The sequence below is a fragment of the Elgaria multicarinata genome, chromosome 23, assembly GCF_023053635.1.
Source record: "Elgaria multicarinata webbii isolate HBS135686 ecotype San Diego chromosome 23, rElgMul1.1.pri, whole genome shotgun sequence".
NCBI lineage: Eukaryota > Metazoa > Chordata > Lepidosauria > Squamata > Anguidae > Elgaria > Elgaria multicarinata.
Window position 1 is genome coordinate 10,193,951 of NC_086193.1, and position 143,489 is coordinate 10,337,439.

The 143,489-nt window shown below is 48.9% G+C and overlaps 2 protein-coding genes across 2 annotated transcripts in view; one reads left to right on the top strand and one right to left on the bottom strand.

Moving 5' to 3' along the window:
- Positions 1–19,470, top strand: part of HAPLN4 (hyaluronan and proteoglycan link protein 4) — a 20,482-nt gene extending 1,012 nt beyond the window's left edge. Inside the window, exons 2-4 of the mRNA XM_063147133.1 lie at positions 1,618–1,980; positions 6,844–7,146; positions 18,366–19,470. Coding sequence (XP_063003203.1) covers positions 1,618–1,980; positions 6,844–7,146; positions 18,366–18,715 — 1,016 coding nt within the window. The 3' untranslated portion in view covers positions 18,716–19,470. The remainder of the gene's footprint in view (positions 1–1,617; positions 1,981–6,843; positions 7,147–18,365) is intronic.
- Positions 19,471–29,445: 9,975 nt separating this feature from the next.
- Positions 29,446–87,367, bottom strand: NCAN (neurocan). Its single transcript, XM_063147340.1, has 16 exons — positions 87,297–87,367; positions 74,803–75,204; positions 72,694–72,868; positions 66,164–66,291; positions 61,258–61,551; positions 58,273–59,280; positions 54,801–54,834; positions 54,565–54,683; positions 52,110–53,405; positions 47,536–47,652; positions 44,126–44,239; positions 39,599–39,757; positions 36,852–36,934; positions 35,686–35,830; positions 31,506–31,688; positions 29,446–29,673 (listed from the first exon to the last, which is right to left on the bottom strand). Exons 1-16 carry the CDS (start codon positions 87,355–87,357, stop codon positions 29,525–29,527), a joined length of 4,467 nt encoding a protein of 1,488 aa, XP_063003410.1. The 5' UTR covers positions 87,358–87,367; the 3' UTR covers positions 29,446–29,524.
- Positions 87,368–143,489: the final 56,122 nt, after the last annotated feature.

The window sequence follows — 143,489 nt, forward strand, 5'->3', positions numbered from 1 at the left end:
CTGCAGCTTTAACTTCCAAAGAAAGTGAGGCTACCAGGAGCAGGGCCTTCTCTGCTGTGGCACCCCGGCTGTGGAACGAGCTCCCTAAGGAGGTTCGCTTGGCACTATATTCTTTCAGATGCCAGGTGAAGACCTTTTTATTCTCCCAGCATTTTAACAGTCTATAAATTTAATTTTAACTTGGCTGTTTTAAATTTGTATTTTAAAGTTGTATTTCTGCACTGCTGCTGATTTTATCCTCGTTGTGTTTTTAGATTGTATTTTATATCACGTTTTTATACTGTTTTGTTTTATGTTTTGGATGGTTTTTAATTTGTGTGAACCGCCCAGAGAGCTTCGGCTATTGGGCGGTATAGAAATGCAATAAATACATAAGTTTTACGTGGCACTTTTCAACTTTTAAAAGCCTCGTATTTTTCCGTGTTGGATTTTATGGTTTTAATTGTGAGCTGAGAGCCTGTCGCGTTTCTCTGAAAACTCCTGCTTTCGATGGGAGGCAAATGACGAGGCCTGCTAGGTAATCCACAAAGCTTTTATTAAGCAACAAACGTCTCTTCTACCTGAAGAGAGTCTAACCTCTTGGAAACTTCCCCCTAGGCAAAACTATGCAAACTAAGCGAGACAAATTGTCCGACCAAGGAGAACAGGAAGCCCCTTCCCAAACACTCGCAACTTCAGAGAGCCTGGTGCGGAGGCAGGTTCTGGCGCAATCCTAGTCGGAATGACTTTCTCACACCTTCCTTCCACTCTGTGCATTTTAGCTTTCAGCGGACCCTAGCATCAGCTAGCTTGTCGGGTGCTCTCCTCCGGAAGAAGGCTCACTTCCCACTGAGTGTGTAGGATTTGGCCTTGAGGAGATCAGCTCTGGAGAGGGCTGACTCCCAGCTGGGGAATCAACCATGAGAGCTTCCTCCCCAACTGGTCCAGGCTGGCTGCTATCTGGTGCTGAATCTTCTAGTTCTGCATCTGATTCTGATTGATGACCTGAAACACCTTCTCCCAAAACAGAGGCAGTAGGATTAGCCATGACATAGCCTCGGCTATAGGGCAGTATAAAAATATAACAAATAGACTTTTTAAATAAATAAAATTTAAAAAGAGAGGGATATAAATGCAACAAATAAATAATAAATGGAAAAAATTGGTGGGGGATCGAATCTATAGCCTCCTGCCTTCAAAGCAGCTGTTCTTTGATAACATTGACTGAAAAAAAGATGCAGGTCTGGGTTTCCTTCTAACTGCAGAGGAAGTTGGCAGCAGTCTTAAATAAAAAGCAGAGGGAAATTTGGTAGGGGCATTCTTTGTTCAGCCTTAGCATCCTGCTAGAAAATCCTTGTATTTAGAATCATAGAACAGTAGAGTTGGAAGGTGCCTAAAAGGCCATCAAGTCCAACCCCCTGCTCAATGCAGGAATCCACCCTACAGCATACTTGACATACTTTACACACCTATCGACGGGCTTCACCAGGGCTGATGTTGTCCACCGCTGTTCCCTTTGCTTCCTGGAGGGGGCGCCAGTTTCGGAGGGCACACAGCTCCCACGCCCCCAACGTCTGATCCCCACATGTTCCAGATTAGAATCCTGGCCTCACTAACATCTCCCTCCCGATTCTGCAGAGGACGACAGCGGTGCTGTCGTGGTCCAGACCGCACCAGGGAAGGTGGTCACCCACCGGGGCGGCACCATCATCCTGCCGTGCCGCTTCCACTACGACGCGTCGGCCCACGACCCTGACGAGATCCGCTTGAAGTGGACGAAGATGGCGGAGCCCCTGGCGTTCGAGGACGTCTTCGTGGCCATGGGTACGGAGCGCAGGGCGTTCGGGAGCTACCGGGGCCGGACAGCACTGCAGGAGGATGGCGCTGGGGATGCTTCGCTCGTCATCCGCAATGTCACCCTGCAGGACTACGGGCGGTACGAGTGCGAGGTGACCAACGAACTGGAGGATGATGCTGGAATGGTGAAGCTGGACTTGGAAGGTCAGTGGAGATACTTTATTTTTATTTATTTATTTATTTATTTATTACATTTATATCCCTCCCTATAGCCAAAACTCTCTGAGCGGTTTACAAAAGTTAAAAACAGTAAACATTAAAAGTATACAAAATTTAAAACCATCAAAAACATAAAAACAACAGTATAAAAACAACAGTATCCATTTTAAAACAATAGTTCTGGGGTCTGTTAAAAACAAACAAACTTAGTGTTGCTCAATGCCTGGGAGAAGGAAAAAGTCTTGACCTGGCACCGAAAAGATAACAGTGTTGGTGCCAGGCGGACCTCATCAGGGAGATCATTCCAGAATTTGGGGGCCAACACCGAGAAGGCCCTCTCCCTTCTTGCCACTCTCCAAGCTTCCCTCGGAGTAGGCACTCGGAGGAGGACCTTAGATGTTGAGCGCAGTGTACGGGTAGGTTCATGTCGGGAGAGGCGTTCCATCAGGTATTGTGGTCCCAAGCCACAAGCCACTTTAGGAGGGTGTCTGTGGACATCAGGAAAAACTTCCTGACTGTTAGAGCAGTACGACAATGGAACCAGTTACTGAGGGAGGTTGTGGGCTCTCCCACACTGGAGGCCTTCAAGAGGCAGCTGGACAGCCATCTGTCAGGGATGCTTTAAGGTGGATTCCTTCATTGAGCAGGGGGCTGGACTTGATGGCCTTAGAGGCCCCTTCCATCTCTACTATTCTATGATTCTATGATTGTGGACAAAGTTCTCAGAGGGCACATTCCAGTGGTGGGCAGTGCTGAAATCCAAGGGGGCGAGGCCAGGATACAGCAGGTACCAGCATATTTTAGCTTTAGAGCGAGGCGTTTCAATCTCTTAGAATGGAAAGAAATGTGCGCAAAAGCTGGGACACCATTCGAGTAGAAGATCTCACACTGTGGTATAAGAGAATGTAAAGGAGTGTGAGATTAGGGCTGTTCTCCCGTTAAAGAAATCGGTTAATTGAAGGAGGTTTAGGCTGCAATCCTATGCACGTTTAGGCAGAGAGAAAAAGTCCCACAATGCCTAGCTTTCTCCATCACACCAGTGCCGGGAATTAAGCCTCGGAGCCACTCGGTAACCAGGGCAGCTCCTCCAAAATCGGAGCGACGCGCTTTCAGAACACTTGACGTGGAATCCCTCTGGCCCATTTTTAGCACGATGAGTTGAAGGTGCTTCCTGTCTCGTTTCGTTTTGGTGGGGAGGCCTTTGTTTATTTATTTATTTATTTATTTATTTAAAACATTTGCATCCTGCCCTATGTCACTAGGATCTCAGGGAGGCGTACAGATAAAACAACATCAAACAATACATAGGCGCAGCTAAAAAAACAAAATTAAACCATTGATCAAGTTAAATTTAAGAGCAGTACAAACAATTAAAAGTTTAAACAATGTGCAAGCCAGGTGAATTTAACCATTAAAGGCTTTGTTAAATAGCCATGTTTTTACTTGGTGCCGGAATGGAGTCAGCGTTGGTGCCAGTCGGGCCTCCAAGGGGAGGGCATTCCACAGTCGGGGGGCCACCACAGAGAAAACCCTGTCCCGTGTCCCACCATAGTGAATGTGTTGCGCTGGTGGGATGTGGAGAAGGGCTCCTCCAACGGATCTCAAGTCTCGGGCAGGCATATCTAAGGAGAGGCGCTCCCTCAAGTATCGAGGTCCCAAGCTGTTTAGGGCTTTCAACATCATTACCAACACCTTGAATTCCGACCGGAAGCGTATAGGCAGCCAGTGCGGTTCCTTTAAGACTGGAGTTATGTGGTCTCTGTAGGATGTACCAGTCAGCAGTCTAGCTGCTGCCTTTTGCACCAGCTGCAACTTCCGCGTCGTCTTCAAGGGCAGCCCCACGTAGAGTGCATTGCAGTAGTCTAAGCGGGAAGTTACCAGTGCGTGCACCACTGTGGCTAGGTTGTCCCTGTCAAGGAAAGGCCGCAGCTGGTGGATCAGCCAAAGCTGACCCCAAGTACTCTAGGCCACGGAGTCCACCTGGGCCTCCGGTGATGGATCTAGGAGTACTCCCAAGCTACGCACCTGCTCCTTCAGAAGAAGCACAACCCCACCCAGAACAGGCATAAGAGGGGTTAAAAAACACCTGGTGAGAATATAATGCACCCCACTCCACAGCACTGTTAAAAACAAGCCAGACATTCCCCCCCGCAAACCCGGTGAATCACCCTCCCTCCATCCTGCTTCCTCTTGTTGGGATGTTTTACGAATCCGCATGCCGCTATTTGTCTTCCCGGTTTTATTAGCTCCTGACACCGAAACCTGCAGCAACAATAAAAGTTAATAAAAGCGACGATAAAGCACCCCAGACACACTAAAGCGTGTGAGGAGAGGGAGCGGGGAGGGAGGGAGAGGAATTGAAAATAAGTGCGACGGGTTCTCAACAAAGGTATGAGCTGCAGCTGCGTTGGGGTGAAGGGTGAGGAAGAGTTCCCCAGGTGCCGTGCAAAGTGAAATCGTATGTAGAGTCGGTTCCCGACCGTCTGTCACACTCGAAGGTGACTGAAGAGCAAGACGGGAACGGGGTGGGTGGGCGGGGTGTGGGAAAGGTGCCATTGAAGGAATTCATTAGTTCAGTTCAGACGACACGTTAGTCAACACAGTGGGAAAACCCCACTCAACGGTTGAGTTTCTTTTGGGGGGGTACCCCACCCCACCCGTTCAAACTACACCGTTGCATGACTGTGGGCTACCGTGGAGTTGAGACAAATCCATCGTGATGTTTGATTGACAGTTCCTCCTCCTGATGGTATCCCATCAGTCACAGAATCATAGAATAGCAGAATTGGAAGGGGCCTACAAGGCCATCAAGTCCAACCCCCTGCTCAATGCAGGAAAAAAATGTGTGTGTGGGGAATTGATCCCGTGAGCCTCTGCCAAAGGACGTGAGGCAGGTGGCTACCAGGAGCAGGGCCTTCTCTGCTGTGGCACCCCGGCTGTGGAACGAGCTCCCTAAGGAGGTTCGCTTGGCACCTACACTATATTCTTTCAGACGCCAGCTGAAGACCTTTTTATTCTCTCAGCATTTTAACAGTCTATAAATTTAATTTGAACTTGGCTGTTTTAAATTTGTATTTTAAAGTTGTATTTCTGCACTGCTGCTGGTTTTATTTGGGTTGTTTGTGCTTTTAGATTGTATTTTATATGAAGTTTTTATACTGTTTTTTTTTATACGTGGAATGGTTTTAATTTTTGTGAACCGCCCGGGGAGCTTCAGCTATTGGGCTGTATAGAAATGCAATAAATAAATCCCGGTGGCTCTCCTAGAGCGACACTCGCTCCTTTCGCCACTCTTGCCAGAGAACTCTGTAGCCAGGGAGAAAAGTCCACTCGATGCAACCGGAAACTCCACAGTGCCCTCCACACCACACACCACACAACGGTTGTGCAGGAACTCTCCTCTGCACAGTGTGGCTATGCTGCATGGAGTGTTTCCCAAAAAACCTCTACTGTTACATGGAGTTTTCCTGCCAGACGACGCGTTTCTCAATGGTGCGTGAAAACTCCACCTTGGAGTTCTAAAACCACCATTGAAAACATGTCTGAACTGAGCCGTTGTGCATCCATGCTGATAAATTCTCAGGGTTCCAGCACAGAGTTGGAAAAGTGCAGAACTTGGTATACCTGGAGCTGTGGCAAAAACGTTGACGTGCGGCAACTTAAATTAGCGAAAGGCAGCATTCAGACGATATGCTAAGCCATGGTTAGGCTGCTAACCTCTTTGCAGCAAATGGTGGATTCCTGCATTGAGCAGGGGGTTGGACTTGATGGCCTTATAGGACCCTTCCAACTCTACCGTTTTCTATGATTCTATGAAGGGGTTTAAACCATGGTTATGAAGCCACCATGGTTAGGAATGGTTCACACAGCACACTAAGTCATGGTTCACACGCCGGGCTAAGTCATAATGTTTTGCTCAAAGTGTTTAACCACCATGGTTTAGCGTGTCATCTGAACAGGATCTGTATCTGATTTTTAAATTCAGCCCTCAGAGGAGAAAAAATTTCCATCCCTGTGTCAAAAGTAATCAATAGGGCGACACTTTTCTCCCTCTCTCGAAGTGCTAGAACCCAAAGGGGTCGTCCCATGAAGCTGGTGGGTGGGAGATTCAGGACAGATCAAAAGAAGGACTTTGTCACACAGTTAAACTACGGAACTCACTACCACAAGATGTAGTGATGGCCACCAATTTGGATGGCTTTCAAAGGGGTTGGATCAATTCCTGGAGGAGAAGGCTATTGATGGCTACTAGCACTGATGGCTAGGTGCTACCTCCAGTATCCGAGTCTGTGTGCACCAGTTGCTGGGGAACATGGGTAGGAGGGTGCTGTTGCACCATGTCCTGCTTTGTTGGTCCCAGGTCACCAGCTGGTTGGCCACTGTGTGAACAGAGTGCTGGACTAGGTGGACCCTTGGTCTGATCCAGCAGGGCTCTCCTGATGTTCTTATAAGAAGACCTTGTTCCACAATGAAAGACCAATGAACCCAGCAATGTGCTCTGATCTGGGTTGTCAAAGTCAACAGTGCACATGACTCTTTTAAAGAAAAATAACGGACTTGATAAAACCTTGGAGGAGGGGCGGTGCGTGGACCATTCTTGGCCACAATAGCTAACCAGGACCTCTGTGTCCCCCAGCCTTCTAACTCTGAATATCAGCTTGTGGCTTTCCCAGGGGACGTCTGGCTGGCCTTTCCCAAATGTGGGTCCCCAGATCTAGTTGGACTACAACTCTTATCTCTCCCCAATGGCATGGACCAAGGATGAGAGTCGTAGTCCTCCTGTCCCGAGAGTTCGGAGAGGTCCGATGATCGCGACTGACCTGGCAGCTCTCCTCTCCATCTCGTTAGGAGTCATCTTTCCTTACCACCCCCGCCTGGGGCGTTACACCCTGAATTTCCACGAGGCGCAGAAGGCGTGCCTGGAACAGGACGGAATCCTGGCTTCCTACGACCAGCTGCACGAGGCCTGGCTGGAAGGGATGGATTGGTGCAACGCTGGTTGGCTGGAGGATGGCTCCGTGCAGTACCCCATCTCGAAGCCCCGGGACGAGTGCGGCCGGAAAGATAACCCCGTTGGGGTTCGGAACTATGGGTACCGGCACAAAAATGATGAGCACTACGACGCCTTCTGCTTCACCTCAAACCTGAATGGTAAGGGCTGCTCGTGTGTGTGTGTGTGTGTGTGTGTGTGTGTGTGTGTGTAGGGATCCTGGGTGTACTCGTTTATTATTAACAAATGGACCTGTCTTTGCACGGGCTGGAATCCCCCTTTGTTTGATGCAGCGAAAACCTCAAGCAAACTTCTGCAGCTGAGTGAGTTGGACGACTTGTGCCTGCCTCATCGCAGTGCCCACTGCCCTGCCTAGGCCCTGCCATGGTGCACCCTATAGCCCCCTGGGGAAGGGGTCTGTCCACTCCATTCCCCTGAAGAGGGCTGCCCCACAGCAGCAGGGAGGGAGAAACACATTGTCGTGTCTCCAAGCTCTCCCGCTGCCATGCGAGACAATCAAAGAGGTCTTCCAAGTAATCCACAAAGCTTTATTCAGCCAATAAACATCTCCTCACAGCTGAAGAGAGCTGAAACACTAAGAACGGTCCTCCAGGCTAAAACTTGGCTAACTGTGTGCGACAATTGTCCTTTCAACAAAAGGGAAGGTCTTTTCCCTGAGTCCCTTTCATTTCAGGGAGGATTCCTCTGAAGATTGCTTTGGCGAGAAGCGAGCTGAGCTGATCGCTTCTCACCTTCTTTTAGCTCTGCCTGTTTGAACCTGCAGCAGATTCTGGGATTGTCCAAATCTGAAGTCCCATCTCCCTCTGAGGATTGCTGAGTTCCCACTGAGTCTGAGTTGTTAGCCTTTTCCCTGATAAGGTCCGGTGAAGATTCATCCCTGGCTCGTGAAGAGCCTGGGAGAATCACCTCCCCTGCTTCCTGTGTAGGCTGGTACGTTTCTAGTCCTTTTCCTTCAGCTTCAGAATCTGATTCTGATTGATAGCCTGAAACTCCTTCCCCCACACTAAGGGGAAGAGGCCTGATTGTGACACACGTAACACTGACCCCCGGCCTAGGGAATCTGCTACCTGCTGGCTGAAGATGTTACTACATGTCATGATTCCAAGTCCTCCCACCAAGGTGTGAGACAATACAGAGGTCTGCTATGCAATCCACAAAAGCTTTATTCAGTAAATAGACACCTCTTCACACCTGAAGGGAGTGTGAATGCTAGGAGCTATCCTCTAAGCTGAATTAGTCTAACAAAGCAAGGCAGTTTCCTATCAACTCCATGGACAGTTTCCCACTGGGTCTGACAGGACTCCTCCTTCAGGGAGGGTCTTCAAGCTATAACCTCTGCTGTGTGGCTAATATGGTGGACCTCCTCTTAACTCTGCACATTTGATGCTGTGGTGGACTCTGGGATCTTTCAATTCCTCCCCCTCCGACAAAGACTGAGTTCTCAAAGGGTGGGGAGATGATCTCTGAGCCTGGTCCTCCTGTCCGATAAGCCCCTGGGAAGATTCCTGCTTGGCTCCTGGAAAGTCTTGGAGAAATTCTTCTCCCTCTTCCTGTCTCAGCTGGTCCTCTTCTTCAGCCTCTGATTCAGAAGCCTCCCCCTCCGACAAAGACTGAGTTCCCAAAGGGTGGGGAGATGATCTCTGAGCCTGGTCCTCCCGTCTGATAAGCCCCTGGGAAGATTCCTGCTTGGCTCCTGGAAAGTCTTGGAGAAATTCTTCTCCTTCTTCCTGTGTCAGCTGGTCTTCTTCTTCAGCCTCTGATTCAGAAGCCTCCCCAGGGAGACCGGGACTCATCCTGAAACTGCAGGCTTCAACCACATGGACCCATTTACATTAATTGAAATTAACTCATACATTTTATGAACAAAATAACTCTGAGCAGCACATTCCTAGGACCCCCTTAGTATACATGCCAAGTTTCAGGTATCTAGGTTTCACAGTCCTGTGGCCCTGATGGAAAGAACCACGTCCTCTTTTATTATCTATAATCATAAAGGAAGTCTCTGTCCATTTGTCTGTCTGTCCATCACCACCAAAAGCGTGAAACCTAGACCCTTGAAATGTGGCCTGCATACTAAGGGACCCTGAGGCTGTGCACTTCAGGGTTATTTCATTTTTATAAAAAATGCATTAATTTTAATTAATTTCAGTGTGTCCATGAGGCTAAATCATGTAGTAACATCTTCAGTCTGTAGGTGGCAAACTTTCCAAACTCGCACATGGCTTTGCAGTACATATATTGATGCCGCAACAGCAGAGGAGGCCGAGGGGACACAGCTAAACGCCTGACCCTCCCCATTTAATGGGGCAGCCCCCTCCCTCAGAGGGCTATAGGGGTGCACTGTGCCTTGGGGGGGTGCCTAGTTGGCATGGTTTCACTCAGACCAGTTTGGTTCAAGTTTGCTTGAACGCTTCGCTGCATCAATGTAAGAGCTGTTCCCACCCGTAAAAAAACCGGGTTTGTTTGCCAATTATAGATAGTGCAAGCTACTAGTCCTCCTTGTTTTAAAAAGAATGTCTGATGCCTCCTTAACCCTCGGAAGGTTAAAAAGAAAAAGAGAAGTCTGGATCTGTTTTCTAAAGAAGACAAGGTGAGGGGAACCCTCAACAGAAATATCAAGGCAGAACAAAACGATCAAAAACATGTAAATTACAAGGCTATTATGGTAACGTAAATCAAAGTGTCATTTATAAATACACAAGAATTGTTCCAAAGTATATCTGTTCATCAGGCGGACTGGAATTTATAATAATAGATGCGATCCTACATGAAGAATAAAGTCAACAGAGTTGTCTTTTCAACCCCAATTATCTAGAGGAATATTAGCAGTAATCAAAGCGGCCGTACCTGGTGAATACCTGTGGGTTTGTAATTGGCTATATGAGCCAAGTAATTTCCTTCACGTGGTCTTTTTTGTTCGGATTTGAATTTGTTTTCTAGGCGCTGTAGCAGACGGCGAAGTTTCGCAGGCCCTGTGATGCGCGTTGCTGGAGTGGCGGCGGTGGAATTATGCAAGATCGTTTACAATTCCTCCACCCCGGATAAATTATGCAAAAGGAGGTTGTGGTCCTTGTGCTCCCGTTGCATAATTGATCCAGGTCACGGGATCCCGTTTTCTTGGGTGGGGGATGAGGAGGTTCCTGGTTCCTATACGAAAAGATACATATACGATGGACGGATCCGTCCACATCTTCAGTTTGGGCTTTTATGGCCCCCTACGGATCCACAGGCTTTGCCGCGGGTCGTTTCGCCGGCAGCTGCAACGGCAGCCAGATTGTAAAGCCGGCCTGATTTGTACAGCAAGCAATATTTTAACAGCAGCAAATCGAGCTGTCGTAGCAATAAAAGCGGTAATTAGAGACCGAGAGAAATGGGAAAGAGAAAGCAATTCTGAGCCGGGCCAAGAGAAATTTAACGTTGCCATCCTGTGTATGTCTCCTCTGATGTAAGCCCAATTCAATTCAATGGGGTTTACTCCCCAGTAAGTGTTCACAGAATGGCAGTCTCAAAGCCCCCCCTCTATATTATTGCATTTATATCCTGCCTTTCCCCCCTCTTGCAAGGAATACAAAGCTGTGTACATAATCATCCTCCATTATATCCTCACAACATCCTTGTGTGGTAGGTGAGGCTGAGAAGCAGTGGCCACCTCAAAGTCACCCAGTGAGCTTCATGGCCGAGTGGGGACTGGAACCCGGGTCTCGTGAGTCCCAGCCCAAAGCTCTAACCACTACACCACACTGCCTGTCGTTACATATTGAGCGTGTATCTCTATTAGGGCTGTGCAAACTTTGGGACTCAGATTCGGAAATAATAATAATAATAATAATAATAATAATAATAATAATAATAATTTGTTACCCTCCTCTCCTTCTGGAACAAGGCAGGGTACCACACAAATGCAAACACCATAAAATTCATAGAATTGATTAAAACATTGAAAACGAATTCGTTATTAAAAACAGCATATTATTCAAAGGCATCTTAAAATTCAAGTGGGTCGGCCTGTTCCGAGGCCCCAGCGGCCATTTTATGACAGAAACGCCATTTTACTTCACAACCCAAGGACTCCGTATTGTTGAAAGGGCCTACAACTCCCAGCATGCACTGATGGGGAGGGATCGACTTACCAGGGCCCAGGAATGGCGGACCCTCATGGCTGAGCCGCTATTGCTGCCTTGATCTCCCTTCCGCTAGTGTGATAGCAGACCTGCCAACACAATCCAGGATGGGCCAGTCTTTGGAGGCGTCACCATGCATTCCACAGCTGCCTGCTTCCCCCGAAAACTGCCCACTTCGGTATCCCAGCCTTTACCATTCTGATTCTGCAGCGGACTGGCTGTTGGAGAGATTCTGTGGGTTTGTGGATAATTTTCCTAACCTTCAGGAATTTTGCGCAAATTTCGTCATAGTAAAATATGCATTTTTAAAAAAATGGTCAAAAATGTGTATTTCTCCCGTAGGCTAAAGCACTTTGGGGGAACTTGTGCATGTGCAAATTTGCGCAAATTCACAGTTGTGCAAATGTGCGTAAATTCACATTTACGCAAATTTGGAAAATGAAAACACACACCCAGTTCCATCAATGGCTGGATGATGGAACAAAAGTCCCCTGACAACCCACGAAACACAGACGAGATGTATTTGGCACAATCCGTAAATTCCTAGTTTTTAGAATTGTACTGTCTCTTCAGACCAATTCAGGAGGAAATAATGGTGGAGTAGCAAGGGACATCCGCGCAGCAGTCCAGAACATCAATCTATTCAGAATGCAAACTTCTAAGCTTTATAAAAAAAGATGTACACCGCTTTGGGTTCCTTGGAAGAAAGAAGGCGGGATATAAATGAAATAAATAATAAAATTAAATTAAAATGTCCAGATTTTGGTAGTAGCAGATAATGTTAAAGCAAAGCAAAGCTAATCCTTCAAACTGAATATCTCTGGGTTTGTTTAAGAAATAAATAAAAACAAAAAGAAACTAGCAATTTCAGTGGGGTAGATGTATATTTTCCCTTAAAAGATTTTTTAAGGTACCTACCTCTCTTCCTCTTCTCATTCTTTTTTAATAGAGTTCCTTCCTCCTTCTAGGATGACAATGTTATGCCCCCTCAGACAAATTTGGTGATGTGTTGGCATCACTGAAGACAAGTGAAGTCAATTCAGAGTGAGGGCAAGCAAAGTCCAAGTCTAAAAAAAATTGTGAACCGCCCAGAGAGCTTCGGCTATTGGGCGGTATAAAAATGTAATAAATAAATAAATAAATGAACTGGAGAACGCCTTTCCGCAATGAGAGCTGGAAAATCCCCCCTCCCCCAAAAGGTGCCTTGTTTAGATAGGAAAAAAGTCCTACAATTCCCAGCATTTCCCAGACAGCAGAAAAGAGTCCAACCAAAATGGTTGGCTGGGAACTGTAGAACTTTTTTCTGTCTAAACACGCATAGGGTCTACAATCTTATGCATGTTTAAGCAGAAAAAATCCTACAACCCTATGCATGTTTAGAAAGGGGGTGGGGGAGTCCTACAACTCCTAACATTGCCTGGCTGGGGTATACTGAGAATTGTAGAACTTTTTTCTGTCTAAACACGCATAGGGTCTACAATCTTAGGCATGTTTAGACAGAACAAATCCTACAATCCTATGCATGTTTAGATGGGGGCGGGAAGCCCTACAACTCCTAACGTTGGCTGGCTGGGGTATGCTGAGAATTGTAGAACTTTTTTCTGTCTAAACACGCATAGGGTCTACAATCTTAGGCATGTTTAGACAGAACAAATCCTACAATCCTATGCATGTTTAGATGGGGGCGGGAAGCCCTACAACTCCTAACGTTGGCTGGCTGGGGTATGCTGAGAATTGTAGGACTTTTTTCTGTCTAAACACGCATAGGGTCTACAATCTTAGGCATGTTTAGACAGAACAAATCCTACAATCCTATGCATGTTTAGATGGGGGCGGGAAGCCCTACAACTCCTAACGTTGGCTGGCTGGGGTATGCTGAGAATTGTAGAACTTTTTTCTGTCTAAACACGCATAGGGTCTACAATCTTAGGCATGTTTAGACAGAACAAATCCTACAATCCTATGCATGTTTAGATGGGGGCGGGAAGCCCTACAACTCCTAACGTTGGCTGGCTGGGGTATGCTGAGAATTGTAGGACTTTTTTCTGTCTAAACACGCATAGGGTCTACAATCTTAGGCATGTTTAGACAGAACAAATCCTACAATCCTATGCATGTTTAGATGGGGGCGGGAAGCCCTACAACTCCTAACGTTGGCTGGCTGGGGTATGCTGAGAATTGTAGGACTTTTTTCTGTCTAAACATGCATGGGATTCTGCCCTAAATTTTAACAAGAGTTAGAGCCATGATTTTATTTATTTATTTATTTATTACATTTATATACCGCCCCACAGCCGAAGCTCTCTGGGCGGTTTACAACAATTAAAAACAGTAAACATTAAAAGTATACAAAAATTTAAAAAACATAAAAACAGTATAAAAACAACAGTATCCATTTAAATGTCTTTGTGTCTCTTTCAGAACACGGATGCGTGATTTCCGATTTCCGCGGAGAAACCCCCGCGACTGACGTGTTTTTCTTTTACTCTGTCCGATGAGGGATTAACCTGGTTGTGTGTGTATGTGTGTCTATGAGTGATGCACAAGACTAAGGCCTTGTTGAGATGGTAGCTTTGCATTTCGGCGAAACCAAACCAAAAGGCACTATTTGGAGACAGGCGGAAAATGTCTGCATCTCTGAGCACAAATCAGTCAGGAAGCCGTCTTCTAGCCTGGCTTTAGTTGTGGCAGCCATGGGGGAGAAGTCCGCTTGGGTTCAGGAAGCCCTCTGAAGGCGACGAATTCTTCTGGGGCTTCATCTGAATCTTATGCTCACCTTCACCCTATATGATTGATTCAGGGTTCTTTTTCTGCCACATTTCTCTGACGTGCAGCAATGCGCGTGCGCAGCACTGAAACCCCGCACGAAACAAATCTCGTTGCGACATCAAGGTTTGATTTGGGGGATCTGTACTACTTCCTAATGCCCACCCCGCAAATTGATCATGTAGAGTTTGGGCAAAGATGGAACACAGGAGGAAACCGTGGTCCAATTTCAGTCTAGGTATCAACATTTGGGTTGGATTATTTAATTATTTATTTGCAATATTTATATACCACTCCCCATTGGAAATTTCGGAGCGGTGTACAAGAAAAAATGAAAAACAGAATGAAAGACTTTAAAATCGATTTTAAAAGAAGCAAAATGTACAGTGAACCGTGGCTGGTCGTTAAGGAAAGGCTTCCTGGAACAAGGACGTTTTCAGGAGGCGCCGGAAGGAATACAAAGTTGGCACCTGCCTGACCTCCAGAGGCAGGGAGTTCCATAGGAGGGGGGCCACCACACTGGAGGCTCTCCCCCTGGTGGACTCCTATCGGAGGATGGGTCTATGTGGAACCACTGGGAGCAGGCCCTCGGATGATCTCAGTGACTGGGCACGTTGGTAGGGGAGAAGGCGCTCTCTCAGGTATCCTGGTCCCAAGTTGTTCAGGGCTTTGTACACCAGTACAAGAACCTTAAACCTGGCCCGGTAGCGAATAGGCAGCCAGTGCAGTTCCCTCAGCAGAGGAGTTACATGTATGATGTACAAGACAGCTGAGGAGATACTTGGCTCAGCAATACTACAAACGAGAAGGATCTTGGAATCATTGTAGACCACAAGCTGAATATGAGCCAACAGTGCGATACGGCTGCAAGAAAGGCAAAGGCTATTTTGGGCTGCATTAATAGAAGTATAGCGTCCAAATCGCCTGAGGTACTGGTTCCTCTCTATTCGGCCCTGGTTTGGCCTCATCTAGAGTATTGCGTCCAGTTCTGGGCTCCACAATTCAAGAAGGACGCAGACAAGCTGGAGCGTGTTCAGAGGAGGGCAACCAGGATGATCAGGGGTCTGGAAGCAAAGCCCTGTGAAGAGAGACTGAAAGAACTGGGCATGTTTAGCCTGGAGAAGAGAAGATTGAGGGGAGACATGATAGCACTCTTGAAATACTGAAGAGGTTGTCACACAGAGGAGGGCCAGGACCTCTCCTCGGTCATCCCAGAGTGCAGGACACAGAATAACGGGCTCAAGTGACTGGAAGCCAGATTCCAGCTGGACATCAGGAAAACTGTTAGAGCAGTATGACATTGAGCAGGGGGTTGGACTCGATGGCCTTAGAGGCCCCTTCCAACTCTACTATTCTATGATTCTATGTTGGAAAGGGGCCGCTCCACACAACAGCCGATCTGCAGCGTTCTGCACAAGCTCCAGCTTCTGGAGCGACTTCAAGGGCAGCCCCACACAGAGCGTGTTGCAGTAATCCAGCCTTGAAGTTACCAATGCCTGTACCATCATGACCAAGCTACCCCTGTCCAGGAGAGGCTGTAGTTGGCGAACCAGCTGAAGCTGGTGAAAGGCACTCCGAATCGCTGCGGCCATTTGAGCCAGCGACAGAGATGGGTCTAAGAGTACCCCCAAACTATGAACCTGATCTTTCAGAGGGAGGGCGACCCCATCCAGAACCCCTATTAATTTAGTAGGTCTAGACGCACAACGGGGTAATCCACCCCACCCCTCGCCCTCCCCACAACTCTCAAAGCAACATTTAACAGATGGCTGGCGCCGTCCCCGGCCGGCCGCAAATGCACGGCCGTGTCCCATGAGGAAAGCCAAGGAAGCGATAATTGTGGTTGGAGATGTTGGCAGGGATGACGGATGCGCCCATTGGGCATTGTCGCGAAGTGTAAATTACTCTTTGCTCCGAGGGCCTGGGCGGGGGGCGTCGGGTGCTTCATTTGTGTAATCAGGGGCAGGATAAATAGCACCAGATCGCTTTGGAAACGGAGTGCCTCTCGCTGCCTCATCCATCTTCACCTAGGAAGGTGTTTAATTTCCTTTCTTCTGCCACGGCCGTGCGAGGGAAATGGAGAAAAACGAAGGAGCGAGATGGAGAGGAAACGTGCTGTTGTTTTAAAAGTGGGGACGTAGGGAGGCATTCACAGGGCTGATAAGGCCTCCCCGCGCCAACGCTTCCCGCATCGCAACGACAGCCAGGACGCATCCGGGCTTCTCGGGATTTGGGGATGCAGTTCTCTGCAGCCGAAATTGCGGGGAAATCCACAAAAGCCATGATATAAGGGGCAACAGCTTTCAAAAATGTGTATGTTAGTGAAAGGGGGGGGGGGGACTTACAAAAAGCATGATAGAAGGGGAAACTGTTTGGGGGTGGGGGAATGAATATAACAGCCGAAATGTTTTTAGGTACAAATTAGGTACAAATGTTTGTGCCGGCTTCTAAGAAAATGTGCAGAAAAGGAGCAGAACCAACTGATGAATGGAGAAGTGAGAAACTAAAATTGACAGTTTGGTCCACTCCTAGCAAGACAGGGGGACACGCAAACAGGCACTTAAAATCGTGTCTGGTTTGTCCCTAAACGACACTGTGGAGTTAATTGGGCAGCCCTGAAGTGGATTGAAGTGCATTGTCTTCCCTCCTGGAACCCCGCTGCTCTTGATCCCCGTTGGCTGATCGCCCTCCCAATTCCGCTGCCTCAGCTATTGGGCTTTAACTGGACTCAAAGCTTTGTGTTTCTTTCTGCTGTCGTTTCAAGCGGCGTCAGCATCTGCGTTCGCCATCCAGGCACCATTTTGCATCCTCCACAGTGTCCAGGACCTAGCATCATTCATGGGCGGGGTGGGGACGAAATTCCACCCACTATGAAACAGTTCTGAGTGAATTTTGCAAAGAGGCCTTCTTTTTCTAGAGCAATGAGAAAAATAAAAATCTCAGAATCAACCCCCACCCCCAAAAAAATCTCTTCCGAGAAATTTTCCCATATTGGGACAAGAGGATTTTCCTTCCTCTTTGCCTTTATTCCTCTGGCTTGTTCTGCCATACATTAAATTCCTTCTTTCCAGTGTAGCTAGGAGAATTCCTAAAACGATCACTCTGAAGCATGCCCTGTTTGCCACCATTTTCAGATCCTTTTCAATTCCTCACCGCCTGTCTGTGTTATTGATGTGCGTTAATATGTTACAGATGCCCACTGATATAACGCTGTGGAAAAAGCACGCTTGAAACGAATGTATACCAGACATTCTTTTTGTCCATCGTTTTACCCCAGTGTGCAGCTGTGCTGCTCCACGCCGCTAAATGCTACGGAAGACCTAAAGACGGTCGTGCACGCGCTGGAGGCTTGACTTCTGCAACGCGCTCTACATAGGGCTACCTTTGTGCCTAGTCCAGAAACAATTAGTCCAAAATATGGCAGCCAGGCTGGTCACCGGTACACCTAGGGGGGATCACATCATACCAGTCTTAAAATCTCTTCACTGGCTGCTAATTAGTTTCTGGGCGAAGTACAAAGTGTTGGTTATCACCTTTAAAGCCCTACGTGGTTTGGGTCCAGGCTACCTGCGGGATCGCCTTCTCCCGTACAATCCGCCCCGCACACTCAGGTCCTTTGGGAAGAATCTACTTCAGCCTGCCAAAATTAGGCTGACAGGTATTACCAAGAGAATCTTCTCTTCTGCTGCTCCCAGACTGTGGAATGACCTGCTGGAGGAGACTCGACAGCTTGACAGTCTTTTAGCATTTAAAAAAGCAATAAAGACTGCTCTCTTCCGGCAGGCCTATCCGGTGGGATTTTAGAATGTTTTTAGGATGTTTTAAGGATGTTTTAATCGCTTATTTATTTATTTATTGCATTTCTATACCGCCCAATAGCCGAAGCTCTCTGGGTGGTTTACAAAATTAAGACCATTCAAGTATAAAACCATAATATAAAATACAATATAAAAGCACAACCAAGATAAAAACAGCAGCAATGCAAAAATACAAATGTAAAATACAAATTTAAAACAGCAAGTTCAAATTAATTTATAGACTTTTAAAATACTGGGAGAATAAAAAGGTCTTCACCTGGCGTCTAAAAGAATATAATGTAGGTGCCAAGGGAACCTCCTTAGGGGGCTCATTCCACAGCCGAGGTGCCACAGCAGAGAAGGCCCTGCTCCTGGTAGCCACCTGCCTCACTTCCTTTGGCAGGGGCTCGCTATGTTTTTAATCAGCTTTTAATGTGTTTTATATTCACGGTTTTCCCCGCCTCGATCCAAGTGGAGAGGTGGGTAAGAAATAAATTATTATTATTATTATTATTATTAGTGATGAAAATCTGGATAGAACCTGCTTGCAGCAAAATTGCAATTATTAGGGCTAGTGGTTTTTTTATGGATGCATCTTTCTTGAATGTTGAAAAGGGGGAAACCGTAAATGTGCTACCAGGTCCTCAGTCTCTCACTTGCTTCTCCTCCTTACAGGGAAAGTCTACTTTCTTAAGACCTACCGCAAGCTGAGCTTCTCTGAAGCTGCCCAGGCCTGTAAGAAGAACGGAGCCACGGTAGCCCGGGTTGGCCAGCTCTACGCTGCCTGGAAGATTCAGTTGCTGGACAAATGCGAGGCTGGGTGGGTGGGTGACGGAAGCATTCGTTACCCCATCGTCAACCCGCGGGCTCGTTGTGGCGGCCGTGAGCCTGGCGTTCGCAACCTCGGGTTCCCAGATAAGAAATACAAGCTCTTCGGCGTCTATTGCTTCAAAGCAGCTGACAGCGGCGGGGCCAAGAAAAAGGGAAAAGAGCAGACAGGGAAGTGGAAACCTTTCCAGGTGTAACAAGAGTCGGGTAGCGAATTCGAATTCCTCCATTTCCCCCCCCCCCCGCTCTTTCCCAGCCTCGAAGGACTGGTGGGGTTTTTCTCGGCGTCCCCTTTGGGGGAACTGTTGTCCATCCTTTTCCCGGAAGAGGCGGGTTGCATTGTCCGAAAACGGAAGAGAAGGACCACGCCGGATTCGACTGACTTGCCCGGATCTTCCGGAACGCCCGGATGTCTGGTTTGCTTCCAGCTTGAGCTGAGCCGTGCCTACTATTAATCCCATTTTTGCTAGCCTAATTCTTCCGAAGGTCTTGGCTTGGCTTTTTTTGCAATTTGCCTGTGATATATCAACGCTTCCGATAAAGCTTTGGAGACTTCCTCACCTTGGCGAAAGGAAGGAGAGACGCTCAGCTTTCCCGTTGAGGTTCTAACAGAAAGAGAGAGATGTTTTTGGCTGTAAAGATGACAAATGGGGGGTCCTGTGCCTCTGCTTTTTGCATGATCTGTGGGTGGGGGACTACAGAACAGAAATCCTTAAAGCGATCCGAACAAGCAGCCAAATGTGGAACACTGCTGCGCTATCCTGTCCCCGATTTTCTCAGACATCGTTTTCTACCGACAGCAAAATCCTCTCCTCCACATTCCCTTCCCTCTGTGCCAAACTGAAAACACAACCCACGCGTCCATTTGTGTGCGGTGTGCCGCAGCAGATTGTATGCTCCTTGGGGCAGACACCTGTCCTGTATTTATTTGTTTTTTCTTGTTAATGTTGTGACGTGGATGGTGCTGTACACACGTTAATAAAAAGTAGGTGCGCGCGTGCGCACGCATGTGGGCTAGGGGCTTGATTTTCGGCCTGTGTGGCGACTCCCACTTTGCACCCTGGCACCTATCAAGCAGTGGCAGAGCGGACGATTTTGTTGTGCTGTTACTCATCGTGATTGATTGATTGATTACATTTTTATACCACCCAATAGCTGAAGCTCTCTGGGCGGTTCACAAAAATTAAAAACAATGAAAGGCATAATAATAAAACAACCAACAGTCTAAAAACACAAATGCAAAAATACAATATAAAAAGCACAACTGGGATAAAAACCACACAACAGAAATTGATCTAGATTAAAATATGGAAACAAAATAGCAAAGTTTAAATTTAAGTTAAATTAAGTGTTAAAATACTGAGAAAATAAAAAGGTCTTCAACTGGCGACGGAAGGAGTACAGTGTAGGCGCCAGGTGGACCTCTCTGGGGAGCTCATTCCACAGCCGGGGTGCCACAGCAGAGAAGGCCCTGCTCCTGGTAGCCACTTGCCTCAATTCCCTTGGCAGGGGCTCATGGAGAAGGACCCCTGTGGATGATCTTAAGGTCCAGGCAGGCACATATGGGAGGAGGCATTCCTTCAGATAGCCTGGCCCCAAGCCGTTTAGGGCTTTGAATGTTAGTACCAGCCCATTGAATCGGGCCCGGACCTGGACTGGCAGCCAATGAAGTTGCAAAAGGACTGGCGTGATGTGGTCTCGCTGGCCAGTCCCTGTTAGTAAACGGGCTGCCCTGTTTTGTACCAGCTGAAGTTTCCGGACTGTTTTCAAAGGCAGCCCCACGTATAACGCCTTGCAGTAATCCAAACAAGAGGTTAGGATAACTGTAGCTAGGTTATCTCCGTCCAGATAAGGGCGCAGTAGGTATATCAGCCTAAGCTGAAAAAAGGTGCTCTTTGCCACTGAATTCACCTGTGCCTCAAGTGACAGTTCTGGATCCAAGAGCACCCCCCAAACTATGGACCCAACCCTTTCGGGAGTGTGCAACCCCGTCGTTGCTGTACATCCCCGTGACGTTCTCCAAGGAGAGTTCAAAACGCCAGGGAGCTGCGTTGACCCACGGCAACAAACCAGGGGATGGTCTATATGCCCTGCACACCCCATCCTGGCTGCGGAGTGGCGCTGTGTGGTTTAAACGACGCAGCCCCCAACTTGCAGCCCCATCTTGCTCTGATGCAGGCTCGTGACAACCGCACAGCCCTAATTTGGAGGCTGAGGTGTCTTGGCAATGCGCCGGCAGCGTGTGCGTGCAGGCGTTGGACATCTCTTCTTGCGTAGCTCCCCGGGAGGGGGCTGTCAGCCATCTGCATCACATGCCAAGGGTTGCCGGAGTTGGCATCAGCTGAATTCATGTTTTATGCAGGCCGGGAGCCGGGGCATTCATTAACGTGCCAGAAGATGTGCCTGTTGCTTCAGAGGAGGTTGGTACATTATGCGCAGGCCTTCGTTAACAGCCGCACGGTCTAAAATATCCGGCGACGGACCATCCAGGCGCCTCTCTGACAGCCTGGCATCATTAGTGAACTCTTCCCAAGAAATCTTGGGGAAGTCAGCCGGAAAACTCAAGGGAAACTAGAACGTGACGTTGGAGATTGGCTTTATATTAGCACAGCTCCAGCTAATGGGTGGGATGGATTGCAGAAAAGGACAGCTAAAACGAGCCAGGGGCTGAAGCAGCTGCCCGAGGAGGGAAGGTGACAACAGCTGGAGTGGTTTAGCTTGGAGAAACAGAGGCTGAGAGGAGACAGGAGAGAGGTGGACAAAATGATGCCTGGTGTGGACCTAGTGCAGAATGCTGTAGCATGGCTGTTGTCTGGAGCGGCCCCTTTCCAGCATGTAACTCCTCTGTGGAGGGAACTGCACTGGCTTCTTATCTGCTACCGGGCCAGGTTTGAGGTTCTTGTACTTGTGTACAAAGCCCTAAACAACTTGGGACCAGGATACCTGAGAGAGCGCCTTCTCCCCTACCAACCTGCCCAGTCCCTGAGGTCATCCGAGGGCCTGCTCCCGGTGGTCCCACATAGACCCATCCTCCGATTGGAGTCCACCAGGGGAAGAGCCTTCAGCGTGGTGGCCCCCCTCCTGTGGAACTCCCTGCCTCTGGAGGTCAGGCAGGCACCAACGTTGTACTCCTTTCAGCGCCTCCTGAAAACATCTTTATTCCAGGAAGCCTTTCCTTAACGTCCAGCCAGGAGTCGCTGTATTTGCTTCTTTTAAAAACTGTTTCAAGTGTTTTGTTCTGTTTTTATTTTCATTTTGTCTTGTACACGCTCCGAAATCTCCAATGGGCGAGCGGCATATAAATACTGTAAATAAATAAAATAAAATAAATAAGGTGGATATAGGGAGATGTTTTTCTCCCTCTCTCATAATACTAGAACCCAAAGGTAGTCATCCCATGGGGATGATGGGTGGGAGATTCAGAAGAGATCAAAGGAAGGACTTTTTTATATAAGAGAATTAAATTATGGAATTCGCTACTAAAAGATGTAGTGATGGGCACCCATTTGGATGGCTTTCAAAGGGGGTTGGATCAATTCCTGGAAGAGGAGAAGGCGATCAAGGGCTACTAGCCCTGATGGCTATGAGCTACCTCTAGGACCTTAGGAAGTAAGCCTGTGTGCCCCAGTTGCTGGGGAACATGGGTGGGAGGGTGCTGTTGCACCACGTCCTGCTTCTGGGTTCCTGGTTGGCAGCTGTGAACAAAATGTTGGCCTTGATGGACCCTCGGTTCCTCGCCCGTTCCTTTCCTAGCTCAGCTGCTCTTGATGGGACTGAGTCAGCAATGTCTTCCACTTTGTTTCTGGCCCTTCTCTGTTAGGGACGTAGGAGAAATTCCTTTCCAGTTTGGATCGGGATTTACCCAGGATTTAGTAACCTTCCAGACCGAACACAGACTCAGACTCAATCTGTGGTGGAGGTGAGCACATTTACGAGCTTGCGAAGTGGCTCAGACGCTGTCCCGAGGCCTCGCGTCCGGCAAGGAAGGCTTTAAGTTAAAACAGCCCTTTGCCCCGCCCCTTTGGCTTCTGGCCCCGCCCACTTCTGCCAAGCGCCTCTGACAGCATCTTCCAAATGGAATGTGGCCCTTGGTTCAACCCCGCCACCTAGTCCTGCAGGGTTGATTCCCAGGTTCAGCATCAGACGGGTCGGCTGATTCTGTGATCAGTACTTTTCCGTTTGGTCTGGCTTGCCCCGCTGTGAATTGCTCCTTCTTCAGCGTTGCGCGGATATGTGTGTGTCTGTGAGGTAGGTGGGTGGGTAATAGAGAGAAAGATGAAAACCTTTTTCCAACGTGGTGGCCTCCAGATGCCTTTTAAAAAAAATTTTCCATCATCCCAAGCCAATCATGGATGATGGGAGTTGTAGTTAAAAACATCCGAACATCACCAGTTTAGGGAAGGGGCTCCCATCTGCTGAAACCAGCATGGGCAATGGTCAGGGATAATGGGCCTTGTAATCCAAACCTCCAGGTTGGGGAAGGTTACACAGTGCTGCCTTAGGGTGTGAAGAGACAAACACCAGTCAGACGTTTTCCTGTCTGAACAGGCCCAGGATTACGCCTTCACTGTCTTTCCTCCTTCTAAACCGCAAATGCACAAATCCTTCTGCCGTAGAAGAAGCACAGTGGATCTTTTTGGAGAACTCAAAAGCCAGCTCACAACTGAGTGACGTTTCGGTTGATCCTAGTAAGGAAGATGGCTTGCCTGTGAATTTTGCGTTCCCCTCTTATGGACCAAACCGCCCCCCTTTAGCTTTCCAACTCCACCCTTGGTAATTTTGGGTGCTCCACTGTCAACCTTAACAACATCATAAGCGCCCTGAGGCTGGATCAGACCAAGGGTCCATCTAGTCCAGCACTCTGTTCACACAGCGGCCGACCAGCCTTCGGCCAGGGACCGACAAAGCAAGACACTCCGCATTATGCAGCAATGCTTTTTGCGCTAGTGCGAAGCGCTGAGAAATGATTTGCAAATTCCGTGGCCGCTCCCCCGCTTATTAAAAGGTTCATTTAAATGGAAATTAGGGGGTGGGCAAAGAAAGAGATCGAGTCTAATTGCACGCCGTCTCTCGTACAGCAGCGCCGTCCGGCATCCCCCAATAATCCGCCGTGCTGCCGCACCTCTGCTGCATTCGAAAGAAGCGAAAGAAGAAAACAGACGGAGGTCTTCGGAACTGTTAAAAAAATTTATTAAAATGTCCAGCAGTACAGAAACCGCAAAGGGGATTCTCCCTCCCGCTTCCCCCCTATTTTTTTGGGGGGGAAGGGGGAAATACCACAAAGAGGGGTGGGGTAGGATGTGGGGACACACAGAGGAATACTGGACACTGCAGTTACATCGAAACAGCAGAGGTCAGAAACGTGTTGGCCTGCACGCTTCACTCACGCTCCCGTGCGCGCGCACTCACACAAAAACACGCAAGTCAAACCCAGCGTCAAACGGGACACTTCCCCACCCGCCCCACCCCGCCCCCTCCTGGGAAATGCAGCAGCACCGTTGCGTACCTGTGTCTCTTGCACCGCATACACAACAGTTGTGGGGGGGAAATGTCCGGGGAAGGTCAGGGTGCGTTAAAAGTCTTTCTGCCTGAAGGATGAATGAAGTTTCAGAGAAGTTCTCCGGGGGGGTTGCGTTCCAGAAAGGGGTGGGGCTGTCTGAAAGGGGTGGGGCCATCCAAAAGGGGCGGGGCCAAAAAGGACCAGCCGATTTGAGCTTCTAGCTCTTTGCCACCGGCTTTCCAAGCTTTTCAAATGGGGTGGGGTGGGAAAACTGCACAAAACCTAGGAAATTGCCAACCGTCAGTGATCGGGGAAGGGGGCGTGGCCATCTGGGGAAGGGGGTGTGGCCATCTGGGGAAAAAGAGCAAAATTGGGCTCCTCCTTTTAAAGCTTCAAGATATAATTTTCAGCAAGGGGACGGGATGGTCCCTGTCCTGCTCATTTCAGAAGTCATCACAAAGCCTTAACATTGGAAGGGAGTGACTCGGTTTCCCTTGTTCGTGCATGAGATCTACTGTTACGTCATCCCTGACCAGGAGGCACCCAGCCCCTCCTTTAGAAGCTCAAACAAAAGAGAGCCCAGCACTTTCCAGCGCGGCCTGCCCTGCTCAGGGGTGCAGCAAGGCACTTAAAGGAACACGAATCCGCAAATGCGGATTTAGCATTGCCATACGGACTTTCTGTAAATCGCTGGGCTTCCTTTAAATGTCACAAGCGGCAAAGCCAGACAGTGAATTTCTTAACCAAATCATCTGAAATGGAATAAATTCTTCAACTCATTTGCAACCCAGAAGTTTCCAGATCCATGGGAAAAGGGTACCTCTGATACAGGGAAAGGGGGATATTTTGGGGTCCCTTCCCATCACAGCTGCAATTTCCCTTGAAATTCACCCCCTGTGTGGCAATTAAGCTGAGGGGGGGGGGAAGCTTTCTATTGTCACAACTGGACAATCGGGACTCTGTGGAATAGCTCCAGGCCCCTAGGAAATTGCTCCAGGGCCCTAGGAAATAGATCCGGGGCCCTGGGAAATAGTTTTGGGGCCCTGGGAAATAGATCCGTGGCCCTAGGAAATAATTTTGGGGCCCTGGGAAATAGCTTTGGGGCCCTGGGAAATAGATCCGGGGCCCTGGGAAATAGTTTTGGGGCCCTGGGAAATAGTTTTGGGACCCTGGGAAATAGTTTTAGGGCCCTGGGAAATAGATCCAGGGCTGGTGCCCCATGGGTCTAGGCCTAGCAACACCCCAGGTCCCACTGTCAGACAGTTCATCCTATCAAGAAGTCCCTCCTAACGTTTGGTTGTTACCCCCTTTCTCGTAATTTGAATCCATTGCTTGTGGCTCTGCCCTCAGTAGCAACAAAGAACGAATCCGCTCCATCTTCAGCGTGACAACAATTAATTGAATTAGGAGGACTTCTCAAATTCATTCTGGAATTGGAGCATGGGCTCTTTGGACAGAGCTTTCATTTCCCCCCATTTCTTCGGCACCTTCCCGCATCTCTGCCGGATTAATGCTACATCGATAAGGAACTCTGTGTGCGTCTTTGGGCGCGTGGCAGAAATCTGGATGTGATTGTACCAAGGTACTTTTTGCATAGCGTTTTACCGTTCCACTTCTGCGCATGGCAGAAATTGGGCTGGCAAGAACGAATGATTCAAATGAAAACTCATGAAACTAACCCAGTAGGTAAACGAGACCCATTTTCATAGAGTGGCCCGTGGTTCCCTACTCAACGGCCCCCTCAATTCGGTGCTTATTGCTTGAGACATTAGGGTGTGCCTGGGCACACCAGGCACACCCCTTGCACACACCTATGGCATGTACTTGGGAGCACATCTCATTGAATTCAATGGGGTATACATCTATTTATCCATTCACAGGACTGTAGGGTTAATCTGGGATTCCGCTTTCCTAACCCACCCACCAAAGGCCGGACTTCTAAAACGTTGGGTCTGCTATCAGTCAAAACATTTCTAGTGTGTGTTTATATATATATATATATATATATATATATATATATATATATATATATATGGCAAGTAATTTGAATTTTAAAAAAGAGAGGCGAAAAGCCAATTCAAATGTAACAAGAATCCATGCTTGACCTTGTATTTAATGTTTTAAAATAAGGTTGCCTGGAACGACACACTGTGACTTAATGTTTTTTAGCAAGACGTCGGCTATCGCTGTCCTATTTTTGGAAGGATATATTTAACAGCGATCCTTCTAACAAAATGAGCTGACGCTGCAGGATAAAACCCATCCACTCTGTAAAGTGTGCACTTTAATGGTGAAGTAGCCTTTTTTAAAATGGCTTTCTAGGACAAACCAAATTTTCTGTCCACTTTCAGCCCAAAAATCACCTCCCCCTTGAAATATATAATAGAAGTATAGCTTCCAAATCGCATGAGGTACTGGTTCCTCTCTATTCGGCCCTGGTTAGGCCTCATCTTGAGTATTGCGTCCAGTTCTGGGCTCCACAATTCAAGGAGGACGCAGACAAGCTGGAGCGTGTTCAGAGGAGGGCAACCAGGATGACCAGGGGTCTGGAAACAAAGCCCTATGAAGAGAGACTGAAAGAACTGGGCAGGTTTAGCCTGGAGAAGAGAAGGCTGAGGGGAGACATGATAGCACTCTTCAAATACTTAAAAGGTTGTCACACAGAGGAGGGCCAGGATCTCTTCTTGATCCTCCCAGAGTGCAGGACACGGAATAAGGGGCTCAAGTGACAGGAAGCCAGATTCCGGCTGGACATCAGGAAAAACGTCCTGACTGTTAGAGCAGTACGACAATGGAACCAGTTACCTAGGGAGGTTGTGGGCTCTCCCACACTGGAGGCCTTCAATAGGCAGCTGGACAGCCACCTGTCAGGGATGTTTTGAGGTGGATTCCTGCATTGAGCAGGGGGTTGGACTGGATGGCCTTATAGGTCCCTTCGAACTCTACTATTCTATGATTCTATATCCAAAACAGTTGATTGTGAGATGCCAATTTGGTGCCGCCAAATGTAAAACAGTATGCAGAAAACGGTCTGCATATAACCTTATATGCAATCACATCAAGATTTAGGGATGAATGAATGAGTCAGTTTCCATTTTTCTCCATTTCTTCTTTTTCCAATCCTAAATTCGGTTCGTCCCAAATTTTGGAACTTTTTTGCTTTAAAAGTTTGTGAGGAAAAATGTAAGCATTTTCCTGCAGGTTTCTCTTAATTCCTTTTTGGGGGCCTAATGTTCCCAACTTTTGTTAGCAATGCGATTAAAAAAAAAAGTTGTTTGCTCCAGTATAAGCGTTTTTGTATGCATTTTTCGATCAGAAGACTCCACCGCAGAATCGCAGACGTGGGGTTTCAGTTTGTGTAGCAGCTCAGGAGGGTGAAATTAGCTACGTTCGTGGTAACATGTGAACTGAACAAATTTCTGCCCCATCTTTTAATAAGATGAATTAATTTGGTGAACTAATTTAATTCACGCCCGTTGGCAGAATCTGCGACAAACTGGAAAACTCTTTGCGTGCCAGTGCGGAGTTCAAAATGCAACCATTTTAAAAAAGAGAGGAAATAGTGGAAAGTCCGAACGCATTTGTTCCATTTAGGTGAGAACACCAGTAATTGTTTCATACAAGTTCTGCCGCCCAACGTTAGGACATGAGAATCTGCTCAACTGACAATGATTAAGTCTCTCAACTTTTAAGTTCTCGGAACACTTTTCCATCGAGGTCCGTGTGATCTTGGCCAAAGACCTGACAGGTTGGGGAGGTGCTGCATTCCAGCAGTGGGTGTGGCCAGAGCCCAAAGTGGGCGGACTTACAGATGTGATCTGTATTTTGGTTTAGTATGGTTTAGCCCAACGTTTGCATCCAGTGCAATCAGTTTTGTATTTGGGGGGGAGAGCAGAATGGGGAGAATAATACCAGTAAGTTGGAGCCAGGCCAACGAGGGGGCGTGGCCTGAAGGGAGGGGGCGTGGCTTGGGAAAGAGTCCAGAGGCCCAGATTGAGAGGCCAAGAGATTTTCATTTGGCCCACTGGCTGTTTGTTCCTCAACTCTAATTCAAGGCATGAAAACAATTCCTCCATTTTTCCTTTGTTATTCCGCTCTGCGCATGTTCTACTCCCCAATTCCAGCATAACTAGGTCGATGTCTAAAATTATTTCCGGGATTAGAGCCTGCGCAGTTTTCCATCCTTTCGGTGGCTTCAGTTTGCCAGCCCTCTTTCCCTCCTTCCCGTCACTGTGGATGTGAGCATGGATAAAACCTTGTGAGAAAGCCATCTGGACACAACTGTATTTGCGTTGCACATTATCGTTGTGCGCCTGCGCTCCTAAACATTGGTAAAACGCCAGCCGGAAAGAACCGTCATGTAACCATAATGCGCAATCACTTTGTTGTGGTGTTTCACAACAAGGTCCATCACATAACCTCAATATGCAATCACTTTGTTGTGGTGTTTCACAACAAGGTCCATCACGTAACCACAATGTGCAATCACTTTGTTGTGGTGTTTCACATCAAGGTCCATTGGTGCTGCGTTTTATCGAGGCTCCCATGCACTTCTGAGCCCTGGTAAAACACCACACAAAAATAATCCTTGCATAGGTCCGATTGCATCAAGACCGTTCTTTCTCTCTCTTTTTTGCAGTGATTTATCCAAGCACAGGTGAAATGGACATGAAGGAACGGAAGAAACTGAACACTGCGAGGAAACTGTGTATGCGCAGAGACTGGAAATTAAGAAAGGGAACAGAGAACGATGCCTCATGGATAGGTTCCACTTTGGCAACAAATCCAGGTCGTTCAGACTCCCTCTTGAAATCCAACAGGGAGAATTTCAGAAGCATTGCTCTGTTTTACAGGTCAGGGGCCTGTTTTAAAATTGCTCCAGGTTGGGGAAGGAAGGCAGCCTGAGACCGGAAAAGCTGGGTTTTTTTTAATCTGTCTGAAATTACACAAGCCCTGCGGAGGCTTGTGTAATTGGCCATTTTGCATAATTCCTTCTGGTTTTGCCCCTTATGGGAAGAAGCCGGAGCAAAGCAGCGTTCGGCTGCCACAACCCCCTCCTCGCCCCGTCACTGGAAAGCTGAGATTCCAGCAAACCATCGTTAAAGACATAGTTGCAACCCCTGAGGACTAGCAACTTGAGCTGTCTTTTCACATGAAGGCTGCGATTCTCAGGCAGCCGGGTCTCTCACCCGAATTTCCACACCTGCAGAGGTACGTGTGGGAGACACACAGGCCTGACACTGATTGGTGCCGAGCGCTTTCTGAAGGCACAAGAGTCTTCCAATGTAGCGGACCGGCCCACGTGCGTCGCTGTGCCGTTCCACAGCAAGGAGCAGAGGCTAACAAAAGAGATTTATCAAAGGGGGGGGGGGTGAAGAGAAGGCATCAACAATTTCCATCATACTCGCAAACCCGTCGCATCCTGGGTGGGCCAAAGGGAGGTCAGGAAGGGTTGGGGGGGGACGGGGAATGGGGCGGAGCTTGTGCTTTCGTCGGGGGCCTGCCGTTAAAAGTAGTTGCCGTCGTCCTCCGTCCAGTCCCGCTTCGGGTGCTGCTTCGGACGTTTCCTCCGGTCCTTGCGGGATTTGTGGCGGTGGTGCTGGTGGTGCTGGTGGCGGTGGCGGTGGTGCCGCCGGGTTCTGTGGGAGCGTCTGGCTAAATGGAGTCAACGGCAAGGGGGGAGGCGTTAGTCACTGAGTCCTGGGTGAGGGGCAAAGACACCCCACACCGGTTCTCCTCCCCCAGGTCCGTCTCGTGTCCCCAAATGACCCTCCCCACAAAGATAGCCATGAAGAACTTCCTCCCTCACTCTTTTCCCTGTCTTCCTTCCTTCCCTTCCTCCTTTTCTTCCTCCCTTTCCTTCCACTCCCTCCCTCTTTCCCTTCCCTCTTTTCTACTTCCTTCCTTCCTTTTTTTATTCCTTCCTTCCCTTCTCCTTCCTTCCTTCTTTGCTCTTTTTATTCCTCCCTTTCATTTTCATTTTCCTTCCCTTCTTCCCTTCTCTTCTTTTCATTCTTCCTCTTCCTTCCTCTTTTTATTCCTCCCTTCCCTTCCTTCCTTCCTCCTTTCCTTCCTTCTTTTCCTTTTCCCTTCATAGAATCATAGAATCATAGAATAGCAGAGTTGGAAGGGGCCTACAAGGCCATCGAGTCCAACCCCCTGCTCAGTGCAGGAATCCACCCTAAAGCATCCCCGACAGATGCTTCTCCAGCTGCCTCTTAAAGGCTTCTAGTGTGGGAGAGCCCACAACCTCCCTAGGTAACTGATTCCATTGTTGCACTGCTCTAACAGTCAGGAAGTTTTTCCTGATGTCCAGCTGGAATCTGGCTTCCTTTAACTTGAGCCCGTTATTCCGTGTCCTGCACTCTGGGAGGATCGAGAAGAGATCGAGATCCTGGCCCTCCTCTGTGTGACAACCTTTTAAGTATTTGAAGAGTGCTCTCATGTCTCCCCTCCATCTTCTCTTCTCCAGGCTAAACATGCCCAGTTCTTTCAGTCTCTCTTCATAGGGCTTTGTTTCCAGACCCCTGATCATCCTGGTTGCCCTCCTCTGAACACGCTCCAGCTTGTCTGCGTCCTTCTTAAATTGTGGAGCCCAGAACTGGACGCAATACTCTAGATGAAGCCTAACCAGGGCCGAATAGAGAGGAACCAGTACCCCACGCGATTTGGAAGCTATACTTCTATTAATGCAGCCCAAAATAGCATTTGCCTTTCTTGCAGCCCTATCGCACTGTTGGCTCATATTCAGCTTGCGATCTACAACAATTCCAAGATCCTTCCCTCTTTTCTCCTTCCTTCCTTCCCTCCCTCCCTTCTCCTTCCTTCTTTCTTTGCTCTTTTTATTCCTCCCTTCCCTTCCCTTTCCCTTCCTTCTTCCTTTCCTTCCTTCTTTTCCTTGTCCCTTCCCTCTTTTCTCCTTCTTCTTTCCCTCCCTCCCTCCTTCCCTCCTTCCTCTTTTTATTCCCCCCTTCCCCTTCCCTTCCTTCCTCCTTTCCTTCCTTCTTTTCCTTTTCCCTTCCCTCTTTTCTCCTTCCTTCCTTCCCTCCCTCCCTTTTCGTTCCTTCTTCCTTTCCATCCTCCCTTTATTACTTCTTTTCCTTTCCCCTTCACTCCTTTCTCTTTCTTTTCTTCCATCCCTCCTTCCTCGTTTTATTCCTGCCTTCCTTCCCACCCAAGTACCATAAAAAAAACTTTGCTGCCCGAAAACAGAGCCCAAACGACACCTTCCCGCCTCCTGCCAGGGCCAAACGCATCACGCCATCACGCTGCGCCATCCAGGTGCCTTCTCTCCCCCCCAGCTCCTAACTCATCGTCGCATTTCGGGGTGATGAAGGAACAGGTGCGGAGCTACGGAGCTTCCCAGTGCCCGGGCTTCGGAGGCAGCAGGCATTCTCCGCCACTGCCGGGCGAAAGATTTCCGGACGGATTTTGCTCCTCGCGCGAATCCCCACGGTGGGAGGGCAGCTGTCTCTCGGGCGACTCACGTTTTGTGCAGAGGATCCGGGGCCTGTCCCACATCCCGTTGACGTGGCACTTGATGGTGGGCAAGTGCCGTTGCAGGAAGCCTTCCTCGCACTGGTAGCGGACCGTCGAGTGAACGCTGTACTTCTCCTTCTTCTTGCCAATGGGGTAGGCGTTTTCCACCATGGGGGGAGGACCACACAGCACTGCGGGGGGGAGGGGAAGTGGAAGGAATTGGTGGGGTAGGTGGGGAAGAGTAGAGAAAGAAAAGAAATATGACATCTCACTGTGATTAATGGCCTCATTGACTGAATTTCGTCCCTGGTGTTAAGTTATTTGAGCCAGATTGCTCCTATCCATGGAAGCTCCATTATTATTATTATTAATATTAATCACTGATTGTGTCCTGCTTGCACTGGCCACTGTGACATTTCCAAGTCCAATTCAAGGTGCTGGTTTTGACCCATAAACCCTTACATGCCTCAGAATCACAATCACAGTCGTAGGACTTTTTTGTGAACCGCCCAGACAGCTTCAGCTATTGGGCGGTACATAGGGTGACCCTAGGAAAAGGAGGGCAAGGCTCCTGTATCTTTAACAGTTGTATTGAAAAGGGAATTTCAGCAACGGTCATTTGTATGCATGCAGCACCTGGTGAAATACCCTCTTCATCACAACAGTTCAAGCTGCAGGATCCCTGCCCTCTTTTGCTCTGGTCACTCTAGTATAGCTCCTGCAGCTTTAACTGCTGTGATGAAGAGGGGATTTTGCCAGGTGCTGCATGCATACAAGTGACCTCTGCTGAAACTCCCTTTTCTATACAACTATTAAAGATATAGGAGCCCTGTCCTCCTTTTCACATGGTCACCCTAGCAGTACAGAAATGCAATAAATAAGCACCTCTCCTGGTATGAATCTATCCATATCCTACAATCAACTTCTGTGGCCTTCTCCTTCTTCCCTGCCTTCTCTTGCATCTGTTCAAAAGGGCAGGGCTCCTGCAGCTTGGACTGTTGCGATAAAGAGGGGACTTCACCAGTTGCGGCGTGCATACCAATGACGCCTGCTGGAATTCCCTTTTCAATACAGCTATTAAAGATACAGGAGCCCTGCCCTCCTTTTCCGTAGGGTCACCCTAGTACTAGAGGGATTTCTCAGTGGTGGCCCCACACTTTCAGAACTCCCTCCCCAGGGAGATAATCGCAGCCTCATCACTGCTGGCTTAAAAACACCCCACCCACCCAGCCGAAGACCCGTTTATTCCAATCTGCATTTGCCGCTTAAAAATCATTCGCTTCTGCTGCCGTTCCGTGTTGGCGTGTGTTTCAATAACGCTAAATAAACATCGCCATAAAAGTTTGCTGGCCGCCATTATAAATCTAATCTACGCCGAGTGCCCAGCTGCAGGAAAAAGCCGTACAAATGACGTCTGGAGTAGGTGAGAGGGAGAATTTACATATTTAATTAACGGCTTTTATCGGGGCCAATACATCATTAGCCCTGGAATTGGAAGCTGTATTTCTCCGGGTTTGTAGCGAACAGCGGGAGGTTAATGTGACTTTTCACAGATAAGGGGCAAGAGGGTCTTAATAGTTTTAATGGTCGGATTTCTCTAAGTAAATTAACGGCGAGGAGGGGACTTGAGCAGACACTGGGGAGTGGGGGGGGAGGAGAGTATATTTAGGAAGGCTACCCCTTTAAAAGAAGGAGAAGCCCACCCCACAGCTTCTGATGAGGACAGGCTAAATTTTTACGACGGGCAGTTCGTCTCTGTGATCCTTGACTGCTAAGGGAGAGATGCGTGGCTGAAACAAACGGCTGTGAAGTTTTTGGAAAATCTGTGCAGCACAGATTTATTTATTTATTTATTTATTAAAAACCACAGATGGTTTTAAAAATCACAAGAAGCTGCTTTGTGCTTTATGTCCTGGATCCATCTAGCCCAGTATGGTCGACACAGACTGGCAGCAGCACCTCTCCGGGACTGAAGCTTCTGGATACAAAGCAGGTGTGGTTTAATCCCTAAAAAATAAAGCCAGACTCCAGTCCTCAAGGTTCTTAATCAAGGGATGTTTTAAAGAGCAACACAGGGAACGGACTGGAGTGATCTAACTCAGTCTCGTCGACACGGACTGACAGCCACTTTCTTGGGTTTCAAGCCATATTCTACTTGGAAATGCTGGAGTTTGAACCCCGGACCTTCTGTATGATAAGCAGGGTCTGTACCACCCAGGGCCGGTGCTACCATAGAGGCCACTCAGGCGGCCGCCTAGAGCACCAAGGTAAGGGGGGCACCGAACGCCGCACCTGGAAGCCGCTCTCCCACAGCGGCTCTGAGAGGGCGGCTTCCAGGCACACCGTTCTGAAGCCGCCCGCCCCCCCCCCCAGTGTCCTGGCTTCACTTTGGCTGGGCGCCCACCCAGCCAAAATGAACCCACGCCTTCCCCCCCCCATTCCAGCGTCCTGGCTTCGCTTTGGCTGGGTGGGCGCCGAAGCGAAGCCAGAAAGCTGGGGTGGGGTCTTTGGAACAACACGCCCGGAAGTGGCTCTCCCAGAGTGGCTTCCAGCCAGGTGCGCCGTTCCAAAGCCCCCCCCCCCCAGCGTCCTGGCTTCGCTTCAGCTGGGTGGGCGCCCAGCTGAAACGAAGCCAGAATGCTGGGGTGGGGTGGGGGCGGGCGGCTTCAGAATGGCACACCCGGAAGTCGCTCTGGGCAGGCGAGATGGTGCCCCGTGCTCAAGTACTCTGGGGTGGGTGGGTGAAAGCAGCTCACCTGCCTAGGGCGCAAAATAGTCTGGCACCGGCCCTGGTACCACCCGGGTCTTTCTTAACTAAGATCCCAATCCTCACAGTTTTGAAGAAAAGCCTGGTTTAAACAGGAACGTAAGGGCGCTGCCTTTGGTCGATCTAGGTCAGGATGACTGGCAGAGTTGTCTTTCCTGAGTTTCAGGCAAGGATCTTTCGTGCCCCACCTGGAATTCAAACCTGGGACTTTTGGCATACAAAGTTGGGTCTTTCTTTCTTTCTTTCTTTCTTTCTTTCTTTCTTTCTTTCTTTCTCTCTTTCTTTCTGAAAACATTTATATTCCACGCTATATCACGAGGATCTCAGGGCACCATAGAGAGAGAATCATACAAACAGTATAAAACACTAAATATACGCATCTAAAACCAAACTAACCATGAATTGAGCTAAAACCAGTACAGAATTTAAAAAAAATACCAGCCATTAAAACAATTAAAGCTATAGGCAACTTTGGTGAATTTAGCCCTCAAAGGCTTTGTTAAAAAGCCCGTGTTTTAACCTGGCGCCGAAATGAAATCAGCGTCAGTCGGGCCTCCAAGGGGTGGATATTCCGCAGCCAGGGTGCCACCACAGAGAAAGCCCTGTCCCAATGTCACATCCTAGCTTATGTCTCGCATTGGTGGGATGTGGAGGAGGGCTCCTCCAACAGGTCTCAAGTCTCAGGCAGGCAGATATAAGGAGAGGCGCTCCCTCAAGTATCGAGGTCCCAAGCCCTTTAGGGCTTTCAACGTCATTGCCAAAACCTTGAATTCTGACTGGAAGCGTAGAGGCAGCCAGAGCAATTCCTTTAAGACTGATGTTACATGGTCTCTGTAAGATGTACCTGCCAGCAGTCTAGCTGCTGCCTTTTGCACTAGTTGCAACTTCTGAGTCGTCTTCAAGGGCAGCCCCATGTAGAGTGCATTGCAGTAGTCTAAGCGGGAAGTTACCAGTGCGTGCACCACTGTGGCTAGGTTGTCCCTGTCCAGGAAAGGCTGTAGCTGGTGGATCAGCCAAACTGACCCCAGGTACTCTGGGCCACGGAGTCCACCTGGGCCTCCGGTGATGGGTCTAGGAGTACTCCCAAGCTACACACCTGCTCCTTCAGAAGGAGTGCAACCCCACCCAGAACAAGTCACTGAGTTACAGCTGCTGAGCTATAGATTTTCCCCACTCCAGAAACGGAAATCTGTAAACCGCACACCATAAAATCTCTTCCCTTTATTTCCCTGTGAATTTATTTTCTGGAGCCTTTAATAAATGTCACAAATAAAATAAATGCATCTCGGTCATTCAGGCGTTAAGTTCCTCCGACTCCTTTTGGCAACAGGGTTTGGGAACGTGGCCTCCCGCAGCAACGGCCGGCGGGGTTCTCCCCTTAACTCTGCCCGGAAGAGTTTCCTTAAGCGACGAGGGCTTACCCGTGTCCTTTTTGCAGACGTACGGCAGGTTGTAGTTGCACGGCACGTCGTTCCACTTCCCCGTCTCGTGGGACACCAGCACCACGCAGTCCTCGCCGCCCGCGAAGAAATTGTCCGGCTGGTTCTCTCGCCAGTTCTCGTACTGCTACGAAAGAGCAGAGGGTGGCGGAAAGGTTAAAACATGGCGGTTCTGACTCGATTGGACGAGGATCAACCACTTCTACTGGGCCTGCAGTGTTTCCACGCCATTTCGAAAGAGCAGCCAGGATCTGCGTAGATGGGTTTCCTCGCTTGGTTTTCCCAACTTTCTACAATCTATGATTCACCCATATATTATTTATTATTATTATTATTGAATTGCACAGACTGTCTGTGTGCTAGCATTTTACTACTCAGCATCATACTTTTTCGGCTTTTCTGCGGGCGCCTGGAAAAGCTGGGTGCAAGGCCAACCAGGGGTCCACTGGTTTCCGCCCCCCCTCCCCCCCCGGGCAAAAAATAAAAGATGCTTTGGGAAATATCACAACTTCGTCTGCAAATTTCTGTACATTGCAGGTAGCTAGTTCACAGGAATTTTGACCACAGCTAGTCTCGTGATCTCTATAGCCTACAATGTGGTTTCCTGTGATTGCTTCCTTTTGCTCCTCCCCTTCCACCTCCCCCTACCCACTTTTTGACTTCCCCCATTGCTAGGAGCACATGTGTTTCCTCGCTCGCTTGCAGCGGCGTAATGGAACCCAAAAGCGGGCTGAACAAAATTCTTTTGAAACTGTACGCTGTGCCTGCATTGTATATGCAAGACGATTTGTAAAACTGATTCCTTTCCTTCACTGGAGAAAGGTGCGGTCTCCTTTTATTTTATTTTTCTAAAAGAGCCCTGTGTGCATGTGGGATTAGTAAACGCTCATTCTGTTTCGCCTTTTTCTTTTGCTCTGCTCACGGCCTTTCTAACAGGAGGCACATTTACTAAACCGTCCCTTCGTAAAACAGCCGTCTTGTTTGTCAAGGTCAATGTTGTCTATGGGTACGGGCAGCTGTTCTACAGAGTTTCAAGCAAAGATGTCCCCTCGTCTGCTCCCTGATCCTTTTCAGACAGAGAGGCTGGAGATGGTGGGCTGCGGCTGAGCCACCCCTAGGGCTGCTTGCCTCGCCCCCCAAACACTCACCAACGCTGTGTTGTCGGTCCACTGGAAATCCTGCTCTACAATACGGTCGTTGAGGCCGATCCAAGTGTTTTCGTGCCCAAAGCCTGTGTGGAAGGAGAGATGTGAGCTGCTTCAGATGCATTCCTCAGGCGCCCAGGAAGTTCATGAGAACATCAGAAGCCCTGCTGGATCAGACCGAGGGTCCATCTAGTCCAGCAATCGGTTCACACAGGGGCCAGCTAGCTGGGAAACCCACAGGTGGGACAGGAGTCCATCAGCAACCTTACCCATGTTCCCCAGCAACTGGGGTACATAAACATTCTGGTGCTGGAGGTGGCATAAAAGCCATCAGGGCTAGTAATAGCCTTTTCCTCCAGGAATTTGTCGAACCCCTTTTAAAGACCGTGGAATGGCCTGCCGGAGGAGATTTGTCCACTTAGAAGTCTTTTAGCATTTAAGAAAGCTATAAATTTATTTATTTATTTATTTATTATTTATTACATTTCTATACCGCCCAATAGCTGGAGCTCTCTGGACGGTTCACAAAAAGACTGATCTCTTCCGGCAGGCCTATCCGGTGGAATTTTAGGATGCTTTTAGGATGTTTTTTAGGATGTTTTAACAATGTATACTATGTTTTTAAATTAGTATTTTATGTATTTTGTACTTACCACTGTTCAAAATGGAGAGGCGGGTAAGAAATAAAATTATTATTATTATTATTATTATTCTTATAGCCAATTATTATTATTAAATTGGCAGCCATCATGACTAGAGCTGTGCGAAGTCTCTCAAAACTCTCTAGTGTGTTTGCAGGCAGTTCAAGGGGTCTTAGAGTGGCCATGACTTCTCTTTGACAGAGGACCGCCCCCTTGTTTTAAAGGTGCCCCCTGTTTGAAGGGGTGTCCAATGCAAGTCCAGTTTAAAGATAAAAAACCATCAGAAGGAAGATGTCCCTCAACAGCACTTGGACGGTAGTTTGAGCAAGACATTTTTAAATTATTTTTATTACATTTATATCCTGCCTTCTTTCCTCCAAGGAACCCAAGGGCGGCGTACATAATCCTCCTCCTCCTCTCCATGTTATCCTCACAACAACCCTGTGAGGTAGGCTGAGCTGAGAGGCTGTGACAGGCCCAAAGTCACCCAGTGGGTTTCCATGGCCAAGGGGGGACTAGAACCCAGATCTCCCGACTCCTAGTCCAACACTCTAGCCACTACACCACACTGTCTCTTCCAGTCACCGCATCCCCTACTAGGATGAGAGGAACTGTGTTTTTGTTTAAATTATAATTATTTCTAAATTCGTCCCCGTACATATACGACATTGTATGCAAATTTCATGCAAATTGGTGCCCTCTTTTGGGGGGCAGTGACACATTTCCTCTTTGGGGGTGATTTATACGTGGCCAACCTTATTGGTTTCTGGGCGCAAAGATTACTGCAGACGCTGACTGCAGCCAGGAAATCAGAAGACATTTACTTCTTGGGAGGAGAGCAATGACAAATCTCGATAAAATAGTTAAGAGCAGAGACACCACACTGACAACAAAGGTCCGCATAGTTAAAGCAATGGTATTCCCCGTAGTAACCTATGGCTGCGAGAGCTGGACCATAAGGAAGGCTGAGCGAAGGAAGATAGATGCTTTTGAACTGTGGTGTTGGAGGAAAATTCTGAGAGTGCCGTGGACTGCAAGAAGATCAAACCAGTCCATACTCCAGGAAATAAAGCCAGACTTCTCACTTGAGGGAATGGTATTAAAGGCAAAACTGAAGTACTTTGGCCACATAATGAGAAGACAGGACACCCTGGAGAAGATGCTGATGCCGAGGGCAAGATGGAGGGATGATATTCTGGAGGTGACAGACTTGACCTTGGGGGAGCTAGGGGTGGCGACGGCCGACAGAAAGCTCTGGCGTGGGCTGGTCCATGAAGTCACGAAGAGCCGGAAGCGACTGAACGAATAAACAACAAAAAAGCACGACCAAGTCCGGATCCAGCCCATTCATTCAATTAAAAGTGGTTTTCCTCCGGCTTCCTTCTTATACGGGTCTCGATCTTTTCCTTCAGAAAGGTCGGAGCTCCTAAAAATGGCGGCTCTGAGCATCTTTGCTATTTTCCCCAGTGCCCTGCTTCCGTTTGACGCTTTGGCAAAATGTAGTCAGTGTATCACAATTACCCAGTGGAGCCGGTCGCTCCGATTTTGGGTGGGGCTATGAATCCCTTTTGGATTTCAGTTGGAACCAGCCTGATCTTTAAAAGGAGCTGAAGATAGATTCAGCACCTTGGATAAATCCTCTGGCTGAAATTATTATTATTATTATTATTATTATTATTATTATTATTATTATTATTATTATTTCTATACCGCCCCATAGCTGAAGCTCTCTGGCCAGTTTACAAAAGTTAAACACTGTAAACATTAAAAACAAATATACAAAATTAAAAAACATAAAGAGCATCAAAACAAACTCAGCACATGTTGTTAACTGCCTGAGAGAAGAGAAAGGTCTTGGCGCCGAAAAGATCACAACGTTGGCGCCAGGCGAGCCTCGTCGGGGAGATCATTCCAGAATTGAGGGGGGCCACCACTGAAAAGGGCCTCTCCCTTGTTGCCAAAGAGATCACAGCCCCACCGGAATCGGAACCAGCAGCCTCCGCTTTGTGAAAGTGAGCTCTCTAACGCCGTTACGGAATTTTTCTGTCCCGTCCCCCCCCCCCCAGCCTCCTCTCCCTCTCTTCTCCACCCTCCAGGCCTCCAACCTACTGTTAATGAAGTTGTGCTCCTCCCACGAATGGATGCTGGTCAGGTGACCCGAGCGTCGGCGGCAATCCCTCTCCGCGTCCTCCCAGGAGCGCCGGTGCGCAAAGTAGCGATAGCAGTGGCCCTGGAATTTGTGCCAGTTGTGGTCGCAGCCCTCGGTGTCTAAAGGGAAGGAAACAAACCCATTGCCATAACTGTCCGCCGCCCATAAAGGCAGCGACGGTAGCTGCCGCTCATCTAGGGCGAAGCTCAATTGACTCAGAGGCGAGCAGCAGAGTTAAGAAGAAGAGCCCTGCTGGATCAAACCAAGGGTCCATCTAGTGCAGCATTCTGTCTACACAGCGGCCGACCAGCTGTCGACCAGGAGCCGACAAAACAGGACATGAGTGCAACAGCACCCTCCCACCCATGTTCCCCAGCAACTGATGCACACAAGCTTACTGCCTCTGCTACTGGAGGTAGCACAGAACCATCAGGACTACTAGCCATTGATACCCACAAGTAAGTAAGACTTGTTCTTCAGGGTATACAGGGACACACCACGTACTGCCTCCGATACAGGAGGTAATTTTATGTATTTTATGCTGTTGTTCCCCGCCTCGATCCAATCGGAGAAGTGGGTGAGAAATAAATTATTATTATTATTATTATTATTATTATTATTATTATTATTAATAATAATATATAGCTGTCATGTTTAGTAGCCATTGATAGCCTTAGCCTCTAAGCCTGTTTTCCGTTGCTCCAGACGGCAAGGTTAGAACCAATGGATGGAAGTTGCTTGGAAAAGCAGATTTTGGCTAAACGTTTGGAGGGATTTCCTTCTGTTAAACGTTGCTCAACAGTGGGACGAGGGACGTGAGCTCTTCTTTGCTGGAGATATTTAAGTGAAGGTCAGGGATGGTGTTGCATGCGGCACTGCAAATCCTGCCTTTAGTGTGTGTGTGTGTGTGGAATAGGGATGTACACCGCCTCGGTCCCGAATCTGATTCGAGAAGTGATTGGGCACCTCAGCCCAATGGCAAGCTGCTGTCCCCTGCCTGGCCAGCTGGCCATGGGACTTACCTGACCCCTCTGTTCTCGCTGACAAGTTGCCCATCCGAAGGAAGAGGCTGGCTCTGGAATGCTGTAGATCTACTGCCGCAAACTACGATGGCTGGCCTTTCCCGGCCACCGTAGTTTGTGACAGTAGATCTATGGCAGTGCGGAGCCAGCCTCTTCCTTAAAGATGGCAGCTCTCCTGGAAAACGGGCAGCTTGACGTGACAAGTGGAAGGGTCAGGTAAGCCCCGTGGCCTGCTGGCCAGTCAGGGGACAGCGCCTTGCCATTGGGCCAAGGTGCCCAATCCCTTCCCGATTCAGATTCGGGATTCGGGACCGAGGTGGTGCACATCCCTAGTTGTCCAGGTCAGGGATCATGGGAGTCATAGTCTGGAGCACACAGGACTTAGTCACATTAAAATGAATAAATAAAGGTGTGCACCAATGCACAACCGAATGGCACGGTGCCTGTTTTGGACTACGGTTCCCATCAGCCTCAGTCAACAGAGCCAGAAGTCAGGGATGATGGAAGTTGTAGTCTGGAGGACACAGGCTGCGCCACCTTAAAAGTAAATAAATAAAGCCACGCGCTAACGCGCAACCCAGCAGCCCAGTGCCTATTTTGGACTACAACTCCCATCAGCCTCAGCCAACAGGGCCAGAGACCGGGGATTACGGGAGTGGTGATCCAGAGGACACAGGACTGGGTCACATTAAAAATGAATAAATAAAGGCATGCGCGAATGCACAACTGAATGGCACAGCACCTGTTTTGGACTACATTTCCCATCAGCCTCAGTCAGGGATGATGGAAGTTGTAGTCTGGAGGACACAGGCTGTGCCACCTTAAAAGTAAATAAATAAAACCACGCGCTAACACGCAACCCAGCAGCCCAGTGCCTATTTTGGACTACAACTCCCATCAGTCTCAGCCAACAGGGCCAGAGACCGGGGATTACGGGAGTGGTGATCCAGGGGACACAGGACTGGGTCACATTAAAAATGAATAAATAAAGGCATGCACAACTGAATGGCACAGCACCTGTTTTGGACTACGTTTCCCATCAGCCTCAGTCAGGGATGATGGAAGTTGTAGTCTGGAGGACACAGGCTGCGCCACTTTAAAAGTAAATGAATAAAGGCACGCGCTAACGCGCAACCCAGCAGCCCAGTGCCTATTTTGGACTACAACTCCCGCCTCAGCCAACAGGGCCAGAGACCGGGGATTACGGGAGTGGTGATCCAGAGGACACAGGGCTGGGTCACATTAAAAATGGATAAAAAAAGGCATGTGCCAATGCGCAACTGAACGGTCGGAATGTGAGTGCGGCATCCGGAGCGGCGTGGCATGCAATGTCCCCCCGCTGCCCCACACGACGCCGTTCCTCCTCAGCCCCCCTCCTGCTTCCTCCTGAGTCAAACTCACTGGAGCCGAGAGTGTGGGAATTAACCTCGTAGGAGATAATGGGATTGCTCCTTCCATCCCAGCGGGGAGGTGCTCGCTGCTTCGATCTCCAGAGCAAGGGAGGCGCTGTGGGAGAAGCTGAACACTGCGGACGGGCTGAGGGGGGGTGAGGCATCAGGTTCCCCCTCCTTGCCCTGGGTTTGTTTCAGGGGTTGTTCCGTGCGCAGGATGTGGCAGGAGAGAGTCCCCGTCTCTCGCTGTTTTGCGGGGGATTAGCGGACTCTGAAGCGGTTCCCCTGAGGGAGAGCTGCGCCTTCGGGGACGGGATCAGATTCGGTCTCATCCGGCGCGAAGGGAATTTCCAACGGGTGGAACTGGAGGCAGAAGTAGCAGGGCCTCTTCTCTCCCTCTCCTTTCATTGGGATGGAGCTCATTGTCGTGTCCACATGGGGGTGGGGGAAGTGCAGAAAAGGGCAATTGAAATGATCCAGGGGGCTGGAGCGTCTCCCCGAGGAGGAAAGGTGACAACAGCTGGGATTATTTAGCTTGGAAAAAAGGAGGCTGAGGGGAGACACGACAGAGGTGGACAAAATGATGCCAGGTGTAGAGAAGGTGGATATAGGGAGACTTTTTCTCCCTCTTTCAAAATACTAGAACCCAACGGGGTCATCCCATGAAGCTGATGGGTGGGAGATTCCAGACAGGTCAAATGAAGGACTTCTTCACAGAGCGCAGAGTTAAGCTATGGAATCCGCCATCCAGCGACATGTGTACTTACTGCCTCGGATACTGAAAGTAGCGTACAACCTGACTAGTAGCCAGTGATCTCCTCCTCCTCCTCCTCCTCCTCCTCCTCCTCCTCCTCCAGGGATTTATCCAACCCCCTTTGAAAGCCATCCAAATGGGCGGCCGTGACTATATTTTGTGGCAGTGAGTTCCACAGTTTAACTCTGTGCTGTGCGAAGAAGTCCTTCCTTTGATCTGTCCTGAATCTCCCACCCATCAGCTTCAGGGGATAATGATCCCCACTGGGTCCTAGTATTATAGCAGACCCTCTCCACACCAGGCATAGTTTTGTCCACCTCTATCCGGTCTCCCCTCAGCCTCCTTTTCTCCAAGCTAAACAATCCCAGCTGTTGTCACCTTCCCTCCTTGGGGAGATGCTTTAGCCTCTGGATCATTTTAGTTGCCCTTTTCTGCCCTTTTCCCAGGTCCACAATATCCTTTTTTAGGTGTGGTGACCAGAACTGTCCACAGTATTCCAAGTGTGGTCACACCATAGATTTGTGTAAGGGCAGTATGATGCTGGCAGTTTGATTCTCAATTCCTTTTCTAATGATGCCATACATGGAGTTTGCCTCTCTTTTTTTTTTACAGCAGCGGCATGCTGGGTGGACATCTTCATCGAGCTGTCCACCACAGCAGTCTCACCCTCTTGGGTTTCCCAGAAGGCCATTCCCTTTCCCTCACAACTACTGGTTTCATGCTTTCCTGCCTCTTGCACTGTTCCCCTGCCTGCCCCATTCTAAAAGGGCAAAACACCACTCCTAATTACTGGCAGGAAGAGTTTTAAGATAAAAGAGATTGATGTTTTTGCTCCACCCTTTTTTGTCTTTAGCTCCGCCCACCACTGGAATGCATCCCCACCCCGAGAACTTCTACAAAATGGAATTCTGCCCATGGGCAAAAAGAGGTTCCTCGTCCTGGCTCTTCTGTGATGGTGGAATTGTAACTAGGGCTGTGCGTAATCCCCCTTACTTCAGAGGCTGTTTTTTGCCCCAATTTGACTCGGGGTGCTTCGGGTCCTGCTTCGGAAACTGAAGCCGAAGCGAGGTCTGGCTTCCCCGAAGCGAGTCAGTCCTTGCAGATTTCTAAAAGTATCAACCTTTATTGGAAAGTAACACACCCGGGTTGAAAAAGTGGATCAGCCCCCAAATTGGATTCTCTCACCGTCCCTCTCTCTCTCACCAAAACACTGACACTGTCGGGACACATTTCTGGAACCCTGAGCAGTGGACTAGATTGCCTCTATGTCTGGGCCAGCCCTGGAAGCATCCATCAAAAGCCACGGAGGTCCGTGCTCACCTCGGTCGCACAAGCTGCCGCCATAGCTGGGCAGGCAGAGGCACACGAAGGCGTTGATCTCGTCTATGCAGGTGCCGCCGTTCTGGCATGGGCTGGACAAGCAGTCATCGATATCTGTTGAGAGAAGGACACGGGAACGTTTGAAGGAGCTAGCGAAAAGAGGGTGACATCCCCCGCCAAAATTGCACTGGTCTTAAAGACCAGAGAAAATGGAGTATCGTTTGTGAAAGCGAAAGAAAGCATCTTTTCCTAGTTGGTTAATTGCAATAGTTTGCTGTAGCACACCGCCACCTAGAGGCTTTTGTATCTGGTCAAGAAGGAAGGGCTCCTGCAGCTTGTGATGAAGGGGGCATTTCACCAGATGCTGCATGCATAACACTGACACCTGCTGAAATTCCCTTTTCAATACAACTGTTAAAAATACGGGAGCCCTGCCCTCCTTTCCGTACGGTCACCCTAGCAGTAAACCAGAGATGGCAGTAGGTAGTGCTGCAGATGTTTGGGGACTTCTGCTCCCAGAAGCCCCTACCAACATGGTCCATGGACAGAAATGCTGGGAATTGAAGTCCAAAACATCCAGAGAACTTACTAGCCAATCGCCTTGCTGCAAGGAACACCGCCGTTGAGCGACCACGGTCTGCTTGGTGGACGCTGGTGTGTCTTATACGGACGCTCCATACAAGAGCTGCTACCAAGCCGTGGTTTTGTCAGATACCTAGTGGTTAGATTGCATTCAATTTGCTTTGGCAGCCTCGATAAGCGTGCTATACTCTAGGATGGGGGGGGCAGCTGTGGGAGGTCTAGGGGCCATTTTGCCCCCATACCACCCCTCCCCATGGGCAGCACTGGGAACTCCTTGCCACCTGAGTCTGGGCACGAACATAGAACCCACAGCATAGGCAAGTCCAAGTCTATGAAAAGCCTCACTACTTTTCATGGCACAGTTCTTTGATATCTAAAGTCTAAATAGCAAAGCGTCTATGTGCAGAGTGCTTTCAAAGTCCGAAGCGGAGATGGACTCTAAAGAAGGAGGGAGGTCAGGCGTTGCGTCAAGAGATGAAACCTAGCCATGCTTTTTCAGCTTTGCACCAGCCTTTAAGGCCTATTCAGAGCCATCTGACAGACAGGTCCTCTGACCTGTAAACCATGCCCACGTTCCAAGAGGGCAGGATGTTACAACCCACTTCGAAGAGCGCCCCCCCACCCTTTCCAAAACACTCTGAAGTTCCCAGAGAACCAGCCGCTTCGAGGCCGAAGCGAAGGAGTGAACCCGCAACTCCCATGGGAACTGCTTACAGAGATAAGCTTGCACGGAACATCTGACATTCTCAAAGCGTTTCCTAATAAATCTAACCACTAGGTACAAGGCCTACACCTGACAGGTTTGGGCCCTGCGGTTGCCACGATCAAAATGAGAGCCGCAGGAAGTGATGTTGGGGGTGGGGGGGGGAAGAAAAGCAAAACTCCCCCCCCCCGGTTTTATTGCAGTGAGACGACGCTACCCTTCAAAAGACCCGCTGCTCGCTCCATTTGCCCAAGGAATCTCGCCGACGCTGACAAAAGCCGCGCCGGGAAGGCGAGGAGAAAGATGAGGGTGTCCGTGTGAGGAGGAGTGGGAGCGAAAACCCGTGGAAGGCGCTGGAGGGCAGGAAGGGAGAGTAGCAGAATATGCAAGGGAGGGGGAATACCGGGTCAGTGGCGCAGGAGGGGCGCTGCAAGCAGGAGGCCAAGATCCAATCGACAGTTAAAAGACTTTCCAGCAGGTGCTGGAAAGGGGGTATCTTTCACCCTGGAGCAGGCATATTCAGCCCTCAGGGTACTGCCAGAGCAGAGGGTAGCAGTCTGGATAGAACCGTGGTCTGATTTCCTAGCATCATAGAATAGTAGAGTTGGAAGGGGCCTCTAAGACCATCCAGTCCAACCCCCTGCTTAATGCAGGAATCCACCCTAAAGCATCCCTGACAGATGGTTGCCCAGCTGCCTCTTGAAGGCCTCTAGTGTGGGAGAGCCCACAACCTCCCCAGGTAACTGGTTCCATTGTTGTACTGCTCTAACAGTCAGGAAGTTTTTCCTGATGTCCAGCCGGAATCTGGCTTCCTGTCACTTGAGCCCATTATTCCGTGTCCTGCACTCTGGGAGGATCGAGAAGAGATCCTGGCCCTCCTCTGTGTGACAACCTTTCAAGTATTTAAAGAGTGCTCTCTTGTCTCCCCTCAATCTTCTCTTCTCCAGGCTAAACATGCCCAGTTCTTTCTGTCTCTCCTCATAGGGCTTTGTTTCCAGACCCCTGATCATCCTGGTTGCCCTCCTCTGAACACGCTCCAGCTTGTCTGCGTCCTTCTTGAATTGTGGAGCCCAGAACTGGACGCAATACTCAAGATGAGGCCTAACCAGGGCCGAATAGAGAGGAACCAGGACCTCACGGGATTTGGAAGCTGTACTTCTATTAATGCAGCCCAAAATAGCATTTGCCTTTCTTTGGCATAAAGCAACTGCGTCCAAGGGCCTTCTCCGTGGTGGCCCCCCAGCTGTGGAACGAGCTGCCTAGAAAGCTTCGCCTGGCACCTACCTGGCACCTTTTTGTGGACCACCCAGAGGGCTTCAGCTATTGGGCGGTACAGAAATGCAATAAATAAATAAATAAAACAAACAAGATCTACTTTGGGCAGTTTCTAGATTTTGCTGAGAAAAAGAATTGGTGCTAAAAGTTTTATCGAGGTGTGGGCTGGTCCTTGAAGTCACGAAGAGTCGGAAGCGACTGAACGAATAAACAACTACATAGAATTAAACGTGGCATCATGGAGTCAAGAAGGAGACCATTTTCAACTTTATCGATGCCACTCCCCCTTTGATGTCCTTAGAACATGGCATCTCCTTTCCTTTCTTTGTTCTCCGATTCCATTTCTAGTTTCCTCCTATTTTGTGCCGCAAAAAGACCAAGCAAGATACTAGTCCTCGTTGTCCTAAATAAAGGGCAGATGTAAATAGGAAGAGGTCTTCGGCCAGGGCAGATGGTTTCTCCGGCTTCTCATGCATGAGTGGGGAACTTGTGGGCCTTCAGATGTTTCGGCCTACAACTCCCATCATCCCCCAGTGTTGGCTTGCTGATTAGGGATGATGGGAGTTGTATTCCCACACGTCCCTGCCCTTGTTTCGGATGATTTTCAGCAAATTCCGAAAGGCTTTCCCCTCTTTCTCTATCCCCGCCCCGCAACTGAACACCCCATTTCTTCGCAAGGAAGGGCCTTTTCTCAGCGGCCTGGTTTTGGCTCTATAGTCATTGGCACGCAGCGGCAGAGTGCGTTTTAACGGGAGTGAGGATCACACGCCCAATCGTGTAGGGCGGATGCTCAATTTGAGGTGAGTTTGGGATGCCTTGCAGAAGGACCCTTTCTGCTCTGCCCCCTCACCTATTTCGCAGTTCTCTCCCGTGAAGCCTCGCGGGCAGTTGCAGCTGGAAATGTTTCCGCTGGATTGACAGGTCCCGCCGTGCAGGCACGGATCGTTATCGCAAGGGTCCGTATCAGCTGCAAGACAGAAAAAGAGGAGAGAGAGAGAGCTGGTAATCCGAATTCTGTGCCCCTGGAAACCGAACTCAGCACCCCCTTCTGGCTTCTGCATTTCCATCAGGCATCACCCAGTGCTCCATTCCGCTTTTCTTCAGTGTTCCTCTTGGTTTCAGGGTCCGATTTACAAAAGGAGGGGACGTGACCACACAGCCTCGTCCCCTTTCAGTAAATTGGATCCCTGAAACCACGAGAAACGCCAAAGAAGCATGGAACAGAGCACTGAGAAGCTCAGCTTTTGCTATGTTTTAAAAGAACACAACCTTGTCACCGTCCTCCGAGGGAAGCTCGGAGGACGGCAACAAGAGAGAGGGACTTTTCTGTGGTGCCCCCCCCCCCAATTGTGGAACACTCTCCCTGACAAGGCCCGCCTGGCGCCGACATTGTTATCTTTTTGCCACCAGCTCAAGACTTTTCTCTTCTCCCAGGCATTTAGCAATACATAATTAGCCTGGGTTTGTTTTTGCATGTTTTTGTAGTTTTGAATTGTATGTTTTGGTGGGTTTAAATTTTTGTAGATTGTTTTTAAGTGTTTTTATCCTATGTAAACTGCCCAGAGAGCCTCAGCTATGGGGAGGTATACAAATGTAATAATAATAATAATAATAATAATAATAATAATAATAATAATAATAATAATAATAATTTTTAGCAAATGGGCAGCATTTTAAACCAGCCCCTTCTGGCACCCCATTCCAACAGCAGCGTTTGAACCGCTATCGCATTTGATTCTTTTACGTCAGCCGCCTCGTGGCAGGATCGAAAGCAGGCGAGGAATTAAGCGAGTAAATAAATCAGCGGGTCCGGAGGCTGATTGATATTCTCCCGCCGTCTGCTTTTCCTTTTGGCTGTTGTACAGCTGAAGCTGGTCGGGGACGAAAGGAGGATTCTTTCCTTTTATAATTAGCCACGAATCTCTTTAAAACGGTCTCTGGGGGAAATGCAGATTCCTCCACCCCTGCCTGGCAGCTTGGCAGAAAGGTACCTGAGCAACCAAAGGATTATTATTGACTGTCTAAAATGAGGTAGGAAAGCACCGATACCTTCAGAAGAGCACTTAACAGCTGGAGGCCACAGTAACAAATCCTTTCAGCGCAAGCGATAACCCTCTAAAAAGACGTGCAATAAAGGCAGCCTTCCTGCATGATCAAGTGGTGTTATATTGAGTCGGACAATTGGTCAGCATGTTACGCCCCGACTGGCAGCGGTTCGCCAGGATTTGGGGGTTTTTCCCCCACCTTCTGCGAACAGATCCTTTTAATGGAAGATGCCAGGGTTCGGATCCGCTTCACAAAACAGGTGCCACAAAACGACCAAGCAAGGTACTAGTCCACATTGTTCTAAATAAGGGGCAGATTTAAATCAGAAGCTGTCTTTGGCCAGGGTTCTCCGTCTTCTCATGCATGAGTGGGTAACTTCATGATGTTTTGGCCTACAACTCCCATAATCCCCTGGTGTTGGCTTTGCTGACTAGAGATGATGGGAGTTGTACTCCCACATGTTTGGAGGCACCAGTTGGGGGAAGCCTACTCTCATTGGTAGCAGCTCTCCTGGTATGGTTCCGCACCACCTGGGATCGCTTAGGTGGAGATTAACCAAGGATTTGAACCCAGGACCCCGCTGATCGTGAAATGTTGCATTGAAAGCAAAGTTCCGCTAACTTGAAAAAAAACTGAGTCCCGATGCGCTCTTACAGGGGAGGGGAAGGTGAAAAATAAGCCATGGAAATGTTTCTTCTCGCACTCCGCTGCGCTACCACGCACCACGGGCCAAAATGGTTTGCAGGGAAGTTGCATTTCGAGCGCGCACACGCTCCTTGATCTTTATTAAACCCATCTCGGAGCTGGCAGGAGGCTCACAGGGACCTATCAGAGAGGAGATGAGGACTCCAGGCCCATAAAGACGGTTCAACGGCTTAACTGTCCCCCCCCCCGGTCTGCCCCCCTCTCTGCTGAATGGCTTTGCCACAGTGCCGTTTGAGAAGGAATCACTCAGATATGACCAACTGGAATTCTCTTTTCTGTCAAGGCAAGGGCTGAATTTGCAGGGTCCGTGTACAAGATGGGGTGATTCGTGGCTTGGGAGCAGTACACCGGAGAAAGATTTGGGGGTGGTCACCAACAGCAAGCTGGACATGAGCCAGGAGTGCAAGATAGCCACTGGAAGGGGTTCTGGCCTGCATTGGAAGAAGCATTGTATCAAAGACAGGTAAAGTCCTTCTTCCTCTCTACTAGACACTAGTGAGACCACACCTGGCGAATTGTGTACGATTCTGGGCACCACCTTTCCAGAAGGACGTTGACAGGTTAGAACAGGTTCAGCGAAGATGATACACAGGATTATTGCCCTAGGAGGACAGGCTGAAGGAACTGGGGAAGCTCAGCCTGGAGAAAAGGAGACTGAGGGGCGACAGGTGAGCAGCGTTCAGGTGCATCAAAGGATGCCACAGAGAGGATGGCCAAGAACTATTTCCCAAGGCCACAGAAATTCGGACCCGAAATAATGGGAAGAAGTTACAGCTACATAGATGTCGATTAAATATAAGGGAAAACATTCTGACGGTAAGATCGGTAAAATAGTGGAACAGTCCACCTACGGAGGTTGTGGGTTCTCCATCGCTTGGGGTTTTGAAGAAGAGGCTGGACAGCCCCCTCTCATGGATGGTTGAATGGGTTTTCCTGCCCATTGCAGAGGGATGCGCTAGATGATCCCTGGGGTGGGACCTTTTATTTAGAACAATGAGGACTAGAACTTTGCTTGATCTTTTTGTGGCACCCAGGGTCTAAAATTCATAGAATCATAGAATAGTAGAGATGGAAAGGGCCTTTTAAGGCCATCGAGTCCAACCCACTGCTCAACGCAGGAATCCACCCTAAAGCATCCCTGACAGATGCTTGTCCAGCTGCCTCTTGAAGGCCTCTAGTGTGGGAGAGCCCACAACCTCCCTAGGTCACTGGTTCCATTGTCGTACTGCTCTAACAGTCCGGAAGTTTTTCCTAACGTCCAGCTAGAATCTGGCTTCCTGTCACTTGAGCCCGTTATTCCGTGTCCTGCACTCTGGGAGGATCAAAAATAGATCCTGGCCCTCCCCTGTGTGACAACCTTTCAAGGATTTGAAGAGTGCTATCATGTCTCCCCTCCATCTTCTCTTCTCCAGGCTAAACATGCCCAGTTCTTTCAGTCTCTCTTCATAGGGCTTTGTTTCCAGACCCCTGATCATCCTGGTTGCCCTCCTCTGTACACGCTCCAGCTTGTCTGCGTCCTTCTTGAATTGTGGAGCCCAGAACTGGACGCAATACTCTAGATGAGGCCTAACCAGGGCTGAATAGAGAGGAACCAGTACCTCACATGATTTGGAAGCTATACTTCTATTAATGCAGCCCAAAATAGCATTTGCCTTTTTTGCAGCCATATCGCACTGTTGGCTCATATTCAGCTTGTGATCTACAACAACTCCAAGATCCTTCTCATTTGTAGTATTGCTGAGCCAAGCATCCCTAGCTGCAATCGACCTTTCTACTTAGTCCATTGGTGGAACAACCGCTTTGTGCACGGGAGGTCCCGGAATCGATTCCCGTCACCCACGGTTTCCGAAAGGAAAGGAAAAGGATCCGGCAACGCGACCGGTGGGCGGGGGGCGGGGGAACTTTAGCTCTTTGAGAGCTGCTGTCAAAGGCTTGCGGGTCTTTGGGAGTGCTGAATACTCCCTGACACGGACCCTGCTGGCGTTTCTGCCTGCGCAGCATATACACAGGCGTGCGCAAGGGTTATGCCGGGGATGCCCAGGCACACCCTAATGCCTCAAGCAATAAATGGCAAATTGGGGGTGTCATTGAGTAGGGATCCTCCGACTGCCCTCTGCAGTGCAGACTGTAGTGCCTACAGCGTTTAATAACTAAATGAATAAAAGTAATGACTTTTATGATTGATATTCAATAATGTTCGCCTTAAAAAAAACACCCCTGGGTACACATTCTAATGAAATGTACAGCAGGCGTGCAACACGGTGGGCCTCATCCAGCCAGTCTGCCATCCCAATCTGACCCCCTGAGGTTCCCCGTAGGGCCATGCCCCTTCCCTTGGCCTGCCCCTGTTCTGACCCATGACCGATCGTTTGGTGCCTTCGCAGCTTTTGCGAAGATTTCCCCCGCCCCGGTTCTGAAAGGCCGGAATGCCTCTCGTCAGGCCAAGGGACTGTAAGAATGTTGAGCTCCGATAGGGCCGGTGCTTTGGGCCTCCGCCCCTTTTCTCCCTGGCTCCTCCCACCATGGCTCTCTGGAATGGAATTGGCCCTAGGGCTGAAATCGGTCCTATAATACACAAGGGCCCTGGCGGATCTGGGGGAGAAGAGATATCGAGGGAGGGCTTTGATACATTTCCGCTCGGCCCGAGGGCTTTCTGAGAAACGGGGCACTCACCGAGTGAGCTGGCGTTGGCCTCCTCCATCCAAGGCAAGCCTTCCACCCGTCTGACTCCGGGGTCACCCCCTTTCTCCTCTCCACTCCCGCTGTCGGTCTCCATCGGGAGAAACCCTCCCGGGACAGTGGAGAGATAGCCTTCATCGTCCCTCGAGGCATCCCCGCTGGGAGAGATGGAGGGTGCGGAGCTTGGGGGTGGAATCAAGGTGCCGGACTCCAGGGACTGATGTTGGAGATGCACAGGGTCCAATGTGCTTTGGGGGGGCAAGGAAGACCCCTCTCCGGGCTTCCTCCCTGGCGTTGGCTCCTCTTCGTTCATCACCTTGAGTGGAATAGCCCAAGGAGATGATAAACCGTCCGCTGCGCTGCTGACGGGTAGCCCAGGTGTGCTTCCGGCTTGCCAGGGGCCGCCTCCCGCTGTGCTGATACCTTCAGGGAGCGGGGTCTCCCCGCGGCGATTGTGGCTGATTGTGACCACCTCCCAGCCGCCTTGCGTCTCTGGCCGCTCCAGGACTTCAGTCGGTGCAGAGCTATCCACGGGCGCTAGACTTGCTTTTTCCTCAGGGGCAGTCTGGGCAGACTCCTCGCCATCGTGGCCACCGATGTCAACCGCCAACCATGGACCGTTTTCTCTGGAGAGGAGCCGTGCCGTTTGCAGGGGGGTGTCGCCTGCCGTCGGGCAGGGGACGTCCTCGGGCGAGAGGGTGACGGCTCCCCGCCCCCTCAACTCAGCCAACCCCTCCAGATGTCGGCTGCCCTGCTTCAAGACTCCGTCTTCTCCTGCCCCGTCGGGGGCGCTCGTCTTCGTCAAATGCGGGGCGTACGGCTCCATTTGTCCCGGAGCAACCCCCGGCGGGTTTTGTTCGGCCGTCAGACTAGGCTCCGGGAGCTCCCGCATGAAGCTCACAGCCTCGGCCTGGCTCTCTCGAGAGGTGTCGTCGGTCTCCCCGCTCGCCTCGTCGGCGTGGGGGACGTGCGGCATCATTGGAGTCACGTCCCCGTTGCCTGAGAAACCGTCCCTGTTGTCCCCGGCCTGTGTCATCCCCTGCGGGTAGTCCCCTCGGATGCTGGTCCCTCCTGTTGTCACGGCAACCTCTGGAGGCCAAAGCATCCCGTTGGACACGGTTGGTGTTGATGTGTGAGGAGGCACTTCGTGAGTGGTCCCCTCCTGGCTTTCTGGCGTAGACGGGGTATGGTGGCTTTGGCTTGTTTTTTCAACGCTGGCGTCTTTCCAAAGCCAAGAAACGGGAGATAAAGTTATCTCTTGGTGGCCTCGATTCTCAGGCGCTGGTAACCCTGCGAGGAGATACAAGGAGTTAATGGAAATCAAACGGAAGGGACTAGCATCTTTCCGCTGCAATTCGGTGGGGCCTTCTCTGTGGTGGCCCCTCTGGAACAAACTTCCATCAGAGGTCCGCCGTGCACCATCCTTACAGGCTTTCAAGAAGGCTTTAAAAAATTTTTATTTTATTTTATTTAACCCTGCGAGGGAATACAAGGAGTTAATGGAACTCAAACGGAAGGGACGGACATCTTTACACTGTGTACAGTTCTGGACACCGCACCTGAAAAAAGATGTTGTAGAGCTGGAAAAAGGGCAGAAAAGGGCAAATCAAATGGTCCAGGGGCATCTCCCCTAGGAAGGAGGGTGACAACAGCTGGGATGGTTCAGCTTGGGGAAAAAGGAGGCTGAAGGGGAGACATGATAGAGGTGGACACAATGATGCACTGGGTGGAGAATATGGATATAGGGAGACATTTTTCTCCCTCTCTCAAAATTATTATTATTATTATTATTATTATTATTATTATTATTATTTACATTTTTATACCACCCAATAGCTGAAGCTCTCTGGGCGGTTCACAAAAAATTAAAACCATGTACATTGCACCATGTACATTGATGGTGCTATATAAATAAACAATAATAATAATAATAATAAAACCATGAAGAGCATAATAGCATTTAAAATAATACCATTTAAAAACACAACTACAAAATACAATATAAAAAGCACAACCAGGATAAAACCACACAGCAAAAATCGATATAGGTTCAAATATGGAATTAAAACAGCAAAGTTTAAATTTAAGTTCAATTAGGTGTTAAAATACTGAGAAAATATGGGGCGGTATATAAATGCAATAAATCTAATCAAATCAAGTGTGTGTGTGTGTGTGTGTGTTTACGCAGAAATAGTTTTAAAAATGCAGAATAAATTAGAGAATTTTAATTCCTTTTAAGTTTTTCTGCTTCCCATTAAATTCTCATTGCTTCTTCTGGCCGTTAATAAGTGCTGCAGCTACACACACACAGAGAGAGCTCGAGCAGCCAAAATTATGGCATCATAGGGACCCGATAACAGGTTGCGATTTCAGGGAGCATCTTGGACTGGTTGTTGTGGCAACTGCCTCCTCATTAGCGGGGGGTTCCTCGCTGCTAAGGTCACCTGACCTGAGAGCGTCTGTGCCTGATAGGTTTTCAAATGAACTTGGGAGCCACCGGCTGGGTTGGGACGTGCGGGTACCACGGAGGTGGTTTCTATGGCGACCAGGGAGTCGGCCTTCAGCCGCCTGGAAGGATGGAAGGAGAAGGAAAAAGGCATGCGGGGAAGATACGTTGCGGGTTGGGTCGGAGGGAACTCAAGGGACACGTGGAGCAACCATCTGAACTCTCACAATCCCTGTTACCAGCTTTGGTCAGGTCGGGTCAAACGCTGATCGCCTAAAGCCAGAAGCAATAGCGAAAACGCAAAACGCCCTGGCGAAGAGGCAATGCTACGGAACGCAGTGGCAACATTTTCCGGAGGCGTTTGGCCACAAGCGATGGAAAATTGACCCAGCACTGGTGGTTCGCTGGCTGCGGACTTGGCTGGGCTACAGCGTTCCATGCCCGGGTGGCCTCCGGGCTGGATGACTGTCCTGCATTTCCACGTGGGGCTGCCCATGGAATGGGCTGGAATCTTCAATTCGTGCAGGATTTGGCCGCTAGAATTATGACAGTCATAACAACCTAAGAAGTGCCCTGAGGCTGGATCAGACCAAGGGTCCATCTAGTCCAGCACTCTGCTCACACAGGGGCCCACCAGCCATCGGCCAGGGATGAACAAGCAGGACATGGTGCAAAAGCACCCTCCCGCCCATGTTCCCCAGCAACTGGTGCACACAGGCTTATTGCCTCAAATACTGGGAAAAGCACACAACCATCAGGGTTAGTAGCCATGGATAGCCTTTGCCTCCAGGAACTTATCCAACCAGAATTCCACCAACCAGATTGGTGGCCATCACTACATCTTGTGGTAGGGAGTTCCATAATTGAACTCTGCGCTGTATGAAGTAATACTTCCTTTTATTTGTCCTGGATCTCCCACCCATCAGTTTCATGGGATGACCCCGTTGGGTTCTAGTATTTTGAGAGAGGGAGAAAAATGTCTCCCTGTCCATGTTCTCCACACCATTATTATTATTATTATTTATTTATATAGCACCATCAGTGTACATGGTGCAGGCATCATTTTGTACACCTCTATCATGTCTCCCCTTAACCTCCTTTTCTCCAAGCTAAACCATCCCAGTTGATGTTACCTTCCCTCGTAGGGGAGGTGCTCCAGCCCCTTCATCATCTGAGTTGCCCTTTTCTGCACTTTTGTTGTGGTTTCGCTTAAATCTCGTGTACATCGTGGGGGTCCGTCACATCTGGGGAGCACGAGGTTGGCAAAGGGTAAACTCAGCACAGGCAGTAAATCCTTCTCTGGGTTCCAGACAGAACCCTAAAGGACCTATCCAAGGCAAATTGAATTTATCTTTATTATTAAAGATAAATCCATTCCAAATGGACAGAGAAGATAAAATACAATAAAAAATACAGGCCAAGTGGGTTTGTTTGTTTTTTAAAGAAAGGTGCTTCCTTTAGAATTCTGATTTGTTCTTACTTGAATCCCAGAGTGGAATCACTACCCCACTGACGTCGGAGACACCAGCCTCCACTGGCTGAACAAGGCGCAAGACAGATGGCCATTCTTTCTTTCATGTTTCTCAAGCATGTAGTGGCATTGATGTCCCCATGGATGAAGCTCTGGGACTTTGTAATTACCGGGGACGCTGACATCACTCTCTCCCCCCCCTCCCTCCACATCTCAGACTTCTGTCTTCCCCTGAATCTAGCTACAATCCTCACAGTAGCTGGAGGGAAACGGATTTTCCCAGCCAAAAATATATATATTGCTGTGAGCTTTTCCTGTCCTGTTGCAAATTATTTTGGGTGGCTGGCTCTTGAATGAGCAATTAAGACCCATTAGCTTTACAAAAGAATGCTCCTAGTGGAGGCAGAAATCTTCTAGAAGAGGTGTGTTGACATTGAGAGAAAAGACTTGGTGAAAAAAAATGTGATGTGCTGCATCCCTCTCTTCCCCTTTCTTATGTCATCTTGGGTCTCTCCTGCCGAAGTTACACGGCGCAGGCTGTCAGCTATCGCAGGGCCATCAGCCAATCCTAAGAAATGTTTCACTCTCAGTTCTTAAGATGCTGACAGCAAGGATGGAAGCAAACCCTGGGCAAGGTGGAAGGGAGCGTTGCGGACCAGCCTGCCTCGCAGGGCAGGTGTTCTTCTGTTTTTCCCACCCGGATCCTGGAGTATTTTGCTCCCCTCCCCCCAGCTTCCCAGCCTGAAACCGCCCAGGGCGTCGCATCCCGAAAGCCGCTTTTTCTTAATTTCAGCGTAGCCCTCCGGCAATGATTTGCCCAAACTCTGTGCAGCCCTAAGTGTCAAAATTATGCATATTTGCAAAATAACGGCGCCTTCAGAGACCTCTCTCGCTCTCTCCCAGCTAATTGGCATTAACACTTTTCGGGAGGAATTACATTACATCAGGCTGCAAACAAGTGCTAATTGGATTTTTTTTAAATGGCCACTTTTACTCCCCTGGGTTGTGGGGTTTTGACGAGGAACCTCCCCTGCGTGGTGAATTTTTTATCGTGGGTGGGAGAAAGGGGACAGGCGAAAGATTGGGGTGTCTCAATAGCGGAGAGCAGAGGGTGCTGCGGGAGAAAAGGGAGTCTCTGCTATTAGAGGGGCTGACAGATCTCCCACACTAGAGGCCTTCAAGAGGCCGCTGGACAACCATCTGACAGGGATGCTTTAGGGTGTATTCCTGCATTGAGCAGGGGGTTGGACTCGATGGCCTTGTAGGCCCCCTTCCAACTCTACGATTCTATGATTCCATTCCGCACCCCCACCCAGGAAATTGAAGCACCGCGCTTCTCGTAAGAACCTACGAATTCCCTTCCTGAACCATGAATGATATGAAGCCATCAATTTAGATTTGACTCCCAGGTTTCGTCGCACACAGCTTGAACTTGTATACAAGGACATAGGTGAGCCCTGCTTTGAATTCACAATGACCCTGTGAGGTTTAGCAGTTTAAGAGAATGAAAGAACATCAGACCATCAGAAGAGCCCTGCTGGATCAGACCAAGGGTCCATCTAGTCCAGCACTCTGTTCGCACAGTGGCCAACCAGCCATCAGCCAGGGATGAACAAGCAGGATGTGATGCAACAGCGCCCTCCCGCCCATGTTCCCCAGCAACTGGTGCACACAGGCTTACTGCCTCGAATACTGGAGATAGCACACAACCATCAGGGCTAGTAGCCATGGATAGCCTTCGCCTCCCCCAGGAATTGATCCAACCCCCTTTGAAAGCCATCCAGATTGGTGGCCATCACTACATCTTGTGGCAGTGAGTTCCATAATTTAATTCTGCGCTGTGTGAAGAAGTCCTTCCTTTTATTTGTCCCGGATCTCCCACCCATCAGTTTCATGGGATGACCCCAGGCTCTAGAGAGAGAGAGAGAGAAACCCGGTGAATTTCATAACTGTGTGGGGATTTGAACCCAGATCTCCCTGGTCTAAATCAGACTCTCTAACATTAGAGTGTCCTTCAGGTGTTTTGGAATAAGCCACATTGCGGGATATTAAAACGGCGGCTAACTCCAACCACCCGCTGTTGTTCACAGTACATTGGATGTTTTTCAGTGTTGCCCAATGTAGCCAGGTAAGTCCACCCACAGAGGGGTCTCTTTTCCAATGAACTCTCCAACCTGGGGACATCCCCGTCCTTCATTAAAATAGGATGAGATAAAAACGATCCCCCCACATTGACTTACGGTTCTCTTCCACTTCGTTAGAGAGCGCGTAGCTCACGCCGCCTCCGAGGGCAGAGGCAGGGCTGGGATCCACCCTCGCCGAGGCCTCGATGGAATTGTCTGCCATTTTGTGCACCGCCAAAGCTAAGACCGGCTGTGCCGCGGGCAACGCTGTACTCCCTTCGGCTTCCCCGTCACGGCCCGTATCTTCCTCTCGCCATCGCTGGAAATAGCGCCCGTTCAATCCCGTGTAAACGGTCTTCCGGGTCGACTCGGGTATTCCAGCAGACGTGGCCACGGTTGAAGCGGAGTGAGTCACGTCAAGGGCTGAAGTGGGGCTCACGGCACGCCCCTTCGGGATGTGGGTATGGGAGGGCTGCGGTGGGCCGGGAGACACAGTCTCTTGGGGAATCAACCTACGAGGGGTCCCATGCAGCCAGGTTGGGGAGACGGGATGGGTGACCGCTTCGGGTGGAAAGTCATCTTCGGAGCCTTCCACAGAAGGGGATATGCCTAAAGTTTGGCCAGCGTTAGCCGACTCTTCGGTGATGCTGATTTCACTGCCGTCACTATCCTTGGGGTGGTCGGTTGGCATTAGGTCGCCCCTACTGAACTGCTGTTCTTCGTCCGGGTTGCCCGGGAAAGAGACGCTGGGTGGTTCCGGAGAACCGCCTTTATCATCCCCATCCGGAAGAGGTATCTTCGGCGCTGTTCTGCTCTCCTCCCACATTTCTGTCACTAATTGGAGCTGCTCGTCCTCTTCCAGCAGTGGCACGGACGCCTTGTGTAAGGGGCTGTATGGGTCCCGGGGGAACTCTCTGGTATCTCCCGACATGACCAACTCGTCATTCTCCTTGGGGAAAAGGTCGTTCTGAGTCAGCAACGGCAGCTCGGCCTCGTGTTCCACCAGGATGTTCTCGATCCCCGAATTGTGGCTTCCCTCCGAGTCCTGATCCGCGGGCTTGTGGACCACTGCCCCGTGGCCTTCCCCTAATGCCACCCCACCTGGTTTCTTGGCCGGCTGACGGGCTGTAAAGAGACGAGGAACAGATTTGAAGCTGGATGGGTTTACAGTCGAGCATCACCATCGAGAAATGTGAACATTTCTGCAGCGAGGCAAACATTTCCGCTGCCCAGGTACATCTTTCCAGGACAGCTTACATACAATTCAAAAAACATGACTGTCCTTGCTTACTATCTGAAAAGATGCGACACTAAAGGAAGGAGGGTGGGGAGGGAGGAGGAGTAGTAAAGCAGCCTTGCAAAGGCAGTGAACTCAGTAATGCCCTGCAAGTGACGTTCGCTCCTGCCTCTTCCCCGACTTGGTGCGATTTAAGGCGCAATGGTTCCAGACGCTTTGAGAGGCATGCAGGCCAGGGACCCCGGGATTCAATTTTCTTCTCCTTTGCCAACCCCAGCTGATTTATGACGCAGCTGCTGCCGAAAGAGAGTGAGCGGGCTGTGTCGCTAATGCCCTCCCTTTAATAAAACAAAGTGCCTATACTTGTGTACCACCAGTACCACAGGGACCTGGTTGTGTCCGGGGCAGATGGAGAGGGGGGCGGTCATAAATCTTGACCTATTCTGTCCCCAAAGTCTCTCCCTGCCTGTTATTGCAAGAAATTATTTGCGAGTGGAGGAAGGCAGCACACGAGCCGGGATATGAAAGCAGGAGTGTCAGGTATGATTTAGGGTGGATTCCTGTGTTGAGCAGGGGGGTGGACTCGGATGGCCTTGTAGGCCCCTTCCAACTCTACTATTCTAGAGTTTGAGTGTACAAAAAGTGTGATGTGTTTTCAGCATTTTGTATCCAGGGGTAGGGATTTCTGTCCCGGGGAAATCTGATTCATTTCTTTGTTTGACTTGACGGAGTTCTGTGGCATATACGACTCGGTTTAGTTTGCTTTTTGCGCATTTCCCCTGCCGATTCTACAATTTGCGCACATTCCGGTGGGGGGGAATGTGCAAGCATTTGGGGTTAAATTTGCACACATTTCAGAGCAATGTGTGCAAAGGACAGCCAAATTTGTGCACCTTCTTTCTGGATTTTGCGCAGTTTTACTCTGAAAATTGCAGGTCCTGATGGGGGAAATTATGCAAAATGCCCATGAAACGGACAAGCTGGAGCATTTGGAAACAAAGCCTGATGAGGAGAGACTGAAAGAACTGGGCATGCTTAGCCGAGAGAAGAGAAGATTGAGGGGAGACATGAGAGGACTCTTCCAATACAGAGGAGGGTCAGGATCTCTTCTTGATCCTCCCAGAGTGCACATGGAATAATGGGCTCAAGTAAAAGGAAGCCAGATTCCGGCTGGACATCAGGAAAAACATCCTGACTGTTAGAGCAGTACGACAATGGAACCAGTTACCTAGGGAGGTTGTGGGCTCTCCCACACTAGAGGCCTTCAAGAGGCTGCTGGACAACCATCTGTCAGGGATGCTTTAGGGTGGATTCCTGCATTGAGCAGGGGGTTGGACTCGATGGCCTTGTAGGCCCATTCCAGTTCTGCTATTCTGTGAGTCTATGATTCTATGAAGACTAAGGGGAGACATGATAGCACTCTTCAAGGACTTGAAAGGTTGTCCCACAGAGGAGGGCCAGGATCTCTTCTCGATCCTCCCAGAGTTTAGGACACGGAATAACGGGCTCAAGTGACAGGAAGCCAGATTCTGGCTGGACACCAGGAAAAACTTTCTGATTGTTCGAGTGGTATGATAATAGAACCAGTGCCCTAGGGAGGTTGTGGGATCTCCCTCACTAGAGGCCTTCAAGAGGCAGCTGGACAACCATCTGTCAGGGATGCTTTAGGGTGGATTCCTGCATTCCCCTCCCCCCCCTCGAATTGAGAATGCCAAAATCCAGGGAGAAATTCAAATTTGGGAAGCTTCAATTGAATTATTCTCCTTTTCTCGCAGTCAGTATTGTTTCAGGATAAGCCCCATGAAGCAAATGTAAGAAATCCAATCAGTTTCTGTATTGATTTGTGGGTGGGCACGTGTGTTTACCTTTGTAGCAGTAGGCATCGAACTTTGATGCCGGATCCGGGAAACCTGTCCGGTTCGGGAACTGGTAGGCGGTCCTCACCCCGGGCTCCTCCCCGCCGCACTTCTTCCGGGGCATCCGGATCGGATAACGGACGCTTCCGTCGGCGAGCCAGCCCGGGTCGCACTGATCCAACCCTTCCCTCCAGGCGAGGTACAGTTGTCCCGTGGTAGCCAGCTGAGCCCCGCGGCTCAGGCAGTACTTTTGGGCCATCGGAAACGTCAGCTGGCCGGGGCTGGAGGCATAAAATACCTTTCCTGGAAGAAGGAAGGAAGTCACACGCTTAGGCTGTGTTCGCACACCAACTCTTTGTTGCTGGGTTGCTGTCGGAACAAGTTCCGAAACTCGGAGGTTGATTCGGAGCTTCCAAATCAGCCCCAATTCAACTCAGGTCATCTCAGAACTGCCCCAACCCACTTTGGATTCGGTTCAAAATCCGAAGCAGGCCAGGGCAGTTCGGAGATGACGCAGAATTCCGACCTGCTTCGGAATCTGAAGTAGGTCAGCTGTTGGGGTTTCCTGGGCACAATACCAGTGGGAGAGGATAATACATGGAAGAACTTAAGAGGAGCTATGCTGGATGAGACTAAGGGTTCATCTAGTTCAGCTTCTGTTTACACAGTGGCCCACGGAAAATCCCCATACAGGATTTGAGTGCAACAGCACCCCCTCCTGGACATGCTCCCCAGCAACTGGTGCACACAGGCTTACTGCCTCTGATACTGGAGGAAACGCAGGAATTTTTTAGCCCTTGATAGCCTTCTCTCCTCCAGGGATTTATCCAACCCTCTTCGAAAGCCATCCCAAAGTGGTGGCCATCACTACATCTTGTGGTAGTGAGTTCAATAGTTGAACTCTTCAAATACTTGAAAGGTTGTCACACAGAGGAGGGCCAGGATCTCTTCTCGATCCTCCCAGAGTGCAGGATATGGAAGAATGGGCTCAAGTTACAGGAAGCCAGATTCCGGCTGGACATCAGGAAAAATGTGCTGACTGTTAGAGTAGTACGACAAAACATCAGAAAAAACTTCCTGACTGTTAGAGCAGTACGACAATGGAACCCATGATCTAGGGAGGTTGTGGGCTCTCCCACACTAGAGGCCTTCAAGAGGCAGCTGGACAGCCATCTGTCAGGGATGCTTTAGGGTGGATTCCTGCAATGAGCAGGGGGTTGGACTAGATGGCCTTAGAGGCACCTTCCAACTCCACTATTCTATGATTCTATGTGCTGTGTGAAGCAATAGCTCTGCAGCTGAGTTCATTATTGGACTACATAAGAGCCCAGCATTCTGTTTTCACAATGGCTACCCAGGTGCCTTTGGGAAGTCAACCAGAGGACATGGATGCAATTGTAGCCTCTCGCTTACTAGTGTTCAGAGGTGCACTGCCTATGATCCTGGAGGTGACGCATAGCCATTATGACTAGGAGCCATCAACAGCTGTAGGACCCATCAAATAACCGAAGTTCAATCTGTACCACAGAGAAAACGGTTGTTGCCACAGGACAGGAAAAGGTACGCTTATAACAGGAGGTGGTAGCGGTATGTTTTCCAAAGGGTCCGCCCTCCGCAGAAAAGTGTAACCTCTGTCTCATCCCGTAAGCCTCGCTGAACTTCGGAGAGTTATCCGATGAGTTCCAAGGCCGCCACGTTTGACAAATCGTCCTTGCTTAAGCAACAAAGCCAAGGCGAGATAAGTTACCCTTCGTTCGGCAGGTTCCTTTTCTCCAGACGGAGACAAGGAAAGTACCCAAGCATGGCCAATTTATCAAAGCGATGCCTCCTTGCGATTTCCCCCTCCGGGTTCTCAGGAGAAAGCTACGATGTTTTTTCCCCCCCCCTCTCTCTTCCCGACAGGGCTTTTCATTTCATTAGGAAAGCTTTTTTGAGAGCCGTTGAAAGGGGCCCTTTCAGTTTGTTTTGATTGACGAGACGGTGGAGGAACTCTCCCAAGGCAACAACCCTTCAATGTTCTCTCGGGGAGGGGGGGTCAGGACGTGTGTTGAGGGTTAGCGTTACGTGACGCGTGCGCTGTGTGCGTGTATCTCGTTTCTAACGGGCCAGAGAAGTCAGACATGAATTGAAGGTAAACCTTCTCGGACACTTCCACCTGGCGGGTTTGTGGGCAGGGAATCAGTGACCTAGGGAGGTTGTGGGCTCTCCCACACTAGAGGCCTTCAAGAGGCAGCTGGACAGCCATCTGTCAGGGATGCTTTAGGGTGGATTCCTGCATTGAGCAGGGGATTGGACTCGATGGCCTTCCAACTCCGCTATTCTATGATTCTATGATCTCACAACCCAGTAGTAGAAAATGGCGACTTCAGATGCCAACATCTGATAGATCAGTGCTGAGGGTGACCTGGGAAGACTTTGGAGCAAATCTATGCCCCCTAGGCATTGTCTAAAGCAGTGGTTCCCACTTGGTTGTCCGCAGACCCCAGGGGGTCCATGTAGCCCACCCAGGGGGTCCGTGGCACCATTCACATATTCACCATTCATTTCTGGAGTCCACTGATGACGAATTCCTACCAGAAGTAAAATATAACATCCCTGAGCAGCTGCGTGATTTAGCGACTAGCTTCAGAGATTCCTTCCCTGCACCTAATCCTGAAAACTCATGGAGAAGGAATCCTTTTGAACGTGGTGATGTACAACTAACAACTCTCTCTGCAGAAGAGCGAGATGCACTTGTTGACGTGACTTGTGGTGGTTCATTGAAATCATTTCCCAAAGAATATAGACCAGACCAATTCTGGGTGAAGGTTTCTCCTGATTATAAGAAGTTAGGGGGAAAAGCTTTGAAACATCTAGTTCCCTTTTGTTCCACATCTCTTTGGGAACAAACATTTTTGACGTTTTGTTATATGAAGAAGAAGAAGCCTAGAAATCAGCTCGATGTTGATCCAGATTTGAGATTAAAAGTAGGAAATACTGAACCAGATGTGGAAGGGAAGAGGCACCATTTCTCCCATCACATTTAGGTTTAGTAGCTGCTAAACAGGTCACAATTTGTTCAATTGTAAACTCGACGTTAGTAAAATTGAATTCGTCTTTATATTCCTAACTAAATCACTGCCATTTTTGCGTGGTAATATCACAAATACCACAAACTGTAGGGTCTGTTTTTTAGTATCTCTAAAATCCTTTGCTTATGAGGGGCTACCCCTTATTTTCTCCAAAAAAATGCTTTGCACAGGTAACTATCATAGAGATAACACATTTTTTCAAAAGTAGGGGGTCCACGGCTTGGCATTTGAAAAACAAGGGGTCCGCAGCACTTAGCTAATTGGGAACCACTGGTCTAAAGGGCCATAGGATACTGGGGACTCCCCCATCCAAAGTCGGAGTCCACACTCCAACCTCGGAAGGGGGAATCGGGGACCCGCCCCCCCTCTCCTGACTAGACAAAAATGCGTGTGTGGTGGGATCAGCAACGAAGATCACCTTCGCTGCTCCTCATGCCCTGCATTGCATGCTTGGAAGCCACCAAGTTTTGCCCTGAATTAATCTAAATTGTGTTTGAAGCCGACAGTAACATCTTCAGTCACTAGGTGGCAGCCTTGACTAACCAGCACAGAGCTTTGCAGCCTATGCAGTTTGAGCCCAGGGGAGATTAGTCAGCCAAGGGATATAATATCTGCTCCCTCCCTGACCACCCTCAGGAGAATGGAGCAGACAGACCCCTCAGGGGTTGTGCCTCAGGTTGTGAATGAGTGGGGGGGGGGCACAATCTGTCCAACAGTGAGAGCTGAGTCAGTTTGCTTTGAGGCTTTGCAGCACCAACGTCAGGATGACTCCAATCCGTGTGAAGCTGGATTTATTCACTAGTTCGTGAATAAAGCACAGCATCCTCCCCACTCACTATTATTGCATTTATATCCCGCCCTTCATAATCCTCCTTCTCTCCACTTTATCTACACAACAACAACCCTGTGAGGTGGGTTGGGCTAAGAGTCCGTGACTGTCTAAAAGTCACCCGGTGGGTTCCCATGGCCAAGTGAGGACTAGAACCTGGATCTCTCGATTCTGGTTAGGCCTCATCTAGAATATTGCGTCCAGTTCTGGGCACCACACTTCAAGAAGGAAGCAGACAAGCTGGAGCATGTTTAGAGGAGGGCAACCAGGATGATCAGGGGTCTGGAAACAAAGCCCTATGAGGAGAGACTGAAAGAACTGGGCCTGTTTAGCCTGGAGAAGAGAAAATGGAGGGGAGACATGATAGCACTCTTCAAATCCTTGAAAGGCTGTCCCACAGAGGAGGGCCAGGATCTCTTCTCGATCCTCCCAGAGTGCAGGACACGGAATAACGGGCTCAAGTGACAGGAAGCCAGATTCCGGCTGGACATCAGGAAAAACATCCTGACTGTTAGAACAGTACAACAATGAAACCAGTTACCTAGGGAGGTGGTGGGCTCTCCCACACTAGAGGCCTACAAGAGGCAGCTGGACAACCATCTGTCAGGGATGCTTTAAGGTGGATTCCTGCATGGAGCAGGGGGTTGGACTCGATGGCCTTAGAGGCCCCTTCCAACACTACTATTCTGATTCTATGATTCTATGACTCCCAGTCCGACACTCTAGCCACTACACCACACTTCCTATTTGTTTGTTTGTTTTCAAGCAACAACTAGAGATGTCACGGTCTGGTACCACCCCCTCCCCTCGCAGATTGACGTAGATTAGATCAGATCAAAGTTGGCAGCGGCGGGGTGGCTGTGGACCGCACAGCAAGCCATCAAAGGGCCTACGCGGCCGAGCGGCGAGGTCACGAGTGCCCACCACTCCTGGACTTGAGCGTCCAACCTTAACGACAACACACGATTCATTTCATCTCCGGAACGCAAGACTCCATCCACCCCCGTCAACTTGCCTTGAAGCTCCTTCGAGTAGCAATAGACGTCGTACGCTTCTTCGGCATCCCTTTCGCCATAGCTCCGGACTCCCGGGAGGCTGTTGCGGTCTCCGTAGCAGCCAGGCCTCGAAAGGGTGATGGGATACCTGTGGTGGGGGTGGGGGAGCATTGGGGGAGGGGGAGAGGAGACGGTCGAGACGTTCAAGCATCCCCCTGAGAAGCCTTTGCCGAATAAAACGAGGCCACGGGATTTGGCTCCGTTGCTGCGCACCGTTGAAGCAACGAAAAGGCAGATAACAAAGTCTTGAGCGGAAGAGTGAACGGGGCAGAGGGGGAAATCGGGGTGGCACACAGCACAGGGGGACCCCTCTTGATGTCAGCGTGAATTGCAATTAGTTGCCAGGGGGGCACCTCTGAAGGTCTGTGATGGGAAAGCGGCCTCTTGTAACTTGGGATGAACCAATTGGACTTGATAGCCTTATAGGGGTTGGACTTGATGGCCTTATAGGCCCCGTCCAACTCTACTATTCTATGATTCTATGATTCTAATCCCCCTGATTTGGTTGATCTATCGCTCCTCCGTGCTTCTCTGCTTCCCGTTTAATTTCCCCTAATTCCAGTTTAACCAGGACAACTGCAAACCTCAAGAAGGGAGTGGGCCTTTTCAGTGGTGGCCCCCCCAATTACGGAATGATCTCCCCAACGAGGCTCACCTGGTGCCAGCATTGTGATCTTTTCGGCACGAGATCAAGACTCTTCTCTTCTCCCAGGCAATTAACAATTGTTTTTAACTGACTCCCAAGAATAGTTGTTTTAAATGGATATTGTCGTTTTTATGCTTTTGATGGTTTTTTAAAAATCTGTATATTTGTTTTTAATGTTCACTGTTTTTTAACTTCTGTAAAACGCCCAGAGAGCTTCGGCTATGGGGCGGTATATAAATGTAATAAATAAATAAAATAAATTAATAATAATAATAATAATTTATTTCTTACCCGCCTCTCCACTTGGATCGAGGCGGGGAACAACAGTGAATATAACACATTAAAAACATAGCATACACGATTAAAACATCCTTAAAACATGCTATAAATATTCTAAAATTTCACTGGATAGGCCTGCCGGAATATAGGTATAGTGGCACATGCTGTTCCTTCCACTCACCAGCTTAACCTGGCGGCCTCTGGATGTGTTGGACTACAACACCCATTACCCCCAGTCAGCATGGCAGTTGCATTATGGTGCACAGTCAGGCACTGTACTCTTAGCATGTGTTGATTTGTGGCTTCCGCAACCTGGCTCCCTCCAGACGCGTTGGCTACGAAACCATGATGGCTGGGGATACTGGGAGTTGTAGTCCAACACACCCAGAGGGCACCAGGGAAATGGAGGTTGTTCTAGCCTCTCCCCTCCTGCTTTTACCAATGCTCAGGTGTGTATGGAAAGGAAATGCAATTTTGATGCTTTTTCTGCAGCGTCTTGCGCAAGTGCGCCCATGTGCTGTTCTGCGTCAGCGAAACACCCCACCCAATAAATCTCAACGTAGCCATATGCTGCAGTATTTGATCAACATTCACATGAAGGCTGGTACTACAAGGGAGCTAAGGCCTAAGTGAAAAGAAGGAACCAAAACTGTGACAATAACTCCTCTGCACGAAAACGACGAGAGACTTTTATTCAATCTCAGCTATAACAGTCTTCTACATTTAGAAAAACAACTTACTCCGGAGATTTAATTCCCGACAAATAAGTCATTTGTTGGGAATACCCAACAAATAAGATGCTTGAAGTTAATCTTTATTCATACGAACATTTGCACATATTAAACATCTTAGATTTCATCCATTCTTACATAGGCACCCCACCCCACCCCGTAAACCACTCATAACCAATCTGCACCGTGGATTCTTACAAAACCTTAAAGCAGCGACTGGACTAAACGCTAAAACATTAACTGCAGAAAATCCTGAAGCATTGACCATAAAAATCCTTAAACCCAGAGAGGGCAACTTTGGGTGAATTTAAGAAGCCCTCTGTAAATGATGAGTTCAGACAGGAATGCTGAACTGACAGCTTGCTATGTGGAAAAGGGAAGGGAAGAGAAGGAGGTGGCAGAGAAAAGAGGTGGGGGGAGGGGGAAGAGAGAGAGTGGGGGGAAGTGGTTGGTAGGGGGTGGCAGAGAGAAGCCCATATGTGGGTGCAGCAGTGCACCATAGGAAATCTCGAAATCAAGGTGGGAAGAAGGGGAATGACGGTTCAGTTCAAATGCTTCATTTCTAGGGCTCTGCACAGCCCGCCCCACGACACGTTTCGAAGGCTCCAAAACAGCCCTGATTCGCCTTGGGCCACCTCGGGGCTTTGCCTGCCTCGCTTCAGCACTGAAGCTGAAGCGAGATTCGGGGCCCCGAGGCGGTTTGGCTTTTGCAAGGCTCTTGGGTGCCAACTGTGTGGCAGGCAACCCAGGAAAGCTAGGGGCGAAGCTGAACAGGAGTCCCCTGACTTGCTGACTTCCCCCTCCCCTCCCCCCCCCAAACCCAGGACTGCCGCGACTTGCCTTCATGTGCGTTGTCTTCCCTGAGAGCTGAGCTGTGATTTAAAGGTAATATTGCGGGGGCTCTGCTTTTTTTAATAGCTCTATGGCTACAAACTAAGCCGTTATGATTGCTGAAGTGTGCGGCCATAGAGCTATTAAAAAAAGAGAGTCCCCGCGATATTACCTTTAAATGGCAGCTTGGCTCTCAGGGAAGAGGACATACATGAAGTTAAGTAGCAGCGGTGGCAGCAGCGAAAGGAGGTGACCAGGGAGGGAGAGGGAAGTGAGTGTGGGTTTGAATGGTAAGTGAGTGCATAGGTGGTGTAGGTAAAGATGTTTTTGGGAAGCCGTGATGCAGGGACACATGGAGGGGGAGCCACTATTCCAGTGATTTGGGGCAGAAGGAGATATGGCAGGAGGAAGGGGTTGCAACATCAGCGTAGAACGGGTTCCAGGTGTCTTCACACTGTTCCCCTTCTACCCTCCTCCTCTAGTTCTCATGTACCTGGTAGCTCATCCACTGAGCCCTCCTTCCTTGTGGTGCTGCTCTTTAATGCCAGGTCGGTCCGCAATAAGACCTCTCTTATTCATGATTTAATCCTGGATGAGAGGGCTGACCTGGCGTGCATTACTGAGACTTGGGTGGGTGAGCTGGGTGGGGTTGACCTGACTCAGCTCTGCCCATCTGGGTACTCAGTGCAGCACCAACATAGATTGGAGGGACGGGGTGGGGTGGGGGTCGCCGTGATTCATAGAACTTCCATCTCTATCACCAGGAAACCACTCCATCTTGGAGCAGGCCTTGAAGGTTTGCACCTGGTGTTGGGCCAGAGAGACAGATTGGGGATGCTGCTGGTATACCGCCCACCCTGCTGCCCGGCATCCTCCCTGACTGAGCTGGCGGAGGCAGTCTCGAGTGTGGGGTTGGAGGAACCCAGGACGGTGGTTCTGGGCGACTTCAACTTTCATGCTGAGGCTGTCTCTGGGGCTCCGGCTCGGGACTTTATGGCCTCCATGACAACCATTGGGCTGTCTCAGTTTGTCATTGGCCCAACACATAAAGCAGGGCATACCCTTGATTTGGTTTTTGCTCCAAGCTGTGAGATGGGTAATCTGAAGATTGGGGGGGTCCAAGTAACCCCATTGTCATGGTCAGACCATTTCTTGGTGAGATTTGAACTCACGGCATTACTACCCTCCTGCAAGGGTGAGGGACCCATTCGGATGGTCCGCCCCAGGAGACTGATGGAATCCAATGGATTTCTGAATGCTCTTGGGGATTTTCCAGTGGAGAGAGCTGGTGATCCAGCTGAGGCCCCAGCCTCACTGTGGAATGGTGAGATGCGGAGGGCCATCGACTTGATCGCACCTGAGTGTCCTCTCCGGTCCTGTAGAGCCCGCTCTGCTCCTTGGTATACTAAGGAGTTGCGGTCAATGAAACAGGCTGGACGTCGGCTGGAACGCAAATGGCGCAAGTCTCGAAGCGAAGATGACCGAGCACGCTGTAGAGCGCATAATCGTGCCTATTGCGTGGCAGTGCGGCCAGCAAAGGTGGCTTATTTTGCTGCCTCCGTTGCGTCCTCGAGTAGCCGTCCAGCGGAGCTCTTCCGGGTGGTCCGGGGGCTGCTAACATCCTCCCCAGCAAATGGGGCCCTGGCTCCGTCAAGGACCCGCTGTGACCTTTTTGCATCACACTTTGAGGACAAGATCGCTTCTCTCCGCAGCGAGCTTGACGTTGTTTTTAGTGCAGCTCCAGTTGAGGTGTCCGATGCCACCATCTGCCCAATTTTGTGGGATCAGTTCCAGTTATTGCGGCCTGATGATGTGGACAAGGTGCTTGCAGCAGTGCGGCCGACCACTTGCCCTCTCGATCCCTGTCCCTCCTGGCTTATAAAAGCAAGCCGAGGGGGTCTGACTGGGTGGGTCCAGGGGGTGATAAATGCTTCCCTCCGGGAAGGGGTGGTCCCTGCTGTCCTTAAGGAGGCAGTAGTGCGACCACTCCTGAAGAAGCCCACCCTGGACCCGATGGTATTAGGCAACTACCGCCCAGTTGCTAACACTCCTTTTTTAGGGAAGGTACTTGAGAGGGTTGTGGCGGAGCAACTGCAGGCACTCTTGGAGGATACGGATTATCTAGATCCATTCCAGTCTGGGTTCCGATCTGGTTACGGGACTGAATCAGCCTTGGTCGCCCTGATGGATGACCTTTATCGAGAGAGGGACAGGGGGAATGCAACCCTGTTAATCCTGCTCGATCTCTCGGTGGCTTTTGATACCATCGACCATGGTATCCTCCTGGATCGACTCTGTGGGATGGGCATCGGAGGCACCGTTTTACAGTGGTTCCGGTCCTACCTATGGGGTCATTTTCAGAGAGTAGCATTGGGTGACCAGTCCTCGGCCTCCTGGCAATTGAGCTATGGAGTGCCGCAGGGCACCATCTTGTCCCCAATATTATTTAACATCTATATGAAGCCGTTGTGAGCGGTCATTAGGGGATTTGGAGCTAAATGCCATCAATACGCTGATGACACGCAGCTCTATCTCCCTGTGACAACTGAATCAGGTGAGGCTGTGCAAGTCCTGGACCAGTGCCTAGACTCAGTAATGGGCTGGATGAGGGCCAATAAACTGAGACTGAATCCTGGCAAGACGGAAGCCCTGTGGGTGAGTGGTTCCCGAGTCTGGGAGACAGGCTCATTGCCTGTTCTGGATGGGGTTGCTCTGCCTCTGAAAGAACAGGTTCGTAGTTTGGGGGTACTCTTAGACCCGTTTCTGTCGTTGGAGGCTCAAGTAGCCGCCACGGCTCGGAGTGCCTTTTACCATCTTCGGTTGGTTTTCCAACTACGGCCTCTCCTGGACAGGGATAGCTTGACCACGGTGGTACAGGCATTGGTAACCTCAAGACTGGATTACTGCAACGCGCTCTATGTGGGGCTGCCCTTGAAGCTGCTCCGGAAGCTGGAGCTAGTGCAGAATGCTGCAGCTCGGCTGTGGTCTTGAGCTGCCCCTTTCCAGCATGGAACTCCTCTGCTGAGGGAACAGCACTGGCTGCCTATTCGCTACCGGGCCAGGTTGAAGGTTCTTGTACTTGTGTACAAAGCCCTAAACAACTTGGGACCAGGATACCTGAGAGAGCGCCTTCTCCCTTACCAACCTGCCCGGTCACTGAGGTCATCCGAGGGCCTGCTCCTGGTGGTTCCACATAGAACCATCCTCCGATTGGAGTCCACCAGGGGAAGAGCCTTCAGCGTGGTGGCCCCCCTCCTGTGGAACTCCCTGCCTCTGGAGGTCAGGCAGGCTCCAACCTTGTACTCCTTTCGGCGCCTCCTGAAAACATCTTTATTCCAAGAAGCCTTTCTTTAACATGCAGCCTGGGATTTCTGTGTTGTTGTTTTTTGCTTCTTTTTAAATTTTGTTTTAACTGTTTTATTCTGTTTTTATTTTCATTTTACCTTGTACACCGCTCTGAAATTTTTTCAATGAGGAGCGGTATATAAATATTCTAAATAAATAAAATAATAAATATATAAGTGAGTCCTGTGGACTCTCAGCCAGCCTTGCACTGGCTTTCCCGTTGGGTGGGTGGGAGCAGCCCGGTACCACCCCGAAGCGGCCCGAAGCGCCCTGACGCTTCAGTGCCGATCTGCTTCGGCCTTGGTAGTGCTCCACTTTGGCACTCTGTAGTGCTCCAAACCCCACTGCTGAGCTAACTTTTTTTAAAAAAAGACAGTTCCGTTAGGCAGCCTTCAATCGCGTTAGCCTTTTTTGCTGCCGTTTCACCCTGCAAAGAGGCCGCGACACATCTGCCCTCCTTCAGAGATTTAAAATCTAAAGAACTAGTGAGGGGGGTTGACATTTGTAGGAGACTAGCGTTCACTAACATTAAAAAACACACCACCGAAAGCCTGAAAAGGAAAATAAATTGGGAGAAATCAATATTTTACCAGGGACCAGTGTCAGAAAATCGCTCCTTATAAATCAAGACCGTTGGAAGGTACGTTCTCCCACATACCTGACAGTGCGGTCGGAGAGCCATCCCGCATCGCAGTTGTCGAACCCGTCCTCAAACGCCACTTGGAGGTGGGCTGGGGAGGCGATGACGGCGGAGTTCTCCTCGCAGGCCGTCTGCGCTTCCGAGAAGGTCAGTGCGTAGCGGTTGCTGGCAGCCCGGTAGTGGAAAACCACACCTACGTGTGTATGGGGTGAGGCATTGAAAGAGAGGACAGGTAGGTGTGAATGCTAAGGATGGGACGAGTGAAGGCTGTAACCAAATGTTGCAGTACGGGTTGCTCGTCTTCGATGATCTAGCCGGCCATACCCTCATCCACGATACTCCATTACGTTCTCTCACCCAGTTTGGCACTGCCCCCCTCCCAACAACCAGCACGCTCTGCTCCCATTGGCTGTTGTCACTAGAGCAGTCTGCAAACGGCCTCTCCAAATTCTCCACCTGCTCTGCGGGCTGAGAAACTGGGTGAACCATTTTGCCGAATTTCACCGGGGGGGGGGGGGGGAGAAATTCCTCAACTGTTTCTCACAGACAGGGTTCGCCGTCAGCCAGGGTTGTCGCACAGCATCTTTCAATGGTTTCCCTAAGGGTTTTCGTTTTGTTGGCTTGTGCCGCTGCTGCCACCGAGAACGTCATCAATTGTGTGGGCAGCCTGGTTCCACAGTACAGGTCGAGGGGGCAGTGTGGGGTCCATTTCCTGGGTACAGGTGGGACGAGCAACATGCCCAAATCTGTCCTCTGATTTCCTGCAAATTTTCTTCCCCCGTGAAAGAGGTTGCCATTTTCTGTCTCACTGTCAGGACATGTTATAATTGACTTTGGTGGCGTTTTTGAGCCACCAAAATAAATCACCGCGAGGGGACTAAAGGTATGCTTTATCTTTCTATTACACGTCTCTTCATTGATCTGCAGCCTCCCCAGCTGCCTGCATTTCCTGAGCTGGGAAAGCCCTGTGGGAAGAATGACATTGATCTTTCCCTGGGCTTAACTGATGTGTGGGAAGCAAAGGCGGCTACAGGCAGCCAGTGCTATGATTGTATAACGAAAGACATCCCCCAAACTCCCCATAAGTATGATAAACACAAAAGCCTAGAACCCGACCCATGAGAATTTCCCCCAATTTTCCTTCTCCTATGAATTACTTTTCAAAAGCAATTTCTTTTCTATCAAATTGAATTCTAAAGGATTTTTTTTTAAAAAAAAAGTAGGAGTAAGTTTTGGGACAGCGCTACTTTTTCCGGTCCCTGCACTTGAGGACGTTTCCCCCGATTTTTTTAAAAAATATTTTGTTTTGTACTTCTGCAAACTTTGGGAAAAACACCCCCCCCCCCACAGGCCTTCTGATATTGCACAAGGGTGTTAAACTGCTAAAAGCTGGGGGCGTTATGCAAATGTGATGACGAATGGTTTTCCTTTGAACTCTTATCGTTAGGGTTATTAGGGTTACATGGATTTTGTAAAATCTGTTCCATCAGTGTTTTGTAGATTGCCAGGGGCCTTTTGGTTCTCTCATCCACTCATTGATAGGGTCGGTTTCCCCTCACCCCCCAATTTCCTGAATTTGCACAGATTCGCAAAGTCGCACTTGCGCAAATGTGCAAATCCTTCCCAAATGTGCATTTTCATGCTTTAGCCTCTGGGGGTGGTGGAAATGCATGCTTTTGGCCAGTGTTCTTTTATGTTACGTATTTTTCTACTACTAAATTTGTGTCAAATTCCAGAGCAGCCCACAAGTCCGCAAGCATTTGATTCCATCGCACACAGAGGAGGGCCAGGATCTCTTCTCGATCCTCCCAGAGTGCAGGACACGGAATAACGGGCTCAAGTGACAGGAAGCCAGATTCCAGCTGGACATCAGGAAAAACGTCCTGACTGTTAGAGCAGTATGACAATGGAACCAGTGACCTAGGGAGGTTGTGGGCTCTCCCACACTAGAGGCCTTCAAGAGGCAGCTGGACAACCATCTGTCAGGGATGCTTTAGGGTGGATTCCTGCATGGAGCAGGGGGTTGGACTTAATGGCCTTAGAGGACACTTCCAACTCTACTATGATTCTATGAAATCTCTGACATCCCTAATTGTCATTGCTTAGCCATGCTTTGGCCAATCTCACCTGTGACTTCCAGAGGCACCAAATCTTGTTCGTCATGGATCCCGGCCACTACCTCGCAGCGATAAAGCCCAGCGTCGCTGGCCCGGGCGGCCGAAAGCAAAAGGGTGGCATTGTAGCGGCGGTGGGGATATCCCGGCAGTGAGATCCTTCCTTCGTAGCCCTTGGAGATCTTCACCACGTTATCCTTGGCCACCAGGACGGAGACGTCCTCCGGCTGCCCTGTGGCCGACTGCACTTTGCTCCACTTGATGCGCGGCGGGTCGGACGGCGCATTGGGCCCAAGGGAGGCGGACGGTTGCAAGAGGAAGAGGCAAGGAAGAGCCACGGGCTCCGCAAGGCCGACCCGGAGCGGGTGGTGGTGGATCTTGTTGATGTGAATCACCTTCCCGTTGTCCTGAGTACCTGCGGGCCAAAGGTGGAGGTGAAGCAAGGAGAGAGACGTCACAGGCACACTTCACCCCCAAGGTGCAGTTCCTCTCTCAGCCACAGGGGTTTCACTCCCACAGTGGGTGTGGCCAAAGGGCAAAGGCGCAGTTCCTCTCTCAGCCACAGGGGTTTCTTTCCCAGAGTGGGCGTGGCCAAAGGGCAAAGGTGCAGTTCCTCTCTCAGCCACAGGGGTTTCTTTCCCAGAGTGGGCTTGGGCAAAGGGAAAAGGTGCAGTTCCTCTCTCAACCACAGGGGTTACTTTCCCAGAGTGGGCGTGGCCAAAGGGCAAAGGTGCAGTTCCTCTCTCAACCACAGGGGTTTCACTTCCACAGTGGGTGTGGCCAAAGGGCAAAGGTGCAGTTCCTCTCTCAGCCACAGGGGTTTCTTTCCCAGAGTGGGCATGGCCAAAGGCGCAAGGCCAACCTCCCACCTCCAACACTGCCACCTTTTACCTTCAAGTCAGTACTGTCGCTATCATAGCCTTCGGAGAGGCATTGCCATTTGGTGAGGGGGAGAAATTGCACAAAACCTGGGAGACTACCAAGCAATTAGTGGTCAGGGGAAAGGGGGCGTGGCCAGGGGATGGGGTGTGGCTATCTGAAAAACACTGTAGGACTGGATAGGAGAGGAGAATAAGAACCCAGGAGGGCTGGATTTGAACTGCGGTGGCTTATCCAAACTCATGATAATTCCTTCTCCCTCCACTCCAACAACACACACACACACACTGCGCCTGTTCAGACAAAACACTACTTTTAAGCTGCTAGCCTTTTGCAGCAAATGGTTAGTGAGCATGTTTAAACCGCCATGGTTAGGAGGGGTTTACACAATGTGCTAAGTCGTAGTTCACATGACAAGCTAAGCCATAATATTTAGCTGAAAATGCTAAACCACCATGGCTTAACATGTCGTCTGAACAAGGTCGCTCACTGCCTTCCAGATCAAGGGCAGGCAGAAACTACACCAGGATCTTTGGGGGCTTTACCGTAGAGAAGCACGGTTTTCCAAATCCCCATGGTTTCACAATAGTAGGGTCACCATATGGAAAAGGAGGACAGGGCTTCTGTAGCTTTAAGAGTTGTACTGAAAAGAGGATTTCAGCAGAGGTGTCGTTTGTATGCATGCAGCACCTGGTGAAATCCCCTCCATCACAACAGTTAAAGCTGCAGCTAGAGTGACCAGATTCAAAAGAGGGCAGGGCTTCTGCAGCTTTAACTATTGTGATGAAGGGGGAATTTCACCAGGTGCTGCAGGCATACAATTGACACTTGTTGCAATTCCCTTTTTCACGCAACTGCTAAAGATACAGGAGAGCGCAGCAGCTCTGGCAGTGAAAACGAAGACCTGGGCTGAGCGTGTCCTCGACACGTCGTTCTGTGCCTGCCTCCTTGAGCTGCTGTTGATGGACCTCCAACCAGGGGGGAAAAGTAAATCCTGCAAGACTAAAGTCTGCCCATCCCTGTTGCAGATAAAACGACCCTTTCTAACATCCCCAAATACCTCAATATGCACCCATACCGCTGTCTCTCCTCCAAACTGCAGAAAACTCAACTCTGCTTGCTGCGCAGAAGGGCGCCAACTTTTTAACGAACGCTCTCTTTTCTGCCCTTCTGCCACTTGGTGTAGCAAAGAGCTGGAGCTGTTGGTTAGAGCGCCTGGTTTGCAGGCAGAAGTCCCAGCTTCCGTTCTTGGCTTCGCCAGGTAGGGCTGGGAGACACACACACACACACACACGCCCCATCTGAAATCCCAAAATACTGACCTATAGAGGAGCCAAAGGTCTGACTCATTGTAAGGCCGCCTGGAGATAAATGCAATCCGATGGCTGCAGATCAAGGCACAGCAGCACGGATGATCAGCTGCAACTTGCCCAAGCTGACGCTTCTGGAACAGTCTTAAGGGCAGCCCCATATAGAACACATTGCAGTAGTCTAGACTCGAGGTTACTAGCACCTGTGCCGCTGTGGCCAAGCTAGGAAGTCGCTCCAGGGCCCCAACACCAATTCTGGCCCGCTTGCATTGGCTACCTATACGCTTCTGAGCCCAATTCAAGGTGCTGGTTTTAACCTATAAAGCCCTACACGGCTTGGGACCACAATACCTGACGGAACGCCTCTCCCGACATGAACCACCCAGTACACTGCGCTCAACACCTAAGGTCCTCCTCCGAGTGCCTACTCCGAAGGAAGCTCGGAGGACAGCAACAAGGGAGAGGGCCTTTTCAGCGGTGGCCCCTCAATTATGGAATGATCTCCCCGATGAGGCTCACCTGACGCCAACATTGTTACCTTTTCGGCGCCAGGTCAAGACTTTTCTCTTTTCCCAGGCATTTAACAGCATTTAACAACTCTAAGTTTGTTTGTTTTTTAACGGACCCCAGAACTGTTGCTTTTTAAAATGGATACCATTGTTTTTATACTGTTTATGTTTTTGGTGGTTTTAAATTTTCTATACTTTTTAATGTCCACTGTTTTTAACTTTTGTAAACAGCCCAGAGAGCTTCGGCTATGGGGTGGGATATAAATGTAATAAATCAAATCAATCACTTAGGTTGCCTTTCCCACCTTGATTCCATCCTTTCTGAGATGTGGGGACCAGCACTGTGTTTTAAGTGTGGTCGCGCCACAGATTCGGATGAGAGCGCTACAAGAGCATTTGCATCGCGAGGGTTTTCATCTTTAATGCCTTTCGAAGCGCTCCCCAACCGTTTGGAATTTGCCTTTTGCACAGCAGCTGTGCGCAGGGTCTACGTTTTAATTGAGCTGTTCCCAGAAACCTTTCCTCATCAGTCATCGCCACCGCAGACCCCATCTGTGTATAAGCGAAGTTAAGATTTCTTTTGCCCCAGAGTCTATCACTTTCTGCAGCGGCTTACCCTGAAATTGATTGGCTGTATTTTAAACCACGTCAATCCCCATTCAACTCTTAAAAGCAGCGCACGCACAGGGGCTCCGGCGCCTTGAGAAAACGGAAACGGATCTCAGCGCAACTATATTAACGTGGAGTTAAATGAAGGCTGCGTTGAGGCAGTGTTTTATCAATGCATATGGCTGCATGTCAGCAAAGAAAAGGAGGAGGAAAAATGAATCTAACATTCAAAGCCCTGAACGGCTTGGGGCCAGGCTATCTGAAGGAATGCCTCCTCCCCTATGTACCTGCCCGGAGCTTAAGGTCATCCTCAGGGGTCCTTCTCCGCGAGTCCCTGCCAAAGGGAGTGAGGCAGGCAGCTACCAGGAGCAGGGCCTTCTCTGCTGTGGCACCCTGGCTGTGGAACGAGCTCCAAAGGAGGTTCGCCTGGCGCCTACACTGTACTCCTGTTGCCAGCTGAAGACCTTTTTTATTTTCTCAGTATTTTAGCATCCTACTCCTTTAGCTGTTTTAAATCTGTATGTTAAATCTCTGCATTGCTGCTCTTTTCCCCCCCCTTCTGGTTGTGCTTTTATATCATGGCTTTAAGCTTCCATACTTTATATTTTAAGCTGTACTTAGTGGTTTTAATTTTTGTGCACAGCCCAGAGTGCTTTGGCTATCGAGCAGTATAGACGTGGCACCGTTTGCACACACGAAGTGAGGCAGGTGGCTACCAGGAGCAGGGCCTTCTCTGCTGTGGCCCCCCGGCTGTGGAACGAGCTCCCCAGAAAGGTTCGCCTAGTGCCTACACTGTACTCCTTCCATTGCCACTGAAGACTTTTTTATTTTCTCAGTATTTTAACACCTAATTCAACTTAAATTTAAAATTTGCTCTTTTAATTCCGTATTTTAACCTACATCAATTTCTGCGGTGTGGTTTTATCCTGGTTGTGCTTTTTTATATCGTATTTTGTATTTGTGCTTTTAAGACTGTCGGTTGTTTTATTATGCTTCTCATGGTTTTAATTTTTGTGAACCGCCCAGAGAGCTTCGGCTATTGGGTTGTATAAAAATGTAATAAATGAATGAATGAATGAATGAATCTGAGACCTTTGCATGAAAATTCATAAGCGTTTCTGTCTGGATTTCTGCTATTGCATGCATTATTGCCTAGTATGCACATGGTTGCAAGCAATTTTCTGAATATAATAGGGACCGTGGATGGATGCAGGTAAGACCCCCCCTCCCCCTTGCGCCCTTACCTGGCTCTGCCACCGTCGCTGCATGGGCGGCAGCGACAGCAGCAGGGCCAAATAAACCTCCCTTACCTTTTTTGCAGAGCTCCGGATCGAGGCGAAGGATCCGCCTTCACCTCGATCCGCTCCGCAATGCTCTGCTGCTCCCCCGATCCTCTTCGCCTCCGCCTTAAGGGGAAGCGAAGCCCCCCTGATCCATTCCTGCTTCTCCGGCCCAAGGAGAAGCAGAGCACATCCCTAGAATATAATGCCTTCTTCAACATTATTTCCCCTAATTGATGCATGTTGGGACACACTTTTATTAGTGAGCCCTATTGCAAAATTCAGAAAAATGCATGTTTTGGAGGATAAACTAATTTCGGTTTCCATAGAGGTTCTCATTACACGACGAACTGAATGAACGTCTCCCGCATACCTAGTGCAAACGTCCCAAGTTTTATTCCGAAGGTGGCTCTGTTTTGTAAGCAAAGACAGGAGGGTCCTGGAGCTCTGAGATCAAGTGAGGGATTTGTAGAATTTCGGGAGTGCCTTTTCTCGCGATCGGCAGGTATGGAGGCGGAGGCACCCACAGCGACGGAAGGTCAGATAGCCAAATTGTAGCCCGCAAACTCCCCCTGGCTAGTCACAGGAGCGGGTTTTCGCAGCCAAGAAAGACGCGTCCTCCTCTCTCCGGACTTCGCTACAGTAAAATTAATCATCTCTGTGCGCGCGATAGGCTCCGTGCTCATTCCTCTGATTGATTTTTCTCCGCAGCCAGCTGGACCCAATTATAGGAAGGGGAGGTTGGTGCAGGGAGTGGAAAGGGCCGCGGAAACAAAGGGAAACCGAGGTGATCGTTTTGACGCCAATTTGAACAAGGCCGCTGCTGGTGCCTCTGCTGATGTTCTTCTGGCCTCTGCAGCTGTCTGCTGTTCATTTAAGCTAATAATGATCCTCGCTGAGCCCCGGAATTTTAAAAGCCGGACGAGCCTGGGCTGGCAGTCAAGTTGATTAAAGCACATCAGATGGGCTAAGGCTAGGATTTGTTCTAACCTCGGGGTCCCGGAAAACCTATCCAGAAAGAGAGGCAGGGCGCGTTGTGGTTGGAGCTGCGGTGGCCGACTTTCGGCCCTTGGTCTGGTTTCATGCGGCCCACGGCTGGTAGCGACAGCCCTCTGCAAGCGATTAGTTCAGACCCCTAGCAGGAGAGATTCCCCCCCCCCCGGTAGCATGCTGGGTTGGAGCAGAAGAGAGGGAGGGAGGGGGAGAGAAGGAGGGTGGCACACACCCAGAGTGGCAGCAAAGGAGTGAGAGAGAAGGAGAGTGGCAAAAAGAGGGGGGTGGCAGAAAAGGAGTGAAAAAGAAAGAGGGTGGCAGAAAGAGAGAGGGGTGGCAGAAAATGAGCGAGAGAGAAAGAGGGTGGCAGAAAGACAGAGAGGGGTGGCAGAAAATGAGTGAGAAAGAAAGAGGGTGGCAGAAAGAGAGAGGGGTGGCAGAAAATGGGTGAGAGAGAAAGAGGGTGGCAGAAAGAGAGAGGGGTGGCAGAAAATGAGCGAGAGAGAAAGAGGATGGCAGAAAGACAGAGAGGGGTGGCAGAAAATGAGTGAGAGAGAAAGAGGGTGGCAGAAAGAGAGAGAGGTGTGGCAGAAAATGAGTGAGAGAGAAAGAGGGTGGCAGAAAGACAGAGAGGGGTGGCAGAAAATGAGTGAGAGAGAAAGAGGGTGGCAGAAAGAGAGAGAGGTGTGGCAGAAAATGAGTGAGAGAGAAAGAGGGTGGCAGAAAGAGAGAGAGGTGTGGCAGAAAATGGGTGAGAGAGAAAGAGGGTGGCAGAAAGACAGAGAGGGGTGGCAGAAAATGAGTGAGAGAGAAAGAGGGTGGCAGAAAGAGAGAGAGGTGTGGCAGAAAATGAGTGAGAGAGAAAGAGGGTGGCAGAAAGACAGAGAGTGGCAGAAAGGAGACAGGGGTGGCAGAAAGAGGGTTGGGGAAGGACAGAGCGAGAGAAAGAGGAGAGAGAGAGAGAGAAGGTAACAGAATAAGTGAGTGGGTGGCAGAAAGAAAAAGAGGGTTCAGGGGTTCAAGTCATGACACATCATCCACTTGCGGAACTCAGCGCCACAGGACGTTGTGATAACCGATCGTTCAGATGGCTCCTCAGAAAAGGGTTAGACAGATTTGCGGAGGAAGATCAAGCGATTGCTGGCAATACAGCCCTCTGTTTGTCCGTCTTCTCAGTGACGTCTCCTCTGATCGATGCAGTTCATCTCCGTCATCATCAGCCCTGAGGACTAGTTCCTTGTGTCTCCTCCCTCATGTAGGGCCCTCCACCTTGGATTCTGCACCCTGTCCACTAATCCCACAGAGGCAGCACTGCCTTAGGATTCCCAGGAGTGGACCTGGGACCCCTCTAGCCAGCAGGGAGGCCCTGGTGAGACCTTGGACCCCCCAGAAGAAGCCGGCGACTACAGAAAAAGAGACTAGCGCTTTAAGAAAGCCAGATGTAGCACTTGAGGGGGCGGAGCTCCTAGGAGGAGTGTCCCGGCCGGGCTATAAAAGCCTGCCAGTTTCTTCCGGCCAGTGCTGGGGTAATGTCTGTTGTTGTAGCTGCAAGGTTGCTAGCCATGATGCTGAATGCAAGAGTTGTAGTACTGTCCAAGGTCCTGAAACTGCTCTATTCTGGATGCTCAAACGAGTGGCTCTATGCAGAACAAAACTTTCTTATCACTTAGACCATCAGGAAGACTAAGTGGAGTCTCTGAGTAGGTTTCATGAACTCCCTGCATGCAGAAACCTAGCATGTCAGGATTAGGGCAGATCAAGTTCTTGAGGACCAAATGATGAGGTAGCATTAGCTTCTGGTCCTGAAGTAGAATGGTTAGGAAACTCCACACTGTCTCAAAGCTTCAGCAATGTTTCAAAACCTGGGAGATTTTTCAAAGTCCCTGCATGTAGAAACCTAGCATGACAGGATTAGGGCAGATCAATTTCTTGAGGACCAGATGATGATGTAGTGTAATGCCTCTGCTCCCTGGTGCTAAGTAGGAAGAAAGGAAAGGAACCTCTCGTGCAAGCACTGAGTCATTACTGACTCTTGGAGGGACGCCAGCTTTCACTGACGTTTTCTTGGCAGGCCTTATAGCGGGGTGGTTTGCCGTTGCCTTCCCCAGCCATTATTGTAAGGGATGGGTGAATGTTACTGGGGCTGGTCTGTCTTTTAACGTGTTAATTTTATTATTATGGTTCATAGGAAGAGGGAGATAAGAGGCCCAGCTGCATGGGGGAGAATGACCAGGAACCGCCTGAGGCATGTCCGCTTGGCCTTGAGAGACATTAACATCTCAGGCGGAGGTGTGAAAGATCTACGTATGAAAAGCCAAGGGGAGGGGGGAAGGAGTTGGAGAAAAGAAACTATAAAGTGTACTTGGTGGGGGGAGTTGAGGGCGGCTGGCTGACTCCATGGCTGGGTGATGTATGAACTGTAGTTTTAGTCTTTGGCTTGCTTTTTCTGGGTTCTTATATATATGCATGTTTTAATAGTTTTTAGTATGCTAATCCCATGTAACCTAGCCTTATCCTGAAATAAAGGTCTTAAACCTCCAGATTGTGAGCTGTGTGTGTCCGTTCTGGGAATCTGTGCTAAATCCAGTCTAAGGGCCAGCTTGGCTGGTGCGTGCTTCCTTTACAGTTATTACCTTTCCCCCAGCTAGCTGGGTACTCATTTTACCGACCTCTGAGGATGGAAGGCTGAGTTGACCCGAGCCGGCTGCCTGAAACCAGCTTCCGCTGGGATCGAACTCAGGCCGTGGGGAGAGTTTCAGCTGCAGAAACTGCTCCCTGGTGCTAAGTAGAATGGTTAGGAAACTCCATACCAACTCAAAGCTTTGGCAATATTTCAAAATCTGGGAATTTACTCAAAATCCCTGTATTTAGAAATGTAGCGTGTCAGGATTAGGGCAGATCAATCTCCTGAGGACCATACTACCTGGTTCTCAAGTAGAACGGTTAGGAGACTCCACACCGACTCAAAGCTTCAGCAACATTTCAAAATGTGGGAACTTTCTCAATGTCCCTGCATGTAGAAAACTAGCATGTTAGGAATAGGGCTTCAGCAGGAAGCCGACATGCTACAAAGCTCAGGGTTGGAGGCTGGGACCCATCAGCTGACCCTAAGCCATGTTCACCTAGATTGGAAGGGAAGACAGTATATTTTACCAGGTTTCCTGCTACTGACTTGCTACAGAGTATATGGGCAGTGTGGTGTAGTGGTTACAGGGTTGGACTGGGGGGTCTGGGTTCCAATCCCCACTTGGTCATGAAGCTTAGTGGGTGACTTTATGCCAATCAGACTCTCAGTCCTACCTGCCTCACAGGGTTGTTGTTGTGAGGATAAAATGAAGAGGAGGAGAAACAGCAGGAACGCATTGCACAGAAAGAGAAAACTGAAGAATTCAAGTTAATTTCAAGACCATGGGTTCAAAGCAAGGGGTATGGGTGTACGAGTACGTCTCTGGCCCATACAGCAATGCAGACGCAGCCCTGTAAACTTCATATTTAGGAGAGGGACAGCGGTCTCTCGTGAGATGTGTGAACCGCTCGCTTGCAGAGGCCGTTTGAAATTGGTCTGAGCGCCACAGATCACCTACCTCTGGTTTATTCCATTAATATAAGTACCCTGTCATTTTTAGCAGAAGAATGGTGTGTGTGTGTGGAGAGCGCCTTCTCCCCTATCAACCTGCCTGGTCACTGAGGTCATCCGAGGGCCTGCTCCTGGTGGATCCACATAGACCTATCGTCCAACTGGAATCCATCGGAGAAAGAGCCTTCAGCGTGGTGGCCCCGCTCCTATGGAACTCCCTGCCTCTGGAGGTCAGGCAGGTGCCAACTTCGTATCCCATCATCGTTCCAGGAAGCCTTCCCGTCACGACCAGCCACGGTTCATTTTGCACTTTGCGTCTTTTTAAAAATGTACTTTTATTGTGTTTTGATTCTATTTTATTTCGTCCACCGCTCCGAAATTCTTGAATGGGGAGCGGTATAGAAATATTGCAAATAAATAAATTAAACTGCGGCGGTCAGGAAGTCCACGTTTTGGACCTGATATTGGATCTCGGCAGGCATCGAAGGGCAGAAGGGAGGGAAACAAATAGTCCGTCCAGCTACGGGTGACGTAGCTGGATGGCCTAAATGAAGCCGCCTTTCGTTTCTTGTACCTTCATTCCTTATTCATGCTTGTCTTCCAGTTTCCATTAATAGTTAACCATCCGTACATTATTTGCCGCTCGTAGCTTACAGTTCATTTAGCGGCTTGTGTGTTTACAGGGGTTGTCGAGGGAGGGCTCCGGTCTCGTTCTGTGGCAAGGTCCCGGCCTAGGAAAATAAATCAATAAAGGAAGCGGTCGGGACGCTGAAGAGGAGGAGGGGATGGGAGGGTGGCCGGTCGCCGTAAGAGGCAGAGCAATCCCTGCATGTAGAAAGCTAGCATGGCAGGATTAAGGCATTCCTGCTTCTGGCTTTCCCACTGGCCACCATGGGAACAAGATGCTGGATTAGATAAATTTTTGGTTTGATCTAGCAGGGCTCTCACATTGTTAGCAACCTGTCAATTCACACGCTGATGAATCAAAGTGTATAGGGAGAAAAAGATGGAGATTGCGGGGAAAGATGAGAATATCATCATCAATATCATCATCAATATCCTGCCTTTATTCCTCTGAGGAACTCGTGGCATACATAATCCTCACCCTCCTCTCCATTTTATCCTCACAACAACAACCCTGTGAGGGAGGCTGGGCTGAGAGTCTGTGACTGGCCCAAAGTCACCCAGTGGGTTTCCATGGCTGAGTGGGGACTCGAACCCAGGTCTCCCAACTCCCAGTCCAACACTCTAGCCGCTACACTACACTGGCTCTCTTCTTCTTCTTCTTCTTCTTCTTCTTCTTCTTCTTCTTCTTCTTCTTCTTATTATTATTATTATTATTATTATTCTCTTGCTCAAGGCAGTTTTTCTAGACGGACATGACAGGCTTACAGATTCAGGAATTTCCTGACAATTGAGCCTGTTTTAAGTATGACTGCTTTCTAGATGGTGGTGTGGATGCATTTTGGTAGGTCCATTTTCTGAAGGTTTTCTGTATAGTTGTTTGATGTGATGCCGGTGACTGATGTGACTAACAGAATAATAGTGAGCTTTTCCTACTGCCCTAGTTCTTTGACTTCCATGGCCATATTTTCCCTTCTTTTCCTCTTCCTTTTCAACAGCATTTTTGTCATTCGGTATTGCTACGTCGATGAGGTAGGTGTGTTTTTCTTTTTTGTCTGTGACTGTTATGTCTGGTCGGTTGCAAGGTATTGTTTTGTCAGTACAAACTGCTCTGTCCCAGTATATTTTATGAGCTGCATTTTCCAAGATTGTTTCAGGTGAGTATGCATAGTATGGTGTAGATGACGATGATGATTCTCCCTTTTCTCGCTCGTAGCTACCCTGATTTACAGCTGCTAAGAGCCCAACTTGCATAAGAAGATTCCCAAAAGTGGTTCTAAATTCAGGGCAAGTGAAGGTGTCACCCCTGGCCTGCCACTTGGGGCCAAGAGATCCCTCCACAACTATATTTGTATATTTGCTCCTGGTTGTGTCCTTCCCCTGCAGAAATCTCTGCCCTGACTTCCGACCCACCAGGTCCAATGGGCACCAGCTGCCACTGAAGATTCCTGCTGCACCAAACCAAATCCCCATCTAATACATCTTTCAAAAAAGGAAACAAATGAAGAGTCCAATGTTTCAGAAAGCACGCATTAAGATTGCAATCCTAGGCGTGTTTAGCCAGGGGGGAAAAAGTCTGGCTGGGGAATGCAGGGAGTTCTTGGACTTTATTATTATTACGATTTACAATATTTCTATGCCGTTCCATATCTAAAATATATTCCGGCGTGGTGCACAAAGGTATAAACAGTAAAAAGATTAAAACAGCATGTTAAAAGTCTTCAAATTAAAACAAAGGACTAAAACAGCGACTAGTCGGTCAAGGAATACTTCCTGGAAAAGAGTTGCTTTGAGGAGGCACTAGAAGCAGCCTAGTATCGGTGTCTGCCTGACCTCCAGGGGCAGGGAGTTCCACAGAGAAGGGGCCACCACACTGAAGGCTCTTCTCTGGGTAGATTCCAATTGGGCCATAGATCCCTGTGGAACCAACAGGAGCATGCCCTCAGATGACCTGAGTGACCGGGAAGGTCGATAAGGGAGCAGGCACTCACTCAGGTATCCTCGTCCCAAGTTGTTTAGGGCTTTGTACGCTAGTTCCAAAACTTTAAACTTTAAACAGCCAGCGCTGTTCCCTCTGCATAGCCGTTATATCCTAAATTATATTTTATAATTTAGTTAGATTTTCTTTCTTAATACCCATAGGATTGTGTCCTAAGGGTGTTAAAACAACTGTTTGGCCCCAGCTCTTGGCATTCAGAGATATACTGCCCCTGAAACGGGAGGTTCCACTTTACCATCATTGCTAACTGCTTTTGATTAACCTACCTCCATTAATTTATCTATCCCTCCCCCCCCCCCCGGCACAAAAAGTAGGTCTTTAATACCCACTACATCTTGTGGCAGTGAGTTCCTTTCATAGGATCCTTTTTGGGTCGGTGGGCCCATTTCGCGTTTGGAAGGAGCGTCATGGGTGACATCGCAAAATGGCCTCTACAGGCAGAGGGGGGGAGGTGTTTGGGCTGGCCCCTTCATGAAATGGCAGCACAGCCAGTCACATGGCCCTCCTTTCCCAGAAGGCAAAGTGAGGAGGTGGAAAGGAAAAGGCAGAGATGGAGATCTGGGCTCCTAAAAGGCAAAACCGTTCCTTGAACCCAAATCAAGATGGCGCCGGAAGGCAGCGCTTTGCTCTACAACATGCGTCTGGGAGAATATTGATGTTGTCGAAAGCCCCCCCCCCCCGGTCAAATTATGCACAGTTCCATAGAGTTCCCTCCTCGGTCACTTACCCAGGACCAAGACGGGCAAGAGAAGATATCCAAGCCAGATCCAACAGCCGAAATCTCCCATTACATGGATCATCCTGCAATGAATGAATAAATGGATAAATAAATAACAATAGAAGTCCCTAGGCTCAATTGAATCTCTCTGAGCATTGCTGGCTCGGCTGCATTCGCCAAACCAACACCCCTTCCCCATGGTGTTTGACCACAACATCCATCATCCCCGGCCGTTGCACTCATGTCCGTTGTGCTGCTAGGGTAGGGTGACCATATTTGGGAAACCAAAAAAGAGGACACCTAGTGTGTGTGTGGGGAAGCAGCCTTCTGAGTCCTGCAGAAAGTACGTTATTCCCCCGCCACCTTAAAGAACCCGATTGGAGTGGAGGAGGGGAAAGGATTTCATTCTGCACCACCACCATCCACTCCAATGGGGGCCTTTTCTATAACGTCCACGAATGACCCACTTTCCCCTTTAAGACTTCAATTGGAGCTCGGGGTGGGGGAATGATGTGCCTCAAGAAAGCATGTCACTCCCTCCTGCCGTGCTAATGGCAGCCTTAAAGGGGAAGGTGTGTCATTCCAGGACATTATTGAAAATTATAGAAAATCCCCCCTGACACCATGGAAAGAACAAAAACCAGGACAAATCCTGGGAAATCCTGACAGTTGGTCACCCTATGCTAGGGGAGACATGATAGCACTTTTCAAGGGCTTGAAAGGTTGTCCCACAGAGGAGGGACAGGATCTCTTCTCAATCCTCCCAGAGTGCAGGACACGGAACAATGGGCTCAAGTTACAGGAAGCCCAAATCCGGCTGGACATCAGGAAAAACTTCCCGACTGTTAGAGCAGTACAACAAAACATCAGGAAAAATGTCCTGACTGTTAGAGCAGTACGACAAAACAACAGGAAAAATGTCCTGACTGCTAGAGCAGTATGACAAAACAACAGGAAAACCACCCTCACTGTTAGAGCACTACAGCAATGGAACCCATAACCTAGGGAGGTTGTGGGCTCTCCCACACTAGAGGCCTTCAAGAGGCAGCTGGACAACCGTCAGGGATGCTTTAGGGTGGATTCCTGCAATGACCAGGGGGTTGGACTAGATGGCCTTAGAGGCCCCTTCCAACTCTACTATTCTATGATTCTCCCAACCTATTCCTCCCAGGGCCAGCATTCACAATAGATTCTGGACTGCGCCGCCTACGTTTAAACCAAAGCATGAAGACCTCATCCCCAAGGCAAAAACATCAACACCAATCCACCCCTCTAAAAACATATACACGAATCTGGGGCGGAGGGGAAGTCAAATATCTGGACTGGAAGACCCTCGTATAACCCTGCCTCGGGCATCTCACAGCATTTCCTTTGCTCCAGCAAGAAAGTACAAAAGGGAAATGGGGGGGGGGTGGAAGGGAGAAAAAGAACGCTTTCATGTCAACGCACACTTTTCTCTCCATCCGCAAAGCACACACACACCTCCCATCAAAGCCCAGACGGCATCTCGTTGATGTAGCCGTCGCCTCCTGGCAGCTGGTGTGTTCAAAGCTGAACGTGGAGGCTGGCACCTGGCAGCCCACGGCATCGGAGAGCACCCCCCCAGCGGGAAGCTACCTGGTGGACCCCTTTGAGTGACTTTCAAAAGCTGCCGAATCTCTGTGGGTGTTCAGCATTGGCGGCACGTCTTGGACTTACAAGACGCCACTGATCTCGGGCGTGGGAAGTGGAGGGGTGGTGGTGTCCCGTCAGCCACGAGACCCTATTTGCCCTCAGCTTGACTCCTTTGATAAGAATTGTTTGATCGCTCGCGTTTTGGGAGGGAAGGAACAAGAGTTTTGCAATGGCCAGAGACTCTGATAGTCTCAGACCGAGAGATTGTGTGTGTGTGTGTGTGTGTGTTGCTTGAAGGAACCCTGCGGGCCACCGTCTGCTTGTGGCAGGGGAGTGGAACTGATGTGGCAGCTGTGCCCACAGGGGCCCTCCCTCTGGTGGGGCAGGTGGGCATTCTGCCGACCCTCCCCATGCGACGCCTGAGCAGGGACACCACCCTGCCTCATGGGAGGGCCGGCCCTGATCAGATTCATGGATATATTGCAATGGCATGTGGTTGGCACGCTCAAGAGAACTGTGCCTCAAATACTGAAGTCAAACCAGTATTGATCACTACTCCACTTGACCGTTATCAATCAAGATGCCCAGTGATGTTGTGGAAAGCGAACGCAAGGGAGCACAACTCCTGTCCCCCTTTCCATATGGCCACCCTAGTACAATAAAAAGTAGGTTCCGTTGAGTTAAATGGAGCTCGCTCTGAGGTAACTCTGCATAGCATTGCAGCCACGCTGTTCCGAATAAATTGGCTACGGGGCTATGCAGTACTGCTGGTGTGCTTGTGTCCACATACACACTATAACAATTAATGTCTGCACTTCAAAATGTACTACTACACCACATCAGGAAAAACTTCCTGACTGTTAGAGTAGTGCGACAATGGAACCAATGACCCTAGGAAGTTGTGGGCTCTCCCACACTAGAGGCCTTCAAGAGGCAGCTGGACAAGCATCTGTCAGGGATGCTTTAGGGTGAATTCCTGCATTGAGCAGGGGGTTGGACTCGATGGCCTTAAGAGGCCCCTTCCAACTCTACTATTCTATGATTCTATCCTTGAAGTATGGTCATTCTTATAAGAAAGCAGTGTTGCCCACGGGCAGGGCTTTTGGGCAGAGGTCTGGGGGGCCACTTACTATGAGCCCCCGCCCAAATGTAACAGGGCTAGCTTATCACATTTTGAATTAAGCAATGTAATACACATTACACTCCCCCTCCCTCAAGAAGGCCATTAAATCCAGAGCCTAGAATTATCTATCTTCATCCCCAGAAGGGATTGGGAAAGAAAGACGATCTCCCCATCCCCCCACCCCCCCAGGAAATGTCTCTCAGCAATTCTACCTCCGTTCATCCCCATCAACGCTAATTATTTGTGATGGAAATGCTCTGCTGTCTTCCCCGTCTCTTAGAAAGTCAAAATTAGCATTTCAATGGGGACGATCCAGGCACTCAAGTGTGTGATAATGTCACAGCGGTTTTCCCTTGGGGTTGGGGGGGGGGAATGGCTGAAAAAAAGAAGAACTATTTCTCGCAAGTTTTTCCTGAGGAATCAAGGCGAAGCCCGTTCGGCAGGTTCGATAACAAAGCCATGAACAAACAACTCTTGAGAAGGCGCATCATGTTCTGTGAACCTGAACACTGACCGGAACACGGTTAGATGTCACAATCCTTCTCCTTGTTAAGTTTTCAAAACAAAGGGGGCGGAGGCACAGAACCGCGTACATTTCAAACAGGGCATACAACAAATGTATAGATTTGGAAAATCTATACCCGTACCCTGCACTCAACGTCTAAGGTCCTCCTCCGAGTATCTACTCCGAGGGAAGCTAGGAGGGTGGCAACAAGGGAGAGGGCCTTTTCGGTGGTGGCCCCCCCAACTGTGGAATGATCTCCCTGATGAGGCTTGCCTGGCGCCAACATTGTTATCTTTCAGGCGCCAGGTCAAGACTTTTCCCTTCTCCCAGGCATTTAACAACGCGAAGTTTGTTTTTGAACGGACCCCAGAACTGTTGTTTTTAAATGGATACTGTTGTTTTTGTTTTTGGTGGTTTTGAATTTTGTATACTTTTAATGCTTACTGTTTTTAACTTTTGTAAACTGCCTAGAGAGCTTCAGCTATGGGGCGGTATATAGATGTAATAAATAAATAAATAAATAAATTTGAATCTTGCCAACGATTGGCCAGGGACTGGCCAACGAGATCACAGGATGCCAGTCCTGTTCCAGCTTCAGTGGCTGCCTGTCCAGGTCCAGGCCCGATTCAAAGTGCTTGATATTAACATACAAAGCCCTAAATAACTTGAGGCCACGTTACCTGAAGGAACGCCTCCTCCCATATGTACCTACCCTGAAAAGGGAGAGGGCCTTTTCAGTGGTGGCCCCTTGATTATGGAATGATCCCCCCAACGAGGCTCAACTGGCACCAACATTGTTATCTTTTCGGCACCAGGTCAAGACTTTTCTCTTCTCCTGGCATTTAACAACATTTAACAACATATGCTGAGTTTTATAAGAATACTGTGGTTTTATGCTTTTTATGTTTTTAAATTTTGTATATTTGTTTTAATGTTTACTGTTTTTAACTTTTGTAAACCGCCCAGAGAGCTTCGGCTATGGGGTGGTATATAAATGCAATAAACAAATATACCTGTACCCTAAGATCATTCTCAGGGGTCCTTCTCTGTGAGCCCCTGCCAAAGGAAGTGAGGCAGGTGGCTACCAGGAGCAGGGCCTTCTCTGCTGTGGCACCCCAGGTCTGGAACGAGCTCCCTAAGGAGGTTCGCCTGGCACCTATGTTGTACTTTTTCCAGCGACCTTTTTATTTTTCATGTATTTTAACGTTTTACCATCTTAGTCTTCTAACTTTGCAGTTTTAGAACTGTATTTAAATCTGTATTTTAAATCTCTGCATTCCTGCTCAGTTTTTTTATTCCAGTTCTACTTTTATATTGTGTTTTTATAGTGCTTATCAAATTTGCAGATGACACAAAATTGGGTGGGATAGCTAATACCCTGGAAGACAGAAATAATGTTCAAAGTGATCTTGATAGGCTGGAGTGCTGGGCTGAAAACAACAGAATGGAATTTAATAGGGATAAATGCCAAGTTGTACATCTAGGAAATAGAAACCAAACGCACAGTTACAAGATGGGGAAAACATGGCTCAGCAATACTACAAACAAGAAGGATCTTGGAATTGTTGCAGATCACAAGCTGAATATGAGCCAACGGTGTGATGTCGCTGCAAAAAAAGCAAATGCTATTTTGGTCAGCATTAATAGAAGTATAGCTTCAAAATAACGTGAGGTACTGGTTCCCCTCCATTCAGCACTGGTTTGGCCTCATCTAGAGTATTGTGTCCAGTTCTGGGCTCCACAATTCAAGAAGGATGCAGACAAGCTGGAGCGTGTTCAGAGGAGGGCAACCAGGATGATCAGGGGTCTGGAAACAAAGCCCCATGAAGAGAGACTGAAAGAACTGGGCATGTTTAGCCTGGAGAAGAGAAGACTGAGGGGAGACATGAGAGCACTCTTCAAGGACTTGAAACTTCATCACACAGAGGAGGGCCAGGATCTTGTCTCGATCATCCCAAAATGCAGGACACGGAATAATGGGCTCAAATTACAGGAAGCCAGATTCCAGCTGGTTATCAGGAAAAACATCCTGACTGTTAGAGGAGTAGGCCAAAACACTAGGAAAAATACCCTGATGGTTAGAGCAGTATGACAATGGAACCAATGACCTAGGGAAGTGTGGGCTCTCCCACATTAGAGGCCTTCAAGAGGCAGCTGGACAACCATCTGTCAGGGATGCTTTAAGGTGGATTCCTGCATGGAGCAGGGGGTTGGACTCGATGGCCTTAGAGGCCCCTTCCAACTCTACTATTCTACGATTCTAAATTATGATCAAAAACAAACTGAAACTAATTTTCCATACATCCCTCTAGGGTAGAGTCTTGCATAGGTGACCAAGTCCATGTTCCTTCTGGAAACTGCAACCTGAGTAAACCTTGATCAAAAACAAACTGAAACTCATTTTGTTCAGACTGCCTATGAATATATCTGTGGGTTGTTCCATCTTTATTGAGAGACGTTTAGCCTATTTGCGTGACTATTTAAATCTTGTTATGACTTGCAGTTGTTCATGAATTATCTGGAAACGTTGCTGTATTTTATTATGTAAATGTGTTCCCGATGACGCTGGAAACTGCTTGGAGCACCGTTTAATCACGGAAAGTGGCATTCATATAAAGCCACGGTGAAAAACGCATGGGGAGGGGAGCCGCTTTCTTCAATGGAAAAATCATTAACCACAAACGTGTGCTGAGATCCGTATATATTGAAAAATGTACAAGAAACTTTGTGCAGACTATTTAAAAAAAATGCATTCTGGGATGGAAATGAGACAGGACAAAGTTAGCAGAGTAATCTGCATGAGATGGAGCATTCCTGACAAAGACTTCGTGAGATCTCAGTCAGAGTAGACAGTATTGGGTTGATGGAACCAGTAGGTGTGGAGTGGACACCCTCCATGAATTGGGGTCTCTAAGGAGAGGCTGCAGAGCCATCTATTGGGGGGCGCTTAATTTTGGATTTCCTGGAGCAAGGGGTCAGACTAGATGACCTCTGAGGACACCTTCCAAGATTCTAGGAGACAGACCCAACGGGCTGACCAAAAGGAGCCACAGATCAGCAGTAGATCACAGCTATTGCTGGCACATTTTTAGCATGTCCAGGCCATGACACCTCCGTGACTCTTCCTGTGTCAGGTTGAAAAGAGCCCGGGGAAAATTTCATGCGCATGAATGTGCCAGCCGGTGCCGGCTTCTGTTTACCCAGCGATGAGCCCTGGAGTGCCAGCACGGGTGAGTAAACAGCCCATATTTTATTTAAACGACAAACATTAGATCCCGCTCTCCAGATGCTTAAAAACGAGACCATCGAGTGGATTAGGGAGTGTGTGTGTAATCAATTTGAGCACTCCGCTCAGCTTACAAATTGGAAGCACGGTATCTTGGCGATAGCATTTCGCCAGCTCCCCGGGACCACCTCTTGGAATTGCTTAATTTTCTCCTCCTCTTCTTCCTCATATGACAACCTGTTGACACTTTGCACAGTGCCCTGGAACTAAGAATCCATGTGTCAGGATTCTTGCCCAATAAAAAAGCATTGTAGGCTTTAAAGTAAACAACAGAGTGTCAGGGTTCCTCCTAAGACTTGGATCCCCTGAGCTACTCCTTAAAGATCTCTTGGCTCCTTTAGAATCCCAACTTTTCTCCTTCCCTTTCGCAGTAACGTGAGGTTTAGGCTGTAGATGTGGGATGAGTGACACTCCAGACAACTGAGGCTAAAAGCAACCGTTTACTAGTAAAGTAAAACAAACAACTTACAACTCAATGTATTTAGTCAATCACTCTGAGTGATACAAAGGCATTAAAAGGAAATAAAAGTTTCAGAAACGCACGTTCTTTTACCCTAAGCTGCACCTAGACTTTTTCAAGCTGCATCTTTCTGCTCCTTCCTTATAGTCTGGTCTTTCTCTGGCTCTCCCTTGGCACTCTCACTCTTTAATACCCTCTTCTCCCAAAACAGAAGGTAATGTTCCCACATGGAACAAACGACAGTTGAGAAATGACTCTTAACTAGGGAATGAATCTTAGCAGAAGAAATTAAACTACTCCTCTCTACCAACAGAAAAAACTCAATGCCTCTAGGGCAAAAACGCACATTCTTTTACCCTAAGCTGCATGTAGACTTCTTCATGCTGCATTTTCTGCTCCTTCCTTATGATTCTGTCTTTTTCTGACTCTCCCCTGGCTGGTTCTCTCACTCTTTTATATCCTCATTCCCCAATACAGAAAGTGCTGTTCTCACATTGAAGAAAGGACACTTAACTGGAGAAGTGACACTTAATCAGGGAATGAATCTTAGCCGGAGAAATGAAACTACTTCTTTCGGGGATACTCCCTACCAACAGAAAAACTCCAGGCCTCTAAGGCCTGACTTTAATACCTTGCCTCAGTAGAGCTCAAAACCTTCACCCATCCTGCCACACAACGCATTCTCCTGTCTCACCAGGAGTTGTCCAGTGAATCGAAGATCAGGAGATTTGGGACTACAGGGCAGATGTCCAACCAGGAGCACACCAAGCTCAGACATTGCTTCAGCACTGGCTCGTCCTCCGCTGTGCAGCTGGAGGTGTTGCCACAGCAATCCCAGGCTCTCCTTAGCGCCCTGATCTGGAGCATGTGAGGGATCATGTCTGCCCTCACTAGTTGGGAATCTGTCTTAAATCTGGGATAAGGTCCAGCCAGGGCCTACACACTAAACAGATTTGAAGGCACTGACACAACTGAAATCCACTTGTGTGAAGGAAGCTTACACACACACACACACACACACACACACACACACACACACACCCCAAGCTGCAGTCACTCCACTTCCCAAAGAAGGTGAGAACAGGTAACAGGCCAATCTGCTCAGGATTTTATAGGGCAGTCTCACTGAGTTAGAAAACTGCCAGAAAATAAGTGGTGCATACTGTGTGGTGCGTAGAGTGGCTGGGGGTGTCCCGGATTCAGGTAGCAACCTGCCTAGGGCCAGGCCAGCTTTTGGCATTTTGTTCAGTTTGGGGTCCCCCGTTTTGATTTTGGTGCGCTCCATGATCAGATCATGCAAGGATCTGGAGAGGGGAGGGTTGTGAGCCGGGCCCCTTATGGGCAGACCGGTGACGTATAAATAAGACTCATACTAATAGAAAAGAAAGCGTTCGATTCAGTAGAGTATCTTAACAGCTCCAGTCATGTCATGAGCAGGTATGAGCAGCCTCATCGGCTCCTGGGAGTACCCACTTCTTGTTAGCAGATGATTTTTCATCGCCGGTGCTTCTGTTATTACTTCAGAAAGCGTCAGAATGGAAGCATTTCTCTCCCAGTATCCATTGTGTATGTCTCTCTATTCAGCGGATGTGCAAGATCTCTTCTATGCATGCACACAGCGGACTTCGTGATTGCATCCTGCCTTCATTTCTCCGCAACGGCATCACGACAGCGATCTAAAACGCAGAGCCGCACCCCGAAATGAAATCAATGTTGGCAATGTTGGTCTTCCTTTCTTGCGTCCAGTTCTGCGCTCCAATTTCAAGAAGGACGCAGACAAGCTGGAGTGTGTTCAGAGGAGGGCAACCAGGATGATCAGGGGTCTGGAAACAAAGCCCTATGAGGAGAGACTGAAAGAATTGGGGATGTTTAGCCTGGAGAAGAGAAGATTGAGGGGAGACATGATAGCATTCTTCAAATACTTGAAAGGTCGTCCCACAGAGGAGGGCCAGGATCTCTTCTCGATCTTCCCAGAGTGCAGGACACAGAATAAGGGGCTCAATTTACAGGAAGCCAGATTCCAGCTGGACATCAGGAAAAACTTCCTGACTGTTAGAGCAGTACGACAGTGGAACCAGTTACCTAGGGAGGTTGTGGGCTCTCCCACACTAGAGGCCTTGAAGAGGCAGCTGGACAACCATCTATCAGGGATACTTTAGGGTGGATTCCTGCAGTGAGCAGGGCGTTGGACTCAATGGCCTTGTAGGCTCCTTCCAACTCTACTATTCTATGATGCTATGATTCCAGTATTAGAACCCAAAGTGGGGTGGATGGGTGGATTATCCCATGAAGCCAAATGGCGGGACATTCAGGACAGATCAAAGGAAGGGCTTCTTCACACAGCAGCAGAGCGGAACGGCGGAACTCGCTGCCACGAGATGTTGCGATGGCTGCCAACTTGCCTTGAAAAGAGGACTGGATCAATTCGTGGAGGGGAAGGCTATCGGCGGCAGGTACTCATGATGGCTGTGGGTTACCTCCTGCATCGGAGGCAGTATGTCTCTCAACACTAGGGAACAGGAGCGAGCGGGTGGTGTTGTGGTCATGTCTCCCTTGTGGGCTTCCTGTTGGGGCATCTGGTCGGTGGGGGTAGACGAAATGTGCAGATTGCTTTCCAATGGGAGAGGGGTTTTAGCTCTGTGACAAAGCACCCAGCTTGCATGTAGGAGGTCACAGGTTCAATCCCTGACAGGTCCAGATGAAAGAATCAGGTAGAAGCTGATGGGGAAAGACGTCATGTTTCTCAGAACACTCCTGCTTTCGATGGGAGGCAAATGGATGAGGCCTGCTAAGTAATCCACAAAGCTTTTATTAAGCAACAAACGTCTCTTCTACCTGAAGAGAGTCTAATCTCTTGGAAACTTCCCACTAGGCAAAACTATGCAAACTAAGCAAGACAATTGTCCGCTCAAGAAGAATAGGAAGCCACTTCCCAAACGCCCGTAACTTCAGAGCGCCTGGTGCGGAGGCAGGTTCTGGCGTAATCTAACTGACTTTCTCACACCTTCCTTCTGTGCTGTGCAGTTCAGCTTCCGGCAGACCCTAGCATCAGCTAGCTTGTCGGGGCGCTCTCCTCCAGAAGAAAGCTCACTTCCCACTGAGTGTGTAGGATTTGGCCTTGAGGAGATAAGCTCTGGAGAGGGCTGACTCTCAGCTGGGGAATCGCCCATGAGAGCTTCCTCACCCACTGGTACAGGCTGGCTGGTGTCTGGCGCCTCCTCCTCTATTTCTGAATCTGATTCTGATTGATTACCTGAAACATCTTCTCCCAAAACAGGGGCAGTAGGGTTAGCCATGACAAAAGACTCTTTTTTCCTGAGACCGTGGACAGGTGTCCTCAGTAGAGTTGCTCGGGGTGGGGAATGTGTAGTTCTCCTTTACATGTCCCCTACTGGAGAAATCCCATTCAGAGAAGGAGCAAGAGCTCCCAGAAATCCCCTGAGCAGCCCCTGTCAGAAGACTAGGAGGAGTTGTGTCTTCAGGGGAGATGACCCCTGAAAGGGGCAGGGGACTCCGCCTCTGAGGAGTCCCCCAGGAGCATTGTCACCTCAAGAGGTAGGCCAAGAGGGCTCCCTTGAGAAGGACTACGCCGACTCATGATTAGGACTCTTGCCAGAGCGCTATAATGACCTACAGCTGAGCTGTGGGTGAGGCGTAGGAGGCTCTGGCTAGATATGACTTCAGTTTCAGCCTAACAGTGTTGGAAACAGTGCTGTTTCATTAGCTCCTCATGCTTGGTATCTTGTTTCTCTGATCTTGACTTTCAGTTGGACTTCTACATTATCGATTGTTGGACTTATGCCTGACGCTGCCTTCTGGACTTCGATTCTGCTTGACGGACATCCTATGCATTTGACCTTGGCTGCTCCTCTGATGTCTCTCTGGGGGGAAAAATCCTCGGCCAAACCGTGCTTGGCTTCTCCGTGGTAATTAACTCTGTGTTTTGCATAGCTGAGATCTGGAAGTAGCCGGAGCAAAACATCTTCAGACGTTGCTGAACTGCAAGTTCCATCAGCCCTCACCAACATAGCCAATAGTCAGAGGTAATCGGAGTTGGAGTCCACCATTTGGAGGGGATTATATGGGAGTAGAATTGGAACTGCTGAGCCTTTTTCTGCCCAAGATCCAAATTCAATTACAGAGTTGCCATCAATGAAACCTCTTGAGAAGGACTGTCGACTCATGAATAGGACTCTTGCCAGAGCGCTATAAGCTGAGCTCTGGGTGAGGCTTAGGAGGCTCTGGCTAGATATGACTTCAGTTTCAGTCTGGAGAGCCAAGAATAGAATCTCTCCGCCATCACCCACCAGAAATTGACACGGCCACCTTTAAGGCAGCGAAACCCGCTTGACGGGAAAATGTTTCCACCCCCTCCCATTTCCTAGCTTTCAGCCCCCGTGGAGAGAACTTGCCAGTTCTTTAACTGCCTTTGATATTGCTGCAGAGGGCTGGAGATTTTATTCCAGCCAGCCACGTAATCATATGAATCATAAAAAATATAGTAATAAAAGAAACCACCTCGTTCTCCGAGGATGAAACTGGGAAGAAACGAAACGAGGGCATCCAGCTTTGAATTCGGGAGGTCGGTGGGTAGGGTGCATATCTTATTCACCTGGCTAGTCGCTCCCCAAAAGGCGAGGGCCCCCCCAGAAAACATGGCCTTAAAGATGGGCCATGGGTGAGCCCAGAGGACATCCCTGATACTTTTCTAGTCTCCTTTTCTGCTGGCACACTGGAAGCGCCCAGGGTCAATCTCCAACATTTCCAATTTAAATCATTTCTAGCACCAGGGGTGGGAAGAAGTCCTGGACAACCACTACCAATCAGAAAAGACCACATATGGTGAGGATGAGGATAACTTTTCTTGCTCGTGGCGGTTTTTCTAGATGGACATAATGAGCTATTATTATTATTATTATTATTATTATTATTATTATTATTATTATTATTATTATTCAAAAGAGGGCAGGGCTCCTGCAGCTTTAACTGTTGTGAAGAAGAGGGGATTTCACCAGGTGCTGCATGCATACCAATGTCACCTACTGAAATTCCCTTTTCCATACAACTGTTAAAGATGCAGGAGTCAGTTCAGGAAGGCTTCTCGAAATGGAGTTGTTTCCAGGAGGCGCCAGAGGTAGCCTAGTGTTGGGACCTGGGTCAGAGAGTTCCACAGAGAAGAGGCCACCACACTAAAGGCTCTTCTCTGGGGGGATTCCAATCAGGCAATGGGCCCATGTGGAACCTCTAGAAACAGGCCCTCTGAAGACCTCAGTGACCAGGCAGGTTGGTAACGGAGAAGGCGCTCTCTCAGGTATCCTGGTCCCAAGTTGTTTAGGGCTTTGTATACTAATACTAGAACCTTAAACCTGGCCTGGTAGCCAACAGGTAGCCAGTGCTGTTCCCTCTGCAAAGGAGTGACATGCTGAAAAGAGGCAGCAATACTACAAACGAGAAGGATCTTGGAATTGTTGTAGATCACAAGCTGAATATGAGCCAACGGTGCGATATGGCTGCAAGAAAGGCAAATGCTATTTTGGGCTGCATTAATAGAAAGATAGCTTCCAATTAAGAACTGGTACTGGTTCCTCTCTATTCGGCCCTGGTTAGGCCTCATCTTGAGTATTGTGCCCAGTTCTGGGCTCCACAATTCAAGAAGGACACAGACAAGCTTGAGCGTGTTTAGAGGAGGGCGACCAGGATGATCAGAGGTCTGGAAACAAAGCCCTATGAAGAGAGACTGAAAGAACTGGGCTGGTTTAGCCTGGAGAAGAGAAGATGGAGGGGAGACATGATAGCACTCTTCAAAGACTTGAAAGGTTGTCACACAGAGGAGGGCCAGGATCTCTTCTTGATCCTCCCAGAGTGCAGGACACGGAATTATGGGCTCAAGTGACAGGAAGCCAGATTCCGGCTGGACGTCAGGAAAAATGTCCTGACTGTTAGAGCAGTACGACAATGGAACCAGTGACCTAGGGAGGTTGTGGGCTCTCCCACACTAGAGGCCTTCAAGAGGCAGCTGGACAACCATCTGTCAGGGATGCTTTAGGGTGGATTCCTGCATTGAGCAGGGGGTTGGACTCGATGGTCTTGTAGGCCCCTTCCAACTCTGCTATTCTATGATTCTATGATTCTATAACAGCAGCAGATCTGCTGTGGCCTGCACCACCTCCAGCTTCTGCAGCAGCCTTAAGGGCAGCCCCACGTAGAGCGCGTTGCAGCAATCCAGCCTTGAGGTTCCCAATGCCTGTACCATGGGGGCCAAGCTGTCCCTGTCTAGGAGAGGCCGTAGCTGGTGAGCCAGCCGAAGCCGGCAAAAGGCACTCTGGGCCCTCAGCAACAATGCCGGTTCTAGGAGCGCCCCCAAATGAGGGGCCCACAAAACAAAAAACACCTGACAATCCGCCAAAGGTAGATGAACAAAATCCATGCATCCCTCTTCCCTACTGAAACGTTCTCTCTGGGTTTTCCCATTCTCCCCGAAAGGGCACCGGCCAGAGGAACGTCCCCTTGGAAAACACAATGGTTCCCCTTCACATCCAACCCTGCTATATAAACCATCACTGCTTTTGTCAACGCAAGAGACATGGCTTCTCTTCTACCCGCCCGCCCTCCTGCCTCCGCCGCTGACAAGTCTGTTTAAAAGACTCCCCGGCCATCCCGGTGATTAATAAGGTGACGCTGCCGCTTTCCTTTCTCCGTGCTCGCAGAGAAACCTTATCCGCTTCTCGACAGGCACAAAACACCGACAAGGGGACCAGAGATTTAATTTGCTCGGAGACCGTGGACAGATGTTCCTTGCCTGGGTTTTTTTTAAAAAAAACCAAACGGCGGCATTCACACATTAAGGAACACCCCTCCCTCCCAACCCGGTTCGCTGGCCAGGTCAGGCGTGGGAGGAATAAAGGGACGAGAGCAGTGTGTTCCGGGAACCTGGAAAGGCAGTGGGGCTCGTCCGTGCCCACGCAGGTCAGAGAGGCGAGGGAGCAGAGAAGAGGTGACCATTGTCTCTCGCCCCGCAGCATCGGGGACTCTGAAACTGGCATTAATTTATTTTTATTTATTACACTTCTATACCGCTCCATCGCTGAAGGTCTCTGGGCGGTTTGCAAAAGATGAAAACGTTCAACGTTAGAAACCGATATGCAAAAGACGAAAGCATAAAAAGAGACAGCCTACCAAGACGTTAGATCCAGATTCCCAGCATGCTGAAAAATACTGTGCAGAGATTCAAGACATTATTATTATTATTATTATTATTAGTAGTAGTAGTAGTAGTAGTAGTAGTAGTAGTAGTAGTATTTATATCCCACCATTTTTCCTCCAAGGAACCCAAAGCGGCGTACATAATCCTCCTCCTCCTCTGCATTTTATCCTCACAACAACAACCCTGTGAGGTGGGTTGGGCTGAGACTCAATGCCCAGCCCAAAGTCACCCAGTGGTAAAACCTGAAAGCCTTATTATCAAGTTGTTCACTTACAGTGGTAAAACTTGAAAGCCTTGTTATCACCTCGTTCACAGACCAGAGCAAAGGTTCTGTGTCAACTATCTGGTACTTCGCTAAATGATGCCACTGTTCCTGCTCTGAAAAAAGTTTCAGAATTGCACTCCCTTCCATGCTCTCTCTCTCTCTCTCTCTCTCTCTCCAGTCCAGCACTCTAACCACTACACCCAAGAGCCTATGCTTGCACTCCGCATGTACCCAACCACCTGTTGCAATAGAACATAAGAATATAAGAACAGCCCTGCTGGATCGGACCAAGGGTCCATCTAATCCAGCACTCTGTTCACACACTGGCTAACCAGCCATCAACCAGGGATGAGCAAGCAGGACATGGTGCAACAGCACCCTCCCGCCCATGTTCCCCAGCAACTGGTGCACACAGGCTTACTGCCTCGAATACTGGAGGCAGCACACAACCATTGGGGCTATTAGCCATGGATAGCCTTCACCTCCTTCAGGAATTGATCCAACCCCCTTTTGAAGCCATCCAGATTGGTGGCCATCACTACATCTTGTGGCTGTGAGTTCCATCATTTAACTCTGCACTGTGTGAAGAAATTCTTCCTTTTATTTGTCCTGGACCTCCCACCCATCAGTTTCATGGGATGATCCCTTTGGGTTCTAGTGTTTTGAGAGAGGGAGAAAAATGCCTCCCTTTCCACACTCTCCACACCCGGCATAATTTTGTACACATAGGGAGATCCTATGTCCAATGTCCATCTGGGGTGTCCGAAACTGGAAGAATGAAGGAGCCCCCCCCCCCCCCGTGTTGGACTACAACGCCCAGCACAGCCTACCACATGAAAACCGGCTGTTTAGCATGGTGTGACGGTTCCAGCGACACCCATTAGCTCTCTGTTTAACGAGCAGATATTGAAAGCACGATTCAAAACTGAGAAACGTGAAAAAAGATTGTTGCGTCGCCCATTCCCTTGACACAATCGCTCAGCAGCTTGTCAAGAAATTGTCACTTTTGGAGGAGGAGGAGCAGGAGGGGGTGGGTGGAAAACCTAGACAGGAATCCTTGAAGCTCTGGCTGCCTGGCCCTTTGTGCAAAAGACAGCATTTCAATCCATCGGGTGGATTTTTGCAGCTCGGAAAGGCGTCCATGGGCCGCGATTTGGCATCAGATGTGAAAATCCTTTCCATTGATTTGCGTTTCTGATCACCAGGGGCTCGCTCGGATCATGGAAACACCCCCCCCAAAAGAAAAAGACCCAGGGAGGGGTTTATTCTGAATTGACCCAGAGCACGGAAACCCCATCAGAAGTAAGATTTGCCTTCAGGAGGGCAGAGGGGAGAAAAAAGTATTTTATGGATAAAACATAATCTGGCGCATGTTTTGAGCCAAACCTGTCAGAGGATAGATTTCCCCCTCTGCATCTGTTATCTCGTGCATAATTCATCCCGTCTCATGAATATGCCAATCTGGGGATTGGTGATTAGCTTCACATGAAATGCAATTTAAATCTTGGCAGGATACCGGATTCCACAGACACACACACACACCCTCCCCCCCTCCCAAAGAAAGCTTTTGTGCGTCTTTCTTCTCTGGGTCTACCGAGTAAACACTTTGGGGTCCCTTGGATCTAGGGTCATGCCATAGTGTGAAAAGTAATACTCTCTTGTCTAAACTAGTTTTGCTCCCAACCGGGATGAGGGCGATTTATTTATTTATTTATCATTTACAACGTTTAGATACCGCTCCCCGTTCAAGAGTTTCGGAGCGGCGGACAAATCAAATAAGAGAATGAAAACACAATGAAAAACACATGTTCAAAAGAAACAGGCCAGGAAGGGAATGACGACGTTTTCAGGAGGCGGAAGGGATACAAAGTTGGCACCTGCCTGACCTCCAAAATCAAAACACTGTTCTTATACTTTTAAAAAATGTAGAATGCCAATAAAACCGTGGCTGGAATAGAGCTGTTTTCAGGAGGCGCCAGAAGCAGCACAGCATTGGAGCCTGCCTGCCCTCCAGACGTAGGGAGTTGCATAGGAGGGGGGCCACCACGCTGAAGGCTCTTCTCCTGGTGGACTCCAATTAGTAGTCTTTTGATGTTGCATAATAGAAGAATCACCTTGCTAAACTGTACCCAATCTGACCCAGTATTCTGTTTCCAACTGTGGACAGCCAGATGGTCGTGGGAAAGTCAACAAGCGAGAACCGCCCAACGTCTCCGCCCCCAGTCTCTAGCTGCCTCCCAATATCCTCTGCAGGAGTACTAGACAAGCATAATAACTTTGTGCTATCTCTGCTTTTCTCTCTCGTCGACTGGCAATTACTTAGCATCTGCCGAGTGGGTGGCGTTTTTCCCTTCTTCTTTTGCATGTTTCTCCTCCAATATGGTGCAAACCGTCGTGGGAGGATTTTTTTTTTTTTAGGATGAGGTTGGCATTTCCAAATCAAAGTGAGAAAAAGTAGCACATTGTAACCATCGGGGCCAAAAAGTAAATATCATCAAATCGAGCTGCCTTTCCAAAAGATAAAATAAAGTGTTAAAAAATCGAGATTTGGCATGAAAATTGGGGCGGCTTCCACATTTGAGCGGGACGCGGCACGGCAAAGTCCCCTAAGATGGACGCCCTCCTGTGTCAAGGGAATTTCTCTAAATTACTGAATGGCAACGCCAGACGACTAGGTAGTCCAAATGCCACTGCTTGAATTCCCCATAATGCCACTGACGTAGCCACACTCTGGGGCATTGTGGGAGATTAAAATGGCAGCTCCCAGGTAGACACACCATGGGCCTGTTCGGATGACATGCTAATCTATGGTTAGTCCGTTCGCCCTTTTGCAGCAAGTGGTTCGTGAGCGGGTTTAAACCGTGGTTATGTAGCCACCAGGGTTAGGAGTAGTTCACACGACATGCTAAGCCATAATGTTATCGGGTTCAGGTTATCTGAAAGACCGTATTCTCCCTTACGAGCCTGCCCGGGCAAAATGTGGGCAAAAGATATGCCCATTCCGAATAAAGGCTGGACATGCTTGCCCTCACTCTTCAAGGGAAGCCCTTCTCTCAGTCCCACCAACACCACAGGGCCTTCTTGGTGGCTGCTCCAGTGCTCTGGAACTGTCTTCCCGGGAAAGCCAGACTCACATCAGCAGATCGGAGATAGAGGGAAAGATAATTAGGAGAAAGCTATCCATGGCTACTAGCCCTGATGGTTGTGTGCAGTATCCGAGGCAGTAAGCCTGTGTGCACCAGTTGCTGGGGAACATGGGCAGGAGGGTGCTGTTGCACCATGTCCTGCTTTGTGGATCCCTGGTCGACAGAGTGCTGGACTAGATGGACCCTCGGTCTAATCCAGCAGGGCTCTTCTGATGTTTTTACATTTAGGATTCATAGAATAAAGTAAATGTGTGTGGAGGCTTTTTCACTTTGCAGATAAATGTGTCCGCCTGCTTCCAAGCCTTAGGGGTGCAAAAGATAAGACCCAGGGAGTGGGAGGGATGTTTTATAAACTTCTGAATATTTTTGTCGCTGGATTTGCATTTAAGAGAGAGAGAGAGAGAGAACAGAACGCATTCCATTGATAAATTGGCACAATTAGCCAATGAACGCCTTGATGGCAAATTAAAGCGAGTTCCAGTTTTAATTGCTACTGACCATCTGGGCGCATGGGACTGCTTGGGTGAGGAGATGCAACAGAATCGCAGGAAAGATTTCATTTCGGCGCCGTTATCGCCTTTGAGGCTGACGGCAAGGCAGGATTGCCAAATTAGGATTATTTAAAGACATTCCCCGGCTCCCTAATCCACCGAGGACTCAGAAATGGAACTCCTCAGAAACCTCTTTGAAGAGGGATCAGCATTTCTGGATCCAGCCCAGGTCACCCCAAAACAATTTGCCCTCTGAGTAGAGGTGAACTAACTCTCTCTCTCTCTCTCTTTCCACTCCAATTCTATTCCTTCACCACTCCAGAAATTTACTCTGCCCTGTGTTTACTCTCTGTCTTAATTCCAATTTAATTCCAGCATTTTTCATTGAACACCAATTAATGGCAGCAAGCAAGGGGGGGGGGGGGGTCTGTTACTCAGTTGTGTCCTTATTTATTTATTTATTTATTTATTTATTATTACATTTCTATACCGCCCAATAGCCGGAGTTCTCTGGGTGGTTCACAAAAATTAAAAACATTTAAAGTATAAAACAACAGTATAAAACCATAATGTAAAATACAATATAAAAGTTCAACCAGATAAAAACAGCAGCAATACAAAATTACAAATTTAAAACACCAAGTTAAAATTTATTTATAGACTGTTAAAATGCTGGGAGAATAAAAAGGTACCTGGCATCTAAAAGCATATAATGTAGGTGCCAAACGAACCTCCTTAGGGAGCTCATTCCACAGCCGGGGTGCCACAGCAGAGAAGGCCCTCCTCCTGGTAGCCCCCTGCCTCACTTCCTTTGGCAGGGGCTTGCGGAGAAGGACCCCTGAGGATGACCTTAGGGTCTGAGCAGGTACATATGGGAGGAGGCGTTCCTTCAGATAACCTGGCCCCAAGCTGTTTAGGGCTTTAAATGTTAAAACCAGCACTTTGAATCGGGCCCGGACCTGGACTGGCAGCCAATGAAGCTGGAAAAGGACTGGCGTGATGTGGTCTCGTCGGCCAGTCCCTGTTAGTAACCGTGCTGCCCTGTTTTGTACCAGTTGAAATTTCCGGACCATTTTCAAAGGCAGCCCCACGTATAACGCATTGCAGTAATCCAAACGAGAGGTTATCGGAGCATGGATCACTGTAGCTAGGCTATCTCTGTCCCGATAAGGGCGCAGCTGGTATATCAGCCTAAGCTGATAAAAGGTGCTCTTTGCCACTGAGTTCACCTGTGCCTCAAGTGACAGTTCTGGATCCAAGAGCACCCCTTTCCGCAAACAGCCAGCTGACCACTGTCAGAGGCAGGACACTGGGTTAAATGTTACCTTGGCCTGATCCAACAAGGCTGCTCTTCTGCTGTTAATACGTAAGGGGCTGGATCCAGGATCTGCCTTCTGCGAGAAGAAGGTCTCCCCACATGGAAGGTCCCTTCATCTGGTTTTGGGGGATGCCCCTCACCCCCACACCTCGCAGGGCCTTCTGACTCTCTGAGCGGCATTTTCAGGGGGCTGGAAGGTCCATTAGTATAGCTGATCAAGAATAAATCTAGATCCAACTGAAGAACTGGAGCAGGTACAGTTTACTCCAATGTCCATCAACCACAAGAATCAATGCACTGGAGGAGTAAGTGGACGAGGTGGGGTGGGCGCAACAGCAGAAAAGCGAGCAAGTGAAGAAAGACTTCGCCACTACAATGGCTCAGGAAGGCACAATAGCTTGACACGCTAATGAAACAGAGGTGGAAACGCGGAACGTACCTAGGGGAAAAAGTAGGTGTGACGGATCCCATTGTCCAACTGCAACTCGCAGCATTTCTGACCGTCATCCAGGCTGGCTGGGGACAATGGGAGTCGATGGCCAAAAGATCCAGAGGGCATCAGGCCGGGAGAAGAGCGTGCCTTTTGGAGCAACGTCTTGGCCTGACTTTGGGAGCTGTCTCAGGTGCTGAACTTGGTTCCCAGCCCGGCTTGACGTCGTGGGGCCTGGAAGCAGCTTTCTGCCTTTGGATGACTTCGGTGGAAGGTCAGTTTCATACCAGTCAAGAGGTTTGCAGCCCTCTGGCCTGGCTGGAATGGGGGCAGCAAGAAGAAAATTCAACCCTTGGGACTCTCTGGGGTAGCATCTGTTCTCTAGCCGTGGCAAGGAGGGATGCCTTCTGGGGAAATTATTTAATTAATTAATTTATTTTATTTCTATACCGCCCAATATCCAAAGCTCTCTGGGCAGTTTACAAAAGGTGAGTCAAAAATATTTTGGAGAAGGGGGATTATTCCCCCAAAAGGTGTACAAAACTAGGCATGGTGTGGAGATTGAGGAGAAAGAGAGAGACATTTTTTTCTCCCTCTCTCAAAATACTAGAACCCAACGGGGTCCTCCCACGAAGCTGATGGGTGGGAGATTCAGGACAAATAAAAGGAAGGACTTCACGTGGAGCAGAGCTGAACTATGGAACTCACTGCTACAAGATGTAGTGACGGCTGCTAATCTGGATGGCTTGAAAAGGGGGTTGGATCAATTCCTGGAGGAGGAGAAGGCGATCAAGAGCTCCTAGTCCTGATGGTTATGTGCTACCTCCAGTATCCGAGGCGGTCAGCCTGTGTGCACCAGTTGCTGGGGAACATGGGCGGGAGGGTGCTGTTGCATCCGTGTCCTGCTGGTCGACAGCTGATCAGCCACTGTGTGAACAGAACACTGGACTGGACAGACCCTTGGTGTGATCCAGCAGGGCTCTTCTGATGTTTTTATGGCATACAAATACAGCACAACCATTTTAAAACAGAGGTGTCCAAGGTTTCTCTCTGAGGGCCGAATTGATTTCCGAGGAACTCTCGGTGGGCAAGGCTGAAGGCATAAGCACCACCCTGAGAACCAGGGTGTTGTAGCAGCTAGAGCATGGAACTTGGAGTCGGGAGATCCAGGTTCAAGTCCACGCTTGGCCACGGAAGCTCACTGGGTGACTTCGGGCCAGTCACAAGCTCTCAGCCCAGCCTACCTCACAGGGATGTTGTTGTGAGGATAAACCAAAAATGAAGAGGAGCATTATGCATGCCGCCTTGAGTTCCTTGGAGGGAAAAAGGTGGGATATAAATGCAAATAGGCGAGGCATTATGGGATGGGGAAAGAATTGTGCAAAAGTCAAGTAAGGCACAATTAGACACAAGTGTTAAAATAACAAGCAGTAAAAGAGAAGTTAACATACCCTCTGTAGCTAAATATAGACTGACATTTAAAAAAAAAAAAAGGCTTCAGGGCTGGCCTTCCCTAACCTGGTGCCCTCCAGGTGCTCTGGACTACAACTCCCAAGACTCCTAACCATTGGCTGTGGGGCTGATGGGCATGGAAGTCCAAAACATCTAGTGGGCCCGGAGTTGGAAAAGGCTGCTCTTGTGCCTGCCTGAATGAAAGCAGCAAGGGAATTGGACAGGGTTCTGGTGGGGGGCAGTTCCTTCAATATGGGGCCGCTGCTGAAAAGACCCTGTTTGAGGGGTGAGAGGGGATGCTTTTTGGTAATCTCTGTGTGTGTGTGTGTGTGTGTGCGTGTGTGAGACAGAGAGAGAGAGAGAGAGAAAGAGAGAGAGAGAGAGAGAGAGAGCATTCCACACACACAACACACAAACAACACACAGTCCCTTACAGTAGTTTTCGAGATTAGTGGGTAGGGTTACATTATGCCCAAAGAAGCACTCAAGGAATTTAAAATATTCCAGATGGCTGTACAGAGGGAGAAGAGAGGGAGAGGAAAGCCATTGTACCAGCTCTGCTGAAAGACTTATTTTTTTCCTTTCCCCTCCTCATCACTTTTTCCTCACGTGTCCTGCCTTTTGGGATTGTAAGCCTGCGAGCAGCGGGGGGTGTCTTGTTTCACGGATTGCATATAAGCCACTCCAAGAGCCAATGTGGAGTAGTGGTTAGAGCGTTGGACTGGGAGTCAGGAGATCCGGGTTCGAGTCCCCACTCGGCCATAGAAACCAACTGGGTGACTTCGGGCCAGTCACAGACTCTCAGCCCAACCTACCTCACAGGGTTGTTGTTGTGAGGATAACATGGAGAGGAGGAGGAGGATTATGTATACTGCTTTGGGTTCCTTGGAGGAAAAATGGTGGGATATAAATGCAACAACAATAACAACAACAACAACAATAATTTTGCGCAGAAGCATGGAATAAAAAAAGCTTTAAATAAACAAATAACATAACATAAACAGATTTGATGTTTAAAACAAAACGTAATCGAAATCAATTGAGCTACCGCCCCCCAAGCCGCAACAATATCAGCGATACATCCTAGCAGACGGCACAAATGTCAAAACAAACAAATGGCTGCGAACCAAATGGGATAAAACCGAAGAACTCAAACATTTCCAAAAACAAACAAACGCAAAGCCTGACGCTTGGGGCCGAAACAGTATCAACAGGGATCGAAAAATATCGGAGCGATGGATTCAGCCGAAGCGAGTCCCGCTACCAGGCTGGTTGAAGCGGTTTACGCTGACGGGGTCGTTTTGGAATTCTCTTTTGCGCCATGTCCCATGGAGAGCATTTTGGGCGTCCAAGAATGTCGGGGAGCTGCCAGGAAGGGGTGCAGCTGGCACATAGATCACAAGCTGAATATGAGCCAACTGTGTGATATGGCTGCAAGAAAGGCCAATGCTATTTTGGGCTGAATTAATAGAAGTGTAGGTTCCAAATCGCGTGAGGTACTGGTTCCTCTCTATTCGGCCCTGGTAAGGCCTCATCTAGAGTATTGTGTCCAGTTCTGGGCTCCACAATTCAAGAAGGACGCAGACAAGCTGGAGCGTGTTCAGAGGAGGGCAACCAGGATGATCAGAGGTCTAGAAACAAAGCCCTATGAAGAGAGACTGAAAGAACTGGGCATGTTTAGCCTGGAGAAGAGAAGATTGAGGGGAGACATGATAGCACTCTTCAAATACTTGAAAGGTTGTCACACAGAGGAGGGCCAGGATCTCTTCTCGATTCTCCCAGAGTGCAGGACACGGAATAACGGGCTCAAGTGACAGGAAGCCAGATTCCGGCTGGACATCAGGAAAAACTTCCTGACTGTTAGAGCGGTATGACAATGGAACCCGTGACCTACGGAGGTGGTGGGCTGTTAGAGCAGTACGACAAAACATCAGGAAAAACTTCCTGACTGTTATAGCAGTACGACAATGGAACCAGGGAGGTTGTGGGCTCTCCCACACTAGAGGCCTTCAAGAGGCAGCTGGACAAGCATCTGTCAGGGATGCTTTAGGGTGGATTCCTGCATGGAGCAGGGGGTTGGACTTGATGACCTATAGGCCCCTTCCAACTCTATGATTCTATGATCTACAAAGCTGTGCAAAAGCGTTCCAGGTGGCAGCTGCTCCCTGACCATCCGGAAAGAAAGCCAGGTGTGCCTCCAGTGCAATCCTCTCTTCCATCCATATAGCATTTTAATGGTCTCTTTAGGCCTGAATGGCAGCTCTTCAATGGTATGGGGAAAATCAAAGCATGCGTTCATGGGCAAATCTGGAACAGTGGGGGCGAAACCTACCCTTTGTCTGTGGCAATCCAACGTGTCCGGTGCGTGCATCAGAAAGTTCGACTCAGCCTTCCCCAAACTGGCGCCCTCTAAATGTGTTGGACTACATCTCCCAGCATCCCCTAACCCTTTCCAGACAGAACTGCACGATGGGGACACCGAGCCATGCATCCGTTATGTAAATAGATTGGGTGGTATCCTATGGTGTCATTCTGCAAACATAAAGAACACTAGTGGCGCACCGCCGAATCTTTCTGTCCTGCAAGGGGTTGCCCGTTACACACGTGCAACCGGTTGCTCAAGCGGAATGCACAGCCTTAACACAAGGGTTAACACAAGGGTTAACACCCTTAACACAAGGGTTAAGCCCTACTGCCTGCATAGCTGCACAGCTACAACTGTAACTTTCGCTGGATTCTTCCCGTGCGCACAGTTCAGAACTTAGTTTCCACTAGCGCAACATCATTTCTCCTAACCGAAAGGCACTGCTGGGTACTGCCCAAATATTTCTTCCGCGCTGTCAACAGACAAGGTATTTCAGAAAGGAAGCCAACAGCGAGAAGTCCCTGACTAAATGATGACAACACAGGAGAGAATCCGAAGAAGACTTGACCAACCACAGTTTCTTTATTGGGATCCTGTTGTTAAACTCTTTGGATACGTTGTTTCTTTAGATACCTATCTATTTTAATAGGGTGGGGTGTTTTTTTACTCTTTATTGTTCACCACTCTGGAATCCATAAGGATGTGGAGGGGTATATCAATATTGTAAATAAATAAATTAATACCTAATATTAATATCCTGTGCAGCTTTGCGGATGGCACATCGGCAAAGCTGTGCAAAAGCATTCCACTGTGGGATTACAACTCCCATAATCCCCCAGCCAGCTGTATTGTAGGTCAACACACCTTGAAGAGCCCCGGATTGGGGAAACCTGGCTTAAGCTCCCCCCCCCAAAAAAACCCTGCTAATCTTATCATCTGGATTATTTGCACCATTACCGCTACGTTTCTCTCTCTCTCTCTGTCTCTCTCTCTCTCTCTCACACACACACACACACACACACACACACACACACACACACACAGAGACATCACAAACAGAGGTGCTAGAAAGGTTCAAAAAAAGAATCTATATGTGTTTTTTTTTTACACAGCTTGGGATCACAATACCTGACGGAACGCCTCTCCCGACGTGAATATACCCGGTCACTATGTTCAACATCTAAGGTCCTCCTCTGGGTGCCTACTCCGAGAGAGGCTCGGAGTGTGGCAACGACGGACAAGGCCTTTTCGGTGGTGGCCCCCAGACTATGGAACGATCTCCCTGACGAGGCTCGCCTGGCGGCAACGCTGCTATCTTTCCGGCGCCAGGTTAAGACTTTCCTCTTTGCCCAGGCATATGGCGGCACGTCTTAATCACCCGCATGTTTAGGTTTTTTTAATGGTTTTTAATGCTTTATGTGCGTATGTTCTGTGTTTTAGAATTTTAAATTTTGTATACTTGTTTTTATCTCAATTTTAGAATTTCTGTAAACCGCCCAGAGAGCCCTGGCTATGAGGGCGGTATAAAAGTGTAATAAATAAATAAAAATAAATAAATAAAATAAAAATTGGTCTGGATTCCAGTTAACGCAAGATCAATTGTGCTTGTGGGAAGGAAATCCCCTGACTTTCCCTCCCCACGGCAGCAAATCCAGACCTCCTGAATTTGCTGCACACAGGGCCGGATTCAGGCCAGCAGATGCCCTAAACACATCCCAATAATGGTGTCCTCGTGGCTGTTCCATTGCTTAGCTTGCAAGACATTAAGGCCATTTCTACACCTGCCTTTTTATCCCCCCTGGAATCGTCCCAGGATCATCCTTGTGCATCCAAATGACACACAGGAGATCCCGGGAGCAGGCAGGGACAATCCCTCCATTTTCCTGGGATAATCCTTAGGTGTAGAAAGGGCCTAAGCCTCAATCAGTGCTGAAGGTTAAAAGCTGTAGCTAGACCGAAGGTTTATCCCAGGATCATCCCGGGTTCATCCCTGCCTGAGTGCTGGATGCCCTGTGTAGCACTTAGATGAACAGGTTTGACCCCAGGACAATTCTGGGATAAACCTTAGGTCTAGCTACGGCCCCAGTTTTCTTCAAGGCTATCCCCCCCCCCCCCCCAGTATTCCAAGTGAGGTCACACCATAGATTTGCATAAAGGCAGTACGATACTGGCAGCTTGATTCTCAATTCCTTTTCTAATAATGCCTAACATGGAGTTTTCCTTCTTTACAGCGGCCGCACACTGGGTGGACATGTTCCTCGAGCTGTCCACCACAACCCCAAGTTGAACAGAATTGGTCTCAATACAGCACCTAGGCCCTTTCCAACTCTACTATTCTATGATTCTTTGATCAAGACTCGGGGAAGATCAAGGAAAAGGGTGTGAACCCTAAGAGAGCAGATTCAGACTCTAGGCCTGAGGTAAAACACCCCAGTGTACCCAGTTTCCAACAGTGGTCAGCCCAGCTGCCTCTGAGAATTGCACAAGTCCGGGATGAAGCCAACAGCTGTTTGCTCCAGAATCTGGTATTAAACGGTAGACAGCCTTTGATTATGGGGGTTCTATTTAGCCATCTAATATATATCCAGAGATGTGTAACTGCCTTTGTGAATTTGTCCAGCTTTCTATAATTAACTTCCTAAACAATCATATAGAAAACGAATAGCACTTAACAGAGTACAATTAACAGAACAACATTGTCACAAGACTTTGTAAAGGTTTTTTTTTCCCCTCTCTCTTAATGAAAGTTACAAAACCTTATGTTGTTCAGGCAAATCTCTCAATCCGTGGAGTCTCTGGAGGCTGAATAAAATCAAGACTTGTAACTTTCATTTTGTAAGAAAAAAAAACCTTCATGAAGCCTGTATGAAGACCATTTGTCCTTTTCTTCATATAAAATGAAGAACAGGAACCATATTTCTATCAAATATTGCCTCACTAATCATGTGGCAAACCTGCTCTGGCTGGTCAATGTCAGGCTGTGCTGGTTGTGTTCGCTGCAGCAAAACATATGAAACAAAGCCGTATGAGGAGAGACTGAAAGAACTGGGCATGTTTAGCCTGGAGAAGAGAAGGCTGAGGAGAGACATGAGAGCACTCTTCAAATACTTAAAAGGTTGTCACACCGAGGACGGACAGGATCTCTTCTCGATCCTCCCAGAGTGCAGGACACGGAATAACGGGCTCAAGTTACAAGAAGCCAGACATCAGGAAAAACTTCCTGACTGTTAGAGCAGTACGACAAAACATCAGGAAAAACGTCCTGACTGTTAGAGAAGTATGAAAATGGAACCAATGACCTAGGGAGGTCGTGGGCTCTCCCACACCAGAGGCCTTCAAGAGGGAGATGGACAACCATCTATCAGGGATGCTTTACGGTGGATTCCTGTGTTGAGCAGGGGGTTGGACTGGATGGCCTTAGAGGCCCCTTCCCACTCTACTATTCTATGATTCTATGAAATATCCAACAGTGCATTGCCAGCACCAACCAGCGCAGCCAAAATTGGGCAGGTGCCACTAGCTGAAAATTTGCCCAGCTTTTTAAAGACCATCCATTCTATCATTGATTACACTCCTTAATCCTAACAGGCACGGCTTTTCCCATCCTCTTCACTTTATCCTCACAGCAACCCTGTGAGGTAGGTTAGGCTGAGAGGCGGTGATTTATTTATTTAATTTATTTATTTATTACATTTTTATACCGCCCAAGAGCCGAAGCTCTCTGGGCGGTTCACAAAAATTAAAACCATAATAAAACAACCAACAGGTTCAAAGCACAAATACAATGTGCTAATGACCGACTCTCTAACTCGACTTCATGTCTGATTCAGGATTTGACCCTGGGTCTCCTAGTCTGACAATTTAGCTCAGCCTCCTCCAATTTGGCCCTCTTCAGGTGGGTCAGACTACTAGAAAGGATGGGAGTTGTAGTCCAATACAGATGGAGGGCAAAGGCTGCTGTAGCTGAACTCAAGTTAGTGGCTACCACCAGATGTTGGGGAAACTAATTCCATAAGAAACCAACCCTTTCCAACTATGAAACTCGATGGCTGTGCCACGGACGAGTCAAAACCAAATTGAAGGAAGCGACACAAATCTATCTATATCTGAAGAGCCGGAAAACAGAAGAGCCCTGAGGCTGGATCAGACCGAGGGTCCATCTAGTCCAGCACTCTGTTCACACAGGGGCCAACCAGCTGTTGAACAGGGACCTACAAGCAGGACGTGGGTGCAACAGCACCCTCCCGCCCATGTTCCCCAGCGACTGGTGCACACAGGTTTACTGCCTTGGGTATATGGAGATAGCACATGACCATCGTCCCTTTTCTCTGCCATGAATCTCCCACTAATCAGCTTCATGGGAGGACCCCACCAGGTTCTAGTATTATGGGAGAGGGAGGGGAAAAATCAGAATTGTGATGTAAAGCTAGCCACCAATTTCGCAGCAGAGGTGGGAGAACTGGTACACACAACCAAGACACAAATGCCACAAACCCACGCATGCTTACTCGGGAGTAATTCCCATTGAGCTTGGCAGAAGTTATTTCTGAGCATCTAGAGATTTGGCTTGAAAGGAGGCTGAAATAAAGCCAATGATGGCACAACATCATTATCATTATTATTATTATTATTATTAATAATAATAATAATAATAATAATAATAATAATAATAATAATAATAATAATTTATTTATTTCCCACCTCTCCCTTTGGATCGAGGACAAGAAGCTCAAGCTAAAAACCAGAACTGAAACCTCTTGCAAATACCATGCCAACTGCTATTCTATGATTCTATGACTACAACACCTATCATTCCCAGCCAGAACGGCAAATGGCCCGCCCCTACCCCAGATTTTAGGAATGGGTAAAACTGCCATCTCCAATGTGATGCCTTCCAGATCTGTTGGATGACAACTCCCATTGTCCCCAGCTATGCTAGTTGTGAATGATGGGTGTTGCCATCCAATTCGTCCAGAGGACACTAGGTTAGGGAAGGCTGATGTAAATAGATAACCCCTGCATGTATCCAGGCGTACAAAACGCACACGGCGCCTCTCCACGGTTGTATTTGAACTAGCTCAGCCCTGCAATAGTTTTTTTCAACGCCGTCTTGAGGTGTGTGAAATATACCATCAGAAAAGAGCACCCCGGCTGTTGGCAGAGTACGTTCTCTCTACATTGACTAACCACACAAAGTGCTGATCATATTTGGGGTAATGAGCTAGGGAGAAGAGTAGAAACATAGGAAGTTACAGCATCAACCTCTGGGTCCTTCGAGATCAGTATTGCCAACACTGTCTGGCAAAAGAACATCATTGAGCCCCGCAGGATCAGACTGAGGGTCGATGTAGTCCCACGCTCTGTTCTCACAGTAGTTGACCCACAAAGCAGGACAAGGTGCAACAGCACCCTCCCGCCCATGTTCCCCAGCAACTGGGGCACATAGGCTTACTGCCTCGGATACTGGAAGTAGCACACAACCATCAGGGTCAGTAGCCCTGGATCGCCTTCACCTCCTCCAGGGATTGATCCAACCCCCTTTGAAAGCCATCCAAATGGGTGACCGTCGCCACATCTTGTGGAAGTGAGTTCTTTCCTTTTTTTTGTCCTGATTCTCCCACCCATCATCTTCATGGGAGGACCCCGTTGGGTTCCAGTATTTAGAGAGAGGGAGAAAAATGTCTCCCTGTCCACATTCTCCACACCATGGCTCTCCAAAGTTACAGGCGGGAGTTTTTCCTGCCCTAGCTGGACATGTCGGAAATCGAACCTGGGACCTTCTGCGTGCAAAACAGATGTTCTTCCACCAAGCTACGGACCCTGAGCACTGAACTACTGCTCCTTCCAAACACGGCACTCCTGTTCTATGCACATCTGACCAGCAGAGCACTCGTTTACAGTACAAAGCCCGTACGAAGCATGGCTGGGGTTGATGGTAGTTGCAATTCAAGCCAGTCAGGGAAGCCTCCAGTCAAGGAAGCCTCGTTCACACATTCCCAAAGCCTAGGAGCAGGCTGGGAAGAATTTGTGTGCTTTCGTAAAATAAATAAATAAGCGAGTTCTGCAGGTACATTTAAAAAACAAAGGGGTCATTGTTACCGCTGCTGGTTTAACAAAGGCCATTTCTACACCTGCCTCCCCCCCCCCCATCCTCCCTGTGCATCCAAATGACACACAGGGGATCCCAGGAGCAGGCAGGAACGCTCCCTCTATTTTCCTGGGATAATCCTTAGGTGTAGAAAGGGCCAAAGGCAGTCCACAGGGCCATAGTTTCTAGCTCCTCCGAAGTCCCCAGCACCACCATACTCCAAAGTGGACAGATAAGTTGATGAGGACTAGAGACATTGCACATGTATGTACATATGCCGGAACTGTCCACAAAAGCATATCCTATCACACGTTCGTTAGCCTTTCAGGTGCATCTGGATCCGATATCCCGTTTATTCAGCTCAGGTCCCCAGCCCAAAGAAAGGCTACAGCTATCATTGATCCCCTTTGGACGCAAGGGGAGCAGCTGAAGTGTAAACATAGTCTAGGATTGCACCGCACAGCCGCGCAGCTCTGCTTGAGGGAATCCATTCCTTCCTTTCTCTTCACCAGTCTCCTCCACGCTGCTGAAATTCAGATGGGAAGCGCTTGGGGACAGGGACCCCCACCCCACCGTTGGCTCAGTGCCATGTATGTGGATGGCAACCTATAAACCAATTTCACCACAATGAGGAGTGGCATCCCGCCCCACTCTGCTGGCAAACTGTAGGATGAACAAGAGACGGAAACCAGGACGACACACACACACACACACACACACACACAGAGGCCAGCTCAAATTTAAATCTATAGGGTTGACCGGGAACGGCGGGTGTGTGTGGGTGTAGATTTAACATACCTTTTAGTAAGGCATTTATTTCATTATCCCATAAAAATGCCTTGGCTCCTGTGGAGCAATTAAAAAAAGGGGGGTGAGGGGAGAGAATTGCCCCATAGGGCAAAAATAAAAATGATAATGTGAATAAATTTGTGCACTTGGTTGGACTTCTCCCCCTAGCAGGGATTTCTATAATATACAAGCCTTCCCTCTGTATATATCAGTAGAAACCATTAATTCATTAGTAATGAGAAGGAGAGGAGCATTGTTGTCTTATTATTAACGACACCTTGTATCTTCCCCAGGACTGATGTCATCGATCAACACCTGACACTGCTTCTAACGGGACCCTTTTCTTACTCCGGGCTTGTCTTGTGATACCACATCCTTGGCTGTTTATAGCCGCTAAAATTTTAGGTTCCTCTCTCTCTCTCTCTCTCTCTCTCTCTCTCTCTCTCTCTCTCTCTCTCTCCACTTCCTTCTCACAAGTCTAGATGCATTATTCAGCAGGCTAACCTGCCTGCCTCAATTAGCACCCAGATCTTCACACTCCTGTCTGCCTTCCAACATCCCCCCCCACACCTCTCAGTTCTTCTTCCAAAGGGTGTATTTGATGTTGTGTGTAAGCATTCAACCTTTCCCACCACCACCACCCGCCTTGCCAACTGCAAATATTCTCTTGGCAAAAGCAACCCTCTTTCACTCCATCTATTTAGGTAGCTTTCACACATACAACTGTGTCTCCCTGTACCCCCCCCTTTTTTTAAAAAAACTGGAAACGATCCATCTCTAAATTTCCTTCCAACCCACCAGTGCTAACACTGTGTCCATAAAGTACTAATTTCTCTCTCTTAAACTCTTTCCTTCACACTCTTGTCTGACTGCCAATAAGTATTTTCTCTCCAGGCTTCAGAGAGAGAGAGAGAGAGAGAGAGAGAGAGAGAGAGGGCAAGCTACATTTAATTCCCCCCACCCCAATTTCTTTTCTTTATCAGGATTGTCAAAAGGGGGGAAGAGAGAAAAGAACCCGTGTTTATTTGCACAAGCTGACATTGAAGCTGGTCAGGTTCCAGAAAGTGAAATTGACCAGAGAGACCAAACCAAGCCACAACGCCCAGCATTATCCTTTACCCATCAAGTGCCAAAGTGGTGGCGTCGGTGGGGAATCTCTGCCCACCCACCCCCCATTTCCACCAGCTCTCTCCTCTTTCTCTGTGCCACGAATCCCCCTCTTCTTTCTGCAACCCCTGCACACAAAAGCTTCTGGATCCAGAAGGAGGAGAAGGGATGGGAGAGAGAGAGAGAGAGAGAGAGAGAGGGAGAGAGGGAGAGAGAGAGAGAGAGAGAGAGAGAGAGAGAGAGAGAGAGAGAGAGAGAGAGATCGCTTTAGGACAAAAATGAGAAGAAGGAAAGAGGCATAATACTGAGAGCATCACACCGTCTGTGCCAGAATAAAAGGTTGGTCCTTTTTCCGGGGTTGCAGAAAGAAGCTAGGAGGCGGCTGAGGAGAGGGATAAAAGAAGACCATTTTCAAAGAAGTTGGAACGGTGTTTGTTTGTTTTTCAATGGAATAAATAAATAAATAAATAAGCAAGCAAATAAGCCAAACACGCCCCTACCTGGCCCGTCGTTCAGAGTCTGCAGGAATGCATGGCTTCAGCCGGAGCTGCGAGAGGAGAGCAGGGTCTGAGTGCCGGCAGCTCCCCGGCGGAGGGCGATTTTGCAGAAAGGTGGGGGGGGGGGCGGTCGGCCCACTCACTGGGGGGGGGGGGGCGGCTGTGCCCCGTCAGCAGCTTCCCCTGCAAAGGAGGAGGAGGGGGAGGATGGACGGATGGATGGATGGATAGATGGGGTGGGTGGGTGCTACAGCCAATCCCAGCTAGCAGATTTGGAACAAAGGGGGCACCCAGCCCAGATCATCCGGTGGGGGGAGGCTGCGGTGAGGCACCCCCTCGACGAGCTCTGGGGCTTCTCCATGCGGGAGGGGGGAAGCCAAGCCCGACCCCCCCAGCCGACCTCCTCTTGCCTTGTCCGCCTCGCACCTGCTCAGGGGCGCAAAGCAGCCGCAGAACGAGAAGGGAGTGGAGAGGCAGAGGCGCGCATGCGCCTTTGGGTACCGCTTCCTCACACACACACACCCCCATTGTAAAACTATCACGGGGTACCGGGGGGGTGGGGGAAGCGGAGGACCACAGACGCGGATCTCGCCTTCCTTGTTCTTCTTGTCTTTTTTTAAAAAAAATGTGTAAAAAGTTTTTGGGGGGTGCAGAGGGAGAATGGATGGGTAGCTAGCTTGGTTAGATGACAGGTTAAATGCGGGAGGTGGGTGTAGTTAATTTCTAAGTTAGAAAAAAAGGGATCGAGTCGGCTTCTCCCATCCATATGTGTTGGGACTACAACTCCCATCAGGCCCAGCTAGCTCTTCGTGCCACCCTCCAGTTGGGCTGGGACTACAAGCCCCATCACCTCAGCCAACCCTTTCCCCTAACCAGCACCCTCCAAGGTTGGCCAGGACTATAACTCCCATGTTCCGCAGCCAGCTCCCCCTAACATGGCAGTTTACTGGTGTGTTGGGACTACAACCTCCATCATCGCCAGGTAGCTCCTCCTGCCACCCAGTCCCTCCCGATGGGCTGGGACTACAAGTCCCATTACCCCAGCCATCTCAGCTCTAAAAGGAAGAAAGGGTCTAGTCCTCATTGTTCTGAATAAAGGGCCAATTTAACAGGAACACAGGGCGTTGCCTTATACTGAAGGAGACCATTGATTCCTTCTACCTTGGTATGGTTCAGACTAACCAGGAGGGGTTTTTGAGGATATTGAACAAGTGTCCTCTTCCAAGCCTACTTGGTTGCAAACCAAGGTCTCTCTTGCTGAAATTTCCCTGCATCGATGTGGTTTCTGAGCCTTCTCCAGACACTCGTGCTCTTTCTAGACTTTTCTCCACCTCCATGAGATCTAGATCCTTTAAAGTCTCCTCTGCCATTCATCTCAACTGGATGACAAGCTTGGCTTGGATTATTTATTATAATAAACACACACACACATACACACACACTTCTTTGAAAGCTGCCCCCAAGAATGTATGGATATATTTTTAACTTAATTATTTTAACGATTTAATTTATTTCACACCTTTCTAAACCAATGACACTCAGGGCAGCTAACCATAAAATACAGCTAAAAGAACCTCAATCTTAATCAAAACATAGCATGAAAACGAAACATTCAAAATACCATTAAAAATGTGCAGTAAAAGAAACAAACAATACCCAACCAATTTAAAAAAAAGCTTTCGGCAACAGAAAGCCTGCCTGGATAAAAACTAAGTCAGATCGACGTCCTCAGCTTTCAGCAACCAGACATCCTTCAGATATGTTGTACTACAACCTCTATCATCCACCAGTGAGCATGGGTGTTGCCACCTACCTTCACAAGAGGATCTATTTGGGGTGTTTTTAACCAGGGAGGCAGGGAATCCTAAGAACCTAAGAAGAGCCATACTGGATCAGCCCAAGGGCCCATCTAGTCCAGCACTCTGTTCACACAGTAGCTGCCCCCAGGAAACCCAAAGGAAGAGGTGAGTGCAACAGCACCCTCCCACCCATGTTCCCCAGCAACTGGTGCACACAGGCTTACTGCCTCAGATACTGGAGGTAGCACAAAGCCATCAGGGCTAGTAGCCATTAGTAGCCATTCCTCCTCCTCCAGGAATTTGTCCACCCCCTTTGAAAGCCGTCCAAATGGGTGGCCATCACCACATCTTGTGGAAGTGAGTTCCATAGTTGAACCCTGTGTTGTGTGAAGATGTCCTTCCTTTGATCTGCCCTGAATCTCCCACCCATCAGCTTCATGGGATGACCCTGTTGGGTTCTAGTATTTTCTCCTTCTCCCATAATGCTAGAACTGTGGGTCATCCCATGAAGCTCATAGGGAACTAAAGTAAGATTCCAGAAAGGCACATGGAGGGGGGGGGGGAATGACAGGCTATAGGTTGTGCTGTGGGGTGCCCCCTATCTTTTCCCTTCCCCCTGCCCAAGGGACTCCTTGAGCGCTCCCTCGTCGTACAGAAACAAGCCATATTCATTCTACGCCCGCATTCCTCCAAAAGCTGGGGAAAGAATAGAGAAAGGAATTCTTTTTGCTCATCGTTGGCACTGATCCCACCAAGGAAGAAATCCTCGATTCATTTCCATAGTAGCTGCATAGACTCCCCCCCCCATCCCACCCCCAAAAAATCCTATACAGGGAGCTCTCATTTCCTATGCCATTGTATAGACTTTTTTTGTTGTTGCCTATATCGGGTCTGGCTCCGTTTCCTGCTCATTTCTGAGCCAAGAGCTGGATCATTGTTTATGTTTATACAGTGGTCTCTGTCCTCCTAGGCTAAGCCTGTGCAGCTGTGTGTGTGTGTGTGTGTAGGGGGGAGTTTAAGCTAGGTTCAGGGTGTGTGTGTGTGTGTGTGTGTGTGTGTGTGTGTGTCATGATCGTCTCCTGAACGGGATAGAGAAGTAGAGAAAGGGTCAAGGGGAGTGAGCCAACGGTTGGCGGGTCTTCTATTGAAAGTGAAAACCTCAGGCCTCCTGCCTCAACCCAGGGCCCTCCAGATCGATTGGACTACAACTCCCATCTCCCCAGCCAGGCATGCTGGCTGGGGAAGATGGGAGCTGTGGTCCAAACCCTCTGCAGAGCACTGGGTTAGGGGGAGACTGTTGTAGAGGCTACCTGGATTAAGTTGGTCATAGAACTCCTGGTCATAGACTCATACAATCATAGAATAGTAGAGTTGGAAGGGGCCTCTAAGGCCACAGAGTCCAACCCCTGTTCAATGCAGGAATCCACCCTAAAGCATCCCTGACAGGTGGCTGCCTCTTGAAGGCCTCTAGTGTGGGAGAGCCCACAACCTCCCTAGGTCACTGGTTCCACTGTCGTACTGCTCTAACAGTCAGGAAGTTTTTCCTGATGTCCAGCTGGAATCTGGCTTCCTGTCACTTGAGCCCGTTATTCCGTGTCCTGCACTCTGGGAGGATCGAGAAGAGATCCTGGCCCTCCTCTGTGTGACAACCTTTCAAGAATTTGAAGAGTGCTCTCATGTCTCCCCACAATCTTCTCTTCTCCAGGCTAAACATGCCCAGTTCTTTCAGTCTCTCTTCATAGGGCTTTGTTTCCAGACCCCTGATCCTCCTGGTTGCCCTCCTCTGAACACGCTCCAGCTTGTCTGTGTCCTTCTTGAAGTGTGGTGCCCAGAACTGGACACAATACTCAAGATGAGGCAGGTATGCCTTGAAGGAGGTGACCCTTCTACCTGGACCACTTTGCTGTTTCATCAGTTATATCATCAGCGAAGAGTGCCTCTGGCCCTGTACAGAGTCCAGGTCTCTCCAGGCTGACTATCCAGACATTGCCTTGCACATATTTGGGTTTGATGGGGTCTGAACAAAAAAAAATGGCCTGCTTGATGTCTGGGTTAGAATCAGCGAGTTGGAAGAGGGAGGTCATCTAGTCTGACCCATTTCTCAGTATAGGATCTGTGATGCAGGACGAAACTACGACAGCCCTGACAGAGGGCCACCCAACCCCTGCTTAAATAGCTCCAGCAACGCAGAGCCCACCGCCTCCCAAAGCAGACTACACACATTACTCAGCAGCTCCCACAGCTGAGAAGTTTTTCCTAGTGTTTACCCAAAGTCTGCTTCTCCTTGGGAGCCACAGAGAACAATCTCGCGCTGCCTTCTGCATGATGGACCTTCAGATCCTCAAAGACAGCTATCATGTCTCCTCTCCTTCATCTTCCTTTCCTCGGCATAAAGATATCCAGATCTTTCGACCATTCCTCCTGGGACTTGGTTTCTTCTAGATCCCGTCCCATCCTGCTCGCCATCCTCTAGACACACTCCAGTTTGTCTCCATCATCCTAAAAAGCAGTTGCCCAGAAGTGGACTGGTTGTGCGAGAATCCAGAAGCCTGGGCGGCACGCTAGTCCTCATGAGGGCACCATGCATGTGAGAGAACACCTTACAACATCTTCTCCTATCTGTTGTTGGGGCTCAACTTTTAGTAGTACCTGTGCTGGGTTGGTGCTACTGTGAGGTTGTGCAAAGACGAAGGGCAAGTGCTTTTTTGAGAGAGAGGTCTGGCGACTGTAAAAAGAACAAACTGGCATCAAACTAGGTCACATCTTTTTAAAAACGAGGATGATTCAGTCTACAAATTTGCTGAAGACAGAAGAAACGCAGGAGTGTGTGTGTGTGTGTGTGTACGTTTGTATGTGTGTCGAGGGGTTGAGAGCACCACTGTCTTTTCTTTCTCGCCTCATGGAAAGGTTACGAGCGCTGGTTTGGTACGGCACGTTTTCCACATCTGACGGAAATCGCGGCGAGGTTCTGCCCTTGCGCTTCCGGTCCAGGCACGAAGCTGTGAGAAGCAGGCCGTAGCGCGGTGGTGGAGCCCGTGCGAAAGCTTCTGAGTTTTGAGATTTGCCATTGCAGAAGATCTTGGAGAAGCCCAGTTTGCACTGTGTCAGGTCAGGGGTGAGATTGAGTCTGGGGTTGGGCCGGTTGAGGGTTCAGCTGTAGCCACGTTCTCAGGAATATGATCAAACAAGCAAGGACTGGTACACAAAGCCCTCAGATGGTCAATAATAATAATAATAATAATAATAATAATAATAATAATAATAATTCTTACCCGCCTCTCTGTTTGGATCGAGGCAGGGAACAACAGCAAGTATAAAATACACAAAACTGAATTAAAAGCATAGTATACATTATTAAAACATCCTAAAAACATCCTAACATTCCACTGGATAGGCCTGCCAGAATAGATCAGTCTTTATAGCTTTCTTAAATGCTAAAAGACTATAAAGTTGACGAGTCTCCTCCGGCAGGCCCTTCCACAGTCTGGGAGCAGCAGAAGAGAAGGTCCTCTGGGTCGACACAGGGGAGAAACCCAGAAGCAAGGTCAAAAAAAGCCAAGGTTGGATTCCAGTTCGGTTAGGAAGACCAGGGGCCATGTTTACCTCCTGGACCTCCGGCCACACCCCACAGGACAGCCTGAAAAAACACACAGGAAAAATGGCAGTTGGCTATTAAAACCTGATAGCAAACCATAGTGCCCAGAGAGTTAAATTTAGCTTGTTCTCACGCTCAATTTGACACTATTGGCACTCCATAGTGGCTCCATTCAGCAATCCCCTACGTAAAGCTACATTTAGCCTCAGGTAGAGCGACTCTATGGAAAAGGAGGACAGGGCTCCTGTATCTTTAACAGTTGTATAGAAAAGGGGATTTCAGCAGGTGTTATTTGTATGCATGCAGCACCTGGTGAAATTCCCTCCTTATCACAACAGTTAAAGCTGCAGGAGCTGTACTAGAGTGACCAGATTTAAAAGAGGGCAGGGCTCCTGCAGCTTTACCTGTTGTGATGAAGAGGAAATTTCACCAGGTTCCTCATATATACAAATGACACCTGCAGAAATTCCCTTTTCAATACAACTGTTAAAGGTATGGGAGCCCTGTCCTCCTTTTCCAGTGGTCACCCTATCCTTCCTGTCTCACACACACTTCCTTCTCTACATATATTTTTCCTGCATATATATATATATATATATATATATATATATATATATATATATATAATATATATTTCCTTCCTAGGTGTGCACAAGGGGTGTGCTGGCTGTGCCCAGGCACACCCTAATGTCTCAAACAATGAGCCGCAAATTGAGGGTGACCATTGAGTAGAGGATCCAATCACAGTGGGAACAGTCCTCCGACTGCCCTCTGGCTGCAGACTAGGGCTTCAGTGCCTACAGTGTCTGATACATAAATGAATAAAAACAACGTCCTTTATGATTGATATTCAATAAATGTTCGCCTTAAAAAAAAACACAACCCTGGACGCACACCCTAATGAAATGTGCCGGGAACGCTTATGATTTCCTTCCGTTCTTCCAAATCTCTCTCTCTCTCTTCCTGCATTTCTTCCTTCCCTCTATTCTTCTGTACATATCAATCCTTCTTTCCCCATTTCTCTCCACTCCTCCCCATCCCTTCTGCTCCACACCTTCCTCGTTCACCTCTTCATAGCAGAACCATCACCGTACCTGTTCTCATGTCTGGGGGGAACCTGCTAGATTTCTGCTTTTCAGGCTCTCGGTGTTCATCAACACACACACCCATCTTCCCCCCAGCCCAACCCAATCCAACCCCAAACATCTCTTTTCCTCACTGCGGTGAGGAATCCTTTCCCTCAAACCTGCAATAAATGAGAGGTGAAAAAACGGAATGGATTCCGAGCGCCAGGCGGATGCCTGGAAATTGTGTGTTTTGCTTTGCTTTGTTCTCAGTTCCTTTTTTCTCTTCAGCCCCCACCCCTTCTTCTTTGCTCTCTTGATTTTTCTAAGCTGTAGATGGAGAAGCCAGAGGCTACAGTAGCAGATCTGATATCCCAGTTGTGTCAGGCACTAAAGTACAACAAATGGGGTGTTGGGAGGCAGGTAGAATAGTTCATTTACAAGACGACCACAAACACACACACACACACACACACACACACACACAGTCCCATATCTCCGGGAAGGGACCACATTGTTTTCCTGATGTTGTAGCTGTGATACCATGTAGTGTATCATCAAAAGGAGGAGGAGGAGGAGGAGGAGGAGGAGGAGGAGGAGAAGAAGAAGAAGAAGAAGAAGAAGAAGAAGAAGAAGAAGAAGAAGAAGAAGAAGAAGAAGAAGAAGAAGAAGAAGAAGAAGAAGAAGAAGAAGAAGAAGAAGAAACTTTAATTCTTTCTGATGCAAACAAAACCTTGTTCTGGCAATGCTACGGCCTCACCCAGCTGAGTCCAACAGAGAAGGCCAGAGTGAAAGGTTCTGTTTATTTATTTTATTTATTATTGCATTTCTTTCCCGCCTTTTTTCCTGCAAGGAAGCCAAGGCAGCGTACATAAATCTCCTCTGCCTCTCCGCTTTATCCTCACAACGACAACCCTGTGAGGTGGGTCGGGCTGAGAGTCTGTGACTTGGCCCAAAGTCACCCAGTGGGTTTCCATGTCCGAGCAGGGACTAGAACTCAGATCTCCTGACTCCCAGTCTGACACTCTAGCCACTACACCACACTGTTTATTTAGGGTGATCACATGGAAAGGAGGGCAGGGCTCCCGTATCTTTAACAGTTGCATAGAAGAGGGAATTTCAGCAGGTGGCATCTGTATGCATGCAGCAGCTGGTGAAATGCCCTGTTGATCGCAACAGCAGGAGCTGTTGACCAGATACAAAAGAGGGCAGGGCTCCTGCAGCTTGAACTGTTGTGATGAGGAGGGACTTTCACCAGGTGCTGTATGCATATCAATGACACCTGCTGAAATTCCCTTCTCTACACAACTCTTAAAGATACGGGGGCCCTGCCCTCCTTTCCATGTGGTCACCCTAAATAAACGAAATGATCAATGGAACCTTTCACTTTGGCTTCCTCTGTTGGACTCAGCTGGGTGAGTCCGTAGCATTCCTTTTCATATGGTCACCCTATTTCACGCACATCCTGCCCCGACCCGGCTGGGACACGTGGCACATCCAGAAGGCCCCAGGTCAAGGAAAGTTGAATTTAATGCAGCTATAATTGGGGATGACGACTCATGTCCCTCCTAGGGTGACCATATGAAAAAGAGGACAGGGCTCTTGTATCTTTACCAGTTGTATAGAGAAGGGACGCCTCTCATGGATGGTTGAATGGGTTTTCCTGCACGTTGCAGAGGGTTGGACGAGATGATCCTTGGGCTCCCTTCCAACTCAACAATTCTATGGTTCTATGAATCCCCCAAACTCGAGTTCTGGGATCCATTCCCAGAGCGCATCATGGAAGAATAGGAATGCAAGCTAGAAAGGGGGATGCCATTCAGTCAACGGAACGGAGGTGTCCCGGATGAGGCGAACACGAAACCTCGTCCTAGCCTTACACACCAGCCTCCCCTTCCACTTTTACGGGGAAGAGAAATGAAACCACCTTTGGCGTTCCAGCCTCGACCGCCTCTTCAACTCGCAAGGAGGCTGGTCCAAGTGGCTTCCCGCCTGCATGCCTGTTGCCAATTTCTCCCTTTCATTGCTAGTTTCCTCCCGTCAAGCCGGGGAGACAGGGAGCAAGGGGCGACCATTAGATCGCCATCTATAAGCTGTGATAGCTGCTGGGTGCTGTGACATTTCTCACCGTTCCAGAGCAGGAGGAGACAATAACTCATGTCCAGCCCGTTCGCTCATGAAGACAAATCGCTAGCAGGAGATTAGTTTTTTAGCACAAGTGTGTGTGTGTGTGTGTGTGTGTTGTGGTCATTCTTTTATTTTCTTTTTTTTTGCTACTGTAGGTTTTGGCAGCCAAGGGAAGAGAATGAGGAGATAAATGCACCCTTCTGTCAACTGCAGAGGAATTGGGAGGCCTTACCCCCCAAATACAGAGAGGTCACTGCAAGAAACAGAATTCTCCAATCCTGCCCTTCAAAATTGCAACGGTGCAACGCATCGGGAGTTTCAGACGACGGACAACGTGGGGTGTTTTGTTTTGCAACATTATTATTATTTAGGATGACCCTATGGAAAGGAGGACAGAGCTCCTGTATCTTTAACGGTTGTATTGAAAAGGGAATTTCTGCAAGTGTCCTTTGTATATATGGGGAACCTGGTGAAATTTCCTCAACAGTTAAAGCTGCAGGTGCCCTGCCCTCTTTTAAATCTGGTTACTCTAGTATAGCTCCTGCAGCTTTAACTGTTGTGATGAAGAGGGGATTTCACCAGGTGCGACATGCATACAAATGACACCTGCTGAAATTCCCTTTTCTATGCAACTGTTAAAGATACAGAAGCCCTGCCCTCCTTTTCATATGGTCACATTATTATTATTATTATTATTATTATTATTATTATTATTTATTAATGAGAACAGTTAAAAAGAAGAAATAGAACTCCCTTTGAGCCACGGAAGCTGGAGTAACATAGAGCATGTGCAAAGTGTGCTCACTGAGCCACTACGGCTGGCTTTCACAAACATTAGGGATCTCACAAACATAGGGTGACCCTATGAAAAGGAGGACCGGGCTCCTGTATCTTTAACAGTTGCACAGAAAAGGGAATTTCAGCAGGTGTCATTTGTATGCATGCAGCACCTGGTGAAATTCCCTCTTCATCACAACAGTTAAAGCTGCAGGAACTATACTGCAGCTATACTGTGACCAAATTTAAAAGGGGGCAGGGCACCTGCAGCTTTAACTGTTGTGATGAAGAGGAAATTGCACCAGGTGCTGCATGCATACAAATGACACCTGCTGAAATTCCCTTTTCAATACTAGTGTTAAAGATACAGGAGCCCGGTCCTCCTTTCCATAGGGTCACCCTAACAAACATTATGAGCCCTTTCTGTTCATTTAGTGTTCTGCACCTTTCATATTGCACTGTATTCGTGCCTCCTGAATTATTCCGTTTCAACTAGGGTCATTTCTAATAATAATAATAATAATTTCGCATTTGGAGCACACATAGTTTGCTACACGTCGTTCGGTCCTCTGGGCGCCGTTTCCCTAACCCCAAAACCCTACATGAACTGGTGTGGTGTAAAAGGTGTCGAAAAAGCAGTCTCAGTGCCATCGTGCAAATGATTTCATCAAGTTTCCTTTTTTGACTGCCGTGCGCATGTGCGCTCTTGCGCACGGGGGGAAGATGCGAAGGGACGAAAGCGCATGAGGAATTAAAAGGGGGGAAATGGAATGATGGAGGCTGGGGGTGGAGGAGTGTTCTCTAATGCACCCGTTCTACTTTGGAAGGGAAATCAGCTCATTCAGAAGAAGACCAGCAAAAGCGAGGGAGAGATTTGGATGAGGAAGATTTTGGAAGCCTCTGTGGTTCAAGGTGAGTCCTTACCTTCTTCTACCACTAGGGGAGCTGCTGAATTCTATGCACAGCTGCCCTGTGGGGCGAACCACTGAACTGCAGGTGGTGGCAGGCTTCTCGGTGAAGAACACTCTGCGCCTGGACTGACTCCGCCCACCAAGGCCGGCCATTAGCTCCTCCTGGACAGGAAGGAGTATAAGTAAGCTTCCTGCTCTGGTTCAGCCTTGCTCAAGCAACTAGGTCTTGCTGAGCTCTGGTGTGTTCCTGTATTCTTAGCTATTCTTTGGCTGGCTTTTGGCCTCCAATTCGGCCTCCCTCTTCCATCCTGCCTCCTGGCTTGTTCCTCCTCTGTCTTCTGGTTTCTTCCTCTGATCATGACTTGCTTTTCCATCCTGCCTCCTCATTTCCTCTTCCATTTTGCCTCCTGGCTTCTTCTTCTCTTCTGCCTCCTGATTTTATCCTCCAAACATGACTTGCTGTTTCATCTTGCCTCCTGGTTTTTCCCCTCTGATCCTGACTTGCACTTCCATCCTTCCTCCTGGCTCATTCTCCCATCCTTCCTCCTGACTCATTCTTCCATCCTTCCTCCTGACTCATTCTTCCATCCTTCCTCCTGACTCATTCTTCCATCCTTCCTCCTGACTCATTCTCCCATCCTTCCTCCTGACTCACTCTTCCATCTGTCCTCTTGACATTCTTCCATCCTTCCTCCTGACTCATTCTTCCATCCTACCTCCTGGTTTCTTCTTCCAGTCCTGACTTGCCCTTTCACCCTTCTTCCTGGCTTTTCCACCTTCCTGCCTCCTGGTTTCATCTTCTGATCTTGATGACCCTTTTGTCTTGCCTCCTGGCTTGTCCTTCTGTCCTGTCTCCTGGTTTCTTCCTCCAATCATGACTCCCCCTTCCATCTTGCCTCCTGGTTTGCTCTCAGTCCTGCCTCCTGGTTTGCCCTTTGGGTCTCCAGACATACTTGTCCATCTGGACTCCTGTCTTGTGCCAGGGCTCCTGGTTCCTGGCTCCTCTCAGACTGCTGCTCAGAGCCCAGCCCTTATGATGGGGGGGGGGTGCTCCATATTAGATGCCATTTTTATGACAATTCTAATTTTTCTACCAAAGAAGCCCACTTTGTCCAAGAAGATGCCCCAGAAGTCACAGTAACACCAACCTGGGCTGGAACATGCCTCACCGCTTCACAAAGAACCGGTTGAAATTCTGTCCCAATCCCAGCGCTCCGCATTGGGAAGGGGAGAACGTCTCCTCTGTGTGACATTTTGATTCCGGGGCTGAATATTTCCACAGCGCATTGCAGCCAACAAAATGTCAGGGCCGAAACGTTCGCGTCGGGGACCAAACTTTGGCCTCGTGCGTCGGCTGTAGCAAACGAGAAGACACCCCCAGCAGACCTCTCCCCTCATGCCACCCCCTTCCTGAGATATCTGACGGCGAATGTCGGGGGCAAAATGGTTGAGTCCCCGAAGTGAACTTTCCGCTCTTGGGATCCGAGGCGTTTACGATTCAGCTGACATTTTCTTAGAATAATTTGCCGGCAAGCAGAACTGTAGGAAATGTCAGTTTAATTCGCAGAATGGGTTTTCCTGGCAGATTGGGTTGATGAAATGGCCATTTTGGGGACGGACGTGAACGGCCTGGCCAAATCTTTGCGTCAGGCCGCTTCATAGCTGGACTGCAATCCTGCATGGCAGGTATACGCCGAGAAATATTTTCCCAGGGTCCCCCTTTGTCGTGTTTCCAGCGAGATATGAGACGATCAAGAGGCCTGGAGTGCAACCCACAAAGCTTTTATTCCGTAAATTGACACCTCTTCATACCTGAAGGGAGTGTGAGTGTTAGGAGCCATCCTCTAAGCTGAATTAGCCTAAGAAAGCAAGGCACTTGCCTGTCAACTCAATGGACGGTTTCCTGCTGTGCCCAACAGGCTTTTGCCGGACCTCTCCTTCAGGGAGGGTCTTCATACTGCAACTTCTGCAATTTGCCTAGTCTGGCCCCCCACCTCTTTTCAACTCCACCTGCTTCCCTGCAGCGAACTCTGGGATCTGTCAGTTCCGATGCTGCGTCCCCCTCCGACAGACTGAGTTCCCCGGGGGCGCGGGAGACAATCTCTGAGCCTCTTCGATAAGGTCCTGGGAAGATTCCTCCTTGACTACCGGAGAGTCTTAAAGAATTTCCTCCCCCACTTCCTGTCTCGGCTGGACTTACACGCTTCGGCCTCCAATTCAGGATCCGCACCCGGAAGACCAGGCCTCATCCTGAAACCCAAAGTTCAGTGGGGCATTCAAGATGGGTTCCCCTAGGGCTGGCATTTGACTCCAGTGATCCCCAAACTTAATCCACCCACCCTGTACCTGTGGGTAAGTCCTTGATCTGCGCTCATCAGCCTGCTGGTGAAGTCGATAATCCTGCCCAGTTTCTGCACTGGAGTGTGATTGGAGCTTCCAGTGATTCGCAAGCTGTGTGATCTATCCCCAGGAGGAGGGTGGTTGAATCTCTTTATGAGTCCCTATTCTGGGCTGGCCTCTTTCTGACCCGCCTCATCTCTCAGGATGAGTGATCCCGCCCTGGGTAATATTCAAGTGCTGATTTGCTGCTGATGCAGAGACACAGCAGAGCGATACTTGCTCCAAGGAGGCTGCCCGTTGCTTCTCTGTATGATTATTTTTGCACTGTTTTGCCTCCCTCCATTTAAAAAGTGCATCCAGAACAGTAACTCATGCACAAATAGAGGGAGGGAGCGAGTTGCTTCTCTGACGGCAGGTAATTCTTCATCTGCTCTCAGCCTGGCCTACCTCGCCGGGTTGTTGCAGAGGCAAAATGGATGGGGAGGGTTCTGTGGAGCCAAGAGTTGCTTGGGCTGAAAGCTATGAAAGTAATAAAGAAATAAAACGCATCAGCTCTTCCACACTCCTACAGCCTGTGGGGGGTCTTGTTCTTTGGTCTTCATAGAGGCTTTTAATTTTACGTGAGCTGCCCTGAGCATTGCAAAAATGGAAAACAGAGGCAGAGGGAGAAGAAAGTGCTTAAAAGAAAGCAATAAATAAACAGAACCCTCGTTGCATTTTGTGCTTCTGATTTTAAGCCAGGTATTGAGGAATCTAGGAAATGCCATTCTGGCTGCGTCAGTTCTTTTGGGGAGGGGAGGGGGGGATCGGATGCCTGAAGCCATTGGAACGATTGACGGACCTGCACAAACCGTTCCATTTCACAGGACAAATGCTGGAGCCGACCAAGGATCTATCCAGTCCAGCATCCTGTTCCCCCCAGTACCCAACTGCTCACAGGAAATTCACTCCAGGATCCGAGGGAGTAAGCCTGTGGGCGCCAGTTGCTGGGGAACATGGGCAGGAGGGTTGGATTGTTGCACTTGTGTCCTGCTTATGGTCTCCTGGTCAACAGCTGGTTAAGAACATGAGAAGAGCCCTGCTGGATCAGACCAAGGGTCCGTCTAGTCCAGCACAGATCACACAGCGGCCAACCAGCTGTCGACCAGGGATCAACAAAGCAGGACATGGTGCAACAACACCCTCCAACCCATGTTCCCCAGCAACTGGGGCACACAGGCTTACTGCTTCGGATACTGAAGGTAGCACTCAACCATGAGGGATAGTAGCCATTGATAGCCTTTTCCTCCAGGAATTTATCCAACCCCCTTCAAAAGCCATCCAAAGTGGTGGCCATCACTACATCTGGTGGTAGTGAGTTCCATAGTTTAACTCTGCACTGTGTGAAGAAGCCCTTTCTTTGATCTGTCCTGAATCTCCCACCTACCAGCTTCATGGGATGATCCCGTTGGGTTCTAGGATTTTGAGAGAGGGAGAAAAATGTCTCCTTCTCCTACTTCTCCACCCCAGGCCTCATTTTGTCCACCTCTATCATGTCTCCCTTCAGCCTCACACGGCTAGATCTACACTACTGCTTTATAGCGGTGTTGAAGTCAACCGATACCTGTTGGGCCATGTTGCACATTCCATGTAACGCTTCCCTGGTGTTCCTTTCCTGCTTTTTATTCCACGTGCTCCAAAACACCTCAACCAACGTTGTGCGTCGTAGGAGGTATAAACACGCAAGAAGGATGAACCCGCTGGGTTCTAATTTTCTGGGAGAGGGAGGCGGAAAAAAGCTCTTCTTAACCACTTTCATCGTTTTGTGCACCTCTATTGCGGCCCCCCTTTCCCCCCCCCAAGCGGAAGCGCCCCAGATGTTGCAGCCTTTCCTCCTAAGGGCCTTGCACCTAGGTCTCGCTCCATCGAGCTGCCGCTTTCTGCCTTTCACCCCGACTTTTACAATATCCTTTTCGAGATACAGGGCCCAGAACCGGAACAGGTTCCGAGTTCAGCATTTAGCGGTGAGCCTTGAAAGTAGAGGAGGTGCCTGTGACACCACCACCCCCTCCATCCTGGATGTGTGCTTCCCACCTGCCCAACTTTTGAAGAAAAGACGCCAACGGGTCTTACGGATCCGTTGAGACCCTTACTGGAGTCTCCTTCAGAAGAATAATGCCCCCTCTATCAGCCTCTTTTGCTGGGGGTAAATGGGACAGAGGGATATTATTTACAAAGGGGCCGCTGTTCCGTCCCCCCCTTCCAACCCCACTAAAAAGGTGGGCCTTCTTCCCCCCTGCTAGAGGTAGCGAAGGGAATTGTGAGGAAGGGGAGAGAGGGCTCTGTATTATGAGCTCCGTGGCCCGAGAGCCCAGCTGCAAGGCCGTCATTAAGGAATGAATAGCAACCCTTCTTTAGAAGCCGGGTTCATTAGCAACGGGGACCTGATGAGAATAGCAATTCATCTTGGGGGGGGGGGCAGAGCGGGTGAGTATTGGGCAGTGGGGGAAGGCTAGAGAAAGTCTGCATAAATGCACAGGCAATCACCTATTTAGTATGGGGGGGAGACACAGTGTTTTGGGTAAGGCCCCCTCCCTCCGTGACTCTATCTCCCCCCCCCCCCCAGGATCACCTGCCAGTCTTGCTCCTCGTCATCTTTCTCACAGAATCACAGAATAGTAAAGTTGGAAGGGGTCCAAAAGGCCATCTAGTCCAACCCCCCGCTCAATCCACCTTAAAGCATCCTTGACAGATGGTGGTCCGGTTGCCTCTTGAATGCTACTACCATGGTGATCATTAGTTTGCTGGATGGGCAGAGAGCCAGGGAGCAGGCAGGCCGCGGGGTCTGCTGCTCTTCCGTCTTCCCACCTCTGTGGTCTGGGATGGGACGAGAGGCAGGCGAACAAAGAGGATGGAATGAGGAAGGGGAGCAACTCTAGGGGGCGTTTTCATAGAATCATAGAATAGCAGAGTTGGAAGGGGCCTACAAGGCCATCGAGTCCAACCCCCTGCTCAATGCAGGAATCCACCCTAAAGCATCCCTGACAGATGGTTGTCCAGCTGCCTCTAATGTGGGAGAGCCCACCACCTCCGTAGGTCACGGGTTCCATTGTCGTACCGCTCTAACAGTCAGGAAATTTTTCCTGATGTCCAGCTGGAATCTGGCTTCCTGTCACTTGAGCCCCTTAATCTGTGTCCTGCACTCTGGGAGGATCGAGAAGAGATCCTGGGCCTCCACTGCGTGACAACCTTTTAAGTATTTGAAGAGTGCTATGTCTCCCCTCCATCTTCTCTTCTCCAGGCTAAACAGGCCCAGTTCTTTCAGTCTCTCTTCATAGGGCTTTGGAAAGGGCTTTTGGGTGGGCTCTTTCCGGGGTGCCCAATCATTCCAACCTCTTTAGGGTGGGTTGGGCAGAGTACCTTTAGTCTGATGCATTCAGCCCCTGTTAGGAGGTGGTGCTCAGTAAAAGTGTACATTTAGGATGCGATCCTATTAATGCATTTATTTATTTGTTATTGCATTGATATGACGCCCCATAGCCGGAGCTCACTGGGCAGAGCGTGTTCAGAGGAGGGCAGCCAGGATAATCAGAGGTCCAGCTTGTCTGAGTCCTTCTTGAATTGTGGTGCCCAGAACTGGACGCAGTACTCAAGCTGAGGCCTAACCAGGGCCGAATAGAGAGGAACCAGGACCTCACGCGATTTGGAAGCTCTACTTCTATTAAGGAAAGGAAAGGAACCTCTTGTGCAAGCACTGAGTCATTGTTGACTCTTGGAGGGACGCCAGCTTTTGCTGATGTTTTCTTGGCAGGCCTTATAGCGGGGTGGTTTGCCGTTGCCTTCCCCGGCCATTATTACCTTTCTCCCAGCTAACTGGGTACTCATTTTACCGACCTCGGGAGGATGGAAGGCTGAGTCGACCTGAGCCGGCTGCCTGAAACCAGCTTCTGCTGGGATCGAACTCAGGCCGTGGGGAGAGTTTCGGCTGCAGAAACTGCTGCTTTACCGCTCCGCGCCAATGCAGCCCAAAATAGCGTTTGCCTTTCTTGCATCCACATCGCACTGTTGGCTCATATTCAGCTTGTGATCTACAACAATTCCAACAGCCTTCTCATTGGGAGAATACAGCTGAAGAAAGGGACAACGGAGAAAAAAGAGAGAAATGTTGGGTGATATAAATGGAGAGGATTTGCAGTGATTTCAGTTACAGGCACTCAGGGGAATCTCTTGTGTATGGTTGGTAGTGAGATTGTTTCAGATACTTTTGCTGATATGCTGGGCACATGTGCGCGTCAACCAAATGGAACACGGACACAATCGTGCCTTAATCATGCACGCCGTCCCATTGGGGCAGTGGGGTTTTTTGACAATGTTTTCCATATTAGGGAAAGAAAGACCTTGAGGCTTTTAATGTTCACCCAGGGTGCGGCCGCTGTGAAGAAGGCAAACTCCATGTTAGGCATTATAAGAAGAGGAATTGAGAATCAAACTGCCAGCATCGCACTGCCTTTATACAAATTTAGGGTGCAACCACACTTAGAATACTGTGTACAGTTCTGGTCACCACACCTAAAAAAGGATACTATATTGCTGGGAAAATGGCAGAAAAGGGCAATGATAATTATTAAGGGGCTGGAGCCTTTCCCCTACGAGGGAAGGTTGCATCAGCTGGGATTGTTTAGCTTGGAAAAAAGAAGACGAAGAGGAGACATGATAGAGGTGTACAAAATGATGCCTGGTATGGAGAACATGGACAGGGAGACATTTTTCTCCCTCTCTCAAAACACTAGAACCCCAACGAGGTCCTCCCATGAAGATGATAGGAGGGAGAGTCAGGACAGATCAAAGGAAGGACTTCTTCACACAGCGCAGAGTTAAACTGGGGAACTCACTTCCATAAGATGTGGTGATGGCCACCCATTTGGATGGCTTTCAAAGGGGGTTGGATCAATTCCTGGAAGAGGAGAAGACGATCAAGGGCTACTAGCCCTGATGGCTATGTGCTGCCTCCAGTATCCGAGGCAGGAAGCCTGTGTGCACCCGTTGCTGGGGAACATGGGTGGGAGGGTGCTGTTGCACCATGTCCTGCTTTGTGGGTCCCTAATCGGACAGCTGGTCCGCCACTGTGTGAACAGACTGCTGGACTAGATGGACCCTCGGTCTGATCCAGCAGGGATCTTCTGATGCTGGTTCTAGATTATCCATCAAAACGTTCACATATCCTGTACGAAGTGTTTCATGCCCCAGCATTTTGAGTTACGGAACATTTGGGGGTATCAACGTGCCTTACGGCATGGCTGTCCATTCCACGCCTCCTTGCATGTCCTTGCTCCTTCAACCCAGTTCATTCCCACCGCTCGTCTTTTATGGTGAAAAGGTCTCCGAAACTCTGCATGCAACTCCCCGCCCGCTCTCGCACTCTCTTGGGATATAAATCTGTCATCTTTGCCTCTGGTGCTGAAATCACTTGATACGAACAATAACGCGGAAACAAGGATTATGTCTTGTAAAGATTTACGGGGATGAGTTAGGAGCGCGGCTGCTCCGTCTGTCTGCGAGGGAATTCCGGGCCCTCTGCTCCGACAATTCCCAGGACTGTGTTTCGCGGATGCAAACCAAGCGTCCAGGAAATGGGGATCAAAGAAAGAATGGGGTGAGGTTTTTTTTGCCGGGGGGGGGGGGATATTCCCCTTGAGGTCAAAGGGGTGAACGTGCACACACCACACACACACACACACACACACTTTCCCTTCAGCCAGAATATTCTGCACCCTCTTAAATCTGGTTTCAGCTGGAGAATTTCAAAATGGAAATGGCAGAACTAGAGAATGTGCAGAGTGCCACGCGGCTTTCGGTCCCTGCACGTGGTTGGCATCTTCACTCCTCCACCCCATCTCTAGGTTTCTGGTGTGCACATGCGACCCAACTTAAGTGTTAAGATGGCTGAAGCATGAATTACGCACTAACAGGGCACTTGAAACATCTGCCCGGGTACCAAAGGGCACTTGAACCCCTCTCCCTGCAGAGCAAAGGGCACTTATACCCGTTTCCCTGCAGAGCGAAGGGCACTTGAAGCCATCTCTCTGCAGAGTGAAGGGAACTTGAAGCCATCTCCCTGGGGAGTAAAGGGCACTAGAAGCCATTTCCCGGTGGAGCAAAGGACACCTGAATCCATCTTCCCATGGAGCAAAGGGCACTTGAACCCATCTCCCCAGGGAGCAAAGGACACTTGAACCCATCTCCTCAGGGAGTAAAGGGCACTTGAACCTGTCTCCTCAAGGAGCAAAGGGCTCTTGAAGCTGTCTCCCCAGGGAGCAACGGGCACTTGAACCCATCTCCCTAGGGAGCAAAGGGTACTTGAACCTGCCTCCGCAAGGAGCAAAGGGCGCTTGAAGCTGTCTCCCCAGGGAGCAACGGTACTTGAACACGTCTCCCCAGGAAGCAAAGGGCACTTGAACCCATCTCCCCATGGAGCAAAGGGCCCTTGAATTCATCTCCCCATAGAGAAAAGGGCACTTGAACCTGTCTTCCCAGGGCGTAAATGGCCCTTGAACCCGTTCCCCTGTGGAGCAAAGGACACTTGGATGCAAAGGGCACTTGAATCCCTCTCCCTGCAGAGCAAAGGGCACTTGAACCCATTTCCCTGTGGAGCAAAGGGCACTTGAACCCATCTCCCCAAGGAGAGAAAGGCACTTGAACTCATTACCCCAGTGGCAAAGGGCTCTTGATGGACGGACGGATGGATTACATTTCTAACCCACCCAATAACTAATGTCCTCTGGTTGGTTACACCCCCTCTCCTGGGAGCAAACCACCCTTCAGCCTCTCTCCTGTGGGGCAAAGGGCTCTTCAACCCCTCCATCTCCCACGTGTGAGCAGCGGGAGAGGCTCTGGCGGCGCTTTTGCCCTTATGCTGCGCCCCTCATGCGCAAGACACCACTTGGAAGAATGTCAGAACGTCTGTGCCGTCTCCCTTTGCTGTTCTCAGCAGGGACGAAGGGGTTAAAGAGGCCTTGGCTGAAAACGAATGGCCCCTGTTCAAGATTTAGCTTCCCTTCCTCCATCGGAGGCTTCCAGATTTCCGCTTGACGCACACTCGGGGTGGCTCCGGCTGCCTTCCCAGGCGCCCCAGAGACGAGTGCGTGGACTTCTAATTGCGCCGTCTTCTCCCTCAGTCCCTCACCTTTTCTCGGCCGGAGTTAATTTCGGAATCTGGAGCTGTCGTTTCGGAGAGGCGAGCCATCCCTCCTGGATGCAACCAAACGAGCAATTGTAGGCGCTGATTGACAGAAGGAGTTGCTCCAGGGCGACCTTTGGCCTTTCTGAAATCCACCGTCGCTTCCCTGACATCTGGAAGCGGTTGGCCAGACGCTTTATCCTCTGGATCCTGTAATGGTGCTTAGTTCTGCATGATTCCACCCAGGATTACTACCCTGTGCAAGTGGTACCTGTGGTGCTATCCTAAGCACAGCAAGTTTTGCAGGGGCACCCAGAGAGCCAGCATGGTGCAGCAGCTAGGCTGCAGGACTGGGAGTCGGGAGATCTCACTGGGCAACTTTGGGACCATCGCAGACTTTCAGCCCAATCTTACGGTGACCATATAAAAAGGAGGACAAGGCTCCTGTATCTTTAACAGTTGTATAGAAAAGGGAATTTTAGCAGGAGTCATTTGTTTGCATTCAGCACCTGTTGAAATTCCCTCTTCGTCACAACAGTTAAAGCTGCAACAGCAATGCTAGAGTGACCAGATACAAAAGAGGGCAGGGCTCCTGCAGCTTTAAATGTTGTGATGAAGAGGGAATTTCACCAGATTCTCCATATATACAAATGACACCTGCTGAAATTCCCTTTTCTATGCAACTGTTAGAGATACAGGAGCCCTGTCCTCCTTTTCATACGGTCACCCTACCCAACCTACCTCACAGGGTTGTTGTTAGGATAAAAATGGGGAGGAGGAGGGGGTAAAGACAAGGTATAAATGGAATAAATGCAATAAAGAAATGAATAAAATTTGGGAACGGCATTGCTCAAAAACTAGATCTCTCAGGCATTGTACTCTTAAAACCCTAACTCTGGCCGGTATTTCTTTTTTTAAATTCTTGCAATTCTTGCTGAATTTGCGCCTGTACGTCTAGATGGACTCATGGAGCAGCTTTCATGTACATGGCTGTCCTCTCTTTCTGGCGACGTGGGGCAATTCGTACACGTCCGTGTCTCTGGAAAGCCCGCAAGCGGCGCATGAAGGCCACGGACCGATACGGTCTCATCAAGATGGCTTTCTTGCAGTCTTTTCGGGTGTCGCTGGGCGCCGCTAATTAAATCAGCTTTATTTAACGAGGTGAAGACGGGTCTGACAGCTGCAGTCCTCTGTGGCGCTGAAGAGATGATTTCCGAAGCAGAAGGCTGCTAAACCACATTCCAAAAGAAAGGCAGGCAGGGACCGCCAAAGAGAGAAATCAAAAAAGCTGGAAGCATCATTATCTTATTGGGATTATAGGCAGGGGAAGGAAACAAATAAGCTGAAGAAACTGCAGTCTGTGGCAAAACAGACACGCACAGCTGCGCTCTGTACAAAATTTGGACATAAAGGAAGGGAATACCAAGAGGTGCCTAACGTGTTGATACTACCAGGAGCAGGACCTTCTCTGCTGTGGCACCCCGGCTGTGGAATTAGCTCCCTAAGGAGGTTCGCCTGGCACCTACACTATCTTCTTTCAGGTGAAGACCTTTTTATTCTCTCAGTCCATCAATTTAATTTTAACTTGGCTGTTTTAAATTCATATTTTAAAGTTGTATTTCTGCACTGTGGCGGATTTTATCCTGGTTGCGTTTTTAGATTGTATTTTATATCACGTTTTTTATATACTGTTTGTTTTATAGTTTGAACGGTTTTAAATTGTTGTGAACCGCCCAGAGAGCTTCAGCTGTTGGGTGGTATAAAAATGCAATAAATAAATAAATACATACCTCAGAAACACATTTCTGCTGTTTCCTTCAAGGATCTTAAATAGGCTGACCATATTTTGGAAACCAAAAGGGAGGACAATACGGCTGCTCTCAAGGAGACATGCCCACCCCAACTTCATGCCCAGCCCCCAAAGGGGTGGCCCCATCTGCCCCCCAAGGGGGCGTGGCCTTGGTCACACGTCTGGTTCTACAGCTCACAAGTAACACCAACCTGTTCTACAAAATACATGAATGTTAAAATCGCTGAAATAAAGAACTAGTGAGACATTCAATGTATCTGAAATCAACATGTATTTTTAGTTGCTGTACAAATTTCTTTATGGCAGTTCCTTTTGCTGTCCTCATACAAGATCAGTAGAAAAGACAATCCCCCCCCATTGTTTTAAAAGGAAAAGGTCCTGGATTAGAAAAAGAAATATTTTATTTATTTAAAATATTTATATCCCGCCCTATATCACTAAGATGCCAGGGCGGCGTACAGATAAAAACATACAGTATAAAACAATAAATATATACAGTTAAAAACAAATAGCTAAAGAACACTGTGGATAGGAGGGGAAATGCTCCTATCCAAATGTTTAGTGCTAGACTAAACAGAAAATGGGAAATATGCAGTAAAGAAAGATTAGACAGGGAGGCAAAAGGTGCAATTCTCAGCCAGAAAAAAAGTCCTACAACTGCCAGCACAGGATCGTGCCCTAACCAGAAGCAAGCCTCACTGAGATTATTATCATTATTTACCCGCCTCTCCTTCTGGATCGAGGCGGGGCACCACACAAATAAAAACACCATAAAATACATACAACTAATTCAAACTTTTAAAACTAGTACATCATTAAAAGCAGCACACCATTATTTATTTATTTAAGCATTTTTATGCCGCCATTCGGCCAAAAAAGGCTCTCATGGTGGCTCACAGAAGTATTTCTTGACAGTCCCTGCCCACAGGCTTACAATCTAAAAGACACAACACAAAAGGATTGGGAGGGAGGAGGAGGGACCATTAAAAAAGGCATCTTTTAATAATAGGAGTTACTCCCAGGTAAGGGTGGAGAAAGAAGAGAGGAATGATTGGGTTACTGAAGCAATCTTTTCTCAGGCCTATTCAGTGCGATTTAACATTAAGCAAGAAAATGCAGCTCTCTTTAAAACATTGTAACACTTGAGATGTAATATAAGGTGGCTACCAGGAGCAGGGCCTTCTCTGCTGTGGCACCCCGGCTGTGGAATGAGCTCCCTAAGGAGGTTCACTTGGCACCTACATTATATTCTCTTAGGTGCCAGGTGAAGACCTCTTTATTCTACCGGTATTTTAACAGTCTATAAATTAATTTTAACTTTGCTCTTTTAAATTTGTATTTTTGCATTGCTGCTGTTTTTATCTTGGTTGTGCTTTTATATTGTATTTTATATTATGGTTTTATACTATTGTTTTGTTTTGAATTGTCTTAAATTTGTAAACCGCCCAGAGAGCTTCGGCTATTGGGCGGTATAGAAATGCAATAAATAAATAAAACTAGATTTTCACAAGTCAATTTCTATTGAAGGTCTTACTCCGGGCATAGCCGTTTGCAGATTTTTATGTGTACACTATTTGGAGAGCACCCACAATATGGCCTTAGTGGTGAGATTAGAACAGTTCTCACTGGGGCCTGGTCACATTATTTGAATAGAATACATCTTGATATCTCAATAAATAAAAACACTGACAATGTAACAATAAAGATAAACTAATAATTACAATAATGTAAAAATATAAGTTATCAACCAGCAGTATAACCCTACAACCAACTAACTCAACCATTGCTGTTGTATTCAAAGTGAACCCATAATAATGTAAAAGGTTTTCTTTTAATAATGCCTTGTTTAGGATTCCTAAGCTGACCCAATTCCCGGTTTAACCCAGGGATATGGGGGTAATATCGTTCAACACTGCCAAACCCCGTAGCATATGGTCACCCTAAAATGACCAGCTGGACAACCATCTGTCAGGGATGCTTTAGGGTGGATTCCTGCATTGAGCAGGGGGGGTTGGACTCGATGGCCTTGTAGGCCCCTTCCAACTCTGCTATTCTATGATTCTATGATTATGTACTATTTTAGGGTGACCATATGAAAAGGAGGACCTGGTGAGATTCCCTCTTCATCACCACAGTTAAAGGTGCAGGAGCTATACTAGATTTAAAAGCAGGCAGGGCACCTGCAGCTTTAACTGTTGTGATGAAGAGGGAATTTTCCCAGGTTCCCCAAATCTACAAATGACACCTGCTGAAATTTCCTTTTCAATACAGCTGTTAAAGCTACAGGAGCCCTGTCCACCTTTTCAGATGGTCATCCTAAATAAATGAACATGCAGGCATATGAAACCGCCTTTTTAGTCCATCCACCAGTCCCTTTAGCACAGTGCCATCTGTTTTGACTGGCAAGTTCTCATCTTTCCTCTGGCCCTTTGAATTGGACCGGACAGGAATCGAACTTGGGACCTTGTGCGGACAAAGGTTAT

Bases quoted from the DNA above. Each gene is read 5' to 3' on its own strand.
- NCAN (XM_063147340.1), bottom strand. From the start codon at position 87,357: ATGGGAGATTTCGGCTGTTGGATCTGGCTTGGATATCTTCTCTTGCCC. The intron at 54,684-54,800 runs GTAACAGGGATT...CCATCCTTCCAG, and splicing joins ACCCGACCTGACCAAAGCTG to GCGGCTGAAGGCCGACTCCC. The intron at 35,831-36,851 runs GTGAGTGTTTGG...GCTCTTTCGTAG, and splicing joins GGACCGACAACACAGCGTTG to CAGTACGAGAACTGGCGAGA.